The following is a 132,787-nucleotide window of genomic DNA, read 5'->3' as shown; positions in this document are numbered from 1 at the left end:
GTATAATTTCATCACATTCCCAGTGGGTCAGAAGTTTACGTACACTCAATTAGTATTTGGTAGCATTGCCTTTAAATTGTTTAACTTGGGTCAAACGTTTTGGGTAGCCTTCCACAAGCTTCACAAATAAGTTGGGTGAATTTTGGCCCATTCCTCCTGACAGAGCTGGTGTAACTGAGTAAGGTTTGTAGGCCTCCTTGGTCGCACACACTTTTTCAGTTCTGCCCACAAATGTTCTATGGGATTGAGGTCAGGGCTTTGTGATGGCCGTTCCAATACGTTGACTTTGTTGTCCTTAAGCCCATCTACAACATTTCTCCAAAAAGTATGATCTTTGTCCCCATGTGCAGTTGCAAACCGTAGTCTTGCTTTTTTATGGCGGTTTTGGAGCAGTCAGTGGCTTCTTCCTTGCTGAGTGGCCTTTCAGGTTAAATTTATATTGGACTCATTTACTGTGGATAGAGATACTTTTGTACCTGTTTCCTCCAGCATCTTCACAAGGACCTTTGCTGATGTTCTGGGGTTGATTCACTTTTTTGCACCAAAGTACGTTCATCTCTAAGAGACAGAACGCGTCTCCTTCCTGAGCGGTATGAGGCTGCTGGTCCCAGGTTACATACTTGCGTACTATTGTTTGTACAGATGAACGTGGTACCTTCAGGCATTTGGAAATTGCTCCCAGATGAACCAGACTTGGAGGGCTACAATTATTTTCTGAGGTCTTGGCTTTTGATTTTCCCATGATGTTAAGCAAAGAAGCACTGAGTTTTAAGGTAGGCCTTGAAAATAAAAGCTGAAATAAATCATTCTCTCTACTATTATTCTGACATTCCACATTCTTAAAATAAATTGGTGATCCTAATTGACCTAAGACAGGGACTATTTACTCGGATTAAATGTCAGTAATTGTGAAAAACTGAGTTTAAATGTATTTGGCTAAGGTGTATGTAAACTTCCAACCTGAACTGTATATATATGTACACTCCGGACATTGCTCATCCTAATATTTATATAATTCTTATTTCCATTCTTTTACTTTTAGATTTGTATGTATTGTTGTGAATTGTTAGATATTACTTCACTGTTGGAGCTACGAACATAAGCATTTTGCTACACCTGCAATTACATCTGGTGAAGATGTGTATGTGACCAATAACATTTTATTTGATGTTGTGCTGCATGAGGCAACAATRATGACTGGTTTTCTAATCGAGGTCCCTACCTTTTTTTTATAAAGGTATCTGTGACCAACAAATGCATTTCTGTSTTCCCRGTCATGTGAAATCCATAGATTAGGACCTAATTAATTTATTGCAATTGACAGATKTTCTTATGTGAACTGTAACTCAGTAAAATCTTTGAAATTGTTACATGTTGCGTTTATATTTTTGTGCACTATAGTATAGTGACTGTCTCATCAATCTCCACCTTTGGCGGGTAGTCTAAAATACAATGTACTTTGGGGCCATCTAGTGGTCAATATGAAAAAGGAATTTCCACAATGGGCTGACTGAAATGTTCATGAAACTGTTATAATTATGGATCAGAGTGTCAGAACAGATGGTATGCTGTTTAAATGGAGTATACATTTATGTTTATGACTGACTGTTTATGGATTGCAGTTAGCAGCCAAAGGACTGTAAAGCTGAATTATACTGTACATTATACTGGCATGTAGCCTAGCGTGTTTATCTGAGGATTCAGCCAAGGTCAGTTTTGAAGGTGGAATTAATTGAAGTGCAACATATCTTTCCATTGAGTTTTGACACACGCACACACACACACACACACACACACACACACACACCCACACACACCCACACACACACAAACACACACACACACACACACACACACACACACAAGCAAACAAACCTGTGCTCTGACGTGTGAGTAACTTGTGGAACAATGTTACTGTATCTGGCTTGTCTCCAGTTTTCTACTAGGGTAAAGAGCAGGGCCCTGTGGACCACTGCTATTCAGTTGACAGAAAATCCAAGGCAGGCTCAGTGACAACCTTCCGCCTCCCCACTACCCTACAGGACAAGGACCAGGCAGACACAACCCATTCCTCTCTGCACTACCTCCGCCCCAGTGTACCCTCTATGTTCTGTCCTAAGACCATAAGCAGGAACAGGGACAGCCCTTGCCTTCCCCTTCTACCCGTGCCCCAGAGGAAACTCTCTATCCAGTCTACAGAAGACCATAGGCAGGCAGAAAGAGCCTGTTCCCCTCCCTACTAACACCAATGGACAGAACCTTCCTCTCCACCCCAAAGGACAGAATACCATAGGCAGACAGACTCAGGCCTCTACTCTCCCTACTACCCCAGATGACAGAAGACCATAAGCAGGCCAGGCAGACTCAGCCCTCTCCCCTCTCAACTCACCCCATGGACAGAGAACCATAGGGCAAACACACTATACACTGCGCTTTCCCCAACGAACACAGACCTCTCTCCTCCCTATTACTACCCCATAGGACCATGAGCAGACTGATATAGCCCTCTTCCCTCCCTACTACCCCAGAGGACCATAGCAGCATAAGACATCCCTGAGGCCTGTTCCCCCTCCCTCCCCTCTCAGAAAGACAGGGTGATGAGTGACGGGTCCTCCTCCAGACAGCATGTCTGGACCCACACTCCCTCAGCCATGTCACAGTTCTTAGGGGCCCGGTCCGCCATAAACACAGTTTCCCACACAAACACAGAGCCCAGTGACCATTTTACTGCTCTTAAACAGTTTTTGTAGTTTTGGCCCCCCCTTTTAAAGAGACCAAGAGTTGACAAATGCATAAAGCATAGTGGGTTTTTAGGAACTAGGCCAACGTTTGTCTATGAGTATATGAACGTGACTGTATTGTTATAGCCAAGTGATATATGTTCAGTGAAAGACCCTAGTAAATTAAAGTAGAGTGGCCAATGTGAAGTTACCTTTGTTGGTGTTTGGTTGAGGGTGTGGTTTCACTGTGCCTCCAACAGGTGGCAGTCATGTGCCAGGCAGTGTAACTATAGAGGCCCTCAGTGGCGAAATTAAAAAGGTTATAGTTTTTATTTTTCTCTGATTAACTTTCAATCAAAACTAGAACTAGGTTTTAACATTTAACATGTGGAATTAGCAATACAGATTATCCTATCCCTGACGAATCAATCTATTTACATGATGTCAACTGTTTTTGGATACATCCAAAATCCAGTAATCTAACTCTTTGAGCGATTAGTGTTTTCTCACTTGCAAATTTCTCTGTAGTCTCTGCGCCTTCCTTCCACCACATACCTTCCCRTGGTTTTTTGATGAATCGTACCCAAGTTATATGTTTGTTGCTGTATAGCTTCAAACCCCATGTTAACCAGTAACATTGAGGTACATGTTTCTGTTCATCGTCATTAGGGTACTTTCTGTGTGGAGGTAAAATATCTCAAACAACTATCTGTTGGGTTGACTGATATTAATTCTTCCCTTGTGTCTGGCTCCCCGCCTGTTGGACTATATTTCACAGCTTCGATAAATCAATATATCAGAGCCTTGTCCTTGTCTCGGAATGTTGCATTTTTATCYCAGCTCTATTCCCAGCACAACAATCCATTGCACTCCAATCCCGGCCTTCCTACGGTTTCCCTGACATTACCAGAAAGACCATGGAGAGGAGAGAGCACATGGCATAAGGATGATTTATAGGAATTCAACTTTTACGGTTTCTTATTCTGTAGGTGGACCCGGTTGAGGAATAGGGGTTGAAACCGAAGTCCTGTAAAACACAATTGGAATCAACAGGTCATTGTGAGATTGGAGACAGTTGAGTTCTCTCCACTGACATTATTGACTGAAGAAACTGTGACGTTTTTTGTGGYTTCTGCTTTAATCTGGATTAATCGTCAAATGTGGCTATTTATTCAGCTGATTCAACAACATTGGTTTAACACTATCTATCCAGCATCCTTTTGCTGGGATCACTGCTGATTTTCAATAAGATACCGCAAGACATCATATAAAGACTTAAGAATGCAGAGTTAATTCTAGCAAACAATCCTCTATCAAGAATTGTACAACAGGTGGGTCTAATCCTGAAWGCTGATTGGTTAAAAACRCATTCCAGCCAGTGTCTAATTCGACAAGTTGCCACTGGCTAAAACTATGACGTTAAAATGCCTATTTACTCTGTTCCATCTGACTGCGCAATCCATTGTCTCATCAGCCCAGCCGAGCAATTTATAAACTTGATCTCCAGAACAAAAAGCATCTAGACATGATCTCACATTTATTTTAAACTAACATTTAGTTTTCAACAGCAGAGATTTGCAACATTGTTTCAATATTCAAATTCATTCTCCTGCTGTCCCATAGTAAAGAACGTGTCGGGAGTCGGGACGAGACAGAAGGGCAGGCAGCATTTTTCAGCCAGTAGAAATCATGAATCAACTGGCATMATTTTTATGGATATAAACTCAGCAAAAAAAGACACATCCTCTCAMTGTCAGCTGCATTTATTTTCAGCAAACTTAACATGTGTAAATATTTGTATGAATATAACAAGATTCATCAACTGAGACATAAACTAAACAAGTTCCACAGACATGTGACTAACAGAAATGGAATAATGTGTCTCTGAACAAAGGGGGGGGTCAAAATCAAAAGTAACAGTCAGTATCTGGTGTGGCCACCAGCTGCATTAAGTATTGCAGYGCATCTCCTCCTCATGGACTGCCCCAGCTTTGCCAGTTCTTGCTGTGAGATGTTACCCCACTCTTCCACCAAGACACCTGCGAGTTCCCATTTCTGGGGGGAATGGCCCTAGCCCTCAACCTCCGATCCAACAGGTCCCAGACGTGCTCRATAGGATTGAGATCCGGGCTCTTCGCTGGTCATGGCAGAACACTGACATTCCTGTCTTGCAGGAAATCACGCACAGAACGAACAGTATGGCTGGTAGCATTGTCATGCTGGAGGGTCATGTCAGGATGAGCCTGCAGGAAGGGTACCACATGAGGGAGGAGGATGTCTTCCCTGTAACGCACAGCATTGCTGTGACACACCGCCCCAGACCATGACGTACCCTCCTCCTCCAAATCAATCCTGCTCCAGAGTACAGGCCTCGTTATAACGCTCATTCCTTAGACGATAAATGCGAATCCGACTATCACCCCTGGTGAGACAAAACTGCGACTTGTCATTGAAGAGCACTTTTTGTCAGTCCTGTCTGGTCCAGCAACGATGGGTTTGTGCCTTTAAGCGATGTTGTTGCCGGTGATGTCTGGTGAGGACCTGCCTTACAACAGGCCTACAAGCCCTCAGTCCAGCCACTCTCAGCCTATTGCGGACAATCTGAGCACTGATGGAGGGATTGTGCGTTCCTGGTGTAACTCGGGCAGTTGTTGTTGTCATCCTGTACCTGTCCCGCAGGTGTGATGTTTGGATGTATGGACCCTGTGCAGATGTTGTTAATCGTGGTCTGCCACTGCGAGGATGATCAGCTGTCCGTCCAGTCTCCCTGTAGCGCTGTCTTAAGCGTCTGACAGTACAGACATTGCAATTTATTGCCCCGGCCACATCTGCAGTCCTCTTGCCTCCTTGCTGCATGCCTAAGGCACGTTCACGCAGATGAGCAGGATCCCTGGGCATCTTTCTTTTGGTATTTTTCACAGTCAGTAGAAAGGCCTCTTTAGTGTCCTAAGTTTTCATTACTGTGACCTTAATTGCCTACCGTCTGTAAGCTGTTAGTGTCTTAAAAACCGTTCCACAGGTGCATGTTCATTAATTGTTTATGGTTCATTGATCAAGCATGGGAAACAGTGTTTAAACCCTTTACAATGCAGATCTGTGAAGTTATTTGGATTTTTACAAATGATCTTTGAAAGACAGGGTCCTGAGTTTATAAAAAAATAAATGTTGAAAAATAAATCTTTCCAGCTTCAGTTTGAAGTGATTGTGTAGCTGTGTTGTTGGCTAGCTCCTCTGAACAACAGTGTCCTGACGAGTGAGCACATTTTCTACGCCAGGCGAAATCGCACCTCATTAGCTTATTGTTATGGTTGTATCCAAATAAATGTCACTAGAAAACAGCTTAAACAAATGCAAATACAGCTACTTAGCTGTTTTTCTGGCGGCATTTTTTGACCTGACTGTAAGTTAGCCGTAGTTGGCTAGCTAGCAAGCAAGGGATAAGAACGTTGCCAGCCAGTATGGCAATGGAACATTTAGAACGAACGACTGGGTCGCGTTCATAGATACAGAACAAAAAGACTGAACGTCTATAGCAACCCTAGATTYGTGTCAGGACTATATCTTGTGGAAGGATGAAATTGTTTGAATAAATTACTACAAATTTGTTTTTTAATGAAAATATATCAATCATTATTTGAATATGTTGGTAACCCGTTGTATAAAGGTGATAATGCCCTCGAAGCCGGTGTTTGGCTTCTCGGGCATTATCACTTAATTATAACACAGATGACAAGACAAATTATTAGTCCTCACCTCATGAGAGTTCCGTCATCTTCTTGCTGATTTTTGACCATTGCTCTCTGCTAGCTTTGATCAACTTCACCAGCACCTCAGTGCACATAACACACAGCCTTGATTGATAACCCCCTATCCCCGCCCCATAGGGGCAGCAGCTATCAGCCCTCTTTAAGACCAATCTACCCCCTGGGATAGTGCACCATAGCTGGACTACACACGCTCCTTTGATCTGTCCCACAATGCACAGCGTATTTAACTTTAGATTAGATACCCACCATTTACATAATGGCGTCCTGAGCTATTCTGTTTGCAGACTTAGTGACTCAGACAAAACGGGACATTAGCGAGTAGTAATCATGTTAACGCTGCTATCTGAGACCCAGCCAGGGGAGTCCAGGTGCTCTTGGGGTTAAGTATCTCTCAAGTCGACCATGATTCAAACTTAAAGGATTGTCTGTGTGCTCTGTGGGCCACTATCAGACCCCCCCCCCCCTCGCCGACCTCTGACCCCCTTCCAGTCGCGTGCCTGTGCGCTGATGAATGAAGGGCCCTCAAAACGGCAGGTTTGAATTACCGGCCTGATGATGACTCCAGCAGTGTTGCGGTGCTTGTAACCATTTCTCAGTCCAGACACTGCAGCCGAGATAAAGAAAGTTCGTCTGGACCATTACATCAGGAGCTGAAATGGAACACACACACAGACACACACACAGACACAGACACCACCCCCTCCTGTCTAATCTGTAATCTCATGAGAAACCAGTGTTTAATCATAAACAGTCACAGTCAGTCCTCAGACGCGCCACATCAGGATTGGACCCAATTTGTACTGTTGAGGGACCGATGTCTCCAATTCCACAAGAAAGGTTTGCTGCAATCCGTTTCCTGCTGGTTATAAGATTGTTCTCTACGGGGTTAACATGAAGGTGCGAACAAATTGGGGCTACTAACCGTTGAGCGCATATAAATGCATTAAAGGGTTAAATGGTCTGTTGTRATTCCATTCAACTATGCATTGAGCTGGTGAATTATAAAAGGTTGATATGAGTACCGTATTATATTTTTCTCCTTTTAAACAGAGTAATGGATTTATCATTGTTGTGTGTATGAGAAATACACACTGTATCTCCTGACTTTTATTTGGGCTAGTGTGGTTAAGATGAACTGGGAGGCTGTTTAATAGCTGCTGGGTTGCCATCGGTGATGCCAGACATGCATATCATGATATTATAAGATGGCGCTATAGAGGATAGCTGCCATCTAGCTGCCTCTAGCTGCCATCTAGCTGCCTATCCTATAGAGGATAGCTGCCTCACCAATTCTGCTATTTTGTGTTTTTTTAAAGCACATTTTAAACACTTTTTTTGTACATCATATTTCCGCCATAATTTCCTATGACCAAAAACAGATTCTGGACATCAATCAAATTCAATCAAATGTATTTATAAACCCCTTTTTACATCGGCCGATGTCACAAAGTGCTCTACAGAAACTCAGCCTAAAACCCCAAACAGCAAGCAATGCAGGTGTAGAAGCACGGTGGCTAGGAAAAACTCCCTAGTTCGTCTGGACTAGGCAGGAGCCTAGGAAGAAACCTAGAGAGGAACCATAACAGTACATGGCCAAGATGTTCAAACATTTATATATGACCAGAAAGGGTCAAATAATAATAATAATCACAGTGGTTGTAGAAGGTGCAACAGGTCAGCACCTCAGGAGTAAATGTCAGTTGGCTTTCCATAGCCAATCATTCAGAGTTAGAGACAGCAGGTGCGGTAGAGAACGGTAGAGAACAGTGATCAGAACAGTGGTCAATAACCTCGATTATGGATGGAGACTTCTACTTCAACGAGTAGGCAGCTCTGGACGTACTGCTCATTCCGGACCAGGCCCTAATCCCCGGGACTCAAAAGAGAAAGAGACGGCGCAAGAGAGGAAAACGAGCGSGCTCCCTGACGAGACTACATYGGCGAGTAAATAAACCACCTCTACCCTCCGTTCTATTGGCGAATGTACAAKCACTAGAGAACAAACTGGACGAACTCTGTTCGAGACTCTCCTATCAACGGGACCTGAAGAACTGTAATGTCCTATGTTTCTCAGAGTCGTGGCTGAACAAGGACGTGGATAATATACATCCAGCTGGTTTTTCTATGTATCATCAAGACTGAACGGCAGCTTCGGGTAAGTTAGGGAGTGTGTGTCTCTTTGTAACAAACAGCTGTGTTGAGCTCAATGGTTAAGAAGTCTCGAGGTTTTGCTCGCTCTGAGGATAAATCATGAAACTGCAAAACATACTATTTACAAAAACCGATGCTGGCATTAAACTTCTGCAACTATAGGAGTGCGTTTCCGCGATTAGCATATTTGTGTCTCCAAATTAAACCTGCCTCGTGCTAAAATTCTTGATCGTACAACATGCATATATTTGTTATTATTGGATAGAAAACACCTTCTAGTTTCTATAGAAGTTGGAATTTGTCTCTGAGTGGTACCAGAACAATTTCTACAGCACTTTTCATGACAGGGTTCAGATTTCAGAAATTTTTACCTCTATGCTGGGGTCTGTTTATAAGGGCCACAGGAATGCTATGAAGAAACCGACACTCCTACGTCTTCCTCTGGGTGTCTGTACGTCATCCACGTTTCAATGAAGTCGATGGGGACTGTTCACAGCCATTATAAATGACAAAAATGTACAGAGACCTTCGCTTCTCAACGTGCGCCTCAAGCGTGAAAGGCCATCGGACCGCCTCGTTCCAAATCGCTTTTCTAACCCAGCCAATATTTCTCCCGATCAGTTTTTCAGTCTTATTAGTTGTTAAAATTCCATAATGAGTTAATTTGACCGTTTTTATATCAAATTTATATCCTTTAGTGCGATTTTGAGAATTCTTTGTTGTGCTCTAAAGTGGACACGTTTTAGGAGTCGGTCGTGGTGGTGGACATTCGAAGAGAGCAGAGGACATCTATCCCAAAAGACGTTATAAACAAGAAAAGATACTGCCCAAAGATCTGAATGAAGAACAGCTCAAAGTAAGCAATATCGTAATACTATAAACCCGTGTTTCTGTCGAAATATTTTAAACGCCATATTTCGCCATTTGTTTGGTATACTTCACTTGGCCAACCCTGTATGAAAAGTAAGATAATTTTAAAAAATGTAACACCGCGGTTGCATTAAAACTAATTGTCTGTCGATTGCTTCAACCCTGTATTTTTTATCAAGTATATATTAGCTTCAATAAACTTAGATCACTCTGATAATGACGTCAACAGATTGAGGCTCATTTCCTAGTATTTATGTCGTAATCCACGTTTTGTATGGCTAAATATGACCTTTTCGAACAAACTTATATGTATATTTAAAAATGATGTGACAGGAGTGTCATCGAAGAATTCTGCAGAAGCTTAGTGAAAAACTAAATACTATTTTGCGGTATTTAGCTTTAGCGCTCGTTGGCTGGAATCCATGCTCTGGTACGTTGTCATGTGTATTCCTACACTTATCGATTTATTGTGTTTCGCTGAAAAAACGCTTAGAAAATCATAAATATGCGTCTGAAATCACCAAGACTGGGATCTTTCCATTGCTATGCCTTGTCTATTTTTATTGAAATGTTTTATGATGAGATAAATGGGTCATACACGTTGCTCTATCTAAGTAATTCTAGTCGATTTGTGATGGTGGGTGCAATTGTAAACTGTGATTTCTACCTGAAATATGCACTTTTTTTCACAAAAACTATCCTATACCATGAATATGTTATCAGACTGTCATCTGAAGAGTTTTTCTTGGTTAGTGGATATCAATATCTTAGTTGAGCCGAATTGGTGATAGCACCTGAAGGAGTAAGAAACTGATGGAGTTAGAATAGTGGTGTATTTTGCTAACGTGTTTAGCTAATAGATTTACATATTTTGTCTTCCCTGTAAAACATTTTAAAAATCTGAAATGGTGGCTTTATTCACAAGATCTGTATTCGTTCATCTGGTGTCTTGGACTTGTGATTTAATGATATTTAGATGCTACTATCTACTTCTGAAGCTATGCTAGCTATGCTAATCAGTGTGTGGGGGGTGGGGGGTGCTCCCGGATCCGGGATTGATACTCGTGAAAGGTTAAGACTGCACTCAATGAGCTGTATAGGGCCATAAGCAAAGAAGAAAATGCACATCAGTCTGTCCTCATTTTTACCAGTATACCAGCGGCGCTCCTAGTGGACAGTGATTTTAATGCAGGGAAACTGAAACCTATCTGACCTCATTTCTACCAGCATGGCCCCTGTGCAACTAGAGCCGAAAAATCTCTAGATCACCTTTTCTCCACAAACAGAAAGACAAAGCTCTCCCTCGCCCTCCATTTGGAAAATCTGATAACTCTATCCTACTGAGTCCTGCTTATACTTATAGCAAAAACTCAAACAGAAAGTACCAAAGACACACTCAATACGGTAGTGGTCCAATGAAGCTAAGGTGAGATGCTAAGCTACAGGATAAGATGCTAAGCTACAGGACTGTTTCGCTAGCACAGACTTGAAAATGTTCCGGGATTCATCTGATAACATTGAGGAGTTTACCACATCACCAGCTGTGAGCTGCCTGGTGACGCGAGCCTACCAGACTAGCTAAATGCCTTCTATGTTCTCTTCGAGGCAAGCAACAACAAACCATGCAGGAGAACACCAGCTGTTCCGGACAACTGTAAGACCTTTAAACAGTTTAACATTCATAAGGCCGCAGGGCCAGATGGATTACCAGGACATGTACTCAGAACATGTGGTGATCAGGAGGGAAATGGCAGTGTGGTGCAATAGAGATTGCATCATCTGTGGATCTGTTGGGGTGGTATGCAAATTGGAGTGGGTCTAGGGTTTCTGGGATAATGGTGTTGCTATGAGCCATGACCAGCCTTTCAAAGCACTTCATGGCTACAGATGTGAGTGCTACGGGTCGGTAGTCATTTAGGCATGTTACCTTGCTGTTCTTGGGCACAGGGACTATGGTGGTCTGCTTGAAACATGTTGATATTACAGATTCATTTAGGGAGAGGTTGAAAATGTCAGTGAAGACACCTGCTAGTTGGTCAGCCGCATGCTCGGAGTACACATCCTGGTAATCCGTTTGGCCCTGCTGCCTGTTTAAAGGCCCTGCGACCTGTTTAAAGATCACACAGTCATCCGGAATAGCTGATCCATTATCAGTCGTTTATTATCTATCCTGTTGCCTAGTCACTTCATTCCTACCTATATGTACATATCTATCTCAATTACCTCATACACCTGCACATCGACTCGTTACTTACCCCGTGTATATAGCCAAATTATTGTGTATTTATTCTTTGTGTTATAACTTTTCTATAATTKTTCTATTTTTCTCTTTGCATTTTTGGGAATGGCTCGTAAGTAAACATTTCACTCTTAGTCTACACTAATGTTTACGAAGCATGTGACAAATGAGCATGAAGCCCAGAGATTCAATGTCCGGCCTATTCCACTTCCTCTCTGCGTCAGCTGGCCATGAGGATGAGTCATTAGAACACACACTCATGCACATGGACACACATTTTTATGTCCATACATTGCTCCATATATTTATATATTCTTAATTCCATTCCTTTACTTAGATTTGTGTGTATTGTGTGTATTGTTGTGAAATAGATAGATATTACCTGTTAGATACTACTGCACTGTTGGAGCTAGAAACACAAGCATTTCGCTACACCCGCAATAACATCTTCTAAACACGTGTATGGGACCAATAACTTTTGATTTTATTTGACATGTACAGTACAAGTCAGAAGTTTGGACACACCTACTCGTTCAAGGGTTTTTCTTTATTTTTTACTATTTTCTACATTGTAGAATGATAGTGAAGACATCAAAACTATGAAATAACACATATGGAATCATGTAGTAACCAAAAAAGTGTTACGCAAATATATTTTAGATTTTAGATTCTTCAAAGTAGCCACCCTTTACCTTGATTCCAACATCTAGTGGAAAGCCTTCTCAGAAGAGTGGAGGCTGTTATAGCAGCAACGGKGGGACTAGTTCTATTTTAATGGCCATGATTTTGGAATGAGATGTTCGACAAGTATATGTCTACATACTTTTGGCCATATAGTGTATGTGGKTTTTTTTTGGTAATGGAATTTCAAGGCACAAGGCAATATTTCTTTAACTTACAGAAGGCAGAAACATTTTTCCAAAACTTARTAAGAGTTGATATTAGAAACTATATATTAGTGTTGATATTAGTTAGTAGGGGTCTTTACTTCAACRTTATTGGGTTTTGATGCATTTTTAATACCTTTCAAGACTTTTTCTGGTAGATGTTTTCAAAGACTGTAACGGTTGTTCTCCTCCTCGTCTGAGGAGGAGCAAGGATCGGACCAATATGCAGCGTATTGTGAAGACATAATGATTTATTAAATTAAGACGAACACGAAGAACACTGACAAACTATACAAAACAACAAACGACGTAGACCGACCTGAACATGAGAACTTACAGAACACGAAGAACGCACGAACAGGAACAGACTAGACAAACGAAACAGTCCCGTGTGGTACATACACTGACACGGAAGACAATCACCCACAAACAAACGGTGTGAACAGCCTACCTTAATATGGTTCTCAATCAGAGGAAACGTCAAACACCTGYCCCTGATTGAGAACCATATAAGGCTAATTAACAATGAACCTAAACAAGAAACAAATAACATAGACTGYCCACCCAGCTCACGTCCTGACCAACTAAACAAAGCTACACAAAGGAAAATAAGGTCAGGAACGTSACAAAGACCCCTTTTCCAGCTGCTTGACCAGAAATCAAAGTCTTTGCTTATTCTCAATTTGTTTGGATGGAAAGTTGTTGGAAAATGTATATATGCCTTAATTTCAACAAAATATGTAGACTTAGCTTTCATTTGACACCCAATTTGACATGCTCCTACTGTATGAACTTCACATGTTGGTGCTTATGGGTCCTTTTACATGGAAACTACCTGAAATTAAAATAGCTAACCGCAAAATATGATTATTCAAAGTCCTCAGCCTTAAATCTGAATCTTCCGACGTAGATTGTAGAACTGCCCTCAAACCTAGTTTATTGTCAAGCTTGAGTATCAAGCTCTCTAACAACTCAAATATGATCATCCCACTTGTTGTTCTACAAATGAAATCCACAGCAATCATCCATTTTCGGGGATACACCTAACGTCACAACACAGAGAAATTGAATCAAGGAGGTGAATTTTTTTTTTTTATAAATCACTCTTCACACATAGAGAGGAATGTATTCTGGGTGTATGTTGTCAGAGCAGACACCAGAGAGGCATTCCTTCACATAGGTTTTAACGACAAACCAAACAGAGAGTCTTCTACAGTCAACCATCCTTTATCAGGCGCTCTCCGCGACATTCTTTACATGTGTTGCCGCATAAAGTGAACCCTACAGGTTTCAAGTGGTTGCCGAGCCCCTGCAAGATGACCCGGTGAACCCCTCTATCTGCCTGCACATTCCTTTCAATTGGCTGACTGGGAGCTAGGTCCTTATGGCCATAAAGGGCTGGTGTGGCTGRTATAGGTCTCCCTTAACTAGCATGCCCTAGTGAAAGGCTTAATCAGAGAGGATGGTGATAACGGCAGCTACGAGGCGATGGGAGAATGGGAGAAAGTCATGAAGCTGTACAGCTGAGCTAGTGGTGTTACTTTATGGATAAAGTGCTACTGATGGCTGTGTGTACATTCACACAAACAAACCTGCTTAGTTATATACACAAATACTAACTTGTACACATAAACACACATACAGCCAGTACATATTTCTGCCCTCAAGGCACAGCTGTCCTCAGAGCATCTGCATATTGTACATAAAGTCCACTGGGTGCATCCACTTGCACATGCTTTTACACAAAACGACTGAAATTAGCTACTCTGCACACATACCAAACACAGGAATACATTACCAAGGARAAAATGGAACCTAATTTCTCCGAATAATTATGTCTGGATCTGAGCTCAAAGGGGGACCATCCATAACCCAATGATTGTGTTTGGTAATACGTTCCAAGGCTCTTTCAATAGTGCTTGTGTGCTCACTGTTGAGAGGACCAAATGTGAGTACAGGGGTGAAAATGGATGAGATTGTTTCTGCCTCAGTTCAACTGCCAACGCTGAGAGAATGGTTACTGAAGTGWATTCCTCGCTGAAAGCTGATTTCAGAGTGTAAATGAAGACAATGATTGATTAGGCTTCATCCAGGCATGTTCGTTCACTCGCCGTAGACATGGGATCTCGAAGGCTGTTTATAAATCACTTAAAGGCAAAGGAAACCTTTAGTTTCCTCACCAAATTATCATCCATTTCCAAGTCTAACCAAAACACTGTGGTGTCATTTGGACCTCTTTTCAGCACTGGCAGGCTGACCTATTTTTCTGAAAGATGTCCAAACTACCAAACATCCATAAAACATACCCCCCTTAAAATCACACATGTTCACAAATCACCTTTTGTTGGAAGGGGGGGGTGCACAAGTCTGGAACCCATTTCTGCCAGTTTTCAGATAACAACATGAGTAGCACTTCGGTGACACTCCACAGATCACAGGTTAGCGGTGCGCACACAATGACTCCATTCATTAACTGGGCCTGAAATATCATTTCACAGCAGATGCCATCTTTCTACCCGCACGCTAGACATTGAGGAGAGACACGGCAATAATACGCTTGAAACACTTTTGGCAGCTTTCATCCATAAATGGCTCAGGTATGTGTGTTTAAGAGGGGACAAAAAAATACAATACTGAAATGAAGCAGCAGTTGGTCTGAACTACGATATTGAGGTCACACATATTAAGTCGCTCGAGGGACCTTGTGTCGGGTTCTCAGACCAATCGGGTTCTTCATACCTGATTACAGTATATACAAACACACTCCATCCTGGCAATGCTACGGCAAACCCATCGCAATTAGAAAGAAAACCTCTCGTAGAATTCCTTTTCATCGATCACGCCTAGTCAATAGCGCGAATGGCTAGTTTTCAGGACTTCTCATGTTAGAGACGTCAAAAAGACAGTTGTGTGCAGAGTGACGCCAACCCAAACACGCCATTACCCAGGTGGACCCATGGCACAGTCCGATGGCCTCGGCTCGGAGCGTATCCAACGAATCGACTATAATATACTGCAGCTGCGAAAGCGGTTGCATAATTACAGATAAATGAAGACATCAAATATCCTGGATTTCAACAATGATACCCGAGGAAGAAGTCTGTTATCATAAAGTCCCAGATTAATTGGTATAAATTGGTCATTGACTTTGTGGAGGACGCCCGTCTTACTCAGTACAGTTACTCAGTACATTATCGGCTGTGAGTTCTGCAATAACCAATGAGCGAGGTGAACAATCCCATGGGTGTCATCCATATAAGGCATTAAAGCCAGACTCTATCGATATTTGAGAATCATTTTGCATGTGAGTCGGGGTTACATCGGATGGGCCTTCCATCCGGTTGTTCCAACTTCCACCCTGTTTGGAAATGGTTCCACGTGCCGGTCTACTGCTATATGCAGCTGTCAAGGGGTTAAAAATAGAGGGTGTAAGAGAAAGGGCCGGTGCCAAAATGAAAAAGGACCTAGCCCCAGGACTCATGCAACACCTATACAGCAGATGTGCCACACTCACAATTAATCGAGCGGTTCGTCCACAAAGGAATTCACGTTTGAGATGCAAGGCGGTGTGTCTAATCACACCAGACCTCTGTGACACCAGGGGACTTTTCAACAGTATGGGTGAACCATCTCTGGTCTGTCCCTTCTTCATTCGATTTCTCTTATCCAACACACACACACTCGCACACAAACATCTAAACACACACTCTCACACACGTGCCACGTGCACGAAGGCACACACACACACATGCTCACACACACTTAGCCTATCTATAGTGAGGCATGTACACAGGCGCACACGCACACACAATCTAGTGGCTGCTGAACGAGCTATCGTTGAGCTTACACAGAACAGTACATTGCACTGCAGATACTGTACTTTGACATAAAAGATTTCTCTATAAACCTCACTTTGTGATAAAGCTGGATGATACTGTAGCATAGCCACTGAAGTGGTATATACTTACTACACCAAAGATCGCCTGGATCACAGTTCAGTGTTTCCAGGCAGAAGTTGGATTTCATTGGGGTGTTTATCTAGTTGTCGATGGTGACAGGAAATCTGTGGTGATATCACAAGAGGGTGTTAGCCACAATGCTAATGCAGTCTTAGAAAGCCTTCCATGTGATCCTCTGGCAAAAACGTTGCCATCAACACCTCAACACAGATACAGTATGATCGGTACCTATAATAATACATCAATTATTACAGTATTTCAAAATGTAATTTAGGGTATATTAAATGTACAGGTAAGTGCCAAAATAAAGGAAACACCAACATAAAGTGTCTTAATAGGGCGTTGGGCCACCACGAGCCGCCAGAACAGCTTCAATGTGCCATGGCATAGATTCTACAAGTGTCTGGAACTCTAATGGAGGGATGAGACACCATTCTTCCATGAGAAATTGCATAATTTGGTGTTTGTTGATGGGGGTGGAAAATGCTGTCTCAGGTGCCGCTGCAGAATCTCCCATAAGTTTTTAATTTGGTTCAAATCATGTGACTGACACACACACACACACCATTTAAACCCCCTATACCCCATTGACACCCCTCTTTCAAAGACGTTGAGATCTTCATCTAGCCATGGTAGCAAAAATGATTGGCAACTGAACATTTTATACTTAACTCTGAGCATAGGATGTTTGAATGCATAATTAAACCAGGAACCACACCTGTGTGGAAGCACCTGCTTTCAATAAATAGTGTTTCCTTTATTTTGGCAGTTACCTGTATGTCAACATAAATCGGTAAAGTCTTCAGCGTCATCAATTCCTCTATTTAAAGGGTGAGTAGAGAGAGTTTGTGAAGTGGCATGCAGCTCGGGCTACAGTTCACATCCTCACGTCTTTGAGTCACCAACTGCCATCCTCCAGCCCCGTTGTCGATTAGGAGAAAGAGCAGAGTGGCCGACAACAGAAATAAGGCTTATTAAGGCTCATTTGGCCCCTCCTCAACATGTACACACACATATACACGCACAAACACGGTGCACACACACACCCACACACCCAAGCTCTTCTACTGAGAATAAACTCCTATGAGCTTAGTCTCTATGTTTCCTTAATCTGCTGGCGTTTACAGAAACAAACACACTACCGGTTTGTAGGAAAATCCTGTTTGCATTCTCTCAACCAGACACAAAACAGACATACTCTGCCAATGTAACAAACTCCTGAGTAGCGATGCTGTTCGTTTGTTAGCGACGGGGGGGTTGACGTCAGAAGAAAAGGACCCGCAGTACCCACAACCGTTTATAGTAGAGAAATTACCCATACATTGGCAAGAAAAAGTATGTGAACCCCTTGGAATTACCTGGATTTCTGCATAAATTGGTCATCAAATTTGATCTGATCTTCATCTAAGTCCCAACAATAGACAAACATAGTGTGCTTAAATTAATAACACAAAAATGATCGTATTTTTCTGGTCTATATTGAATACATAATTTAAACATTCACATTGTAGGTTGGAAAAAGTATGTGAACCCCTAGGCTAATGACTTCTCCAAAAGCACATTGGAGTCAGGAGTCAGCAAACCTGGAGTCCAATCAATGAGACGAGATTGAAGATGTTGGTTAGAGCTGCCCTGCCCTATAAAAAACACTCACAAAATTTGAGATTGTTATTCACAAGAAGCATTGCCTGATGTGAACCATACCTCAAGCGAAAGAGATGTCAGAAGACCCAAGATTAAGAATTGTTGACTTGCATAAAGCTGGAAAGGGTTACAAAAGTATCTCTAAAAGCCTTGAAGTTCATCAGTCCACGGTAAGAAAAATTGTCTATAAATGGAGAAAGTTCAGCACTGTTGCTACTCTCCCTAGGAGTGGACGTCCTGCAAAGATAACTGCAAGAGCACAGCGCAGAATGCTGAATGAGGTTAAGAAGAATCCTAGAGTGTCAGCTAAAGACTTAAAGAAATCTCTGGAACATGCTAACATCTCTGTTGACGAGTCTACAATACGTAGAACACTAAACAAGAATGGTGTTCATGGGAGGACACCACGGAAGAAGTCACTGCTCGCCAAAAAAAACATTGCTGCACGTTGGAAGTTCACCAAAGAGCACCTGGATGTTCCACAGAGATACTGGCAAAATATTCAGTGGACAGATGAAACTATATTTTAGTTGTTTGGAAGGAAGGAACACATGACACTATGTGTGGAGAAAAAAGGCACAGCACACCAACATCAAAACCTCATCCCCACTGTAAAGTATCATGGTTTGGGGCTGCTTTGCTGCCTCGGGGACTGGACAGCTTGCTATTATCGACGGAAAAAATGAATTCCCAAGTTTATCAAGACATTTTGCAGGAGAATGTAAGGCTATCTGTCCACCAATTGAAGCTCAACAGAAGTTGGGTGATGCAACAGGACAACGACCCAAAACACAGAAGTAAATCAACAACAGAATGGCTTCAACAGAAGAAAATACGCCTTCTGGAGTGGCCCAGTCAGAGTCCTGACCTCAACCCGATTGAGATGCTGTGGCATGACCTCGAGAGAGCCGTTCACACCAGACATCCCAAGAATATTGATGAACTGAAACAGTTTTGTAAAGAGGAATGGTCCAAAATTCCTCCTGACTGTTATTGCTGCCGAAGGAGGGTCAACCAGTTATTAAATCCAAGGGTTCACATACTTTTTCACAGTGTTTTCAATAAAGACATGAAAACGTATAATTGTTTGTGTGTTATTAGTTTAAGCAGACTTTGTTTGTCTATTGTTGTGACCTCGATGAAGATTAGATCACATTTTAAATCCAGGTATTTATATACTTTTTCTTGCCACTGTATACAGGATTATTTTAGTAAATTGAACTTAATGAAATCAAAATGATGCATGGAATAATATTTTTTTCATATAATACATCTTTTTTAATTTTTTTATTCTGATCACTGCTGTCCTTTTGTTTCTCTTCCTACTTCTTGGAGAACCACCTCGTGAACACACTTCCTTTCTTTCCCTTGCTTTCCATCTCAACACTGGACAGCATGATGGAGACCTCGGGGGCAGAGTTACTGTCTTTACTGGTCTTCTTCTCTTTCTCCTGCACTGTATCACCACTGCCCACCTCTCCCCTCAGCCTCTTTTCCTCCATCTCTCCATTCCCCCTATTCTCCTCTCTCACTCTTTCCTCCATCTTCCCCCTCTCCATCCCTCTCCCTCTCCTCTGGCATGCTATTTCTTCATCCTCACTCCATTCCTGCCCTCCAGGTGAAAATAGGTCATGTCTGTCTCACTTGTGTCCAGGTTCATATCTCTTCTCACTTCTGCCCTCACTCGAATCCCCCTCACTGTCTCCTTCCTCATCTCCTCCCTCTCTTTCCGTTCTCTCTCTCCATCGCCTTATCGAGGTTCTCCAGTTTTTTCCTCCTTTCTTCCTCAATGGATTTCTCTCCATCCTCCAAACACTTCCTGTGTGTGTCCAGCTATTTCACGAGTTCTGCCACCTCCCTCTTTTATGCTTCGAATTTTCCTTCTTTCTTGCTCACTTTGCTTTCTCTCTCCTCCATCCCTGTCTGAATTCCTGCAGACTCCTTTCTCAACCCCTCTCTCATCTGTCGCTTCCACACCTCCTCCTCTCACATTCGCTCCGCTGCAGACAGCCACATCTTCTCCTTGTCTTTCGTCTCATCTGTCCGTCCTCCCTGATCAGACCTACTCCTTCTCTTCTCCCGCTGTGTCCAATCCAGTTGGAAATCTTTGATTTTGATCTCAATCTCTTTTCTGTTTAACCAGTTCCTCTCCTCCATCTGAAATGTCCTCGTCCTTTCATCGGCCTACAGTGCATCCTCCACTCCTCCATCTTATCCAAATCCCACATCTCCACTCTTGGCTACAAGATCGAGAGAGATCCTTTACCATAATAAATTATTATTATTACAGGATTAAATTATACATTATTACAGGATTAGAGACCTATAATTATTTGGTACTGTAATTGAGTAATTACAGTACCAAATACTTATAGGTCTCTAATCCTCTAATAATTGCCACTATACTTACTGTCAGTCACTCTTCTCTCCTTTGATGTGTTTGCATCTGGGGAATCAGCCAAGTGTGGCAAGGAAAGGCATTCTAACTGTGAACTACTGTATATTGAATGGATTTGAATCCCAATCATAGAATTAGAATTCAGAATGAATTAGATGTAGCAATCTATTTGTATTATTATAGAAATAGAGTCCCTCCATTGCTCAGCCTGACCTACTCTTGGCGTACCTGTGGTTATATTTCACACTTGATTAAATTAGCACACACACACACCTGGCCCGGCTGTTCCCTTTCTCTCTCACACCCGCACAGCTGGTAATCTTGTTGTCAGGGTTATTATTAGGGCTGTGGCCCTTGGCTAGCCTTTTATATATTGGTGCTGCTTTCGTCAGCCCCATCCTCCTTTTTACTCTTTATCTGTTTGCCCTTAACCTTTTCTCCCATGGGTCCGTTGGCCAATTTTACACTACTGGAGTATAAATAAAGTGAATTAACGCTTTCATCTCAGGTCTCATAGTGCCACGATTAGCACACTGGTGCCCTAGATCTATAACTGCTCTTTTACAGATCTATTAGATGTACCTTAGATCTATTAGATGCGCCTGTAGTCGATTGCCGCACCAATGTAGTAAAAATAAAAGTTTTAAATCCCCATCAAAATCCGTCAATTTATGCTAGAGATATCTGTTTTTCCACTGCATCTGCTGGTGTTGCGCTGCAGTGAAAGCTGGCAGAGCTTGAGCGGTATTTGTCAGACCATGAGACATCCCGGAAATCAGTAATCTTACGAAAACGTCTGTAGCGTCCGAATGGTTTGACCGACTATTATGGCCCCTTTATGGAAAGGGGAGACAAGTGTCACGGGACTCATCTGCAGGTAACCTGCGCTGGTCTAAAAAAGTATTAAGGTAGTTGTTGTTAAATATCTGTAAAAATATCTGTAAAAATATATATAAACAGTATATATTTCCTGAGCTTTCTTATATCTCCTAGATATAGGACAAACACTTCAAAACCTTATTTCTTATTATATATTATGTATTTTTTGCCATTAACGAATGTGTTATTCAATATGTTTCTTGGGCTATAGTAGTAAAGGTCAAATTTTATATTTGATCAAATAATTGTCGTTAATATTTTGATACCTAAAGGAGTCCTACAACTCTAAATCAAATAACCAAGTGGTCCGTAATATGACCATCTTAAAACAATTCCATAAGTCAACCTTGAACCCACCGCCCCCGGCATAAACTTTTAAAAATGTACCTGAAAGGTTTATTTTAGCTCTTTAGATATTCATGTTTGAGTGCAGACATCAATGACTCAACATTGTTCTTCTGCATGTGGCAATCACTAGTTATGTGTGGCATGAAGAGTTATTCTCTATGAAGTCTCTAAGGAAATGCCAGTGAGCACAGCATGGAAGACGTGATATCACATCCATAAGGTTAAACTGGGATAATGGTTGGACCTGATGCTCAAACATAACCAACTGTCAGAAATCCAAATAACCACCGGAGAGAGTTTTAAATACTGTACACCTTCAATGAACGCTGAAAAATAACATGCAGATATGATTTAAAACAGTTTTGCACAATTCTTAGCTTTTCACCTCATTCTGTCAACAGTATGCTTAACCTTCCACTTGTATTCTTAAGTAATTTGTACAGATAGATGTTCAACTTGCACAATACTAACCAAGCATGCCAATTTCCCACTAATGAATGTGGATTCATAATGCAAGACCTGGAATCTGAGATGAGGAAGGCTTTCCTTTTTGTTTGCCACATATTTGAATTTTGCCGCTTTCCAATCCCTTATCATGACCATGTTCTCAATACAAAGGTCAAAGGTCGTTTTGGTGATCAGCCAACAAAGTAGAATCCAATGTATGTGTCCGAGCCGGTTCCCACCTGACCAACTGAGCTAATTGATCAGTTCAGTGATTGCCTAAATTCAACACACCTGGTATTCCAGGTCGGTTCAATCAAAAACATTAAGTGCCTGCGGTACTCCATGACCAGTGTTGCCTACCCCTGGCGTAGAGATTAAGTCGGCCATTAAGACCCTTTTAGACACCGCTGACAGTTTGTTCTGACCTGGATTTATAGCTATTTAGTGTTGTAATCCCCTCAAGAGTACTTTATTACTGTAATCAAAAACATATCGCTTTGGCGGGAAGGACGGGGGTAAAAGGACGACAAATTTATCATCTCCTGTGATGTCCCCTACGATGCATTGCCAAGGAGAGGGTCAGCTTACTCTCTGAGTCTGTTGATCCACCTGCCCGTCTCGCCCGCCTGCTGAGCGCAGTACATGTCCTACGGAGACCTCTATGGAGCCTCTCTGTCACACCCCCAGGTGTGGCTCTGTGCCTTCACCCATCATCCTCTTCTTCAGTACTAACGGGGGAAGGTGCATCACCCGACAAAAGTGGCAGTGATAGACGAACCCGGACCCTGGTCCAGAGGAGCTCATCGCTCCAGGCTATTCTCCTTGTGTTGAGAGCTTTCTTGGCAACGGGCGCACAGCATATGAAGGTGCTTAGCACGAGACCTCTCCCACTCTCCCTCACAGTGGCAGGGCAGGAAGAAAAAGTGAGCTAGCATGTTAAGAGCAGCAGGAGTTGGATGTAATGCTGAAAGGTTGGCGAGTGTCCAACAGAATATGACATGCTCAATGTGGTGTGCTGTGATAGACAAGCAATAGATGATATACAAGTTTTCATTTTGCGCACATCCGCTGTTCATTATCAGTTTGGAGGGTCCGGATGCATACATATTCAATTTGGGCAATAATATCTCTGGCACAAAATAGTATCTCTGGAACCCATTGCATCATTAGAAAGAAGTATGATAAGTGTCGCGTTGTGTGGTTGGAGAAATAATTATTTTTAAGTAAGATATGGACCTTGATCAGTAAATCACACATTTCCTCAAATATCATCGTTTCGGCAGCTTGTGATGGGTTCACAAAATAGTCTTGGTTCATATAGTTGGTAACTATGTGTGCAAGTATGTTATTTTAACAGACAAGACCAACAAACTTGGCACCGAGTGAGCTTCGACATTATCTTCAATCTTCTCAATACTGTCCCCTTGCTGCACGAACCATGGACATTCAGTAGCATTTTCTACATTCCAGGAGAAGTAGAATGTAAATTCCACATCAAAGACAACTTTGTGGTTTTAAACCCAACTCAAGCTTGGAAGTGATACACAGACAAACTCAGTAGTGACGACCTTTCAACCCTTTGATGATCATTGTATATTGGGAGACATTACCTGTGGCCCGACAGGCTATAACTCAGTTTCAGCACAACAACTTCTCTTACTATTTCAAAACAAACAAGGAGAGCCTCCCGAGTGGTGCAGCGGTCTAAGGCACTGCATTACAGTGCTAGGGTTGTTCGATCCCGGGCTGTATCACAACCAGCCGTGATCGGAAATCCCATAGAGTGGAGCACAATTGGCCCAGCGTCGTCCGGGTTAGGGGATGGTTTGGCCAGGGGGGATTTATTTCTAGCGACTCCTTGTGGCGGACTGGACGCCTGCAGGCTGACCTTGGTCGTCAGTTGAACGGTGTTTCCTATGACACATTGGTGGGACGGGTGGGTGTTAAGAAGCATGGTTTTGGTGGGTCATGTTTCGGTGGATGTATGACTCGACCTGAGCCCGTTGGGGAGTTGCAGAAATGAGACAAGATCGAAATTGGGGAGAAAAAGAGGGTAAAAAAAAGTTTTGAGATTACCTCTTGTTGCAGTTAACGTATCAACTGTTCCTTTTTTTCATAACGTTGACATCCTTAGTACTCCATTTCAGCATCCACCTGATCTAACTATCTCTGACATGCCTCAATCCTCTTCCCCAAAGCATGATCCCAGTCTGTTGTTAGTGAAAACAAAATGGCTGCCATGTTCCATTATGGTGAGTCATATTCCATGACAACAATGTCTTCAAGAAAAAGTTGTTTCAGTTCACCATTTATATTTCCTTTAAGGGCACCACAACACCACCTTTACACATAGGAGAAGACCGTTTCCTACATGGAGACATGTGTTTGTAATGGTAACAGACACAGCCAAATTCTGTTTTTGGCCGACTTCATGAAATCCTCTATTAGTTTTTATTTATCATAATACTGCTAATGCTATATTTTTCTGCCTTCCCACAACCTGAGGTTTGGCATGCCAAAGCCTTCAGCAGAAAAAAAAGACAAAACATTGTCCACAAAACCACACTCAGTCTCTGGCTGCATTTCTAATACAGTATTTTCCTCTCAATCATCTTATTTCCCTCTGAAACCCGATTTACATCAAGTTTTCTGGCTTCTAACCATATCCTTGAAAAGGAAGTCCAACAAAGTCAAGAGGAAGTATACGGTGAATGGAAAGGATCTGTTTGGAAATGTTTTAATAACTTATTGGAAATGTTTTAATACTTATTAATACAACTCACCTGCATTTGCTTCTACTGCATCATCAATATTCACAAATCCACACAACCATATGTTGCCTACTGCTATATTACTTCAACTAAAAAGGATCTTGAAATTGACTTCACATGGGAATAGAATGGGAGTTGTAACGTGTCATCGAATATATTATTAACGGATAGCTGTCTTCCTTTTCAACAAAGTAGAGATAAGATCATTATAACAGACTTATTACAATAACCCAGGGTGATTACTCCTAAAGAACATATTAGAGTTGGAATCCACATTTCAACCTTTTGTCAGCTATTTTCCTTGCTAACTACACATGGGCTTCACTCAGTACAGAGCGCCGGGTAGCTGTCACTGAGACACGGTTGAACGAGCAGAGAATGTGCGCTAGCCGTGCCCGCTGTCTGCCCATCTGTGAAAACGGGGAAACGACACTGCATAACCAGTCCCCAGTTCTGTAAACTGTTAGAAAATTAGGATCAACAAACAGAACCACCACAGTCGGCAAGCTGGCCAAACCCTGGGTCAGAAAGGTCGCACACCATGTGCTGGTGCTTTCGCTCCCCTTCATGGAAATGAGTTCTCATTTATTTGTACGAGCTAATAGTGACTTCAGTGCGTGACAAGTACATAGACATACACTCAAAGGACTGCTGAGGGCCTTTCTCGCCTATCCTGAGGCACAGAGAGAGAGGGAGCTCCATTGATTGTGTTTATTGTTGGCCTCCTGAGCCATACAACAAAGTGACGTGATGTAAACCGTTGGAGCACTTCTGGTTATATTTGATGTGACAGTCTCACGGTAAACATATACATAGCGTGACCAAGCTTATTCTTTTCCTTCACCTTCCACCCTAATGACTTGACATGAAATTGATTAGGGCAAATTAGCAGCCATGTAAACAGAAATTACATAGATTAAAGGCAACCATAAACTGACTTTGATGGTGAAATTGGTGTATAAATCTTTAGTCGGTGTGTGAAGAATCTAACCCCCGCAAATTTGCCTTTTTCCATTTACTACAGTTACTTCACATCGTAAAGGAACGTGTGGAGGAGTATAGCGAGGTCTGGTTTGTACCACTGTGAGTGTTCCTGAAAGGTGATGGCTGTTACTTATCCCTACAAATCACACAGAGAATAACTTGCTGTTGGCTGAAGACACGTCAAGCTGACTGTTTTATTATTTGCCTTTTCAATATGCAGCTAATGGCCCTACTTCTGCGAGGTGTTTAAGGTCCTCTTTAAACTCTGTCACTCACATCCCTTACCTCACTGTGTTGCAGATCAGTGATGCAAGTGCCGCCAACCATGACGCAATGAGCCTTTACAGACCCTTTCCATAGTCAGGGGAATAAGAGAAAGCAGCTCTGACTTCCCTATGTGGAAATACTGTACTTATGGTGCACCTGGGCTCAATGTCCGCCATCTTGTTCTCATTATTTTAGTTTGGTTCCATAAACGCCTCCCATAATCAAAAAGTCTTGTCAACCTGCTGCTGTCGTCGGTGTGTTACAGTATTCATGTGTATCGCTTTGACATTACACACCACACACACACAATCTTAAAAGCAGCCTAAACGTATCCTCGCAACAGGAGACAAAAATAATTACTTTGGCTTCTTGTCAAAGAGCTTTACGAGTACACGTAGGGATGTGGTCATCCTGTATCTAGGCCTTTTTTCACGGAGGTCTTATCATAAGAATAAGCTTATGCCGTAGTTCTCCTAAATGCATTTGAAAACCTTACAGTTTGGCATAGTCCCAAGCGTGGCAGAGTTTCTCATCAATGTTGTACTATCAGAGCTTCAATGGGTGGTCACCACTTCACATGCGTACAAGAAGATAATTCGGTGCAAGAGAGCTTCATTTGGATTTTGCTGTATGCAACTTATCTGAGCAATTTAATATTCCTGTCTCGGGTTGCTTTTAGACGCTTTGTGTGTTTTTCTAAGAAGTAAATGTCCTTTTTTGAGGCAGATCAGCTTTTGCCCGTACATATCCAGTTCAAGTGTGCTTCGAGCAGCTTGAGGGTCAGAGCGAGGGTTGTATCCACTGTTATACTGCAGCTTCAGATTTCAGAACAATCTTTCTGCAGTTCCTCTTCGATATGGCTGTGTTCTAGGTTCAGTACAAAACCTGTGGCCCTCAAGACATTGTAGTTCGGAGCTATCACTTACCTACTCAACATGGTCAAAAGGTTAGGCATAGAAATACATTGGCTGTACCTGAGCTTTCCAAACATCTATCCAAGGGCCCAACACAGAGAGAGACAAATAAATTGCTTATTTGGCAAAAACACGAGAGCTAAAATGATTTCCTTTCGCGAAACATAGGCAGGTCTGTTACAGAAAGGGTCATCGATCTGGTGAAGGGAGAGAGAAAACACAGGCAAAACAATTGAATCACTCCGAGTTACTGCAAGAATGCACACTAGCATTGAAGAGATGTGGAGGAGATGTCAAAACAGAGTGAGGGAGTGTCAATGATAGTTCACATTGACCGGTTCATGTTTGTCGGGTTACACTTGGACATTGATTCAATGTTACATCGACCACAAACACAGCCAATGCAGATCAAAACTCTACACCCGTAAATAAAACCATTGTAATTCACTACCTGTAAGTGGTAAACTCAGCCAGGTCCTTAATGAACCTGGGATGATAACAGTAGTTATTACACAAAAACAAACACACACACACACACACACACATACACACACACACACACACACCCACACACACACACACAGGTGTAGGTTGAGTGTCCTGACATCCCAGTGTGACACTAATCATTGCCTGCTACAGGCACCAAGAAAGGCATGTCATTGAAACTATCTGACGTGTCAACCTTTTAGTGCCTACTCCACCTGTCCCCCTGTACATGGCTATCTAACTGGGTATTATTTTTATACCGGTAGCTATCTCTACTATCACACAGGAATTCACAGGTCTGGTGACAGTGAATGGCTAAGGTCAGGCCAGGGAGAACAGGAGAGTGCAGGGCCATAACATCTGCGTTTGCTTCTATGGCTTTACATCTAGATACGGGAAGAGAAACACCAACATAGACTATTGTTGTGATTACATCTTGGTCGTTACATGTACATGTTATGATATAATGTCTTGCACATGTTCTCAACTCATCCATTTTTCATGAAAACGTATGAATAAGTCATTTGCGCATCTCATAACCAAAAGTATAGTAATAGAGCCAGGGGCTTCTTTATTGTGGCGGTGTGAGTGTGAGCGGATGTGAGCACAGGCCCAATATGTTTCCTCCCTTTAGTAAGGCCAATTTTAAATCGCTATTGTGTAAGTTATGGCAACTACTTTTGATAGTATAACAATGGGTTCTACCTTAAAATATGTGCAGTGGCTGGAAAAGTACCCAATTGTCATACTTGAGTAAAAGTATAGATACCTTAATAGAAAGTAACTCAAGTAAAAGAAAAAGTCACCCAGTAAAATACTACTTGAGTAAAAGTCTAAAAGTATTTGGTTCTAAATATACTTAAGTATCAAAAGTAAAAGTATGAATCAATTCAAATTTTAAAATTTATGGATAGCCAGGGGCACGCTCCAACACTAAGACATAAGTGAATCCGCTAGATCAGAGGCAGAAGAGATTACCATGTGTTGTCTTGATAAGTGCGTGAATTGGACCATTTTGTCCTGCTAAGTATTCAAAATGTAACAAGTACTTTTGTGTGTCAGGTAAAACGTATGGAGTAAAAAGTAGATTATTTTCTTTCGGAATGTAGTGAAGTAAAAGTTGTCAAAAATATAAATAGTAAAGTAGAATACAGATACCCCAAAAACTACTTAATAAGTAAAAATAATTAAAAATACTTCTTAAGTACTTTACACCACTGAATAAGTGTTCCTAATACATATGTATTAATTTGCATGGTAATTACAGAGGCAGGTACAATGTAATTAGAGCCTATTTTCTCTTTTTACCTGATACCTGCATTATCTCTTTCAATCATGGTGTAACGGGCTTCCTCCTCCTCTTCATACGAAGAGGAGGAGTAGTGATTCGACCAAACTGCAGCGGGTTGTGAATACATAATGATTTAATAAACAAAACTGAAGAACACGACGAACACTTGAATAATTACAAAACAAATAAACGAATGTAGACAGACCTGGACMCGAACTTACATACAACGTGAAGAACGCATGAACCAGGAAACAGACTACATAAAACGAACGAACAAACAAAACCCGGAACAGTCCCGTGTGGCGTAACATACAGACACTGAGACAGGAGACAATCACCCACAAACAAACAGTGAGAACAACCTACCTTAATATGACTCTCAATCAGAGGAAACGTCAAACACCTGCCTCTAATTGAGAGCCATACCAGGCAACCCAAAACCAACATAGAAACAGAAAACATAGACTGCCCACCCAAAACTCACGCCCTGACCATCAAACACATACAAAACAACAGAAAACAGGTCAGGAACGTGACAGAACCCCCCCCTCAAGGTGCGAACTCCGGGCGCCACCCCTAAAACATCAAGGGGAGGGTATGTGGGCATCTGTCCGCGGTGGCGGCTGCCGGCGGTGGACGAGGACACACATCCACCATTGTTTTGTCCCCCTCTTAGCGTCCTTTGAGTGGCGACCCTCGCCCCCGACCATGGTCCAGGAACCTTCACTAAGGCCCCTCCTACATAGAGGAGACAGCTCAGGACAGAGAGGTAGCTCAGGACAGAGAGGTAGCTCCGGACAGAGAGGTAGCTCCGGACAGAGAGGTAGCTCCGGACAGAGGGTAGCTTAGGACAGAGGACAACTCTGTATCAATGGCAGCTCCGGACTGGGTGGCAGCTCCGGGACTGGGTGGCAGCTCCGGACTGGGTGGCAGCTCCGGACTGGGTGGCAGCTCCGGACTGTGGCAGCATCCCGGACTGAGTGGCAGCTATGACTGAGTGGCAGCTCTATGAGTGGCAGCTCATGACTGTAGGGCAGCTCATGACTGGGGCAGCTCATGACTGTAGGGCAGCTCATGACTGTAGGGCAGCTCATGACTGTAGGGCAGCTCATGACTGGCTGGTGGCTCTGCAGCTCCTGACTGCTGGCGGCTCTGGCAGCTCCTGACTGGCTGGCGGCTCTGGCAGCTCCTGACTGGCTGGCGGCTCTGGCAGCCTCCTGACTGGCTGGCGGCTCTGGCAGCTCCTGACTGACGGACGGCTCTAGCGGCTCCTGACTGACGGACGGCTCTAATTGCTCGGACAGACGGAATGCTCAGAAGGCGCTGGGCAGACGGATGGCTCAGAAGGCGCTGGGCAGACGGATGGCTCAGGAAGGCGCTGGCAGACGGATGGCTCAGACGGCGCTGGCAGACGGTGCCAGACGGCGCTGGGCAGACGATGGCTCAGACGGCGCTGGGCAGACAGATGGCTCAGACGGCGCTGGGCAGACAGATGGCTCAGACGCGGCTGGGCAGACAGATGGCTCAGACGGCGCTGGGCAGACAGATGGCTCAGACGGCGCTGGGCAGACAGATGGCTCAGACGGCGCTGGGCAGACAGATGGCTCAGACGGCGCTGGGCCAGACAGATGGCTCAGACGGAGCTGGGCAGACAGATGGCTCAGACGGAGCTGGGCAGATAGATGGCTCAGACGGAGCTGGCAGACACACCGTGCAGAAGGCGTTGGGGCAGACAGGCAGTGCAGAAGGCGTTGGGCAGACAGGCAGTGCAGAAGGCGTTGGGCAGACGGCCGACTCTGCCTGCTGAGGCGCACAGTAGGCCTGGTGCGTGGTGCCGGAACTGGAGGTACCGGGATGACGGCACGCACTTCAAGGCTAGTGCGGGGAGCAGGGACAGGGCACACTGACCTCTCGAAGCGCACTATAGGCCTGGTGCGTGGTACCGGAACTGGAGGTACCGGGCTGAGGGCACGCACCTCAGGGCGAGTGCGGGGAGAAGAACAGTGCGTACAGGGCTCTGGAGACACACAGGTGGCTTAGTGCGTGGTGCCGGAACTGGAGGCACTGGGCTGGAGACACGCACCATAGGGAGAGTGCGTGAAGGAGGAACAGGGCTCTGGAAACGCACCGGATGCCTGGTGCTGGTGTAGGCACTGGTGGTACTGGGCTGGGGCGGGGAGGTAGCCGCCGAAATACCGGACCGTGTAGGCGTACTGGCTCCCTTGAGCACTGAACCTGCCCAACCTTACCTGGTTGTATGCTCCCCGTTGCCTGACCAGTGCGGGGCGGTGGAATAACCCGCACCGGGCTATGTAGGCGAACCGGGGACACCATGCGTAAGGCTGGTGCCATGTAAGCCGGCCCAAGGAGACGTACTGGTGGCCAGATATGTAGAGCCGGCTTCATGGCACTTGGCTCAATGCTCAATCTAGCCCTACCAGTGCGGGAGGGTGGAATAACCCATACCGGGCTATGCACACGTACAGGAGACACCGTGCGCTCTACTGCGTAACACGGTGTCTGCCCGTACTCCCGCTCTCCACGGTTAGCCTGGGAAGTGGGCGCAGGTCTCCTACCTGCCCTAGACCCACTACCTCTTAGCCCCCCCAAGAAATTTTTGGGTTGTACTTGCGGGCTTTTCGGGCTTCCGTGCTAGACGCGTCCCCTCGTAACGCCGGTTCCTCTCTCCGGTTTCCTCCGCTCTCCGAGCTGCCTCCAGCTGTTCCCATGGGCGGCGATTCACCTCAACTTTAGCCCATGGTCCTTTTCCTTCCATGATTTCCTCCCAAGACCATAAATCCTGCTTCGTCGCTGTCCGTTAACCCGCTGCTTGATCTGGGTTTGGTGGGTGATTCTGTAACGGGCTTCCTCCTCCTCTTCATACGAAGAGGAGGAGTAGTGATTCGACCAAAACTGCAGCAGGTTGTGAATACATAATGATTAATAAACAAAACTGAAGAACACGACGAACACTTGAATAATTACAAAACAAATAAACGAATGTAGACAGACCTGGACCCGAACTTACATACAACGTGAAGAACGCATGAACCAGGAAACAGACTACATAAAACGAACAAACAAAACCCGGAAACAGTCCCGTGTGGCGTAACATACAGACACTGACACAGGAGACAATCACCCACAAACAAACAGTGAGAACAACCTACCCATTTAATATGACTCTCAATCAGAGGAAACGTCAAACACCTGCCTCTAATTGAGAGCCATACCAGGMAACCCAAAACCAACATAGAAACAGAAAACATAGACTGCCCACCCAAAACTCACGCCCTGACCATCAAACACATACAAAACAACAGAAAACAGGTCAGGAACGTGACACATGGCTAAGGGGAAGGTTCCCGTCTTTCCATGGATAAACCAACTAGGCTAGTCATTTGACAATTTTATTCATATTTATGGATGGAATACAAGTTTGTTACTAAGGCACATGAAAGTTCACATGTTCCAGAAGGCATTTCTGCCACAAAACGCATTTTGATAAAAAAATGTACGTTCAAATGGCCCTCCTGTGAAGTGGTAGCGTGCGACATACGCATCCTGAAACAAGTCACATATGTGACTTTATTTCCCTCTAATTTCCAACAAAAACATTAAACGACTACATTTCCCTCAAAACCCTCAACAATGTATCCATTCTACAGTGAGCCATTCTAATGCTGGTGGGGTGTCTCAATACTACTGAGGCCTTGTACAGTCCAGTAAGCCAACTGTAAATGGATACAGGATTCACAAATGTTTCATCATCCCACTGTTTGTGTCTGAAAACATGAAAGACAGGCTGGCTTGGTTGCCATACAGTGCATTCAGAAAGTATTCAGACACCTTGACTTTTTTCACATTTTGTTACGTTACAGCCTTATTCTAAAATGGATTCCACTGTGTTTTGTCAGAGCAAAAACCAAGCCATGAGGTCGAAGGATTTGTCTGTAGAGCTCCAAGACAGGATTGTGTCGAAGCACAGATCTGGGGAAGGGTACCAAAACATTTCTGCAGCATTTAAGGTCCCCAAGAACACAATGGCCTCCATCATTCTTAAATGGAAGAAGTTTGGAACCACCAAGACTCTTCCTAGAGCTGGCTGCCCGGCCAAACTGAGGAATCGGGGGAGAAGGGCCTTGGTCAGGGAGGGGACTAAGAACCGGAAACCTGGCACCAAACCTACGGTGAAGCATAGCGGCAGGGACTAGGAGACTAGTCAGGATCGAGGGAAAGATGAACGCCGCAAACTACAGAGAGATCCAGAGTGCTCAGGACCTCAGACTGGGGCAAAGGTTCACCTTCCAACAAGACAACGACCCTAAGCACACAGCCAAGACAACGCAGGAGTGGCTTCAGGACAAGTCTCTGAATGTCCTTGAGCGGCCCAGCCAAAGCCCGGACTTGAACCAGATAAAACGTCTCTGGAGAGACCTGAAAATAGCTGTGCAACGACGCTCCCCATCCAACCTGGAGAGGATCTGCAGGGAAGAGTGGGAGAAACTCCTCAAATACAGTTGTGCCAAGCTTGTAAAGTCATAGCCAAGAAGACTCAAGGCTGTAATCGCTGCCAAAGGTGCTTCAAGAAATTACTGTGTAAAGGGTCTGAATAATTATGTAAATGTGATATTTCTGTTGTTTATATGTAATTAATTAGCAAAATAATCTAAAAAAGGTTTTTGCTTTGTCATTATGGGGTATTGTGTGTAGATTGATAAGTAAAAAAACAATATAATACGTTTTAGAATAAGGCTGTAACGTAACAAAATGTGGAAAAAGTCAAGGGGTCTGAATACTTTCCGAATGTACTGTACATGTGCGATTGCCATTTTTTCCAGAGAACAAATGTGTACATTTTCAGAACATAAAACATGACATAAAACAGCAGTTTGTGGTCAGCAATTTTTTTAGATGTATTAAAAGTCCCTCCACAGGTGTTTGTTTTTTAAATGGCCTATCATAATGGATTTCTAGTTCATTAGTGAAAAGGGTTAGTGTAAAATTGTCCAAATGGCCCTTTTCTCTTTTATTTTTTTATTTAATTTTTTTACATGTGATTCAATACATGAGACACAGATGTGAATTTCTGCATAAATTGGTCATAACATTCACAACAAGTCACAACAATAGACAAACACAGTCTGCTTAAAGAAATAGCACACAAATGTTTTTATTGTTCTTGTCTATATTGAATACATCATTAAAACATTCACAGTAGGTAGGTTGGGAAAAGTACGTGAACCCCTAGGCTAATGACTTCTCCAAAAGCACATTGGAGTCAGGAGTCAGCTAACCTGGAGTCCAATCAATGAGACGAGATTGGAGATGTTGGTTAGAGCTGCCCTGCCCTATAAAAAACACTCACAAAATTTGAGATTGCTATTCACAAGAAGCATTGCCTGATGTGAACCATGCCTCGAACAAAAGAGATCGCAGAAGACCTAAGATTAAGAATTGTTGACTTGCATAAAGCTGGAAAGGGTTACAAAAGTATCACTAAAAGCCTTGATGTCCATCAGTCCACGATAAGACAAATTGTCTATAAATGGAGAAAGTTCAGCACTGTTGCTACTCTCCCTAGGAGTGGCCATCCTGCAAAGATGACTGCAAGAGCACAACACAGAATGCTCAATGAGGTTAAGAAGAATCCTATAGTGTCAGCTAAAGACTTAAAAATATCTCTGGAACATGCCAACATCTCTGTTGATGTGTCTGCGATATGTAAAACACTAAACAAGAATGGTGTTCATTGGAGGATACCACGGAAGAAAACACTGCTATCCAAATAAAAACATTGCTGCACGTCGGAAATTCACCAAAGAGCACCTGGATGTTCCACAGCGCTACTGGCAAAATATTCTGTGGACAGATTATACTAAAGTTGAGTTATTTGGAAGGAACACACAACACTTTGTGTGGAGAAAAAAAGGCACAGCACACCAACATCAAAACCTCATCCCAACTGTAAAGTATGGTGAAGGGGGCATCATATCATGGTTTGGAGCTGCTTTGCTGCCTCGGGGACTGGACAGCTTGCTATCATCTACGGAAAAATGAATTTCCAAGTTTATCAAGACATTTTGCAGGAGAATGTTAGGCTATCTGTCCACCAATTGAAGCTCAACAGAAGTTGGGTGATGCAACAGGACAACGACCCAAAATACAGAAGTAAATCAACAACAGAATGGCTTCAACAGAAAGAAATACGCTTTCTGGAGTGGCCCAGTCAGAGTCCTGACCTCAACCCGATTGAGATGCTGTGGCATGACCTCAAGAGAGCCGTTCACACCAGACATCCCAAGAATATTGATGAACTGAAACAGAAAACATTTAGTTGAGGGTATTGCTGCCAAAGGAGGGTCAACCAGTTATTAAATCCAAGGGTTGACATACTTTTTCCACCCTGCACTGTGAATGTTTACACGGTGTGTTCAACAAAGACATGAAAACGTATAGTTGTTTGTGTGTTATTAGATTAAGTAAATTATGTTTGTCTATTGTTGGGACTTAGATGAAGATCAGATTAAATTTTATGACAAATTTATGCAGAAATGCAGGTAATTCCAAAAGGTTCACATACTTTTTCTAGCCACTGTATGTTTTCATAAATGAGGGGCTTTGTCAATGAATGATGTTTTAGGAAGCCTTAACTCGCGGCTTTTCAAATAAACGTTTATTGATGAACAACATAACCCCAGAAGATGGATAGGATGGATATCATAGCCCTTTAGAAACATTTAATCACATGAGAAGAACAAGGCTGGAACATCTTGCATATTAACTTTAGAACTTTTGGCCTTTGCTACAAGAAGGACATTATCTAAGTAGCAGATATGTTTTCATCAGATCCAAACAGATCTACAGCAACATAACCTGTATAGTTGTTACATCAACCACAGTAAGTAAGATGCGTCTGTTGTACACGAGTCCTCATATTGTACGTTTCCCGACAAGCTAATGACATTGTGAACATTTTTGGACTCCCATTCCCTCCATTAAAGGATTACCATGGTGACAGAATAAAGGGAAAAAAACATGCTCTGTCTGGTGTTGGCTGCATCATACCTCATGATATCTGCAAACAGCCCCTAATAGGTGATGGCTGGAGCAGACCGAGAAACAGACAGGCTCTTATCAGGCCTTATCAGATTTTCTACCGCCATCATTCATCTGTTGGAAGCCAGAGAAGGGGAGTGTACTGTAAGTAAACCTGAGATTTACCCATCCCTATTCCTATTCGTCTCAGGGGGTTGACAGACCACCGTGTATCATCCTGCTTCTCTGAGTGTGTTACGAAAACACAGGCATGCTCTGCCAAGAAAACCGAGGCTTGGGAGAACTGGAAGAGGATGAACACGCACATGAACTCTATCTGTGGCTAATTGTGTGTGACTTCCATGTTTCAGCACCACTTCAGTGCTTTTATATCCCGGTAAGTGAACCTGATAGGGAACTACATTTGAGTCAGGAACGGTTGGATACTGATTGAATAGACGAAAGGCAAAGTGCTATAAGGTGGACACATTTATTGCTCTCGCGTCGGTGATCTCATCCACCCTCACACACACTCTTTGACTCGATACGTGTTGTTGTTGTTCCATAGGTAGTGTGAGTCCAGGAAATAACCATGTGACGATGTCATGCTCTTTTCCCATGTTAGAACGACCAGTCCCATTACCGCAGAAGAAAATACAACATGACAAATGGCAGCATGGTGGCTACATTCAAAATTAAGAGTGCAAACACAGCTTGCCAATGGGGAAATTAGGAGAGTGAGTAGAACGAGACCTTGGCTTGTTACGTCCGTCTGATGAACACGTTGGCCAATGCATCAGAGGCTGACAATGACAAAAAGCTTCCCGACAGTGACTTTTGGGCACACACATCATGACTTGTGTCAAACAGTGGTCCAAGAAGCCAAATAAATAAGTTAGGGCTAATTACGGCTGCATTGCTATCTATTCCCCATAGTGGATCAGGTCGCAAGGTTGATAATGTTGTGGAAGGCTGACAAACACTAGGGACAAAGAGTAGTAGGCTATATAGACAATCACACAGAATAATCTCGGTGTATTGATGAAGTGGATGAGGTATTTATTCAGAGAAAATCATTGATGTTGAACGGGCCCTGAATGAAATATTAAAATGAAGGGGCTACAATTAAGATTTCTTTGTTGAATATTTTTTTTTTAATTAACAGGTAGAGGAAGTCTGATATCAACAGGTATCAGCTTTCAGCAGGTGCCAGTTGCACTTCGTGCATGCAGTCCATTGCTATAATCTTGGAGATGTCTTACCCAAAATGTCACTTAAATGTGACATTAACTCAATGCAGAGGTATGAGGTGGGGTCCTCTTGAAGCAGACCTAGACCTAATCTTTAGAGATCGTCTTTATGGCCGGTGTACGAGGTAGGTCGGCATTGGTTTAGGCCCTGCCCACTGGGCACAGACGTCAGTCCAACGTCTAGTTTTGGTTTACATTTGGTTGAGCTGTCAGTTAACATGAATTCAACACAAAATCCCCCCCCCCAAAATCCCCCTGTCAAAAAAGTTGGGTGAAAAAAAGACGACATTCCCTTAAGTTGATGACTTTTTGCAAATCCAACCACTTTTCCACGTTGATTCAACGTCATCGCATAACATTTTGTTGTTAAAATGACGTGGAAACAACGTTGATTCAACCAGTTTTTGCCCAGTGGGTGGAGCTGGAAGTAAAATCTAGGGGGACATTAGTTGCCTTGTTGAATGGAGAATGGAGGAGTATGATCTTCTGTAAACACTTCTGAAGGGTCCCTCTACCCTTTGCCGAGAGAACAGCATTGCAGCACCGTCCGCTTGTTTAAATACAAGCCAGATCAAGCAGATTACAGAAGCTAACGGGCCTATGGGGGATCTAAAACAAGTTTGCTCTGGAAACCCAATCACCCTGGAAATGCAGTGATTGTCCACACTTCAGTGAACCACCTGGAACCTTCTCCGGCCAGGCTAACCTGCAGACGAACATTGTTTAGTGTGGACTCTGATTCTCAAGTTATGGAGGAAAGAGTAGCTGTATGACATGGCAGATATCTCGAAGTAGCGCCAAATTCCGCTTGCCTCGTAACAAGCAGCGCAGATCATATTCTTTGTTTACGCGTTTGTTTGCGCATGGGGTCAGTCAACCTGTTGATTGCAAATGAAAAGCCAGGCTCGTGATACATAATGTAAACTGCTATGTGACAATGCTGATCAAACTGATTTGTAAAGAGTCCTATGAATGCTGCAGGAGTCTAAGTGTTCAGAGATAGGCTTTAGTGCGCTACAGTATGTACCTGCTTTGTATTGTGAGGCTACAGAGCACATGTTTGTGTTATGTGTACAGGTGCTGTAACAAGGCATTTGCAGAATTATAGCCGAATTGACATGTTAGCATTAGCATGCAATATTCTGTAGACTTTTGTAACTTCTTAGTCCTGAAGATGAATGACTACTTGAACTTTCAGTTTGCTTTAGCTACAATGCTAAACTGGTGAGTTGTAGGGGAAAGTACTCATGAGGTCTAAACCACAAAAGCTTTTAGAGGCCGCACAATTATACACAGTACCAGTCAAAAGTTTGGACACACCTACTCATTCCATGTTTTTTCTTTATTTTTACTATGTTCTACATTTTAGAATAATAGTGAAGACATCATAACCATTAAATAACACATATGGAATCATGGAGTAACCAAAAAAAGGATGTATTTTATATTTCAGATTCCTCAAAGTAGCCACCATTTGCCTTGATGACAGCTTTTTACACTCTTGGCATTCTCTAAACCAGCTTCATGAGGTAGTCACCTGGAATGCATTTCAATTAACAGGTGTGCCTTGTTAAAAGTTCATTTCTAATCAAAATCAAATCAAACTTTATTTGTCACATGCGCCAAATACAACAGGTGTAGGTAGCGCTTACCGTGAAATCCTTACTTAAAAGCCCTTAACCAACAACGCAGTTCAAGAAAGAGTTAAGAAAATATTTACAAAAAATGTGTTAAAGCCAATCAGTTATGTTGTGACAAGGTAGGGGTGTTATACAGAAGATAGCCCTGTTTGGTAAAAGACCAAATCCATATTATGGCAAGAACAGAACAAATAAGCAAAGAGAAACGACATGAAGGTCAGTCAATTCAAGTTTCTTCAAGTGCAGTCGCAAAAACAATCAAGCGCTATGATGAAATTGGCTTTCATGAGGACCGCCACAGGAAAGGAAGACCCAGAGTTACCTCTGCTGCAGAGGGTAAGTTCATTGGAGTTAACTATAGCCCAAATTAATGCTTCACAGAGCTCAAGTAACAGACACATCTCAACATCAACTGTTCAGAGTGAATCAGGCCTTCATGGTAAAATTGCTGCAAAGAAACCACTACTAAAGGACATCAATAAGAAGAAGAGACTTGCTTGGGCCAAGAAACATGAGTAATGGACATTAGACCGGTGGAAATCTGTCCTTTGAGTCCAAATTTGAGATTTTTGGTTCCAACTGCTGTGTCTATGGGAGATGCAGAGTAGGTGAACGGATGTGTAGTTCCCACCGTGAAGCATTGAGGAGAAGGTGTGATGGTGCTTTGCTGGTGACACTGTCAGTGATTTATATAGAATTCAAGGCACACTTAACCAGCATGGCTACCACAGCATTCTGCAGCGATACGCCATCCCATCTGGTTTGCACTTAGTGGGACTAACATTTTTTTTTCAACAGGACAATGACCCAACATACCTCCAGGCTGTGTAAGGGCTATTTGACCAAGGAGAGTGATGGAGTGCTGCATCACATGACCTGGCCTCCACAATCGCCAAAACTCAACCCAATTGAGATGGTTTGGGATGAGTTGGACCACAGAGTGAAGGAAAAGCAGCCAACAACCGCTCAGCATATGTGGGAATTCCTTCAAGACTGTTGGAAACACATTCCAGGTGAAGCTGGTTGAGAGAATGCTAAGCGTGTGCAAAGCTGTCATCAAGGCAAAGGGTGGCTTCTTTGAAGAATCTAAAATATATTTGGATTTGTTTAACACTTTTTTGATTACTACATGATTCCATATGTGTAATTTCATGGTTTTGATGTCATTACTATTATTCTACAATGTAGAAAATAGTAAAAATAAACAAAAACCCTTGAATGTGTAGGTGTGTCTAAACTTTTGACTGGTACTGTATGTGTCAAACACATTTGTCATTTTTTGCTGTCTGATCACTCTCTTGCTCTTTGATTTTGTCAGTTTCCTGGTTTATGAATGTTTTGTTTTCTATTTTGAAACGCTACCATGGCGCTAAGCCGCAGCTAATGGAGCTATGGGTGGGTTTCCCCGTTGACTGTTATTCTCTCATACCTTACATTCCTCATGTGACACTGCCACATCTGGGCACCACCAATGACAACGAGAGGAACTAAGGTCTCAATCAAGAATTACAATAAAAGAGCGCTTCGTGAAAATTGACAGGCAGTGACTTTTTACCTTTCCGTAAACTTGACCTGAACTTTGCCATCCGAGGAGGATAGGGGAGATCCGGCTGCTTTGACAGGGGACAGAGCCCAGTGCCGGTGTTGAGTTCGGGCTCAAGAGTCGAGAGGATAACTAGGAATGGCAGCACGTTCGAGTTAATGGCTTGGGGGAGTCACTCGTCGGGTCGTCTCACCCTGATGACATCATCCCTCCAGGCAAGTGCCACGTTGGGCTGTTTAAAGAATCAATCAAGTCATTAGTCCAAGGTGCTATGAGGCAGACTAAACATGTCTGTCTGTCTGTCTGTTTGTCACTCTCATCCGGGGACATGTTATCCATGGTGCAGGCCCAACCTGTGACAAGATGGCCGCTTTGTCTCTCGGCAGTTCTTTTCTTTCTCGTGTGTTGAGTAAACGACTTCTATCCTTAAGTCGTTTATATGCATTCCCTTGCAAGTAAATCCATGAGAGATTGAGTCGCTTCATTTGTTGCCTCGAGGATTTTGCGCTTACATTGTGAGCTCATTGTACTGTAGGCCTTGTTGAAGTACCCTTCTGGATTTAGTTGTAGTTGAACAGCTCTCCTCTCTCAGCATACCACCCTGCATACCACTGCTTGCTTGCCTCTAAAGCTAAGTAGGGTTGGTCCCTGGATGGGAGACCAGACGCTGCTGGAAGTGGCGTTGGAGGTCCTATAGGGGTCACTCTTCCCTCTGGTCTTAAGATTGAATCCCAATGCCCCAGGGCAGTGAAGAGGAAATTGCCCTGCGCAGGGTGCCATCTTTAAGATGGGATGTTAAATGGGTTTCCTGACTCTCTGTCATTAAAAATCGCATGGCACTTATCGCAAGAGTATAGGGGTATTAACCCCATTGTCCTGGCTAAATTCTCAACCTGTACCTATTTCCGTCATGGACACCTAAATATTATTATTATTGTTATTATATACTCAAACACATAGCGACTCACATTCACGCCAAGACAAACACACACACACACATCTTCATTCCCTAATTCTCACCTCACAACCGTCAAGTGTGAAAAGGGAAGTCTGCACGCTGAGTCCTGTTAACACAGCCAGCCATTGTGTGTATGCTTTACGGCCTCCTGAGACCACGGAGGGACTCGACTGTGGGTGTTTCAGTAGGAGAATATGTAGAGCTCACAGGTCTGCCCTGGACTCACAACTCCAAACAGGAGAATAATACACTGTTATGGCCCGCATTAGCACTTGCAATGAATGGTATGGTCGCTGGCGCAGGTTCAGCGTTGCCATGACAAACCTGAGGATTAGGGGCTAAAGCCTCTTCTCCTCATAGTGTCAGCACCACAGTGGAACTCTGACTGGATTGCACAACTATGTAATTAATTCAAATATGCCTCGTTAAAGGAGCAGGTAAGTACGAAGGGTCTTAAGCTATTGAAGTGGGTACGAATTAGTTGCTAAAGTCTCTATTGGGAGATAACCCTGAGTTAAGTTCAACTCACTCTGTGCATTTTGTAACAGTTTTCTTTCTTCCATAATGTGAAATGAAAACAATGTGCTATTCGTGTAGGAGGCAAATGTGAAGACAATGTAATACTTTATTGACAATTTAAACTTTTTTTATGACATTTTTATATTTTTAAATCTTAATATTTATAAACAATTCAGTAGTCTCGGTTTGAATTGTGTTGCATTTACAGTTGAAGTCGGAAGTTTACATACACCTTAGCCAAATACATTTAATGTCAGGTTTTGGCCAGGACTGTTCTGTTTTTTTGTCACTAGATGTCCCCATTGCACCTTTTTCTGTCAGGACCCGGTGCGAGAAACAGTCACTAAATCGGCAGAACCCAGAAGATGAGGCAGACACAGCAGTACTAGAGATGGTGGTTTAATAAAAAAAAGATATCTTCCAAAAATACAAAGAAAATCCACAAAGTGGTAAAAACAGCAAGGGAAAAACAAACCTCAAAAGACTAATCCAAAATACAAAAGAACAAAACCAGAGAACCTCTGGAAAATCCAACAAGAGAAAAATATATGTTCACAACAAGGCTTGGGCTGGGGCTGGGTGCTAACATACAAACACTGAGCAAGGAACTGAGGAACACACAGGGATTAAATACTAACAAGGGAACGACATACAGGTGCAAACAATAATTAGAGCAAGTGAAAAACAAAAGGTACAAAAAAGGTGCAATGGGGACATCTAGTGACAAAAAACCAGAACAGTCCTGGCCAAAACCTGACATTTAAACTCAGTTTTTCACAAATCCTCACATTTAATCCAAGTAAAAATCCCCTGTTTTAGGTCAGTTAGGATCACCACTTAATTTTACGAATGTGAAATGTCAGAATAATAGAGAGAATGATTTATTTCAGCTTTGATTTCTTTCATCACAATCCCAGTGGGTCAGAAGTTAACATACACTCAATTAGTATTTGGTAGCATTGCCTTTAAATTGTTTAACTTGGGTTAAACGTTTCGGGTAGCCTTCCACAAGCTTCCCACAACAAGTTGGGTGAATTTTGGCCCCCCGTTCCTCCTGACAGTGCTGGTGTAATTGAGTCAGGTTTGTAGGCCTCCTTGGTCGCACACGCTTTTTCAGTTCTGCCCACACATTTTCTATAGGATTGAGGTCAGGGCTTTGTGATGGCCACTCCAATACGTTGACTTTGTTGTCCGTAAGCCATTTTGCCACAACTTTGTATGTATGCTTGGGTCATTGTCCATTTAGAAGACCTATTTGCGACCAAGCTTTAACTTCCTGACTGATGTCTTGAGATGTCGCTTCAATATATCCACATAATTTTTGATCCTCATGATGCCATATATTTTGTGCAGTGCACCAGTCCCTCCTGCAGCAAAGCACCCCCACAACATGATGCTGCCACCCCTGTGCTTCACGGTTGGGATGGTGTTCTTCGGCTTGCAAGCCTCCCCCTTTTTCCTCCAAACATAACGATGGTCATTATGGCCAAACAGTTCTATTTTTGTTTCATCAGACCAGAGGACATTTCTCCAAAAAGTACAATCTTTGTTCCCACATGCAGTTGCAAACCGTAGCCTGGCTTTTTAATGGCAGTTTTGGAGCAGTGGCTTCTTCCTTGCTGAGCGGCCTTTCAGGTTATGTCGATATAGGACTCGTTTTACTGTGGATATAGATACTTTTGTACCTGTTTCCTCCAGCATCTTCACAAGGTCCTTTTCTGTTTCTGGGATTGATTTGCACTTTTTGCACCAAAGTACGTTCATCTCAAGTAGACAGAACGCGTCTCCTGAGCGGTATGATGGCTGTGTGGTCCCATGGTGTTTATACTTGGGTACTATTGTTTGTACAGATGAACGTGGTACCTTCAGGCGTTTGGAAATTGCTCCCAAGGATGAACGAGACTTGTGGAGGTCTCCAATTTTCTTTCTGAGGTCTTGGCTGATTTCTTTTGATTTTCCCATGATGTCAAGCAAAGAGGCACTGAGTTTGTAGGTAGGCCTTGAAATACATCCACAGGTACACCTCCAATTGACTCAAATGATGTCAATTAGCTTATCAGAAGCTTCTAAAGCCATGACATCTTTTTCTGGAATTTTCCAGGCTGTTTAAAGGCACAGCCAACTTAGTGTATGTAAACTTCTGACCCACTGGAATTGTGATACACTGAATTATAAGTGAAATAATCTGTCTGTAAACAATTTTTGGAAAAATTACTTGTGTCATGCACAAAGTAGATGTCCTAAACGACTTGCCAAAACTATAGTTTGTTAACAAGAAATGTGTGGAGTGGTTGAGAAACTAGTTTTAATGACTCCAACCTAAGTGTATGTAAACTTCCGACTTCAACTGTATATTTGTCTTGTATGTGTACACATACATTGACAAAATCAACTTACAACCAAATAAATGTTGCTCATTTCTTTTTCAAAAGCACAACATGAGCCAGAGACTGATTAGGAACAGCTGTGTTCGGCCTTGAAAAACTGATGCAATCCTTTCTGTGCTTCATTGCCGTAAGTTAGCCATTTTGTCAAAGAAAGTGTTATGGGCGAAAGACCAACTTGGGACCTCAACAGTTTAAAAAAATGACGGTAGTAGCTTTGAAACCACGTTTGTTTTCTCAATAATGTTTAATGTTTACATTCCTATGAGAATTAAGATCTGAGATTACACAACTCAATTAAGATGAGGTAAATACGAACAGCTTGTGTGTTATGGAAAGGCAGACTATGCCAATACAAGCTGGAATAAAAGGAAGTTGTTTCTGATATGACCGTTTCTACATCGTAATTTTATAGAGTACACATGTATTGGCACGTAGGCCAATGACTGCATGGCCGCGCACGACTCCAACACCATTATTAAAGTTGCTACACAGGATTTATTTATATTTTTGCGCATCGTAATTTCAGAAAATGTCTATAATATATCTGCTGTAATAGTGGAATGATATTGTTTCACAGTATTACAGTATTGCTACTTATTCACCCACTGATTTCTCCTGCCTGAGTGGTATCTGTTGTCAAAATGTGGCTGTGTTATCTAGTGGAAATTGCTGTGTAATTTCCTGGTTGCAAAAATTCGACGCGGTTTGCTCAATTTCAGTTTATGTGAGAAAAGAAGCATTGAATATTGTAGAGAATCATTGTACCATCTAAATCGTTGTAAATATATTTTCAATAACAAAACGTTTTCTTTTTACAGCTGTTTGAAGCTGCTGGACCAAAACCATTGTCTTAAGGTGGTGGACCAAAACAAAGTCAGAACAGCTTTCCCATTTTGACAACAGCTGACTATCCGGTGGGAGAAACCATTAGGCGAATATCACACCCAATCCCAACACTGGTGGGTAAGTAATACTATGAAACATTATCATTCCACTATTAGCGGGAGATATATTATGTACATTTTCTGACAATGCAAAATGTCCCAAAAATTCTACGTGTAGCACCTTCAAGTTTGCTGATGACACGACGGTGGTTGGCCAGATCACCAACGACGATGAGACAGCCTATAGGGAAGAGGTCAGTGACCTGGCAGTGTGGCCCCAGGTCAACAACCTCTTCCTCAATGTCAGCAAGACAAAAGGAGCTGATCGTGGACTACAGGATACGGAGGGCTGAGCACGCCCCCATCCACATTGACAGGGCTGTAGTGGAGAGGGTTGAGATCTTCAAGATCCTCGGTGTCCACATCACTAAGGAATTATCATGGTCCCCACACACCATCACAGTGTCACGGCCGTCAAATGAAGTAGACCAAAGTGCAGCGTGGTGAGCGAACATATTCCTCTTATTTAGGATGACCCCGACAAAAACAATAAACAATACAAAACGACCGTGAAGCTTAAGGCTATAGTGCCACAAACAAAGACAACTTCCCACACTGAAAGGATGGTAAAGGGATACCTAAGTATGGTTCCCAATCAGAGACAACGATAGACAGCTGTCCCTGATTGAGAACCATACCCGGCCAAAACATAGTAATACAAAATCATAGAAAACAAAAACATAGAATGCCCACCCCAAATCACACCCTGACTAAACCAAATAGAGACATAAAAAGGCTCTCTAAGGTCAGGGCGTGACAGTACCCCCCCAAAGGTGCGGACTCCGGCCGCAAAACCTGAACCTATAGGGGAAGGTCTGGGTGGGCATCTATCCGTGGTGGCGGCTCAGGTGTGCTCCACCACTGGCTCACCCCTCTTTGTTGGCACCTCTGGTGCGGGGACCCTCGTCGCCGACCCCGGACTGGGGACACTCGTTACGGGCCCCGGACTGGGGACTCTCGCTGCGGGCCCCGAACTGAGCACTCTCGTTGCGGGCCCCGGACTGGGCACCCTCGTTGCGGGCCCCGGACTGAGCACCCTCGTTGCGGGCCCCGGACTGGGCACCCTCATTGCGGGCCCCGGACTGGGCACCCTCGTTGCGGGCCCCGGACTGGGGACCGTCCCCGGAGGCTCCGGACAGGAGACCGTCCCCGGAGGCTCCGGACTGGAGAACGTCGCTGGAGGCTCCGGACTGGGGACCCTCGTTGCAGGCCCCGGACTGGGGACCGTCGCTGGAGGCTCCGGACTGGAGACCGTCGCTGGAGGCTCCGGACTGGAGAACGTCGCTGGAGGCTCCGGACTGGAGACTGTCGCTGGAGGCTCCGGACTGGGGACCGTCGCTGGAGGCTCCGGACTGGGGACCGTCGCTGGAGGCTCCGGACTGGAGGCCGTCGTGGGAGTTTTCGTGCCATGACTCCTCACTGGAGGCTTCGTGCCACTGATCATCACTGGAGTCTTCTTGCCATGGATCATCACTGGAGGTTCGTGCCATGGATCATCACTGGAGGCTTCTTGCCATGGATCATCACTGGAGGCTTCTTGCCATGGATCATCACTGGAGGCTTCGTGCCATGGATCATCACTGGAGGCTTCGTGCCATGGATCATCACTGGAGGCTTCGTGCCATGGATCATCACTGGAGGCTTCTTGCCATGGATCATCACTGGAGGTTCATGCCATGGATCATCACTGGAGGCTTCGTTCCATGTATCATCACTGGAGGCTTCTTGCCATGGATCATCACTGGAGGCTTTTTACCATGGATCATCACTGGAGGTTTCTTACCATGGATCATCACTGGAGGCTTCGTGCCATGGATCATCACTGGAGGCTTCGTGCCATGGATCATCATGGAGGCTTCTTTCCATGGATCATCACTGGAGTGGAGAGACACACAGGAGCCTGGCTCTGGGAGCAGGCACAGGAATCACCAGGCTGGGGAGACATACAGGAGGCTTAGTTCTGGGCGCAGGCACAGGACTCACCAGGCTGGAGAGACATACAGGAGGCTTTGTTCTTGGCAGAGGCACCGGATACACTGGGCCGTGGAGGCGCACTGGAGGACTCGAGCTTAGAGCCTGCACAACCCGTCCTGGCTGGGTGGTTATCTTCGCCCTGCAAATGCGGGGCGCTGGCACAGGACGCACTGGGCTGTGCAGACGTACCGGAGACACAGTGCGCAGAGCCGGCGCAGGATATCCTGGGCCGAAGAGATGCACTGGAGACCAGGCGCGCTGAGCCGGCACCATCCTTCCTGGCTGGATGCTCACCCTAGCCCGGCAGATGCGCCGGGCTGTGAACGCGCACTGGAGACACTGTGCGCCTCCACCGCATAACACGGTGCCTGACCAGTACGACGCTCGCCACGGTAAGCACGGGGAGTTGGCTCAGGTCTATAACCCGACTCTGCCAATCTCCCCGTGTGCCCCCCCCAAAAAAAATTATTGGGGCTGCCTCTCGGGCTTCCTTGCTAGCCGTGTTCCCTCGTAACGATGCCGTTCCGCCTTTGCTGCCTCCAGCTCCTCCTTGGGACGGCGATATTCCCCAGCCTGCCTCCAGGGTCCTTTACCGTCCAGGATTTCCTCCCAAGTCCATGAGTCCCCCTTACCACGCTGCTTGGTCCTTTTGGGGTGGGAAGTTCTGTCACGGCCGTCAAAGGAAGTAGACCAAAGCGCAGCGTGGTGAGCGTACATATTCCTCTTATTTAGGATGACGCCGACAAAAACAATAAACAATACAAAACGACCGTGAAGCTTAAGGCTATAGTGCCACAAACAAAGACAACTTCCTACACTGAAAGGAGGGAAAAGGGCTACCTAAGTATGGTTCCCAATCAGAGACAACGATAGACAGCTGTCCCTGATTGAGAACCATACCCGGCCAAAACATAGAAATACAAAATCATAGAAAACAGAAACATAGAATGCCCACCCCAAATCACACCCTGACCAAACCAAATAGAGACATAAAAAGGCTCTCTATGGTCAGGGCGTGACACATAGTCGTGAAGAGGGCACGACAATGCCTCTTCCTCCTCAGAAGGCTGAAAAGATTCAGCATGGGCCCTCAGATCCTCAAAAAGTTATACAGCTGCAACATTGAGAGCATCTTAGCTGGCTACATCACTGCTTGGTATGGCAATTGCATTGCATCTGACCCCAAGGCGCTACAGAGGGTATTGCTTACGGCCCAGTACATCACTGGGGCCGAGCTCCCTGCCATGCAGGACCTATATGACAGGCGGTGTCAGAGGAAGGCCCTAAAAATTGTCACCCAAGTCATAGACTGTTCTCTCTGCTACCGCATAGCGAGTGGTACACATCCACGAAGTCTGTATCCAACAGGACCTTGGACAGTTTCTACTCCCAAGCCACAAGACTGCTAAATAGTTAGTTAAATAGTTATCCAAGTAGCTACCCGGACTATCTGCATTGACCCTTTTTGCACTGTCTTTTGAGTCATCACGTACGCTGCTGCTACTGTTTATGATCTATCCTGTTGCCTAGTCACTTTATCCCTACCTATTGTATATGTACATATCTACCTCAATCACCTCGTACCCCTGCACATTGACTCGGTGCTGGTACCCTGTGTATATAGCCAAGTTATCGTTACTCATTGTGTATTTATAACTCATGTTATTATTTTTCCTTTCTGCATTGTTGGGAAGGGCCATAAGTAAGCATTTCGCTGTTAGTCTACACCTGTTGTTTATGAACTGTGACAAGTAAGCATTTCACTGTTAGTCTACACCTGTTGTTTATTAAATGTGACAAATACATTTGATTTGAGAGTGAAAATTGTGAAAATTCCTACATTTTGTAACTTTTGAGATATATCGTTTCTCCTTTTCAGTTTATTGAGAAGTCATTGAAAATAGATGCCCTTTTTTCAATAATTGAATTGGAATTTCAGTTTACTTCCTGAATTGACTTCCTTCCATTCGAATTGAGCCCAACCCTGGGCTGTGGACTGTTTGATAGTATATCTTATTTGACAGCATGGCATTTAACCTAATGTTTATGGCAGTGCTAGTAGTTTTGATTTAATCGACTCAAGGACTCTCGGGTTCATTTGGACTTCGTAACAGGCACCCGCGTTTTAGGACACCAGCGAAGTACATCAACTGTACCCAGTTTTCCCAGAAATGTTTGCACATGCTTTGTGTCTTGGGTAGCCAGGGTTTGTTATCTTGGGTCTCCTCCATGCATTAACTCACACACCCCTCCTTCTCCCACACTGTGAGCCCAACATCAGGTTGTATCCGCTATCACAGAATACACACACTTTATCACACACACATCAGGGTGGTTTGGACCACAGTGAAGTGATGAGGGCCTGGTCATCTCTATCTGTTGATAGCCTTCCCTGAATCATAGGGATGTCAGGACACTGGTCCATAATAGGGACTTGACCTTTGACCCTGGGCCTTTCACCACACTATTCCCTCGGCTTCCCTCGCTGGCTGCCGATGAAGACATTCCTCTGTCTACTCTTGGATTTCGTTTTTGTTTTCCTTAAAACACGGAGAGATCTCCTGGATTGGTATTTTGACAGCTTTCGCAGAGTTTCGCACCATGTTGTGGCTATTTTTGGTGAGAGGAGAAGAATTACATTAGATACGATATATCACTTCACTCAATATGAATATAAGTATGTAAACATTGAATTCTCTTACCACCTAAATGGGTTAAAACTCGGTTTACTTAAAACCACGGAAATACAACACAGCATTGTGAACCCCTGTGTTATATCGTTGAGTGTTATATAGTTGAGTGGTGGACAGTGAGAATCCTGTGGCATCTGCTGTGTACTGTAGTGCAGGGGAGACGGGAACAGACTGAGTGTGTACAGGGGCAGGGCTACCACACAAGCCTCAGGTCAGAGAGCGTGTAAACCAAGCCTCGCAGTCTGAGCACATCCTCTGTGCTTGGGGTCCCTCTCTGCCTTACACACACACGCACGAACTCACGCACGCACGCACGCACGCACGCACGCACGCACGCACGCACGCACGCACGCACGCACGCACGCACACACACACACACACACACACACACACACACACACACACACACAAGAGAGAGAGAGACACACATTCCTCTGCAGTCTCTGTGAGGGGCAGGCTCAGAGTGTGCTGGAAGCCTGGGGCTGTTCTTTAGTGAGCCTCGCTCCAGTCGTTTAGTCACACAGGGAAACCAGAGCAGAGACGGAGGAGGAAGAGCAGAGCAGTCACACAAGAGGAGGTCTGACGACACTATCCGTATGCACTGACCCTTGTATTTAACACATGTAGACATACATGCACACGCGCATGCTACATTGATACAGTGTAAACAAGGACCATCTATATAAACACACAAGGTGTCACGGTGCAACACGTGTATGCGGCGAGCCCTGGACGACTGGACTCCTGGCTGACTTCTGACCGGACACGTAGCGCTCCAGCAGCCCATTACACGAGCGTGTGTGTAAGTGTGTGTGAGCACACCGGAGATGCCCTCCAGACCTTCTCACAGTAGGAGGTCCAGCACGGGGATGGATGACACATGTTCGACATCGACTGGGATCCTTACAGCATTCTGATCCACTAAAGGAAATACTGGCCCAAGACTGACCGCTAAACAGAAGAAAAGTCATCCAGAAGCCAACGATAAAAGGACTTTACTTTTCAACCTTTCCCCCAGGCTGGAATGATGTTGTGGAACCAGTTTGCCTACCACTTGCTTTCGTTGGCAGCCCTACTGGTGGCAGTGGGCTGCAGCGGGGGGGAGCATAGAAAAGGGACAGATGGCAGTGCCAGCAGCGCAGGACAGGGTAGCACAGGTGGCAGCACGAGTAGCAGCAGTAGTAGTAGTAGTAGTGAAAGTAGTAGCAGCAGTAATCGGAGGTACCACAGAGTCCAGCATGGACAGTGCACCTACACCTTTATCCTACCTGAGGGTGACGGCAGCGGAGGGAATTCGTGCCGACAAGGGAAAGCCGCGACGCAGTTTAACAGCGCCAATGCGCTGCAGAGAGACGCTCCACCACTGGAAGAGGACTTCGCTTCCCAGAAGATCCAACACCTGGAGCACGTCATGGAGAACTACACTCAGTGGCTGCAGAAGGTAAGGGAGAAGTGGTCACACTGTCATAAGCAATGCAATGCGGTGACTGGAGGCATAGTTGGAAGCTTGTGCAGGTGTTCATGTTTACTTTCCGAGTATGCATTGAAGCGGTCTGTGTTTATGCAAGGGCCGCAAGGGCGAGTGTCTGGCTCTGATGGGTTTTTTTTTGTGACCCCTTTAAATGTATGTGTGTTTGAGAATGATGTTCTCTGGCTTTCAATTGGAGTCTCCTTGTGGTTGTCTTAATGAAAGTTCTTACAGTATTGTCAGGGATACATCTGTGCGCTCCGTGGCTGGAGCTGGGTTCGACGACTCTGGTATTCGTGGTTTAAGATCTTGGCGAGGATCTAGACTTGATGAATGATTATTATGACAAGTGTAAAACTGTGAACAAATCTCACGAGGAATCAAGTTAAAAGCCTTTGTACGCCTGTCCCATAGCGACAAAATAACCGACGTCCATAAACAATTTACATCCACAAAGCTGTTTCGTTACGTAACTGTATATATTAACCATTGATCTATTTGTGCAAGATCAGTATTTGGTGCTTCTCCGAAAAAACTCTGTGCTCCCTGAGCAAATTCCACAGATGTCAAGTTTCGTTCCGCGCTGCATCCGTCACAATGCGTGGTCGTAGTATGTCAGTCCTCCAGAGTTCTCCAGTGTGCTGTCTCTTTAATGACAGGAAGCCTACGAGGACCACTGCTAGAGTGCGACGGAAGAATGCTCCCTCTATGTACTGCTACCCAGGACTTACCGTTAGTCCACACTCTAGCTTTAGAATATAAAGAAAGCAAGTTAATGGAATCGTCAGATATTTTCTAAGCAAAGGATTTACTAACGTGAAAGACATTAAAAAATATATATTAAAAGTGAAAACGTACTGATTATTGGGAATAGACTAGTTAAAGGTAATACATCTTCAATTTTCTGTTCTGTAATCTTTTGCCTTGCAAAATGTTGTATACATCTTTATTTCAAAGCTCTGTATATTTTCATGGGTAACCTTCAAATTGGATTTTCAACAGGCAAGGGCAGATCAAGTTTTAATACTTAATGTGACTTTACAATTGGGTAAGGTACAGTATTGCGGGGAACAGAAAGAATGATTTTGCAATGCAGTGCTCATTGAATTCAACTGGGAATGCAATCAACCAACAAATATACTTGTCGATAGGCTTGCCAAGAATTGTAGGCAAGGGAACTAAGCGAATGCACTCTCTGTCAGGGGTTTAAGAGACAGATGCCTGTGGTGCATACGACTCCGCCACATCCTTTTCCTCCAACTTGTAAAGCCAGTCAGGTGTTTAGGACGAGGAATATGGTTTCGCTGTGACGTTAATGAATTGTGAAGTCATCACTGATACCACTTGGCAACAGAAAAGATAAACTATCTCTCTGAAATTAATACACGAGTCAAATAAACAAACTCTACATTCGGGAAAAGCAGCCCTGCAGTACTTTTCACAATAATGTGACTTTACGAGGAGATTAGGAGGGCCAATCTATGATGAATTGCTTAAACACACAATCGTTTATTTTTGTCTGTAAAATGTTGGCACAAAGTGAACAACTAATTGCACGTAGTGCACAATAGATTTGATAGTTTTCTCTGGAATTGTGGGATTCATTTAACTGAACATCATCAATACCCGTTAGCATGCTGTGCTCTCTGCTCACTAGTAATTGTAGCACCATCTTTAAAGCTATTGGGGCTTTAAAGTTTCTCAACGGTATTACTGCTTTTCATCTACCTCCGAAATGTATTCTTTCCACTCCTCTGGTTGTGAGAAATGGTCGTTCTTTATAAATGACCCAACATTTCATTCCAATGAACTGTTGATTGAGTTCGTAGTTAGGAAAGTAGTAGAGATGTGATTCCTTCTTACTGTATGCTGTATCTCACACTAGTAAAGCACACACATAGAGGTGTGTACATATCAATTCCCAAATAAATGGTTGGCTTTTGCTCAGAAACTCCACACGTCACTATGCATCACTCGGTTTATCTCGTATCTGGGAAGAGGAATTTCAGTGGTAAAAACGGCTCTAAAACTTGAGATAAGCTGTGGGCTGTAAATGGTTGTGGGAATAATGACCTCTATAAATTAAGAAAAACTATTGGCATGCAAAAGATTGTTCAGTGGAGAAAAACGACATCACATAATGAGGACCATGACTATACATTGTAAAAAAATATATATATTACGTTGATTCAATGTACAATTGTAACGCAAGCAGTTGCAATAGGATTGAGAGTTTGCTCAACAAAGTAACATTGACGTTAATTCAATGTACACATTATAAGTCAACCAGCTGCTTTAGGATTGTGAGTTTGCTCAATATTTGGGCACATTTGGCCTTATAGCTGAACCAACTTTGAGCAGAGTTTGAGTACATAGCTCAAATTCTTGTCCTTTTGAAGTCCAATCAACTCGCGGAATAAGGCTGATTAAGCAAGTTTTTTTTTTACAGTGTAGGACTACTGTACGGTCACCCTGAGTAAAAAGGAGTCAGATGAAATCACATGGACATTGAATCCTACTGGTTATATCTTTGTTCAGTAGACTTCAGTAGACAACAGTCCGTGATGGTACTATATAAACAGCACAGCAGCAATTGTAGACTGAATTCTAGACTTAATGAGACCGCTGGAATAACTTTTCCTCAAACGTAAAAATGGTAGTGTGCGAAAGCATCTGCCATCACCACTAATACCATCGTGTTTCTTCCCCGACACATTTGCGTTCTCTGCAGACCTCTGACATTTACTCATCTTAAGCGAGAAAGACAAGTGGGAAAAAACAAAGGGGGGAAAATCCTGCATCCAGCATGTCTTCAATATTCTGAAAGAACAATATGCAATAATCTTGTCAACAGTAAAGTTGATTGATAATAGAAGTTACAGTAACCGGTCGACACCAACATAATAAGAATTAGAGGGGACGTTTTAAGAGGCGGCACACAGTGATAATTCAGCCCAATTATGGAGGTGCGGGAACATCAGGATGCTGTTAACATTTTTCATCCGACAGAAGATTAAGAGTCCCAGCCAGTCTATCTATCTTAATCACGTAAGCCTTGACTGCTTGTCAAGAGGAGAGTTGTCCCTAATGCTACTCCAGCCACCCCTGGTGAAAGAATCCACAAAGGATACCACACACTCCTCAATCCATGGGCGCTTAACTGTTGGGGGGTATATGCAGCAAGCAGCTGTTCGGGAATTATTAGGCCGTCCCAATCATTCCCCTCCGTGGACGTCTGGTCGGCCCGGGGAAGAGCAGGCACTGATAGCATTCCTGCGCAGTCAAAGGTGGCTTCTGTTTGTCCAAGGATTACTTCCCCAGCAGGCCTGTAAAGAAGGGGGAATTGGACCAGATTGCCTGTGATCTTTGGGTATTTGTTGCTGGAAAGTAGCCATTTAATGCATCCCCGCTCCACTCCATCACTGCCTGGTTTGTGAAAGTGTGCACGGTCAGTTGTAGAAGAGAGATCATCGAGTTTCGCCTTTTGAGAAAAAAATAACATGAAATCAAAGTGAAAATAACTTAGGGCGAGATGTTTCGTATCGCTCACCTGATCACTTCCAGACGCGGTCACGTTTGAATGATATAAATCGGCTACAGGAGAGATACACTCAAGATCCTCTTTCCACTTCCTCAATATTTCAAGGACAACTCAAGTCATTGAAACTTGGACCAAGGTCCATTTCAAGGAGCCCCCCCCAAAAAAATCCTGCTCCTCGGGAGTGAAAGTGATAGATCTTCACACCTTCACTTTAGTGCAGAGCGTAGAAAGGGTTTCAAACCAATGTTTCTTCAGAGGGAGGCATTGCCAGAATAAGCTGTTGAAGTTAAAAGAGGAGAGACAATATCAGTGTTCACAGTGCTATCCCTGTGAAATTCCCATTGCTCTGTCTTTAAACTGAACATGGTTAGTGTGACCAGGATGCACAACATGGGTAGTTCCTAGTTTCCCTTCACCTCTTGGGGTTAATACAGCCAAAGGGTGAATATTTCTTAATGCCATCAGAAGGCCACACCGCCTGCCTAAAGAGCCAAGGAAAGACTAAGCTATTTTAGGGGTGACTTCCTCTGTATCAAAGCTTCTTTTTGCAAATAATGCGGGCCAAAACTAACATATCGGACGATGCAGCGAGCTAGTGGACGCACAACAGACTGAGAAGCGCTTCCTTCCTGTCCCTTGCGGAACTTGCAAGACCACGAAAATAGCAGAAGGGGCTGTTGTACTCTGCTACTGCTTCCATAAATGTATCTTTGCCTCACTTGCACTAGCAGAGAAGGTGAAAAGAGAACAGAGCTTCTTTACAGCATGTCAAGGGGATATATAAGGAAGTCCATTACGCCAATGTCACAGTATTCCCACATGGATGTGAACGTTAAGGCCGACATGGTTATTGTTCTTTTCAGGAAATGGGCATTTAGTATGTTTGTCACGATCAATATGGCAGCTCACTTAGTTTCAAACTCTTTTTCCAGAAATCGTATTTCATTGTGGTCATTAGCTTCGAACCTGTTAGAACTTTTGATATTGGGCAGAAAAGTATTTTTAACTCTACGCCATGGTTAGGCAACCAAAATGAATCGGGGAGTTAATGAATGCCCACGGTCTTGAGAGTCTCTCCAGTGTCTCTTGAGTCTCTTGAGTCTCAGTGTCTCTTCCATCATTCATTTCAATGAATTACCCTCCAGTGGGCACTTTGCACAGGATTTATCGAGCTTTAATTGCAATACTATTTTTGTATTTGCTTAGGAGTGCCAGTCATTTGTCATACACCGCTCAAAGACATTTTACTTACTGCCCTGCACTCACCAGCATATGTGTGAAATCAATTGAGAACGTCCTGTATTATGTTTGGGTTTCCTTGTGCCCCGAGTATATTAATTTCTTCAATGGAACACATTTTTCTTCCTGGGATTACCACAGGTATTATACATAAGAGTGAGTGTGCTGCAGCATGTCACTCAGGTGATATAGATAGCTTTACCATAGGCCTATACTGTACGTCAGGGGAACTGATATTTGGATACTTCCGTTGACATTTGACCTTGTTTTGAATAATGGCTAAGTATGGTGTGCCTGTATAAGGAATTAACATACCTTGGGTGGCAGGTAGCCTTGCGGTTATGAGCGTAGGGCCAGTAATTGAAAGGCCGCTGGTTCAAATCCCTGAGCCGACTAGGTCAAACATTTGCCGATGTGCCCGTGAGCAAGGCAATTAGCCATCATTGCTCCTGTAAGTCCCTCTCGATAAGAGTGTCTGCTAAAGTCTCAGTCGCTACGCTCGTCTTTAGAAGTTATAGCTCGCAAGCATTGCCAAACGTACAGCATACAGTGCGAAGCCTGTATGGGTGAGTGATTCTGACCCAAATATAAGATAGTAGCCATTGTGGAATATTATACAACACTATAAAAATGAATTGTTCAGTCAGTGGTCCAGGAAATGCTGCTATCTCAGTGTACTACAACATATCGTTGAAATCCAGCTGTGGCTAGAAAGAACCCAGTGGTGTATCACTGCTTTCTATTATTTATATAAGACATAGACTATAACTCATGTCATAATTTCTCTGGCTTGTTAAGTTTCTGTCATATTTCTCTGAACTGTCCATCGGGGAGCCCGTTCGGGTTCATTTCAGCCCTGTAAAATTCCACGAGGCCCTACAAGACTCTGCCTTTATATAAATGTGTACCTTCAAATTTAACAGCTGTGTTTACTTCCAGGGACAGCGATCACAGGAAAGATATGTAGGCCTATGCTTTCTATTTCTGTTTACTGGCATGCGGCGGGAATAGAAGGAACGTACAGTAACGTTATGCCGTTATTTCTTCCTAACTTTTTTCGGGTCCAGCCAATCTTCCAGCTCACTGCAGCATTTATCCTCTACAAATTCCATTGGAATCCTGTTCCATCTGACAATTATTCATCTGAGAGATAAGACTGACCTGCGTGGAGTTCGGGGAAATTCCCGAAGCATCCCAAAACACTGCCATTGAGCCCTACTCCCCTTAGAGGTTGTGTCCTACAGATGTTGCATTGTGAGTGGTTGCTTTTGTCTGTCAGCACTGGGGCCACTTGCCAAAGTTCCTAAGGACACCATTTCACCTCATTTGAGAGTTCAGCTTCTTCAACTTTTCCATGATTACAAATCAAAACATCACAACTGGTGATGAAAAAAAGCAATGGAATAGTTTCTGTCAGAGCGAGAGGCTTTGAATAAACAAACAGAAAAGCAGATAAATAACAAGTAATGAAAGCATCCGCCGTGTGGGGAAACAAATGAAGAGAAGCAAGTGAAGGTGGGGAGAGAGGGAAAGAGTGTGGGGAAACAAATGAAGAGAAGCAATTGAAGGTGGGGAGAGAGGAAAAGAGTGTGGGGAAACAAATGAAGAGAAGCAAGTGAAGGTGGGGAAAGAGGGCAAGAGTGTGGGGAAACAAATGAGAGAAGCAAGTGAAGGTGGGGAGAGAGGGAAAGAGTGTGGGGAAACAATGAAGAGAAGCAGTTGAAGGGGGGAAGAGAGGGAAAGGTGTGGGGGAAACAAATGAAGAGAAGCAAGTGAAGGTGGGGAAAGAGGGAAAGAGTGTGGGGAGAACAAATGAAGAGAAGCAAGTGAAGGTGGGGAGAGAGGGAAAGAGTGTGGGAAACAAATGAAGAGAAGCAAGTGAAGGTGGGGAGAGAGGGAAAGAGTGTGGGAAACAAATGAAAGAAAGCAAGTGAAGGTGGGGAGAGAGGGAAAGAGTGTGGGAAACAAATGAAGAGAAGCAAGTGAAGGTGGGGAGAGAGGGAAAGAGTGTGGGGAACAAATGAAGAGAAGCAAGTGAAGGTGGGGAGAGAGGAAAGAGTGTGGGGAAACAAATGAGAGAAGCAAGTGAAGGTGGGGAGAGAGGGAAAGAGTGTGGGGGAAACAAATGAAGAGAAGCAAGTGAAGGTGGGGAGAGAGGGAAAGAGTGTGGGGAGACAATTGAAGAGAAGCAAGTGAGGTGGGAGAGAGGGAAAGAGTGTGGGGGAAACAAATGAAGAGAAGCAAGTGAAGGTGGGAGAGAGGGAAAGAGTGTGGGGAAAACAAATGAAGAGAAGCAAGTAAGGTGGGAGAGAGAGGGAAAGAGTGTGGGGAAACAAATGAAGAGAAGCAAGTGAAGGTGGGAGAGAGGGAAAGAGTGTGGGGGAAACAAATGAAGAGAAGCAAGTGAAGGTGGGGAGAGAGGGAAAGAGTGTGGGGAAACAAATGAAGAGAAGCAAGTGAAGGTGGGAGAGAGGGAAAGAGTGTGGGGGAAACAAATGAAGAGAAGCAAGTGAAGGTGGGGAGAGAGGGAAAGAGTGTGGGGAACAAATGAAGAGAAGCAAGTGAAGGTGGGGAAGAGGGGAAGAGTGTGGGGAACAAATGAAGAGAAGCAAGTGAAGGTGGGGAGAGAGGGAAAGAGTGTGGGGAAACAAATGAAGAGAAGCAAGTGAAGGTGGGAGAGAGGGAAAGAGTGTGGGGGAAACAAATGAAGAGAAGCAAGTGAAGGTGGGGAGAGAGGGAAAGAGTGTGGGGAAACAAATGAAGAGAAGCAAGTGAAGGTGGGGAGAGAGGGAAAGAGTGTGGGGAAACAAATGAAGAGAAGCAAGTGAAGGTGGGAAAGAGGGAAAGAGTGTGGGGAAACAAATGAAGAGAAGCAAGTGAAGGTGGGGAGAGAGGGAAAGAGTGTGGGGAAACAAATGAAGAGAAGCAAGTGAAGGTGGGGAGAGAGGGAAAGAGTGTGGGGAAACAAATGAAGAGAAGCAAGTGAAGGTGGGGAGAGAGGAAAGAGTGTGGGGAACCAAATGAAGAGAAGCAATTGAAGGTGGGGAGAGAGAAAAAGAGTGTGGGAAACAAATGAAGAGAAGCAAGTGAAGGTGGGGAGAGGGAAAGAGTGTGGGAAACAAATGAAGAGAAGCAAGTGAAGGGTGGGGAGAAGAGGGAAAGAGTGTGGGGAAACAAATGAAGAGAAGCAAGTGAGGTGGGGAGAGAGGGAAAGAGTGTGTGGGGAGAAACAAATGAAGAGAAGCAAGTGAAGGTGGGGAAGAGGGGAAAGAGTGTGGGAGACAAATGAAGAAGAAGCAAGTGAAGGTGGGGAGAGAGGGAAAGAGTGTGGGGAAACAAATGAAGAGAAGCAAGTGAAGGTGGGGAGAGAGGGAAAGAGTGTGGGAAAACAAATGAAGAGGCAAGTGAAGGTGGGGAGAGAGGGAAAGAGTGTGGGGAAACAATGAAGAGAAGCAGTGAAGGTGGGGAGAGAGGGAAAGAGTGTGGGACACAATGAAGAGAAGCAAGTGAAGGTGGGGAGAAGGGAAAGAGTGTGGGGAACAAATGAAGAGAAGCAAGTGAAGGTGGGGAGGAGGGAAAGAGTGTGGGGGAAACAAATGAAGAGAAGCAAGTGAAGGTGGGGAGAGAGGGAAAGAGTGTGGGAGACAAATGAAGAGAAGCAAGTGAAGGTGGGAGAGAGGGAAGAGTGTGGGGAACAAATGAAGAGAAGCAAGTGAAGGTGGGGAGAGGGAAAGAGTGTGGGGAAACAAATGAAGAGAGCAAGTGAAGGTGGGGAGAGAGGGAAAGAGTGTGGGGAAACAAATGAAGGAAGCAAGTGAAGGTGGGGAGAGAGGGAAAGAGTGTGGGGAAACAAATGAAGAGAAGCAAGTGAAGGTGGGGAGAGAGGAAAGAGTGTGGGGAAACAAATGAAGAGAAGCAGTGAAGGTGGGGAGAGAGGGAAAGAGTGTGGGGAAAAAATGAAGAGAAGCAAGTGAAGGTGGGGAAGAGGGAAAGAGTGTGGGAAACAAATGAAGAGAAGCAAGTGAAGGTGGGGAGAGAGGGGAAGAGTGTGGGAAACAAATGAAGAGAAGCAAGTGAAGGTGGGGAGAGAGGGAAAGAGTGTGGGGAAACAAATGAAGAGAAGCAGTGAAGGTGGGGAGAGAGGAAAGAGTGTGGGGGAAACAAATGAAGAGAAGCAAGTGAAGGTGGGGAGAGAGGGAAAGAGTGTGGGGAAACAAATGAAGAGAAAGCAATTGAAGGTGGGGAGGAAGGGAAAAGAGTGTGGGGAAACAAATGAAGAGAAGCAAGTGAAGGTGGGGAAAGAGGAAAGAGTGTGGGGAAAACAAATGAAGAGAAACAGTGAAGGTGGGGAGAGAGGGAAAGAGTGTGGGGAAACAAATGAAGAGAAGCAAGTGAAGGTGGGGAGAGAGGAAAGAGTGTGGGGGAAACAAATGAAGAGAAGCAAGTGAAGGTGGGGAGAGAGGGAAGAGTGTGGGGAAACAAATGAAGAGAAGCAAGTGAAGGTGGGGAGAGAGGGAAAGAGTGTGGGAAACAAATGAAAGAAGCAAGTAAGGTGGGGAGAGAGGGAAGAGTGTGGGGAACAAATGAAGAGAAGCAAGTGAAGGTGGGAGAGAGGGAAAGAGTGTGGGAAAACAAATGAAGAGAAGCAAGTGAAGGTGGGGAGAGAGGGAAAGAGTGTGGGGAAACAAATGAAAGAGAAGCAAGTGAAGGTGGGGAGAGAGGGAAAGAGTGGGGAAAACAAATGAAGAGAAGCAAGTGAAGGTGGGGAGAGAGGGAAAGGTGTGGGGGAAACAAATGAAGAGAAGCAAGTGAAGGTGGGGAGAGAGGGAAAGAGTGTGGGGAACAAATGAAGAGAAGCAAGTGAAGGTGGGGAGAAGGGGAAGAGTGTGGGAAACAAATGAAGAGAAGCAAGTGAAGGTGGGGAGAGAGGGAAAGAGTGGTGGGAAAACAAATGAAGAGAAGCAAGTGAAGGTGGGGAGAGAGGGAAAGAGTGTGGGGAAACAATGAAGAGAAGCAAGTGAAGGTGGGGAGAGAGGAAAGAGTGGGGAAACAAATGAAGAGAAGCAAGTGAAGGTGGGGAGAGAGGGAAAGAGTGTGGGGAAACAAATGAAGAGAAGCAAGTGAAGGTGGGGAGAGAGGGAAAGAGTGTGGGGAACAAATGAAGAGAAGCAAGTGAAGGTGGGGAGAGAGGAAAGAGTGTGGGGAAACAAATGAAAGAAGCAAGTGAAGGTGGGGAGGAGGGAAAGAGTGTGGGAAAACAAATGAAGAGAAGCAAGTGAAGGTGGGGAGAGAGGGAAGAGTGTGGGGAAACAAATGAAGAGAAGCAAGTGAAGGTGGGGAGAGAGGGAAAGAGTGTGGGGAAACAAATGAAGAGAAGCAAGTGAAGGTGGGGAGAGAGGGAAAGAGTGGGGAACAAATGAAGAGAAGCAAGTGAAGGTGGGGAGAGAGGAAGAGTGGGGGGAAACAAATGAAGAGAAGCAAGTGAAGGTGGGGAGAGAGGGAAAGAGTGTGGGGAGACAAATGAAGAGAAGCAAGTGAAGGTGGGGAGAGAGGGAAGAGTGTGGGGGAAACAAATGAAGAGAAGCAAGTGAAGGTGGGAGAGAGGGAAAGAGTGTGGGGAAACAAATGAAGAGAAGCAAGTGAAGGTGGGGAGAGAGGGAAAGAGTGTGGGGAACAAATGAAGAGAAGCAAGTGAAGGTGGGAGAGAGGAAAGAGTGTGGGGGAAACAAATGAAGAGAAGCAAGTGAAGGTGGGGAGAGAGGGAAAAGAGTGTGGGGAAACAAATGAAGAAAGCAAGTGAAGTGGGGAGGAGGGAAAAGAGGTGGGGAGACAAATGAAGAGAAGCAAGTGAAGGTGGGGAGAGAGGGAAAGGTGTGGGGGAAACAAATGAAAGAGAAGCAAGTGAAGGTGGGAGAGAGGGAAAGAGTGTGGGGAAACAAATTAAGAGAAGCCAAGTGAAAGGTGGGGAGAGAGGGAAAGAGTGTGGAAACAAATGAAGAGAAGCAAGTGAAGGGGGAGAGAGGGAAAGAGTGTGGGGGACACCAATGAAGAGAAGCAAGTGAAGGTGGGGAGAGAGGGAAAGAGTGTGGGGGAAACAAATGAAGAGAAGCAAGTGAAGGTGGGGAGAGAGGGAAAGAGTGTGGGAGATATTGGGTAACAAATAAGCAGTTTCACTCCCTCACAGCCGGAGTTGGATCAGTAGATGAAGAATAGATGAGTTTTCCTTCTCTTACTCTGTTCTTGTTGTGATCTGGGCCAATCGCACATCAGGATTCAATGTCACACTTTGCAATAACCTCAGTCATTTCTTTGTTCTGCCTTTGGTGTTGGTAAGGCTTAGGGGAAAGTTGCTCGATGAATAATTCTTTGTAGTCCATATCTCATGATATATTAACATACGGTCTGGAACTGCACAACACGGTCAGCCACTCACATCTCCTTCCAGTGCGGTGGGTGGATTTGTCTTGTGTGTGGGACGTGTTTGGGTCCCGGGTTAACGGTTTAGAGCTGTGATCGGCGTGGCACCTCATCCACACCCCTCACACACACACACACAGACACAACATAGGAACAGCTCTGGAGAATGTCTTAACCCTGTCCAGCACTGTGTTTGCCTTGTCTGGGACTCAAGCCAGGTTTCTCACATTCCACACAATACCAGGGCTGTGGCTGGCAGATCCAACTGGAGATGACTGGTGAGATGTCGATAGTGTGCTTGCCCCTCCCCCCCGTTCCCCCTTTTCTTCCCTGTCACATCATTTTCGAACTCTGCTTAAAATAGGAGTCAAAGGTCAATCCACCTTTACACCCTGACCTTTTAGAGAATAACTGTACTAAATGTAGTCTCAATTACCCTTATGATAGAGCCCTAGCAAGCTTTGTTGGGTCAGGATAAAACTGACCTCTTGTACTATGATACTGTAAGTGTTTCTAGTAAATTGCAGGGATAAAGAGATCGTTTCAACAAAAGGTGTAACTGTTGTCGAGGGTAGAAATTCAGTCACTACCAGACTGATGCAGACCACGACCAGAGAATCACCCAACAAGACAGCCCCAGAACACATGCCTGTAGCTGGAAAACGAATGGAGCTTGACGCCTGTTTACTCATAAATGGGTGCAGATGTTTGTTTGAGTGGACTTTGCTGCCAGTGGGAGCTGCAGGCTGGGTTTGCGTGGGTTAATCCTCAGCAGGTCTGGAGTGGTTGTGTTTGGATGGACTGGAGGAGCAGGGGCTGAGATTCAGTCTGACTAATGGTGGTCCATAGATGGTCAGGTGGGATCTGCCTCTGTCGGCCCCCAGAACTCATTCATTGAGCTTGAAACATTATGCATTAAGTTCTCAAACTTCTTCATGTATAGTATTGTATGTCATAGTGTCAATCTGCATACTAATATAGCGTTTTCTTTGACTTTACTTGACCTTATTTTTATTACCTTATTCATGACATTTCAATAATGCTTTATTGTAGGTGACTACTGGTAGTCACATTTTTCCAATGTAAGAGGAATCATTGCAAAAATTGGGCTCTCAAATATTACATAATGATTTTGGAGTATTGTATTCTATAGCATACTATAATATGGTAACCTTAGTCTAGCGGAAAGGATCCCTAAGCATCCCTTATACTTCAGCTCAGCTGGGGGATGATGGTCCTAGAGTACTTGTCTTTGGGGTGCGCTGGTTTCGATCATTTGCTTGTCACTGTGTGTATACACACTTCTTTTGCACTTCAGTCTGAGAAAGCAAAAATAAACAGAGGTCCAGCCAGATGAAAGCCTAGGGATAAGGCTACATTGTGCTGCGTATGCTCTGGTCCTCTGCTGCTCCGCTCGGGGCCCTCTGAGGAGTCAGAGCTGTAAGTGACTGGAGAGGACCACGCTGGGTTATGATGATGTTACAGGGTTCAAACCGAGCTCTACTGTTCAGGTCTGGTCTGGTCTGCCTGGGGATATTCCATATGATATGACTATGAGCTTCCACAGCTCCAAGGGTTGGGTTTTGCTTGAAAGCAACTGCTTTCTCTCCATGTTGACATGTGGATTGCAGATTAGAAGAAAAAAAACGTATTATTATTATTTATAATTATTATTTTACACAACATGATCTCTGGGTTGTTGGTTAGGATTTGAAACTAGCTATACAATTGCAGGAACAATGGCATATCTTATGATTTGTGACATTTTGGATTGTGTAAATACTGAACATTATAGACATTTCAACCTATGAAAAGAGACACACTGCCTCAGTGGCCATTAGCATCCATTTTCCCTTCGTTACACTGGTATGACCTGAGGTCAGACCAAAGCAGTTCCATCTGGTGAGGGCTACTGTACCTCTTCCTGCTGCTTTGTTTTCATTACACTGTTGTTCAGTAGGCACCGCAACCGAGGGAAAAAGGCCTGTTTCCAGTGACCCCTCCCCCGCGCGCACGCGCAGCGCCCCTCCACCCCATACTGCCCCGGGGCACGATGACGACCGCTGTCAGCACAGACGCATGACATCAAAGCCCCCTGTCCAGAGTCCAGACCCACACAGCTGCAGATGATACATGGTCCAGTCTAGCTGTGAGATGGGGATGAGGAGGCAAAGAAGGAGTGTCTCATCATTTAGACCTGATGTAACAGTGTGGCTGGTTGTGTGATGTATCCATAGCAAAGGAGGGAAGGGGGGCCCCGGTTTTGACTTGGGAGTTTATATAGGAGGTTTTTCTGTTTGCGAGGGTAACCCTGGATGACTTGAGAGTCTCGAAATTATCGCCTCTTCACTTAGCGGGATGCTAGGGGGAAAGATAGACATGGACATGAAGCTGAATGTAACAAAACCTGGCATTAAATGGCAGTTACATTTGAATAGAAGAGGCATCAGCTCTGATAGATGTTTAGCTGACACTGGCAGGGAGGGAACATCGTGGTTATTATCATGTGATGAGAAAGGTCTACCATATTCACAAACTTTGAGATTGCACACATACCAACTTTATTATGGCTTCCTGGAGGCAAACTAATTCCATCTATGTCTGAAATGTGCTGGCAGAGATAAAGATACCCCAAATGTTTGGATCTAATCACCCACGTCCCGTGGGTTGATATTCCTGTGTGTTCTACGGCAGATTGAAACGGCAGTGCCGGAGGGTTCACTCAGCCATAATCGGCCGCGTTCCTACTTGGATGAAGCCCAGTGGAAACGTTCCCATGTTTGAGAGAATGACAAGCTCAATTCCTCGGAAAACTAGAGAACTAGGGGTCCAGTACCAGGGCAGTTGAATTTGTTGAATTTGTTTCGTTGTTTGGTTTTGTTTCTCCGTTCCCATGTCTTGGATGAATGCATATGTTTCCTCTCCCATACGTCCAGATACACATCATTAATTGGGGTCATTTGAGGGCCTGCTTTGACATAAGAGAGCTCCTTGAAACTCAAGGATCTGTGAAAATAGACATCCACACACAATCAAGGATGCAAAATATTTATTTTCTCTCTTGATGAATTCACAGGAATGATGCTCAGTGACCTGAGCTCAACAGAAGGAAGGAAAACAGTAATATATGGTTATTACTATAATAGCCTATCATTCAATGATATTATGAGTTATTAATAGAATACTACTGTTCTTTATCTAGTTTTTCGGACCGGGTGAAAATACAAATGTATTACTATACATGGGGCAAGTATAGAAAACTCGTAGTAAAGTAGTAGTAAAGGATTTTGGAGATTCATCAGTGTGTTGCTACTGGAATATGGTCATATAAGATAGCCAAATAATCCTTGTCTAGACCAACTCTAAAAAATCATTTGCAGAATCTTGATTGTAATAACAAGCAAGCCTTCCACATCACAGCACCCGAATCTGAAAGAGAAATGTAAACATTTCTGTTGGACGAGATCCCTGCGGCCGTTCAGAGAGGAGAGCTGAAATTCAAAGCAAACACTTTCTCCGTCCCTCTTGTCACATTTCGAGTAAGTTCATGTTTATAAGACAGGATATCAAAAATTAATTGCTTCTTGGTTATGTTAACTTATTTTGGGCTTTCTTGTGAAATTGGCTCCGATCTTAAACGTTTTACCCGTCTGTACATTTTTAGTAGCGCGTTACCTTGGTTGCCGAGGATGTGTTTGGTTTAATACGTGATACCAACTGTTGAAGCCCTTGAACTGATGTGTGAGGTCTCTCTGACATGGGTTAATAATACCTGTCTAGTAGATGGATAGGCAAAGTATTCGAACCAGATAAATGATTCCAATCACAGAAGAATTAATGCATCTGATGGATGAAGTAAGATTACATTTCCCATAAAGAACAGAAAACTGTTGGCAGTTATGTTCAGATTTAGTTTTACTTTTCTCAGGCTTTTTTTTCTCCATTTATTAAACGTTTGACCTTTGTCTTTACAAACTTTTGAATGTTTAATCTGTTTCAAGTTATGCAAAATGTTCCTCTCCAAGTGAATGACCTATATTTTGCATTACTAAAACATACAAATATATTTTGTGCGACTCAAACATAAATACATACCTTTGACTTAATACTTTACATGTCCCACCAAGGAATATGCTAATTGTATCAAGTCTGGATTCAATTCTTCAGTCCAAAGATAAATAAAGTGTTGTATAATTGATATTTTGATCAAACGTGCTCTCTATACTTTTCTCATGATCGTTTTGTGTACATAATTGTACTAATGGATTTTATGTAGGATATCTCCAGGTATTGAAACATGCACTGGCTGCTCTGTGCTTGCCCTTCACAGAAATGCACTGTAGTTTAAACACAATGATTCAGGTATGAGCTGTTACACAACAGTAATACATGCCAACCTACACGCTCACTTCGTTACACCCCAGTAGGCCACCTTGTCATCCACAGGTCCAAGCTCCAGAGCTTCAGTGACAGGCCCTTCTCCAGGGTTTCTTCTAGGCTCTGGAACTCCCTCCAGCAATCCATGACTCTGAGTCCATCACCATATTTCTGCCCCTCCTAAAACCCCACCTTTACGACATGGCCTACCCTTAACCCCCCCCCCCCCCTCCTGGTAAATGGGGAAGAGATTTATTGTCTTAAATCAAATTGATAAAATTCTGAATTTTCCACATTAGTTCCTGAAAATGCCATTTGTTTTTGATCATTTCAAATATTTACCGCTTTCCTTACAAGGCTTCAGTGATGAGTCAAAGCACTGGACTTCTATTCCAGCTGACCAGGGGCCTATTGATCGATTCCCATTCTGTCACGTTAAGACAGAGGACGTGAGAGAAAGAAAGAGAGAGCGCGAGAGCGAGAGAGAGAGAGAGAGAGAAAGAGAGAGCGAGAGAGAGAGAAGTAGCGTCACTATTTGGTAAATGCCTGGTAGCTAGCTGTGAGGGTAAAGGATGTAGAGGAAGTTGGAGTTCAGTCTGAGTCACTCTCCTAATTCGTATCGTCTCATTTTGAATGGAAATAATCCTGTTAGATAAGTCAATTAAATTGGAAAATCTGCATTTGCCCAAAAGCATAAAAATAGGAGCCAATTGGAATTTGGAAGTCCTTATTTTCCTTACTGCACAATACTCTAAATCAGATAGATTTTAGGGAGTTTTGGAAACAAAAGAAAACGCCTTTAGTGTTCACCAGTGGGCACACTTCTCACTTTTGTCAATTTGTTGAGCCTAGGAGCTTTTGATGGACAGAAAGTGTTGTATTGGCTCTACTTGACAAATGATTTTTGGCTCTGGTTGTATATACAATGATTTGGGTTGGAGATGGTTGGTTTGCTTTCAGGCTGTGTACACAAGACTAACTATGTCCTTGGAAAAGGATAACGAAATCAACACAACAGCATCCCGACAGAAAGGGAGAGAAACAGAGAGGACAGCTTTGGGTCCTGGCAGTGGACTGGTTGGATAGAGTGCGACTCCCATTGGACTCTGGTCAAAAGTAGTGCACTACAGTATATAGGGAAGAGGGTGCCATTTCGTTTCGGTACATGGCAGTCACACTCTGTCCATGAATGAGTTAAGCCCTGGAATCAGCACCCAGAGACAGAGAGAGAGAGACAGAGACAGAGACAGAGAGAGAGAGACAGAGACAGAGACAGAGACAGAGACAGAGACAGAGAGAGAGAGGAGAGAAGAGAGAGAGAGAGAGAGAAGAGAGAGAGAGAGAGAGAGAGAGAGAGAGAGAGAGAGAGAGAGAGAGAGAGAGAGAGAGATATGCCTGGTATCTAGCTGTGAGGTAAAGGTTGTAGAAGTTAACTTTGATTTCAGTCTGAGTTGCTCTCCTAATCCGTATCCTCTCAGTGTCTCACTCACTGTCTCAAAGTGACTTATCTACAAACAACCCACTACATTTTGGCTGAAGCTGGGGCAATGAGACAGAGTTATATTCCATATGTATGCTGTCTGTAAAGAATGATATGCAAGCTCAATTTAAGCAACTCATAAAAGTCCTGGGCATTGAGTGAATTATAACCACAGGTTTCAGAGAGCGTATTAAATCCCCCCTTCACTGTCCTTTGGCGATAAGAAGGCGTTAGCACATTTGCTGGCATCAGTCTCAAGGTGCCCTGTGCTGTAGAGTGAGGTGCTAATCGACAGTAATAGCTCCTTTACCGTATCCACTTGAGGCTTCTCAGATGGTTGGGGCCCGTCAGTGGGAAATGTATCCCAGACACCCACAGAGCCAGAGATAAGCTAGGCTACAACAGAGCACATACGGTCTGTTATTATTATTATTTGACCATGCTGGTCATTTATGAACATTTGAACATCTTGGCCATGTTCTGTGATAATCTCCACCCGGCACAGCCAGAAGAGAACTGGCCACCCCTCATAGCCTGGTTCCTCTCTAGGTTTCTTCCTAGGTTTTGGCCTTTCTAGGGAGTTTTTCCTAGCCACCGTGCTTCTACACCTGCATTGCTTGCTGTTTTGGGGTTTTAGGCTGGGTTTCTGTACAACACTTTGAGATGTCAGCTGATGTAAGAAGAGCTATATAAATACATTTGATTTGATTTGATTATAAACTGGGTGGTTCGAGCCCTGAATGCTGATTGGCTGACAGCCGTTGTGTAACAGACCGTATACCACGGGCATGACAAAACATTTGTTTTTACTGCTCTAATTACGTTGGTAACCAGTTTATAGTCGCAATAAGGCACCTCAGGGGTTTGTGGTAAGGGCTGTATCCAAGCACTCCGTGTTGTGTCATGCAAAGAACAGCACCCTTAGCCGTGGTTTATTGGTCTTATACCACAACCCTCGAACCTTATTGCTTAAATATACCACGGCTGTCAGCCAATCAGCATTCAGGGCTCGAGCCACCCAGTTTATAAAGGGAAATAATGCACACTCTAGAATGCCCTTCAAGCCAATCAGAAAGGAGTATTCAACAATGCCATGGTATAAGTAAGCAACAAGCAATGCGTAAATCAATCACACAACCTTTACCACCTTTCTACTCATGGCTCTGATAATGATCCACAGTCCAGGTAAGAGGTTAAACCTGACACCACAGTTATGGCTAACCTTGACGGATTTGGAGTGACCCTCAGCCGATGGGCTGCGTGTGGAGTTTAACCAAGTCCTCCAGCTGCTGCTAAGCCAAGCTGAACTGGTCCCAAACATGGTTCCTCTGACTCAGATAATAGCCAAGATTCCTCTCTAACAAACGTGAATTTCAATAAAAAAATCAGAGTGATTCATTGGCCTACAGCTATTTGTATTTGTCTGCTGTATTTAGATGGAACATATATTTTTAAAAAAAATTGTAGTTTCCATTCAAATTACATTGCATTGCTTCAAATTGAATTTGAGTGCATTTTTTTGGATGACTTGTGTTTTTTGTCTGGTCAGATGTCATGAAAATCAGACTTTGGCATTTAACCAATCCTCATGAGAGTGGAGCGCACCAGCACTGCATGCATATCATGCACTTTTATGTATTTCATCATCGCTTTCCCAATTCCCGACAAGGGTCTGCCTCTCTACTCACTTTCTACCACTGAAGGACACTATTTACTTTCTCCTGCTTTCTAATCCTCTGCTGTTCACTCTCTGGAAAAGCACAGCCAAATAACTTAATTAACACCCACATTGGGCTACTTTGCTTCTTCCCATGTGGTATTTTTACATGATGGGCCGTGTTTGTGTAATCTTGTTTCTCCTTGGTACTTTCCATTTATGACCCTCGCCAGATTGAGTCCTGAGTCAGGCACATTCCCTGGGAGACTGGCCATATGTCGATGAGCGCTGAGCTTAAGTTTCTGGAGGGCCACCCGTGTCACTTCCACCGGGGTCTCTCAAGGTGACTTACGCAGGGTGCAAGCAAGGCATATCAGACATTTACACAGATTCGTTTTACCGGATTGGCAAACTGCTATAAAGAGTACAAGCTGCTCGTGAAGCATTGAAGAGTACTACAGTATATCACCATTAAAGGCACGGGTCTCCAAAGATAAATACTTGCCATCTAAGTCGTGCAATGAGCCTGAGGTTATCGATTCAGACTGTTTCAATACGTTATATTATCGGTGTTCCAAACCATGTAGGTTCCAGACTCTTCATGTTCTTTCCAAACTCCTGTACCCTAGTGTGACACTTAAATCAGTCTGTTGTACTTCACAGCCAAAGCAGCTCTATTGTATCTGAAAGTGGGCCTGAAACAATGCTACACTTAGCTTTTATATGAACGCCAAGACAGGGATATTGCACTGAAAGACTATTTCCACATGGCAGACATTTGCTGATGGCTGATGGGTAGAAAGATGTCACAGTTTTAGGATTGATCTGTCTCTGCTCTGTCTGTGTTATTGTACTGTATGTTCACGAAACGTTGAAATCCATCCTTTATATAGGCAAGCAATATGACAGTTGAGTATTTCCCTATTTATAAGTGCCAATCTTTTGAATATGTTATACACATTTAAAGTGATTTCACTCTCGCAGCTTCAGCCCTTTAGACCCCAAGATAATTCTAGAACGCTGCGGTAGATTACTGGGCATTTTCAGAATAAAGCAAATTTTCTCACACATTTCAAACAAACAGACATACAGTAGCTCAAAAACAAAGTACACATGACAATTACAAGTTAACTTAGTTTTAAAGAGCACAACCTCTTCTTTAATATGACACCACGTTCATGTCAATAGCAATAACACTCATTTTGTCTTCCATTGTGTAAAGACACTCACTATCAAAAAACCATTAACACTGAACACAACAACAAAAAGTATTTAAAATTGTAGTAAATTTCACTAAATTACTCACTTAAAATGTACCAAGTATAATATATAATACTTATAAATACAACCAGAGGACAATATTCAGAAAGTATTTCAAAACCCACACAAGTAGGCTAGTGGAATGACAACGTTTTTTACTTCTGCAACAATGTAAACATTCAAACAACTATTCAGAGACCATTTAAAAAATATATGTAACCTCTCTCAATAAGATTTAGTACAGACCAGGCCTGACACAAAATGCAGAAATAGTAGCCTGCTTTGACAACAATTCAGTGAATGCAGTATTAGATAGAGAAAGATCAAGAGAGACGCTACAAAACACAACAACTTGTAGGACAAATTCATATTTCACACTGTCACTTTAGTGTTTTGCATTTAGCCTACAACATGTCATGGAACTTCTGGAAGCACGGCCCCATCCTGCAAAAGGGCACAGAACACGTAGAGCACCCAAAGGAGGTTTCTACACATCTCCCACTCTTTGCCCTGCGTCCACTCCGGATGCACACCGCACACCCCCTCATGCGCCCTTCAAACGTCACCTGCTTTCAAATGAGTTACAACTCAGTCCACGCACCCTGGTGCCACAGTCTTGGCTCCCCTCTTCCTGCCACTGTAGCCATATCACAAAGTGACATTCCACTATTTTCTGCCTGTGCGTCCAACATTGTAATAGCTCCTCAGTTGGTCAACATGGTCAACCCCACCTATTTTCTTGTTGTAATCCATTACAAGCTCTGGAACAGATGTAAGTTCCTAGCACTTTTAAAAAAACAACTCCAAAACCCCTGCCACTTTCACTTTAGGCCCAGGCTGTGTGGTAATATGGTGAATGGTGGGACTTGGGACAGACACACTCCATTGAAGGCTTCCCTCTCGGATGTGCTCTCCCTCTTCTTCCTCCTCTCCCTCGGCTTTGTCCTCTCCCTCCTCTTTTTCCTCCTCCTCTCCCTCCCACTCCACTCGTTTCTCCCTCCTCTTCACCTATTCCTCTCTCCCCTCCTTCACTCTCCCTTCCTCTCTCCCTCCTCTTGCTCTCTCTCCCTCCACTCTTCTCTCACTGCCCTTCTTGCTACACATCTCTATCCCTCCTATCATCTCTAACTCCTATTCGTCCCTGCCTTTTGCTCCTGAGCCCTGACTCTCCACATCACTTCCCTCGCTTTCACTGACCTTGAGGAACAGAGGAACAGAGGAACAGAGGAACAGAGGGAGAGGGAAAGGAGCAACAAATAGGATACAATTGTGGTCAGGAACATAATCTCTCTCTCTCCCTCACACTGTCTCTCTCTTCCTCCCTCCCTCTCTTTCTTTTTCTCAACCATACACATACTCTCTTCCTAATAAGGGGTTTCCATAATAAATTGTCTGATGCAGTTACAAGCCTCCCATTCCACACACACACACACACACACACACACACACACACACACACACACTCCTCTCCTCCAATCAACTCTTGCTTTCTTGCATGACAGCTACACGAGTTCGCCAATGTTAGCTGATTAGTTACGAAGCTGGGACAGTTTCCAAATGAATTGCATTGGTAGAAACAGGATAGAACAAGCAACTTGTTAGCTGGCTATGTAAACAATTATAAACTGGGTGGTTCGAGCCCTGAATGCTGATCGGCTGACAGCCGTGATATATCAGACCGTATACGGGTATGACAAAACATGTATTTTTACTGCTCTAATTACGTTGGTAACCAGTTTATAATAGCAATAAGGCACCTCAGGGGTTTATGGCATATGGCCAATATACCATGACAAAGAGCTGTGTCCAGGCACTCCGCGATGCGTTGTGCCTAAGAACAGCCCTTAGCCGTCGTACATTGGCCATTTAACCCCCCCCCCCCCCCCCCCCCTCGTGCCTTATTGCTTAAACATCCAACTCATCATATGAGCTCCACTGCACAGGCATTTACTACCCTAACACGGCAGCTAAGCTGTCAAATAATAGGAAAACAAGGCAATGTATAGCCTATAAATATCTGCACCTAGGAAGCATGACAACCCATGTACTTGCTTACAACAGGTTGTTAGCAAGTACATCTTGCAATATTGACACAGATATTACTGTTAGAAAAACAAGGCCACTGGCGCCGCTATAGTAATTTAAAGAAAGGCCGTCGACGGCCGCTATGGTTTTCTCACTCTACTGACGCCGATTCAGCCAAATATACTTAAATATACGTATGTACTGTAGCTAAATACATATTTTCCATTTTGTCTATTTTGTATTGGGATTGGCTTTGCCAAGCGATTCATTCACTGTTTTGTTCCTCTGCAAACCATGTATTATTTACAACTGTGGGAATTCAAATATGTTAGTTTTGTGCACATTACAAACCGTAATTGAAGACACACATAATACTCTTTTAATACCTTACAGTCTTTAAAGTTGAAACTTCTACAGTTTTTTGCCCTTTACAAACATACTGTACCTGTATATGGCAGATTTGGGCTCTGATAAGAGCCTGCAGAGTAATACGCTATAAATGATGTCAGTGCTCAGGCTCTGAGCTTTACAGGGCTTTATGGTCTTTGACTGAAAGCCATTCTGAATTAGAGCACCGCATGAGACAAGAATTTGCCCCCATCCCTCCCTCTAATTGCACAACCTTTGCACGTGTTGTGTTGTCTCAGTGAGGGAAATGCTGTAAATGAAGAGAACTCGATGTGTTTTGAAAGATGAGACGTTGAGGATTAGAATAAATGCCACTTTGATRTCATACAATGAGTTCTTACATGAACTCATACATGAGTTGTATGATATGTAAATGTGAAGTCCAAATGTGCACTTCACATTTCCATATCATAAAAGTCATGTCATATACAGCGGCCATGTTTATGATCACTATGTTTGATGTACAGTTACAACACGACATTGGGTGGTTCTGAACAGAACGAGCCTATGTTTGTCTATTGTAAAAATGTGCCGCAGAACACTCACCTGGATGCACGCATGACTCCTTTCTATGCGTACCAAAAGGACGATGTGTTTCTCTGAATTGCCCTGTGAATGCCTAACACTGTAAGATGATATTGTATAACTTAGCTAGTCATTTTGGCAATAGAACAATCGCTCCATGACCCAGATTGCGATTTATAATAGGCCGTTTTTAGATTGCGTCAAAACAACAGTAGTTGTGTGATGGCGGGGATACGGGGTTGTGTTCTGAGAAAAAAAACTACTACAAGTGTGCTTGCTCTAGTTTCTCAACGGCACAGCTAGGAGAGCTATAAAAAAAAGGACCTTACAGTTGAAGATTCTTCTTTGAGTCATAAAAGCGCATTGAAATGACTTAGAAACTGTGCCCACTTTGGAGAGGTGTGTCATGTGGCCACTTGGAGACACCAGATGGTCCTTTCACGTGTCTCGTGTTGCACCTGCCTCACATGTTCCAGGGATATTCGCATCATGTTACTGACTGTATCCTGCGTGTTTTCAGGTTTCGTTATCGACAAACGCAGCAAAACGTACAGTAAATGTAAAATGAACATACAATCAACAGCGTAATGTTTGGATTCAGTCTTGTGCGAGGTGAACTGTTTCCACAATCTCCAAATGGTTCCCTTTCAATTGCTACCATGCGTGTACATATGCATTTCATATTTCTTCCTCGTGAAACATTGAAATGTATCCATAGATGTTCATTCCCACGTGTGTAAAGGGTTAGTGATGAAACTTATACGGCCTTCAAAGTTTAAACTATCACTCATGCACTAGCTATAATGGGCATGAAATCCAACATAAGGTCTGCGCATGAAAGTCTAGACTATCCCAGTGCCTGTGTTTTCTAGAACAGGACTAAGGACCTTTTAACGTGAGTCATTCAAGTCCCTGGAGGCCACACATCTACGGTTCCTTTAACCATGTCGTCATAGGGTATCATCGGACATCACGGCTAATGTGACAACAGAAACAACCTGTATTTTCCCAGGGATGGAAGAATGAAGTGAGAGACTTCGATGTCACAAATGCTTTCTTTAAGAGTCGCACGGCAACAACCATAAATCCTTCACACTCGAGTGAGTAGTGGAGTTCGGGCTGGTGACGTCTCCATGTGTGCTGTTCTGTTCGTTCAACGACGTGTATGTGTGTACCAGGAACAGTTGCTGAGTAAGGGCATCAGCGCATGCGACTCTGTAATGTTTTATATTAGATAGTGAGCTCAGAAAGGCCACTGTCAGATTGACCAAATCAAACAGGCCGTCGAGATCATTCATGAATGTTTTCAAAAGTGCAGATGGTGAAACGTGACAGGACGAACATCACCGCAGGTGCGTGAACTGACGTTGATTTAACCCCTGTCCCGGCCTTGTCACTCGTTCACTTTTGGGGGATGAAAGAGTGCTCTCAAGATAAGCACCAGTGAGTATCTGTCCATCTCTGTCTCTTCCCTCCCTAGCTAATTACCTACATCTGGATCCACCGATATTCTGAAGCTCATTCTTCCCTTGGCGGTTCCCCAAAGAAGAGGTTTTGTGCTAGAATAATGTGGTGGAAAGACAGAATCAACTCAGTTGATCTATGACATAGAGACACTGATAAGAAGGCCTTGGAAATGTCCACGTGAGGGAATGTTACAATGGTTACAGAATGTATGAGATTTGAATCTTGATCAACGTGGATGGTAGCCATTTGTCAGGGTTGTTCTTTCTTTCAGCTGTAAAGTGATCGAACGCCGTCTCTCAACTGTCACTGTTTTCCAAACGTATCTCTATTTTGTTGTGTCTGCGTGATTTGCAGCGTCTGTTTATCCTCTGCTACTTTCGTTTTTCAACATACCCCAGTTTTGTTGAGTCTGCATTATGGGCCATCTGTTTTAGTCTGTTTCATGCTCTGTGTCTCATCCATCCTCTCATAATCTATCTTCAGATTGAAAACGACATAAAGGAGAGCATGAAGACAGAGATGGCCCAGCTGCAACAGAGTGCCGTTCACAACCACACGGCCGCCATGTTGGAGATGGGCACCAACCTCTTGTCCCAGACGGCCGAGCAGACCCGCAAGCTAACGGATGTAGAGACGCAGGTACTATATCCCCCTAAACTCCTCGCACTCCTGCCGGGAACAATCTCACGCACCATAGACTCAGCTATTCCACATTAAACCACCCCAAATACCTACACTCTCTTTATGTGATGTTCATATCAGTGGAGGCTACTCAGAGGAGGAAGGGGAGGACCAACCTCCTCAGTGAATTTCACAAAAATAAAAATGGTAAAACATTTAAAAAGTTGTCAATTTTAGATAAAACTATACTAAATATAATCACGTCACCAAATAATTTATTAAAACACTATTTTGCAGTAGCCTCAACAGCCCTTTGTAGGGTAGCACCATGGTGTACTGTAGCCGGAGGACAGCTAGCTTCTGTCCTCCTCTGGGTACATTAACTTCCACCCAATCAAAGTTATCAAATAATAATTATAGTACTGAAAGCATAAGCTACAGCTAGCTAGCACTGCAGTGCATGAAATGTTCTGAGTAGTTGACTCAAAGAGAGAGAAAGATGTTAGTTGAACAGTTTTGAACAAATGTATTTCTTCCAAAATGAAGGAGGAGCAAGAGAGAAATACGACGTGGCTGTGTGTTTACGCGTGATCAGGGGTGTATGCATTCTGACGAGTCTGTTGAAACATAGAATAGAAACTCTTGTTTGTGTCAGTGTCTGTCACCTCAACTGTGTCTCTCAACCTGTGTCCGTTGTAGCAACCTCACGGTGGGTATGAGGAAAATGTGAGTATCATGTAGTAGCCTAAACCTGTCGCTGTTACATTGAACTGGGTGAATGGAATATGAATGACAGTCATCCGACATGCTGTAATAGAAATAAGGCCGTGCTCATGAACAGAAAAGTGTCCTCCCTCATCTTAAACCGGCACTGACCGCCACTGGTGCATATGCATGTTAAGGTTTCAACTTCCCTTGATACTTGTGGAGCTCTAGAAGGAAGGGGACAAAAGTGATACTTGTGGGTTCGATTTTTGTTGACGTGCCAAAAAATAAAGGTTTGCTAAGCAAAATCACAGAGTATTACCATGTCAGAACAACCTCTCTTCGTGCAAAACCTATACTTTATTACCTCTTCCTAAAGAGGAGCTGATGATTTACATCTCACCTACATTTTGTCCTGCTGGAACACCTCTATAAGGCGGGATACCGCTAACCTATTTCTGTCTTGGGACAGGTGCTGAACCAAACCTCCAGACTGGAGATTCAGCTGCTGGAGAACTCCCTGTCCACCAACAAGCTGGAGAAGCAGCTCATGGTGCAGACCAACGAGATCAGAAAGCTCCACGACAAGAACGGGTAAACTCACAGGCCCCGCTAACACAACGCGAAACTTCATTTAAAGACCTCATGCCTTTCATGACTCCAGACACAAACTCACGTATAGACAGATCAACTCAATGTGCAACGAGACACCCGATCCCGTGATTTATAACCGTATGAAGTTCATGAGGCCACATTTTCCTCGACGAGCTGGTCTTTGAAAGTTGCACTTTAATGATGTTGCAATCGAATGTAACTTTTGGATGGCTTTCCAGAGTCCAGTTTGTTGATTGGTCCGGTGGGACTGTCTCTCATCGTCCGCTTAAAAGCTCCCTCCCATCCCCAGTGCTTACTGTAAATACAGTAACACAGCTGTACTGAATTCTTCCATTCATATGTCTTCTGAACAAAATATATATATATATACTGATTCCTATAATTGAGAGCTGCGCTCAAGGTTTATAGACATGGGTTGCACGTGAGGTTGGTGGCACCTTAATTGGGGAGGATGGGCTCGTGGTAATGGCTGGTAATTGCCTCCGTTCCAGCCATTATTATGAGCCGTCCTCTAAGAGCAGCCTCCACAGAGGATTCCTTTACCGGGAGCAATTTCAAAAGATTGTGCAATTATGAAATCACCTCCCATTTAAACATTTTATTTGAATCATCAATTTAATGCAAGCGGAGTAGTTCTGAATTTGTTCATCAATACGACATCAGCCTGTATCCTCTTTCAGACTATATCATCCTTCAGACTATACAGTTCACAACATTAGGGTCGGGAGAAGGGGATATGCCGGAAGCGGATTTCGAATGATAATTCACTTGCTTGATCTATCAAAAGAAGGCATGTAGAAAATAACTGAGAAAGTGATGGAATTCGACTGTTTTTGACAATCACAAAGAAACACCAGTAATTATTTGGTACCTATTATGCAACTACCATACAACTATGTAAGCACCGAATCGCGAATAGAGGACTAATCCGAAAGTTGGTTATAGCTTTAGTTTACAGTCATCTATATACTAAAGCTACAGGTCTAACAAACCTTCTTATGTCGGGTCTTCCGCCTCCCAAGGTTCATGGAGCAGAAGATGCAGGAGATGGAGTCTCGTCACCGGGAGGAGCTGGGGACGCTGCGGGAGGAGAAGGGAAGCCTGCAGGCTCTGGTGGGGAAACAGAGCGGGGTGATCCGTGAGCTGGAGACCCAGCTGACCAGGGCCACGGGCAACAGCACCGCCATGCAGAGGCAGCAGCAGGAAATGATGGACACAGTGCATAACCTCATCAGCCTCTGCAACAAGGACGGAGGTATAGTAGCTAAGGGTCTCGCGTTGACAGACTTCACACTGTATTGTCCTTCAAGAAGATGCCTAGTTGAGAGCTGCACCCTGAAGAGAAAAGTCAAAACATGTGCATGTGTGTTATTACAGGTGCAAGATTTTTTTTTTGAAATGGATGTTATTTAAAAGAAGGTGCTTGGAAATTGTTTGGGCTCCCAAAGATGAGAGAGAAGAAGAGCTGCCATGATGCCAATACGATAAACATGGTTCCATACAGAGAGGCACAGTGATGCCCTTAGCCTCTGCTTGAGGGAGAAGCCAAAGTGGTCGTTCTTTTCCCAGAAGCACTCATCACTCTAGTTGCTCGGAGTGGCGCTCTCTTTACGGTAATGGCGTATCACGCTTCACCGTGACAGCCTAGGCTGTGGTTACCGCTTGAGTGAAATGCCAAACAGCCACCATTTTGAGTAATCCACTCTTTTTCTTCGTTCGTGTCTCCCCGTGGCGATAATAAGGGACCCGTCGGTCCACCTCTTGACCCTGACAGCAACATGAGCCTTATGTTAAGTCAATGCAGTGAACTCATTACACCACCTCCATCTCAACACAACAGCACAATCCCAAACCCACTTGATCAAAAGCTTCCCTTGAGATTTCAAGTAAATGTGTGTGCTGGGATTGGTGGAGTGTCTAGCGAGAAACCTTGCACTCTGTTCATGTTCCCTACTTCCCGCTGTGACGGCCCAAGACCCCACACTGCTTCCTGTGGCTGTTCACCCGTATAACAGGAAATGAGCAGGCATGAATAGATATCTAAGACATGGAGAGTGGATTTGTGCATGACATGATTATCACGTGCTACTTCATAGCTTTATTGTTCTATGCAAAAAGACTCCCTAGCGGCTTAATTTCATAGCTCTGACAGTAGGAACACTTTATGGCAGATGGTCCTTTGAGTGTCGTTAAAGCTGTCTACTGATTGGGTCATATTAACTAATCCCTGTGTATTAACTAATCCCTGTGCCGTGCCATATTGTGACCCAAATATGTTATTAGGGTTTCTTAAGTCGCTAAAGCTGTTCGCCAAATGAAAACCAAGTCATTAACTGACCTGGAAAGACGTCCACGTCTGCCATGTTCCATTAGTTGCCAGCAATCCATTTAGTAAACACCTCTGCAACCTTGTCACCTAGTCAGCCATGTTATCTCCCTGTCAGCTCGGGGTGTTTCTTTGGGTCACTGGGGCATCCAGCCTCCCAACTTGATTGGTGGCTCCTTTAACAAGAGGAGAGTGAAATTAAACAATGGACGCCCTGGCTCCGTGGTTGGTGCCATCCTCCTGCACGGTGGCAATGTGGGCTAGCCGGGCGCTGGGGTCACCTCTTCACCCCTGCCGAATAATTCAACCTCTAATGGCTCCTAGAGGAGGTTGCAACACTTCCCTTCCCCACGGTGTCTAAATCTAGATGTGATGACGCTCCGTTGCAGGGGAGGATTTTCGGGGGGAGGATTTGTTTGTTTACCAAACAGATTTGTGTTTTCGTTCAGGAAGGGTTAGCTTTTCGTGCCATTGGATGGCGTCTATTCGAGTTAGGCTCTGTTTTGAAAACTGACCCCTAGCATTTCCTTTAATGCTCAGATTCAAATCATCACTGACAGTTACTATGGGGAACATTTAAAAAAAAGGAGGTTTAAATGCTAAAATGCCCATAAACATTGTTACTGAAGTTTGTCCAGGAACATACTTCTCAATATTTAGGCTTATTTATACTGAACAATAATATAAATGCAACATGTAACAATTTCAAAGATATGACTGAATTTCAGTTCAGTCAATTGAAATAAATTGAAATAAAAGGCCATAGGCCCACCCACTTGGCAGCCAGGCCCACCCACTGGGGAGCCAGTCCCAGCCAATCAGAATGCGTTTTTCCCCACAATTTTTTTTTATTACAGACAGAAATACTCTTCAATACCTTTTCCACTGTACTATGCTCTGAACTCTAATCCAACCATCTCTGATGCAGCCAGATGCCACTGAGCTCACGTTTGGGTCGTCATTATTACCTAAATCTTTCGAGAGAGCATTGAGCCAAATACCGTTAGTAGTGGTAATTGACCTCAGTGTTGGAACGCTCTTCAAAATCTCTGGCCGCTAAATACGATTTTCTTTCACACTATTCTATCATCCCACCTAATGAATGCCATCAATCATTTTTACAGCCGGGAAAGCCATGTCTGGAGGGAATATGATCTTATTTTAATTATCCGCATTTAGCTCAGAGTCCTATGAAATGCTTCAAAATGGCATTTACAGTGTTGATTGTACATAGTGTACAGTAAATCATCAGATGTTTTCTATTAAGGCCTTTTGTGATTGAACTATGCTCATGTTTAAGCATACTCATTTGTCTTGAAGTGACACCTGACGCTGCAAAGATACTCTGGAGCAAGTAGAGAGAATATCCATGAGGTGTGTAATGGCACCATCTATCATGGACTTATTCCAGACTTCTATTGACCCTATTTTGGTTTGCTTGTCTTTCCCTCGGATATTTGTTTGTGGCTTTGAGTCAATTTTATTTGGTTTTTAGCATCCTTTCACATTTAATTGAGTCTGCTAGATCTGTCACAGTCCATTTTTGGTTCCTTTGTGTCCACGTGTGGCCATTTGACTCCATGAGGTGCCTTCTGGGTCCACAGTGAGATGTATAAAGGGACCTATTCAATCCCCAGGGGTCTTTGAGGGGCCTCTCGGGTCTGCTTGGGTCCATGTAGGTTCATGAGAGTCTTTTTAGATCTGCGTCACAGCCTCTCTGGGTCCATTTGGGATCATTTTGGCAAGGGTACTGATTTATGCAAACACCCAGCCCTGCTGTCCTTTTCACATGAACCCCCTGCTGAATACAAGTCCCCACTGAACCACAAAAAATGTGTCAGTAAATAAATATTGGGAAATACCTCATATTTTCAGAGCCAGGCTGCAAGCTCTTCAAGGGTGCCTCTCCTATAGCAGGGAGTCACCAGTCTCTGGTAGATTTTGACTGTGCCGTTTATTGTGAAATGTGTCCTCGCTGTGACAGACTGTGAGTCAGAAGGTTCCCCTTTGACACCGATCTCTCCCACCTCTAATGCGTCCTGCCATCTCCCCATATGAGGTAAATTGCGTCACGACAGAGCCGGCCTTTAGTTGTGTTAGACTCCGCAGAGCAAGGTCCTACTCTGTCAACCTGTCACGGTGGGATATTCTTGTCGCTGACACTCAATACTTCATCAAAATGGCCAAAATAATATGCCTAACCTACAGCCTGTGTCTCCACTGACTGTTCAGCTGAGGAAGGGGGATCAAAGTGGAGTCTAAGGATCACTGACACGTTTCGCTTTCCAGTGACATCCCCGTTGCGTAAACAATCCCAATAGTAAAAACAATGGTGTGAAAACTGAGATGCGCCCCCTCGTTTTGGAATTGGAATTTCCATCGATATAACAAGGACTTGGAGGGTAAATATAAACCACTTGTTATAACAGGAACTTGAAATGTATAGCTTGTAGTATTTTGTCCTAGGCCCCTTGCTTGGTTTCAAAAATATTGCCGCCATAATTATATACAGATGGAAATAGACACAGCTGCCTCTTTGAACAGGCCTGTCAAAATCGGATGCCCTCTCTCTGGGCGGGAGATCATCCACTTGACAAACTGCTTTTGTCTTGCTAATAAGCCATCCAGTCACCTTCTGATTTTATCATGAGCTATATGGATATCCACACAGAGGCCGTGTAGTTCGGCTTCTGTGTCACTTTACTTACATATTCATTTTCTGGAATGTAAAGATGGTAATCATGATAAATGGACACTGCCGGTTTCGATATTACAAAAACCCCACTGCTTGATGGCTCATATGTGACATGAAACTAAAGGTCGTTAATTATTTATTTAAATAGCGGGATCAAAAATGACATACTTGTATATACACTGAACGAAAAATATAAATGCAACATGTAGAGTGCTGTGCCATGTTTCATGAGCTGAAGTAAAAGACATCTGTCGTATTTTGTCGTGTGACAAAACGGCACATTTTAGAGAGGCCTTTTATTGTCCCCAGCACAAGGTGCACCTGTGTAATGATCGTGCTGTTTAATCTGCTTCTTGATATGACACACCTGTCAGGTGGATGGATTATCTTGGTAAAGGAGAAATGCTCACTAACAGGGATGTACTGTAAATGCAGCCGACTTGACACAACGATAGGAAGCATTGGAGACAGAATGGGCCAGCCTCCCTGTGGAACGGTTTCGACATCTTGTAAACTCAACATTAGAAAGGTGTTCCTAATGTTTGGAATACTCAGTGTATTTTGGTAATGGATAGATAACAGTGACCAAGTGCTGAACACAGTGCTTTTAATAACCTCATTGACACCTGTCAGTCAAATATATAATTTGAAAATAATGACATATGGAAGTTGCTTGTTGATACTTGTTGATAGATTGTTTGACAGTCTGAAGGTAATTTAACTGTGGCAGTTTAACATTCAAACACCACCTCTGAGCAACTGTTTTTTTTTAGCTTAGAAGTACTATTTTCTGAAGTCTTTCCAGTGCCAGCCTGAATTTCCACAGCCTAAAGTTGTGATACCAAATATGTATCTCATGTTTCCTCAGTAGTCCCAAACAGCACGAAGCGGGTGGACGAAGAGAAGAAGTTTCGGGACTGTGCCGATCTGTACCAGGCTGGTTTCTACAAGAATGGGGTCTACACCATACATATTAATGCCCAGGAGACCAAAAAGGTAGGCAGCCAGTCAGAACTTCATATAGAGACTGCCATGTGAAAATATCTACCATTTCATCCCTTTAGGCAGCTCTTTGATGGGTGTTTAATGGAGTTTAGCGTGTTTTTGTTACTAGAGTGAGCTTCAACTCTGTCCAAGAAAGCCAAAGACATTGACCCACTTGAGAGCAGCAAGTGAAGTGGGGCTATGATAGTTATTGGCTGCTTCAGTGCTTCAGGAATAATCGAAGGCTCAAAATAAACACTTGGCAGCCTGATGAGTGCCAGGGTTTACAAGAGGGTGGCGGGGGAGGGGGTGAAACAGGTGTTCACCACCTACACAGGGTGCTGCCAGGCCTCAAACGGATGGCAGGGAGGTACGGGGGGGGGGGTTGGCGGAGGAGTGAGCGATGAGGGGGAGAGAAAGGAGAAAGGAGAAAGCCTCGTGTCTGGTTTCGGAGAATAATTCTGTCAGGGGGTATACCTACTTAATTATACCCAGACTGGGCACTGTGTGTTCAGCTGGGGTCTTGTCCGAGGTGATAGACCTCCTCCAGACCTTCTCCACTACTCAAACAAATAGCACCACAGCAGATAGATACCCCTGTTATCAGCTTACACAGCGGCCAAGGGTTAAGGGTCATGTTCCATCCAGGTGTCCACTGGTATGTGTCCTGCTCCACTGGCCCCGTCCACTTGTATCTGCACCAGGCCTGCGATTGGGGTCACCTCCTGGGAGTTGTTGGAGGATCAGGACACATTGATTACATTTGAGGAGGACTCACAATACTTCGCCCTGGTGATACGTGAGAAGGACTGTGTCCTGGAACCGGTGATTCATAGAAAGGAATCACTAGTTAGGCCAGCTGTATTTTAGAATGATGGTTCACAACAGCAAATTTAACCAATCATGTCTATATTTGTGCTCTAAATTGTAAGATAAGGACATGTAGATTGTGTTTGTAGGCGGCCTGAGAACTTAATGACCATCTGTGAATGTGTGTTTACAGGTACATTGTAACATGGAGACCGCTGGCGGCGGATGGACGATCATCCAGAGCAGAGAGGATGGCAGCGTGGACTTCCAGAAAACGTGGAAGGAGTACAAGACGGTAAGACGAGAAGAATAACAAACAGCCCAACTCTATAGCACCACGCGCACAAGATAAAGCCATGCATGAATGAGGAGTCTGTTTCCAACATACATCCTCTGTCACAGTAAATCATAACAAATGGGTGTACTCTCGCCTCTCTCTCTCTTTGATTTAACATGTTGAAAAAGAGCGAGGCAGGATTCCCTTGTATTCTCAAGAGTGGCCAGGCCCATGTGGAACACTCCTACAAAATGTGTCCTACCCGGCATCACAAGCCGTATCCCTGGTACATCTGTACACAGGGAGGGATTCCTCAGCCCTAAGATTAGAGACTCCAGCTTGGGTGTCGGAGGCTGGCACGAAATCCAACCCAACCCTGGGCCGTGACACACTGTTGTTCTTCATTTCAAACAGGACAGCAGCAGTCCGAAAACGATACATTTGTTTAGTCTTACGTCACAGTGCAAGGTGTTGTGATCATCGTCGTCCGTTCGATACGGGAATAGATATCGACTGGTGTACTAAGAGGCTAAGCTCTGTTTTGCTTTTAGGAGCGATGAGCTACCCCCATTGCCATTCCAATTAGCTGTAGCGTATACTCACATAACGTAGGTATCACAGCAGCTGGAGACCAGATTAAATGTGGAGGGTGTTTTAATTACCAATCTGAGCACATGGTAGTAGATGATCTGCAGAGGGTAAATATAGATTTGACAAGGGTGAAAAGGGTTGGGCTCATTTGTAGGGTAAAGAGGTACGGACAGAAAGTCCAGCTGGTGAGGGAGCCATGGCACCCCTAGCCAAGCACGGAGAGCGTGGAATACAAGTGGCAATGGAATCATCACAGACCCTAGCACCGCCACCCGAATACTGGCACACCATCGGTGTGGTCCTTTGCCTCCCTCAGAGACCCTTCCTTGAAGAGCCTGAAAGTGATTGATATTGTTTTATTGTGTGATTCAACTCACTGCTGTTGGTCTCTGTGGGCTTTTGCACGTAAATTCCAAACACTTGAAGGATTCATAAATCTTTTGGGCGAACTTCATTGGGCTATTCCTATTTTGTGGGAGGATGGAGAGCACTCTGGCAGTGACCCCTACTATTAGTCGTCAAGTATGTGATCTTATGACCGTAATGTTTATAATTACATTAGCAGTACTAGATAGAGTATATGTAGCAGGATAAGAAATGGTGCATGCGTTCTTTAACCGGTATGAGACGCAATTTGACAATTTGCAATACCTTATTAAGTAAGTATTTGTCTAAGTTAGTATTTGTCAGAATGTATGGCAAGCTTTATGAAAGAGCACTTTCTATCAATCTTTATCGTTTTAAGAAAATGTGTACTTCTCTACCCAACAATACTTCAAACCTCCTCTCTGAAATTCCTGGTAGATGCATTCAGCCAAGTTTGCATGTAAATGAACACTCTGATGTGGAACAATAAGGGGGAACCACTACTGTTTGAGTCCAACCATCCCAACCACAAGCCAGGTTTCACAAGGGGAGGCCTTGGACAGCGCTAAAAGGCAGATCAATCGGAAGTCAGATTGAGTTAGGGACGTGGCCCAGCCACTTTCTCCTTCCACCCACACAGCAGGACATGTCTCAGGCTGGAGGAATGCCCCATGTTTACTTTCCCTCCTTCCATTCTCCTAATCATCACAGGCTCTCGGCACATCTCCCCCTTCAACCCACCCCCAACCCTTCCGCAAATCATTAATGGAACAGTCCAGAGCTCCAGACCAGTCTCTTTGAGCCATCATGTCATCCTAGTTTCTAATTCTCCCCATTGCAAGTGTGTTACTACTGCTGCTGTCAAAAGCACTTTATCCACAATGGGAGTCATTGTGATCATATCTAAACGGTGTAATTGTTAAGAAGGCATATGTGGCGTTGTGTGCATCTGTTGTCATTCTTATGGACTGTGTAATAAAGAGGGTTTATTACGCGTTTGGTTTGGGTGGGGAGAGGAAGGGTGGAAAAGGTGCTTTGTGTGCCTTTTTCAGCTGGTCCCAATTTACGCTCTCATAAACAGGGAGGGTTATTCATGTGCGGTTTCATGCTTTGTGTTGCATTTGTTTAGGCGTCAATCCTGAAGCAGTCCTTGATGATGACATCACAAAAATGTTAGAAAAAAATGCCATGGTGGAGAGATTGCATCTTTTCCAGGAAGACCTTGGAAGGGATCGGGAATGACTTCTATCCTGTATCCCGGAATTTACAGTAAGATTCCCTATGGGCCTTAGTGATGACTCTGGCCTCCTCTTGCTCTTCTTCTTCTGTCGCAGGGCTTTGGGACGGTTTCTGCAGAGCACTGGCTGGGGAATGAGTTTGTATACCTGCTGACCAGCCAGAGGCAGTATGCCCTCCGTGTGGAGCTCACCGACTGGGATGGACACCAGGCCTTCTCCCTGTACGACCGTTTTCACATCGATAGTGAGAAACGCAACTACAGGTACTATTAAAGAGCTGTATCTGTGTATCTTGATAAGCCTTGAATTCATGTTGCCACTACTGCCTGATATCTAAAATGGAGACATTGCTGACATTATCCAGTCCAAATTCCTTCTCATTTAATGGTATCATGTCATAACAGATATTTACGTACAGTAAAGTGTTCCCGCAACTGATACTTGGTCCTTGAATAAGGGGTTAAACTTTTTGCTTCTTCAAGAGCGCTAAATATGCTTCAAACTGTGGCAGACGCTTGGATTCGTTAGATTTGGAAAACTACTGGAACATTCCAGAAAGTTCCCGAGCAATCAAAGGTCTCTGAGAGGAGATGGTCTGACAATTCCAATTGAGGTGATTCGTCAGATTTGTAGCCCCTTCTGATAAGAAGCTACTTCAGTTTCTAAATGTCATTTTTTCAACTTCAGATTGATTTCTGTTTGTTTTCCGAAGGCGTTACAGCCATTTATGCTGCCGGGAAGGGTGTTTCGCAGCGTTCAGATTTTTGGACAAAATGGTGTGGTCGGGTTGAGAGTGAGGCGATTGTCATATCTAATTTGTGGAAACGCCTTGGATTATGTGACGACAGGATTTACTTTAAGAAGTCTGCCTCTTAAAGTGTTAGGTGCACACTCTCTGTGGGCTACATAAATTGATTTTACGGTACCGCTATAGGGAGAGGTCAACCGATTTCTTTTGTTATGCGCTGAGACTAAATTCGGGTTTATATGTCCCATTGTGAAGATTGGATAACTCCATCCCTTTTTTACCTCTCAGAGTTTAATACTGACCGCACAGGCACTGACTTCCTTCTCCCTATATCAGTATTTGACAAGGAAAGATTTGTTTAAGTGCAGAGAAGGACCACGTAGGATACGTTTCAAGGGGGGATAATGCAGGTATGTTTATCGACAGTGTATGTAAGAGGACACTTGAACAGGGATAGTGATTTATTTGCACTCATAGTATTCTCCCTCCCTCTCTCTCTTTCACTGTTTCTCTCTCTTCCTCTCTCTCTCTCTCTCTCTCTCCCTCACGCACACATACTGTAACCTCTTGCTATTTCGATGGGTGAAACAGTGGTTGTTTATTTCTTCAGGGCAGGAAGAGGCGTCTTTGGGCCTACAGTGGGCTTTAGTTAAGGGAAGAAGCCTCGTCGGCGCTCGGACTGCTAGATTTCTGAGTGGAGAAATCTAATCGGCCTGCTGTTCACTATACATATATTTGTTCTCTCAAATAGTTGTGTGATTGCTTCTCAAGAACATTGGCCAAAACCAACCAGGCCACAAACAAAGCTGCTATCTATGTTTCTGTTCTCCTCTGCTCTGGCACCTCCACTTCAGAATCCCAAACAATCTGCGACATGTTCTTCAATTTGTATTTGTTGTACTGAGAAGCAACAGATTGTAGCAAAAGATAGCATGACATTTTGGTTGGTTTTGGATTATTTTGGGCATCGGGGGTTGGGGCTTTACTGGAATGGTACAATCTCCACTGACGCAGACAGACGCGTTTGTTAAGACACGTAAACGAAAGTAGCGCGGTCATGGCACACACACACACACACACACACACACACACACACACACACACACACACACACACACACACACACACACACACACACACACACACACACACACACACACACACACACACACACACACACACACAAACACGCGCACAAACACGCGCACACGCACCCATTGGATACCGCAGATGTTACATTTAAAGCTGTAGTCCACCGATGCACAAGTGTGCCCATTTATCATAAACAATGTCGAGCTTTGCTAGGTAATGTTTGCTTTACTGCCAGCTCCTTGGTTGCATCTAAATATAAAGCCAGACGGAAATGACTTGGTTTGAGAGAAGTGCAATTATTGCCCAGAGAAATATAGGATTCTAATCCTTGATCTAAATCATATACAGCAAGGACTAATTGTCACATTTATTACTGTCCCCCCTATTTTAATGATTTCCAAAGCACAGAGGCTGAGTAATACTCACCAACACTATTTTATTTAGTATCCAGACAGCATAATAAATACAATATAATAAAGCTATTAAATCAATCCTTCGCAATGTAGATCTTGGTTATTCAAAACATATTTGTGAGTGAGTAGTTGGAGAAGAAGGGAAATTGGCCTGGTTCTCTTCTCATGGTGTGACTAATGACGCGTTCAAGTGCTAGTCAGAACTAGGAAACTCTGACATTTCCGACCTGCAAACTGGTTGTAGTTATACACGTGCGGCTTTCAACGAATCAGCAAGTCAGAAATTCAGAGTTTCCTAGTTCCGACTAGCATCTGAATGCGGCAATAGTCATTTCCAGATGACACAGTATTATGGGATTGACGCAGAAGTCTCGGAGAGTCTGTGCTACTCTTCCCTTTTCTTTTGTGTTGAAGCCGTGCTTAAGAGTGTTTGTACTGGCAATCGCCTGCATCCATATAAACATGAAACAGCATCTTAGTATCAATTTTACAGCAAGGGAATACAGTGTTTGTGAAAATATTTTCACTTGTTCTGTCTTTTAAATATGAGTCAGTGTGTGCAGCTAACTTTCTTGTTCCCTAATGCATTTCTCCCCCGTATTTTCCCATTATGTAATGTCTTATTTTACCCCAAAAAGGACAATGCCTACCATGCCCATATTACAATATATTTTAAACTGGCGTCAACAATGCTGCTTAACTTATACTTTACAAATACCGTTGACATTGCTGAAAGAGTATTTACGGGCTGACCTTGTAACTCATAACTACACAGCTCCCACTGAACCATGCCTGAACAAGCTTGTAAAATTCGTTTTTTGGGGGGGGTTTTCGCTCCATTGTGAATCACGTTTACGTAATTGCTATAACCTACGTCTCTCTGTAAACAATACAAAGGAACAGTCTATAAAATGGACTGAAATTGTTAGCTTGGTGAAATAGTGGGTTGCAACTGAAATAGTAGGCTGTACAGTAATTTAGTCATGACCTGCAAATGGCATTGCAATGATCTCCGTCAACACGTTCGATTGATAACACTCATTTATCAACGCTTACAGTACGGGCCTCAGAATGAGGTCTTAGGTGTCTTATTAGAGGAAGATGGAGGGAGGAAAGAGCAGGAAAGGAAATACAGACTGATAGAAAGAGCAAAAGAGGGAGAGTGATCAGAAAGATGGGAATAAATACATTCTTACTACAAAGGGGCAGGGAGGGGAATGGAACAACCATTCACACTGCCAATCTGTGGACAGATGTTATTCATAATAGATTTGTGTCTAATCTTATTTAATAAGATCATTTTGAAGGCTCGAAGAGGGCGAGTGTGCGAGTGTGCGTGTGTGCGTGTGTGCGTGTGTGTGTGTGTGGTGTGTGTGTGTGTGTGTGTGTGTGTGTGTGTGTGTGTGTGTGGTGTGTGTGTGTGTGGGGGGGCCTGGGTGGTCGGGGAGAGTGTTTGCGGGGGACGGCCAGGCATGAGATAGTGCCAGATACATGTTATTTCTCAGGGGTCAGAGCCATCAGTCAGGGGTCAGAGTTGATTACATGACACAGACTACAGAAGGGCTTTGACCAATGGCTTACATCCTTTTCAACATGGATCTGAGTGGTGGCCCTGTACCACAGTGGTCCAGGGGGAACATTTGACATGTTAACAATGCATATTGAAGTATTGAATTATGCAACTGCTTAGTCTACTTGTTAATCCTTTATAAGCTATTTAGAGTTTCCTTAACTTTCAAATGCCCATAGGTGTACTAACTACAGTATAAATTACGATTATTTATTTTACTACATTATGAATAGAATCTTTGCAAGGATTCAAATTTCATGTTCGTTTCTGCTTGCATGCACCATGCTGTATTTGGATCAGTAAATGTGTGTCTGAGTATATTTCATTGCAGTTGTGCTTTAACGTTACATGTGAGGATTTAAGTATTGAATAAAACCATAATCTCCAGAACATTTTGAAATAGAACTATGTTAAAAAGCAGTGTGGGAGTTACTGAACATATGCACGGACACAAGTGAGGTTTACAGCTCAACGCTCTCCTTCTCCGCATGTATGCCGAAATCCTCTCCGTTGGAGAAAGGCCCTATTATGTTTACTCTTCAACTGACTGTTAAATCGTTATTAAATATCCTTCCTCTTCAACCAGCCAAGTTTCCTAAATCCTGGGATTTCTCCATATGGTAATGGGAAGATCCCTGGTGGAATCAGACAGTACCCTCAGATGTATTTGACGTGGGGATTTGGAGGAGGACTTGGCAAAGGAGGGATTCTCTAGCTCGGCTGTGACCCCTCTGTCCTAGCCTCACACTGAGATGGGATCCCTGATACTCCTAACTCCTGAAGCTCAGTTTACTCATCCAACACTCATCCGCACTGCATTCTGACTGAGGGGAGGCAGGCAGAAAACTGTCTGTCTGTAAATCAAATGCTAAGATAGCTGTGTTCAGCGTTATGTTGTGAATCTAAAATCTAAAGATGATTTAGGTGAGAGGCGGTAGTATTATTCTGATATTTTATTAACCTTTTGTTGGGTTGCGGTTTAAGGTTTTAGTTTAGAGAAATTAACAGAGATGCATACAGTATGATCCACCTCAGCGATGATAATCATTGACAACTTGTAAAGTAAAAAATGGTGTGTGTGTGTCCATATGTTCATCTGTCTCCATGATGACACCCAGCGGCAGGCGAGCGAATGGGCTACAGCCAGACACCTCTGGGTAGGACATGGTGCATTGGGCATGGTGATTAACCTCTGCTATGAGCCAATCAGGCTGCAGTTCAGCAGGCTAATGACTGCCAGGTGTGCGACAGCATGCGCTGCCTGGACCTCAGCAGGTTTGGTCGTCTCCAAACTCCTTCTCAGACTGGGATAAGAGGAATGAAGCCAGCATTCACTTCCAGAACTGTGTCAGTCAAGAGATGAAAGAAGTCCATTTGAAAGACTGCCACGATTATTTCTATGTCACACACATACAAAATAAACATTTGCACAGGCAGACATACTGTATATAACAAAAGTACACCTGTAGGTTACAGGTTACGATGTGCTTAAAACATCTCTGGGGGAATCCGTTCAGAATGTCAGTACATACAATAAAGTAAAACGGGGCCTTTTGAAATGGGACATGGCGGGCAGATAATAGGCGGGCTGTGGAAGTGTCAGTGGGGGCCTTTCCACCGTGTGTTTAGCCACAGTCTGATACATCTCACTGGTGCGGAGGAGAAAGACATATTTATGATGTTCTTTATTTTGCAGTGTTTAGGGATGAATGCCACCTTCACTGAGAACCCCTGATGTATGGACCCCTATGGCACACATGACTTATAGTACGTTGGGGAGTGGAGGTCTCTGTTAACTTTAACTGTCGCTGGCTGAGCCTGGGTGGTTTGATACAGCCTTAGAGATACAGGAACGCAATGACTACTGGCTTCATTGCAGGCAGAAGGCTGAATTCAATCCAAAACTGCACTGCAAAATAAACAACAATGTTCTTATGTTGCGTACATGCAGGTTTTAGGTAGGCCTAACGCAAGTGGTTGAAACAAAAGAGAAGTGGGATTGATCGCAACAATTCTATCTTGATGCATCATGATGTAATTCAGCCAAGAATGAGCAAACTCTACATACTTTGTATGACCAATATAGCCTCACAGCCGAGCCGTAAAGTGTTATTGACAGTGGAGGCTCCTCAGAGGAGGAAGGGGAGGACCATCCTACTCAATGAATTTGATTTTATATTACAATATAAATTTATATTTTTTTATATTTATATAAAACTATAGTAAATATATTCATGTCACCATATAGCTGATTAAAACACACTGTTTTGCAATGAAGGTCTACATGTCCATCCTCCTCCGGGTACATTGACTTAACTACAAAAGGCGCATGGTTCTCACCCCCTTCCATAGACATACACTGTAATTATTACGACTTCCGGAGGACGTCGTCCAACCTATCAGAGCTTTTGCAGGATGAATTGACATCTTGTCCACCCAATCAAAGGATCAGAGAATTAATCTAGTACTGAAAGCACAAGCTACAGATAGCTAGCACTGAAGTGCATAAAATGTGGTGAGTAGTTGACTCAAAGAGAGAGAAAGATGTTAGTTGAACAGTTTTGATCAAATTAATATATTCAAAAATGTAGGAGAAGTAGTAGAAAGAAAGAGAAAGAGCAAGCTAAATAAAATTTAAAATTAAATCACTTTTACTTTTATTTACTTAGCTAGCTAATGCAGCTAGCTAATGTAGCTTACTCAAACACCCAGCTCAAACAGAGGCTATCCAACACGGGAACTCTTCCAAGTCAAGGTAAGCTTTTGGTTTTATTAATTTATTGCCACCGGGGCCTGCCGGGTAGTACACTGTACTACGTGATTGTAGCGGGTTTACTAATGCATAACTTCTAATAGCTATGTTGACTATGACGTTAGTCAGTGGCGACCCGTCATGCAGGGCAAAAGGCTCATATTTTGAGCCAAACATTTTTAGGGGCTTGCCTGTTTTGCATGTTATTTTGGCATTAATACGTGTCACATATCAGTTTTCAAACAATGTAAAAAAAAAAAAAAAAAGATATATCATTGAGTTAATAAAGCCGCATACAAACATGGTCTCTTATTTGTTTCGTTGAGTAAGGCAGCTCCAAAATGCAGGTGTTTCAGCCTAGCTCAGTGCTTTCTGTGGTGGTGGGGCAAGCCAGAGGAAAATACAGAGTGTTGCGCCGTGACTGGCTCAGTGTTCTGTCACTCATGGGGACGCTACGTCACCGCCAAGTCTAAGGGTAGTGTAACGCTCGTCTTTCTCCTCATCTGAAGAGGAGCATGGATCGGACCAATATGCAGCGTAGTTTATAGACATAATCACGTTTATTTAAACGAAGACGAAAAACACTTGAACAAACTACAAAATAACAAACGACGTGAACAGACCTGAACTTGAGAACAAAACGCACGAACAGGACGGAACACACGAACGAACGAAACGAAACAGTCCCGTGTGGTACAAACACTGACACAGGAACAATCACCCACAAACAAACAGTGAGAACAGCCTACCTTAATATGGTTCTCAATCAGAGGAAACCTAAAACACCTGCCCCTGATTGAGAACCATATCAGGCTAATTAACAATGAACCCAACATAGAAACACATAACATAGAATGCCCACCCCAACTCACGCCCTGACCATACTAAACAAAGACAAAATAAAGGAAATAAGGTCAGGAACGTGACAGGTAGAGCTAGAAAATTCTAGCCCCTTGGGTGCTGCCATAGAGTTACATTAGAAGTGCCCGTCCAAGAAGGCTCAATGTCATTGGCCACAGATAAAATGACGTCAAATCACGTTATATGTACAGTAGCTTTGATTGGACTGATTGTACTCATGTCAACATCATACTTTCAAAATCTTAACTAACAGTCATCATCGTGAGATTTAATGGTTAAAGACCTGGAGAATAAACCCTCCTCCTCACAGCTGCTAATGTCCCTTAATGTTGATGATGTGGTTGTTACTGACAAGAAACACATGGCTGAGCTCTTTAATCACCACTTCATTAAGTCAGGATTCCTACTTGACTCAGCCATGCCTCCTTGCCCGTCTAACATTTCCTCATCTCCCACCCCTTCTAATGCGACTATCCCCGATGCCTCTCCCTCTTTTTCCCCTGCCCCGCTGCAAAGTTTCTCCCTGCAGGCAGTCACTGAGTCCGAGGTGCTAAAAGAGCTCCTTAAACTTGACCCCAAAAAACCATCTCGGTCAGATGGTTTAGACCCTTTCTTCATTAAGGTTGCTGCCCCTATAATCGCCAAGCCTATATCCAACCTTTTTAACCTGTCTCTCCTTTATGGGGAGGTTCCCATTGCTTGGAAAGTAGCCACGGTTCATCCCTTATTTATAGGAGGAGATCGAGCTGATCCTAACTGTTATAGGCCTATTTCTATTTTGCCCTGTTTATCAAAAGTGTTGGAAAAACTTGTCAATAATCAACTGACTGGCTTTCTTGATGTCTATAGTATTCTCTCGGGTATGCAATCTGGTTTCCGCTCAGGTTATGGATGTCACTGCAACCTTAAAGGTCCACAATATGTCACCATTGCCCTTGATTCTAAGCAATATTGTGGTGCTATTTTTATTGACTTGGTCAAAGCTTTTGATACGGTAGACCATTCTTTCTTGTGGGCCGGCTAAGGAGTATTGGTGTCTCTAAGGGGTCTTTGGGCTGGTTTGCTAACTACCTCTCTCAAAGAGTGCAGTGCATAATGTCAGAAAACCTGCTGTCTCCGCCACTGCCTGTCACCAAGGGAGTACTCCAAGGCTCGATCCTAGGCCCCACGCTCCTTTCAATTTACATCAATAACATAGCTCAGGCAGTAGGAAGCTCTCTTATCCATTTATATGCAGTTGATACAGTCTTATACTCAGCTGGTCCCTCCCCGGATTTTGTGTTAAATGCTCTACAACAAAGCGTTCTTAGTGTCCAACAAGCTTTCTCTACCCTTAACCTTGTTCTGAACACCTCCAAAACAAAGGTCATGTGGTTTGGTAAGAAGAATGCCCCTCTCCCCACAGGTGTCATTACTACCTCATCTGAGGGTTTAGCCTTAGGTAGGCCTCATACAAGTATTGGAGTATGGCTAGACGGTGCATCGTTCTTCTCTCACGACATATATACTGCAGGCTAAAGTTAATCTAGGACTTGGTTTCTTCTATCGATATCGCTCTCTTTTACCCCAGCTGCCAAACTAAGCTGATTTCTAGGATGACCATCCTACGCCTGCTAGATTAGGGTCGCTCCTTTTTCTTCATTCGCTGCAGCTAGCGATTGGAATGAGCTGCACACAAACACTCAAACTGGACAGTTTTATCTTCAATCTCTTCATTCAAGACTCAATCATGGACACTCTTGCTGACAGTTGTGGTGCTTTGTGTGATGTATTGTTGTCTCTACCTACTTGCACTTGCGCTGTTGTCTGTGCCAATATGTTTTTATATGTTTTATGCTACTACATGTTGTGTTGCTACATGAGGTTTTAAGTGCCTTGCAAAGGTATTCATCCCCTTCGCATTTTTCCTTTTTTGTTGCATTACAACCTGTAATTTAAAATACACAAATAGTCCAAATGGTGAAGTGAATTAAAAAATAATTTAACGGAGAGTGGTGCGGCATATGTATTACCCCCTTTGCTATGAAGCCCCTAAATAAGATCTGGTGTCAACCAATTACCTTCAGAATCAATAATTAGTTAAATAAAGTCCACCTCTGTGCATCTAAAGTGTCACATGATTTCAGTATGTATTACTTGTTCTGAAGGCCCCAAGGTCTGCAACACATTATGCAAGGGCACACCAAGCAAGTGCACATGAAGACAAGGAGTCTCCAAACAGGTCAGGACAAGTTGTGAGAAGTACAGATCAGGTTGGGTTATAAAAAATATCAGAAAATTTGAACATCCACAGAGCACATTAATCCATTATTAAAAAATTGAAAGAATGATGGCACCACAACAACCTGCAAGAGGGGCACCCCAAACACCTGACCGCCAGGCAGGAGGGCATTAATCAGTGAGGCAACAAAGAGGCCAAAGATACCCTGAAGGAGCTGCAAAGCTCCACACGCGGAGTTGGAATATCTGTCATAGGACATTTAAGCCGTACATCCCAGAGCTGGGCTTTACGGAAGAGTGGCCAGAAAAAAAGCCATTGCTTAAAGAGAACATAAGCAAACACGTTTGGTGTTTGCCAAAGACATGTGGGAGACTCCCAAACATATGGAAGAAGGTACTCTGGTCAGACGAGACAAAATTTTGCTTTTGGCCTCAAGGCCAACACCTCTCATCACCCAGTGAAGCATGGTGGTGGCAACATCATGCTGTGGGATGTTTGTCATCGGCAGGGACACTGGTCAGAATGAATAAATGATGGATGGCGCTAAATACAGGGAATCCTTGAGGGAAACCTGTTTCAGTCTTCTGAGATTTGAGACTGGGACGGAGGTTCACCTTCCAGCAGGACAATGACCCTAAGCATACTGCTAAAGCAACAGTTGAGTGGTTTAAGGGGAAACATTTAAATGTCTTGGAATGGCCTAGTCAACGCCCAGACCTCAATCCAATCCTCTTTTCCAAGTTTAAAATGATATACATTCAACATTGGCCATGCTGTCAATGAATCATGATTTGTGCCATGCTCAAAACAACTGTTAACTCAGAATTGCGAAAACTTGACTTCAGTGAGTTCAAGACAACTGGGAAGTCGGGAATAAACAAGCTCCGACTGGGAAAACACGTTTTGAAAGGTCATCCAACTCGGAGTTGTAAATCCGGCCTCTTTCTAGAGCTATGACCTGAAGATCAATGACGTCATCATGATCTTGATTTCAAAAATCATGATTTTTCCGAGTTCCCAGTTGTTTTGAAAGCACCATAAATCCAGAGAATGCCAGACTTTGATGACAAAATGTGCCCATGAAGAACCGCCGTGCCACCTTCCTGTTCAAGTGAACACAGCACAACAAGGTGAGTCCAAAAATGTACTGTATGCTGCTGCATAAATGATGTAATATGCCAGGGAGATACGAATACTGTAGCTAAGAAAGTAATACTAAGTGTGTGTTGCGTAATAAGCCCATGTGCCTCACCCTAATAGTTTGGTCTATTTTCCCCTCTTAATTTTGCCTACTGTTCCCAGTCCACTTACAGTTTCAATTGTTCTGCCTGCGGCTATGTTCACTGGACGTGCTACCTTGTACCGTACCTGCTGTTTTCGACTCTCTCCACCCTACCCCACCCCACACACACATCTGCTGTCTCGACCTCTGAATGCTTGGCTATGTAAAACCAACTGACATTTACTCCTGAGGTACTGACCTGTTGCACCCTCTACAACCACTGTGACCTTTATTTGACCCTGCTGATCCTCTATGAACGTTTGAACATCTTGAGGAACAATCTGACCTTAATGGCCATGTACCCATATAATCTCCTCCTGGCACAGCCAGAAGAGGACTGCCCACTCATCAGAGCCTGGTTCCTCTCTAGGTTTCTTCCTAGGTTCCTTTCTTTCTACGGAGTTTTCATAGCCTCTGTGCTTCTACATGTGCATTGTTTGCTGTTTGTTTTTTTTGGGCTGGGTTTCTGAATAAGCACTTTGTGACATCGGCTGATGTAAAAAGAGCTTTATAAATACATTTGATTGATTCATATAAATATGGCCATGCGCCAAAAAAAAGAAGACAGTCTTCCCTAATCTTAAACAGCACCGACCGCCACTGTGTCTCTCAACATGGTGTTGCAAGTTTGCAAACTTTGCGGTAATGATAGGGATGCCCTCATGCATTCCCTCATGCATATTGGAGTGGCCTGTTAAAGACTGCAGTGGACTAGTCGATGCATACCGTGTAGTTTAGCACAATAGAATCCTCTATTTGAAATTAGATGTAATTGAATTAGTTTGCCAAGGATATATTTTGGGAAAGCTTGATAATTGTTCAAGTTTCAAATGATCATGTATTATTATAAAACAATGATCCTCAACTGATCCCAATTTTGGTAATTTCTCACTTGTACTCTGCAATACTCCAGAGTCCTTTCCGTATTGCGATTGAAATCAAATCTGCAACAAAGCGGTAATAATGATGTGTAGTATTAATACTATTAGCATTTGTATAAATGTTTTATATATCCAACATCCAGCAAAGAAATAACACCAACAAACCAGCATCCCCTTTGGATATTAGCATCCCCTTTGGATATTAGCATCCCCTTTGGATATTAGCAGAATGACATGGCAGGACACCAACACTTCTTCCTTCAGGCTGTCATTGAGAAAGCTCAAAACAATCCCCCACAATCCAACATTGTGCTTATTAATGAGCCTTGGCCAATCTAATTTGCTCGAGTTATTCCAACAAGAGCCAATCAGATCGGCACAGTTGGCCTTCAAAGTCTGTAAGGGCCCGCATCGGTTGCGCAGATGTTTGACCCCGGAGATGAAATACAGCCCGTTACATGACACGCTAAACGTTTCTGCCGAGAAACAGAGACAGCAGAACAACTGTACTCACGCAGGAAAACCCGTATTTTCCTCTTGAAGACTGCTGCCTCGGATCACCCTACTTATCAGTTAAGCACATAATGGACTTGACATGACAGGATGCAGATGTCAATTGAGGTGGATTATCTGGTAAATTGTCTGGGAAATACACAACACACCCAGTAAATACAGACAAAAAGTATTTTAAGGTTCGGACGAGTGTCATGCGGAGAATCCCTCTTTATGACATGTCTTGGCGATGTTTCTGTGTGCGGTCGAAAGGCTGTGTAAATGTCTTCTAAATACACAGCTTGTGTCTGTTCTTTATCAGAGCAGTAGCAGGCTACATCCTGGATTGTGTGGGTCAGGAACAGAAGTTAAACTGCCAGGAACTCAAGCTGTGTTTTGTGATATGAGAGGTATAATAGAGTATCTGCAAGAACTTCTGTAGTCTTAAAGGGTCAGAGTCGTTCTTCAGCATGTGTCACAGATGAAGACTCACTACACCCACCCTTCCACTACCCACACACCCACCCACACACACACACACACACACACACACACACACACAGCTGTGTTTTCGTGAAATTTCAGGACTTTTTGTAGTGTAATTTTTTTTTTTATCATATTTTCCCTAACCCCAAAAACCGTAAACCTAACCCTAAACCTTAACCCCAAAACCCTAACCCTTAAGCTTAAAATACATTTGAACAAATTCAGTACCTGAAAAAAAACTTTTAAAAAAAGTTATCGCTTTCCATCACTTTTCAGGACATTAAGGTGAAATGTTATGATATTGGGGTCCAGATAATGTAGGAAAACAAGTGCACACACACACACCCACACACACACACACAACTCCCTACACTATTTCATCACCCCACTACCATGTCTAATTTCAGCATGTTCATCCAACCCACCTTTGATTCAGATAAAACCACTGATTAGAGCTATGACTCTCCACTACATAATACAGTATTGGATTAGTGGCTTAGTTGAATTCCCAACAGTGATATAGTCACTTCTTTCCTCTTCCGCTCCGTACAAATCATCCATTTACACAGCTGTCTAAATACAGGAGTCATGTTCATGTTAAAAGACTTGCTCCAAGAATACACACCACTGACCAGTGTCTCCACTTCGTGAATCTAACCTGAAACCACACAGCTACAAGCAGATGTGTCAGTCAATTACAGTTTGAGTGTCACGTCCTGACCATAGAGAGCATTTCTTTTCTGTGGTAGAGTAGGTCAGGGCGTGACTAGGGGTTGTTCTAGTTTATATTTTCTATGTGGGGTTCTAGGTTTATTTTCTATGTTGGGGTTTTGGTATGATTCCCAATTAGAGGCAGCTGGCTATCGTTGTCTCTAATTGGGGATCATACTTAAGTAGCATTTTTTCCACCTGTGGGTTATGGGATATTGTTTATGTTTAGTTGCCTGTTAGCACTGCATTGTCGTCACGGTTCGTTTATTCTTTTGGTTTTTCTAAGTTTCACTTTCTCTAATAAAATATGTGGAACTCGACGTGTATATATATCAAATATATTTTGATTTGTTTAACACTTTTTTGGTTACTACATGATTCCATATGTGTTATTTCATAGTTTTGATGTCTTCACTATACTTCTACAATGTAGAAAATAGTACAAATAAAGAAAAAACATTAAATGAGTAGGTGTGTCCAAACTTCTGACTGGTACTTTATATAGATATATATTTTTAAAAGCCTTTCCAACCTTTCTCATAGGAGAAAACAAAACTTGACGAAGACTTGTTACCCGCCTACTCTCTCTTGATTGACGGCAATGGGTCTCAGGAAATGATTTTGCTTAACAGAACATGTGTCAGAGCACAGAGCAGACATATTGGCATGGTCCTCTGACAGAGTTCCTTGGCTCTGAGAGTCCATCTTTGGTGAGAAAAAACTCTTAGGCATGTGATAATGTGGGTTAGAGAAAGGCAGGCCACAGAATGAGCTCCTAATGATGCAGGTCACAGCAGGAAAGAGAGGCTTGACACTACAGCATTTCTGCTCTCTTACCAAGAGTGATTTCACAATTCACAATGACACACCCTCGAGTGTGTTTAGGCACACCTACTCCTTTTTTAAAACTATTTTCTACATTGTAGAATAATAGTGAAGACATCAAAACTATGAAATAACACATACGGAATCATGTAGTAACCAAAAAAAGTGTTAAACAAATCAAAATATATTTTATATTTGAGATTCTTCAAAGTAGCCACCCTTTGACTCTCTCAGACCCTATTCAATTCCCAGTTGGGGAGAATTGTTAGGGGTTGAGTGGTGAGAAAGATAGTGGTGATTGGATCTGAGAAAGGTAGTCATGGAGTGGGTGGATCGATGAGGAAGACACCAAGGTGTATGGTTTGGAGTCATTGACTCTTTTTGATCATGGAATAAATATTCAACCCGCTTCCAACATTAGTTGACGCCAAGCATGCTAATGACATCATTGCACAAATCTGAACTTTGAGATGTAAGATTACGCTTGCCAAATCACCTCGTCAATAGACAATGCCTTGTGGCCTTGCAATGCCAGTCACTCAACCTAAAAATAGAACTCCACAAAACACACTATTCTAGCGACACGGCACGAGAAAACAACATTACGTTACCCCTCCACCCAACCAACCTTCCAGAGACATCCATCTCAACCCACCCCAGCCACGGTGCCCCTAGACAGGGGTTCCATGATACTGGTCCACCCTGCCCTTCCTGTATGTGTCCGCTGGTTCACTATGTCTTTCACCAGTACAGCTGGGGCCTTGGTTGATTTACAGGTACCACATGTGTAGGTTAGACTGAGCAGCCCTGCAGGCAGCAGGCCTGCAATACTGTAACATACAACGTCTTTGGGTTAATATGCTTTCTCTCCACCAAAAGGCCTGCCATAGTAAGCGCAGCAGGCCTCTGATAATTCTGACAGAGAAGAATGTATCACACCGTACTGTATGATCACAGGAGGGAAGACAGTGGGCATAGTGCATTGCATACACACAAGGAGGGACACTGTATCTGAGACATGCAGCACAGGACTAGGACCAGTGGGAGGGGAGTTATGTAGCCTACATGATGGTGCGTCATTGGGCTGTACCTGGGTCAGCCCTTAATGACCTGGTTGTTGGTCTCTCTGCTCCTGTTATACTGTACATAGCTGCTCTGAGGCTTGCAGGTGCTTCCCAGACAACTTTGTCTACAATTATCTCTCTTTATTTCATTCATGTTGACCCAGAACAGATTTACACAGGCAATCACTGCTGAAAGTGTAACTTTCTCGGGAGGTCTCTTCCAGTGTGTTATGTCTTCTTCTCTCCCTCTAATCTCCCTCTTCTATTTTGTCCCCTTTTTCTTGTCATCCTCTACCTCCTCCTCTCAGACTGTTCCTGAAGAGTCACAGTGGGACAGCGGGCAGGCAGAGCAGTCTGGTGATCCACGGGGCAGACTTCAGCACCAAAGACATGGACAACGACAACTGCATCTGCAAGTGTGCCCTCATGCTCACAGGGGGTAAGTACCAGGGTGTCCCCATAGTGCACCACACTGCATTGTTGAAAATATTGTTTACCAAGCTACCAATGACTTCACAATGGAAGAAGTTAAGCAAAAGTAAAGCTACCCTTAAAGTTACATTGAAAAAGTAACTACAAAATACTTAGTGATAAATTATCATATCTAAATTTGAATGTCAGACTACATATTGCAAGACCATATCACTCTGGGGTCAAATGTTAACAGAATGTGTAATTTAGCCTATTAAACACAAAAACTATGTTTGAAGTGAGGATTAGGCAGGTCTGATGCTGAAAAAACAAAAACATTCTTGCCTACTTTACCCATATTTAATTGTATTTTTGGCAAAATAATAAGTGTGTATAGTTCCAGTAGTTAGCTACACTGCTACATGGCAAAAAAAGCGTAATTAACTACTGAAAACACTATCAAGATGTGAATTGAGTTCAACTACCACCAAGCTACTACATGTAGTTAAATGTAGTTAAATTACTAGTTGAACTATACTGAACAAAGATATAAACGCAACATGCAACAATTTTAAATATTTTACTGAAATAGAATTCATATAAGTCAATTTAAATTAATTAATTAGGCCCTAATCTATGTATTTCACATGACAGGGCAGGGGCCCATCTACTTGGGAGCCAGGCCCACCCACTGGGGAGCCAGGCCCAGCCAATCAGAATTAGTTTTTCTCCACAAAAGGGCTTTAATACAGACAGAAATGCTCCTCAGTTTCATCAGCTGTACGGGTGGCTGGTCTCAGTTAATCCCACAGGTGAAGAAGCCAGATGTGGTGGTCTGGGCTGGCGTGGTTACACATGGTCTGCGGTTGTGAGGCCAGTTGGATGTACTGCCAAATTCTTTTAAACGATGTTGGAGGCAGCTTATGGTAGAGAAATTAACACTCTATTCTCTGGTAACAGCTCTGGTGGACATTCCTGCAGTCAGCATGCCAATTGCACACTCCCTCAAAACTTGAGACATCTGTGGCATTGTGTCGTGTGACAAAACTGTACATTTTAAAGTGGCCTTTTATTGTCTCCAGCACAAGGTGCACCTGCGTAATGATCATGCTGTTTAATCAACTTCTTGATATGCCACACCTGTCAGGTGTTTGGATTATCTTGGCAAAGGAGAATTGCTCACTAAAAAGGGAAGTAAACAAATTTGTGCACAACACTTGAGAGAAACAAGCTCTAGGATCTTTTATTTCAGCTCATGAAACATGGGACACTTTACATGTTGTGTTTGTATTATTGTTCAGTATACATAAAGTTCACTACTCCCCAACACTGCCACACTGTGACATGGTACAAAGAGAACCCAATAATGTACTATTTAGTGATGTGGTAGGGGAGACCCAATAATGCACCACACTGAGAGATGGCACAAGAAGAGTCCCCACAAACCACTACATCATGGCAGAAAGGAAGATTTATCTTTGTAATGCATCCTGGTCAATTGTTGTAGAGAACTTGGTTCCACTACAAGACTAGCCTGACTCCTCCTAGCTCAAACCCTGAGACTGGGTTGTGTCATTTTAACACGGACCTGTGCATGTGGCACTGTACCACAGTACAGCGTAATGAGGCGTGTGCGGAGCTTACTGCATCTCCTAACTTCTGCACTCCCACTACAACACATTTGGGGTTTCAGATTAGCACCATAAATGTCCACGGGCCGGGTACCAAGTGTCAGGGAGATTCAACATGACTCTAATTCTCTGGCTGTGTAAGTGGAGCAAGGTGACCCTACTCACTGTATGACAGTTCCCCAGTGGAGGACTGGGCTTGTAAACCGTTTATGGTCGGTGGCAAGAGAAGACAATATCGGGGATCGGGGAATTCTGTCCAACCCGATCTAAGGACTGCGTATTTCCCCTAATTCAACAAGCCAGTCTCACAATCCAGCAGTGTGTTTAGCAGAGCACTGACATAGATTGTTTTTACCATATTCACTGTAATAACATGTATATATTATCAGTGAAGTAGAAACAGCAAGAAAAACATTAGTAACCAAAGAGGAGAAAAACAAACAGTGCCTTCAGAAAGTATTCACACCCCCTGACTTTTTCCGCATTTTGTTGTTTTAAATTCATTTAAATGGATTACTTTTGGATTAAATTGAAATTGTGTGCCACTGATATATACACAATACCCCTTATGTCAAAATGGAATTATTTGCGAATTCATAAAAAAAATCTGAGCTGAAATGTCTTGAGTCAATAACTATTCAACCCTTTTGTCAGGAGTAAAAATGTGCTTAACATGTCACATAATAAGTGGCATGGACTAACTCTGTGTGCAATAATGGTGTTAAACGTGGTTTCTAAATGACTACCCCATCTCTGTACCCAACACACAATTATCTCTAAGGTCCCTCAGTCGAGCAGTGAATTTCAAGCACAGATTAAACCACAGACCAGGGAAGTTTTCCAATGGGTCACAAAGGGCACCTATAATATATATGTATATATATATATATATATATTATTTTTTATAAAGACATTAAATACATTAAATATCCCTTTGAGCATGGGGCACTTATTAATTACACTTTTTACATGTTGTATCAATACACTAAGTCACTACTATGATACAGGCACCCTGCCTAACTCGGTTGCCGGAGAATAAGGGAAGTGTCACTCCTGCTCTCCCTCTCTGGCGCTCGAGGGCGCCAGGCTGCCCAGCACTACGCTCTCCTGCCACCATCATTATGCACACCTGTTTCCCTCGTCACGTGCATCAGCGATTCATTGGACTCACCTGGAGTCAATCACCTGAGTTATTACCTCCCCTATATCTGTATGTTCCCCAGCTCTGTTCCCCGCTTCTGCATTAATTGTCGTATGTCGTGGTGTTACCCAGTTCTGATGCTGTTCCTGTCCTATGTCTGTGCAAAATTAAATCTCACTCTCCATACTTGCTTCTCATCTCCAGCGTTGGTTCTGACAGGAACCACTCAGGGATTTTACCATGAGGCCAATGGTGATTTTAAAACAGTAACAGAGTGTAATGGCTGTGATAGGAGATAACTGAGAATGGATCAACAACATTGTAGCCTTGTGGTTAGAGGGCGACAGGTAGCCTAGTGGTTAAAGCTTTGGGCCAGTAACCGAAAGGTTTATTAGATCGAATCCCTGAGCTGACAATGTAAAAACCTTTAATATTTTTTGAAGAACAATGGGCAAATACTGTACAATCCAGGTGTGCAAAGCTCTTGCAGACTTTCCCAGAAATATTCACATTATATGCAGGGAATTTAAGTCTTCTGAATGCCAATCCCAACAGAGCTTATTTGAGCCCATGCACATCTACTCTTTCTCGAAATACCATTGAGAGTTAACAGGTCCTTAAAACTAACCTCTCAAAGCAATTCATGATGACAGAAGTGAGTGCTACGGGGCGATAGTCATTTAGTTCAGTTACCTTTCCGTTCTTGGGTACAGGAACAATGGTGGACATCTTGAAGCAAGTGGGGACAGCCGACTGGGATAGGGAGAGATTGAATATGTTTGTAAACACTCCAGCCAGCTGGTCTGCGCGTGCTCTGAGGCCGTCTGGGCCGGCAGCCTTGCGAGGGTTAACATGCTTAAATACCTTTGCAATTATGTCTAAACAACTGCTCCATTGCTGCTGTTGGAGTTCACTGTGGCATTCTGTCAAGGTTCAACATTGCAGAACCAGAATAGAGAAACTCAAAGTTTACAGTCTAGGACCTTCTGGTGTAAAGTTTCTGCTTTCTTTTAGCTTTAAGCAACGGCGTTTCATACATACTAATGTCTGTCTTTGGTTGTTTTAAACTTTTTGTCATAGGGGCTTATAAAATGATCTAATTCTCTCCATCTGTTCTTTGCTCTGCCCAGGTTGGTGGTTCGATGCCTGCGGCCCGTCCAACCTCAACGGAATGTACTTCACCAAAGGGCAACACGTCGGGAAGCTAAATGGCATCAAGTGGCACTACTTTAAGGGTCCCAGCTACTCGCTACGAGCAACAACCATGATGATTCGTCCGCTGGACTTCTCATAGACATCGAGTGCGTCCAGAATGGCACCCTATTCCCTATATTGTGCAATACGTTTAAATTAGTGCACTATATAGGGAATAGGATGGCATTTCAGATGCAACGTTAGAGTTTCTCCCCACACTCTCTGTAAGGCCAATGGGACAACTATATTAGGAGGAATGCTTCCTGCTTTACCCTGTTACTATCGTCTCACCATAACAACTTTGGAGTTTGTCCGGAGGGGAACTCTACACCACCTGGCTGTTGCTTGGTAACGTTACTCCAGGAGTCAGCCTGGAAGTGTGGTTGGAGAGAAGAGGGCTTGTGGATTGAGAGAGGATCTCGTCTTATCATAGAGCTAAACTGTGAGTGATGAACTCCTTGCGAAGTTGGAGGACAAACTGCTTCGCTCTTTTTTTATATTTGACGCATGAACTCAAGTAGAGTTCAGCTCTCACCCCAGGCCTGTGGACTCTCACCCCAGGCCTGTGGACTCTCACCCCAGGCCTGTGGACTATTGGGGTAGACTTCTCTCCTTTTTGGGAACTGACTGCAACATTGCAGCTTTGTCTGTATATGTAGACTATATGAGAGACTACGCAACTACCCATAGACTACATGACAGACTGCATAGACGCCTTCAGACTACACGACTCCCTATGCGCATCTGGAATGTTCTCACAACCAAATGGGAGATATAGGCATTTTTATAGAGGTGTTGCACCAAGACATTGGGACATTGAACAATGTTTTGTATTTCATGCTTTTTTATTCCTATATAGCCTAATACATTTGCAATGACATTATGTTTTTTTTTACATAAGTCACTCTGGATCGTTTCTGGAGAGGAAAAGTCACAAGGTCACAAGGTCACCGTCAGTATAAAATGTTGGTCTTATATGTACTGCGGACTCCAAAGTCAGTTCTGAGAACCAGCCTGGCTCAGTCAATGGTTTTGCTGCCACTTATATAGTTGTTGTCCTGCCAGAGTGCGCTGATTATTTTCAAAGTTCAAAATGCCACGTTATTATTGGATTTGGCAACTGACAGAGATTTATCTGCATTTGGTATTGGCTGACAAACAATGGCTGCCAAGGCAAAAAATGTGGTGATCTTCTTTCCTCATTTAAATATGAAAAATAATATACTGTAATGAATACAGATGCATATATATATATATATATATATATATATATATATATATATATATATATATATATATATATATATATATATATATATATAATATTAAAGCATTGCCATACCGTAACTAGTAAAACTGTGTATAAGAAGGACAACATTATGTGTTACACCAAACCAATTGAAGGTAGTGCACATTATGCACTATTTATCTCTAGATGTTGTATGAATATGGTAAGTTTTGCTGTCATCTACCCCCCTAAAGCGTAAAGAAATTGATGGTGTTATTATACATTTTCTGAGCGTTTTGGAACACTTTGAACATCAGATTGTAATTTTTCATTTGAAAACACTGTACAGTATATAGTATTTGGGTACAGCAAAGTGTAGATGATTTGACCCATTCAGACCACATAAATAAAATAATAATACCTAGCCATTGTGTACGCTTGGATCATAGCTTCATAAATGTTCCTTTCAAATGGTACTCCTCAGTTTGCTTTGCTTTCGCGAATCGTTTTTTAAAAAAGGGGAAGAGGTTATGTTATGAATAATCACCTTTTTATGACCGGAGGTGGCTACAGGGCCTTGACAGAAATGTGGTCTGTCCATATTTTGAAACTCTAACCACTGACCAAAAGATAAGTCCCATTTCATTGGAAACACCCCACAACGTCCTTCGAATGTGTCTTTGCTTAGACATACAACCGCACTGAACCCCAGATCCAGACAGGTTTTTTTCTCTCATCATTGCAGCTTAGAAACGGTTGTTTTAATAACGTTTGGCTGAGGCATAAAATGGAGGATTCCTTTAAGTGTACTGTGTGTACTTGTATTGCATTACTACCAGCATGAAACAACAAGAAAGAATGCACGGTTTAATATGCAATGTTACTAAAAGGTGGGCTACATGTTGAGGAAAGACACATGGAACTTGTAAAACTATGAAATGACATGTTTATTAACATACTAAAATTGTATAATTTAAGTGTATATGTAAAATAACTTTCCTGAGGAAAGCCACTCCATTTTGTTTTTAGTCCTCCAGAACCACAGTGGTGTTTTGAAGTTGAGCATAAACCATAGAAGTAATAATAATAAGAGTTGAGAAACGTGCCTTAAATGACTCTGCTTTTACCTCATTAAACTGTAGATTTGATATTTTAATTCAACTACATTTTTTTTGTAACAAGTGGTCGAAATGTCAAGTTGTTAAACTAAATAAAAAGCATGTGATGCACTAATGTTTTCAATCTGGGTATACATTGGCCGTTTTTTTTATGTACGATGTGCTGATTTCGAAACAGACCGCTTTTGGGGTCACATTACAATGTATTCATTCACAAGTCTCTCTCACCACAACATCCTTTGACACATATACACTCAGGTCCCAATGGTTGAATAAACGTTGTTTCAACATCATTTGTCAGCGTATTGTGACATGGAATTTTATCTCAACATACCTCTTTATTTAGGTCGATAGCATTAATGTTGAAACAATGACATTGATTCAAATATACCATTTTATAATCAACATTGAGAACATGGTCAAATAAAATATGTCTAATTAAACATGAAATTCAACACAATTTAAACCACCTAATATATTGAATATAGCATAAAAAAATATTGATGTTTTTTACGTGGAATTTTCGACACAAATTCAATGTATACATAGTTCTTATGATTATGTGGAAATTAGATTGATGTAACAACCTGTTAGTCAAATTAAGTCAATGTATTTAAATTGAAGTTTTGCCCTAATTTCAATGTTCAATGAAAACAGTACTGGTTGACAACTTTTTTCTTTTTTAAATCCAATGTATTTTCCACGTTAATTCCACGTCACAATACACTGACAAATTACTTTGAAACAACGTTGATTCAACCAGTGTGTGCCCAGCGGGGTCCTACATTTCTACCAAACAGAGGCAATTCGCCACTCTCTCTTATAACAATACCTTGTCTTTCACACCAAGTCAAATAGAGGAATGGCACACGAGTGAGTCCTCCTATTAGGCAAATGGTGCTGAGATTATGAGGACCCATGTGCGTAAGGCAGCTGCCTTTGTCTCCACCTCGACTCGGCCCCTTAATACACTGCTGCTCTCTGCCATGACAGATTGCAGAGGTGTCAAATGATGCTGCCGACACCGTTGGTGTCTCTTCATAGTTGACATTTCTGGGGCCTAATCAGAGGTTGAACAAATTACGTCTGCCTGCAAACAGCTGCTTATCCCTTAGCTCCTGGGCTGACCTGACACCCTTACTGGAATGTCCTCCATACAGGGGCTAGGTTGGGGGGGGGGGGGGGTGAGGAAGGGTCCAGACACACAATGAACAGGAGCAATGAGGTCGGCTCCCCCCACTATAGAAGTGCAGGATACAGGATGGACGATGAAGGATGGGGAATCATTCCACTGTGCAGGAGGCATGGATGTTTTCTTCAAAAAGAGGATTTTGATGTCTTCAGAAGTAGACAGAAGTAGAAAGAAGTCCAACTAGGGGCTCACATATTCAGGATGTTAGGTGAAGTGTAGTCTGACCCTAGACCCCCCTCTTAACGCTCCCCGCCTCCTGCCTCCACAGCCTGTTAGCTGTGCTGAAGACGGATCATTTCCTGTTTTCTAAGGGCGGGCGAGGGAGTTGGGCGCCGATGGGGAGGTTGCTGTGCCTGGGCTGCAGACAGTACTGGGCCCAGACCAGATCAGATAAGAGGAAAGACAGTACCTGCAGTGTGAACACAGAGAGGCATCTCAACCCCCTGAGATCACCTACTCACATGAAGAATATGAAAAATAAAGGGAAAACGGAAATTGAGACATCTGTATGAAAACCAGGGGTGAAAGTAAGGCGGTCTGGTACGGCGTCCAGACAAAATAAATAGCGTGGGTATGAGCCTATCACAATAATTAAAACAAAATGTCAAGAAAACTGTAGGCTATTTCCGCATGTCAGACGAATGAAAAATTTGCAAATGGACTTGAAAACGGATTGTATAGCCTACGCTCAACAATGTGATGTGGATAGATGAGAACACTGACATTTTGCCAAGGCAGAGATGAGTGGCCGACACCGAGACACGCGTGGACAGCAGGGGACGTATAAATTCTGGCCTAATGACTATCGCCAAATGTCATTACCCTTTTTGTGTAAAAAATGTCTCTTTCCATTCACCACTGTTTGGAGGCTGGAAATAATTTGCGAGTGGATGAATGTGTGTGGGTAGCCTAGAGAAGGAGCCCTTTGAAGTGATTGTTCTGACAATCAGATAAAAACATCATGACTGTTTGTGTTTATGCCACAAAAAGATAATACATTTTAAAAGTTAAATGACAAATCTTTAGGAGAACCGACAGAGATCCTATTGAATTAATAGGGGTTCTATATGGAATTCTATGATTAGGCCCATAAAAAATACAGGAGGTCCAATACCGGGAAGAAATTAAATCTACTGATGAAAACAAAATGTGTCTGTTGGCCCCCTCATTAACTTTTTAGAAGTCAAAACTCCTGCTAACTTCCGACTTAGATTTCAAACATTATTAGAATGCATATGTCATTGAAGGACAAAAACTGAAAAGTTATGATGTTCAGAATACTAAGAACCACTGGTATTAAAACTCAGAATTGAAAAAATGTTCATTTATTTTTTGATAGCTACAGAAGTTTAGAGGACTTTGCTGTCATAAGTGACAAAACAAATGGAGCCGCTTGCTGTTACATGCTTACGAATAGCCTATATGATGTGTTCGCCAGTTTCTTTATACGGTTTTACCTGGAGAAAAACCCTTTTTGGTTCAAGGTAAAAACCCTTTTTGGTTTCAGGTACTTTAAGGGTTCCAAATAGGGTATAGCCAGTTGGATACAACAGTTGAGTGCCTTCATGTTTGAAGGGTGTGAATTAAAAATGATGTATTTACTTTCTTGGGGGAAATCTATACTGAACAAAAATATAAACGCAACACTTAACAATTTCAAAAATGTTGGTGAGTTACAGTTCATATAAGGAAATCAGTCAATTGAAATAAATGTATTAGGTCCTAATCTATGGATTTCACATGACTTGGCCGGGGCTCAGTCATGGGCAGGCCTTGAAGGGCATAGGTCCACCTGCTGGGGAGCCAGGCTCAGCCAATCAGAGTGAGCTTTTCCCCACAAAAGGGGGGGAAGAAAACAGATGTGGAGGTCCTGGGCTGGCATGGTTGTGTGGCCGGTTGGATGTACTGCCAAAAAAATTAAATGGCGTTGGAGGTGGCTTTTGGTAGAGAAATGAACATTGACTTCTGAAAGCCATCAAATCTTGAGACATCTGTGGCATTGTGTTGTGTGACAAAACTGCACATTTCAGAGAGGCCTTTTATTGTCCCCAGTACAAGGTGCACCTGTGTAATGAAACGTCTATCAGGTAGATGTATAATCTTGACACATAAAATGCTCACTAACAGGGATGTAAACAAATCTGTGCACCAGATTTGAGAGAAATAAGCCTTTTGTGCATATGGAACATTTCTGCAATCTTTTATTTCAGCTCATGAAACATGGGACCAACGTTTTACATGTTACGTTTCTATTTTTGTTCAGTGTAATTTAGCTTTAAACAATGGAACGGGGGCTCTCGTCTATCCATGCTCACGCGCAGAGGCAGTTGCATCACTGCAGTGTTATCTGATTTACCGAAGGAGGCTAATTTAGTCACATCAATAGATTAAATTTACTTAACCAATGGCAGCTGTTTACCACAGAGGGAAATAGCCATCTGTCAAATATTAGTCCACCTTATTTGTAGACAATGAAAAGCAGCTTGTTCAGCGCTGTGTGCGTCCAACGTCGGTCCAGAAATTCAGATTCAATAACAACTACTGCATAACAACGTCTCGGGTCCTCCCCCTGGGGTCCTTAAACAAGGGGAATTTTTAACAAATAGCATTACTAGATTTGTTTGAGATTGTGGCATCTGTCTGTAAGGCATTCCAATGCTTGGAGTCTGTGCAACAAGATGCGCGTGATGCTGCTCCTACACTCTTAACTCCTGAATGACTGACTTGATGTCTGTAGCTGCGCTGAGGTACAGTAACATATTGCAATACAAGACCCAACAGAGTCAATGAAGAAGCTTCTGATCGTCCTCTAGCACAGATACAGCGTAAGACGGTTGGATGCAAATTATACAGCTGATACGGTTTAACCGACTATCAAAACTTATTTAATCCTCTTGTTCCTATGTGGGACACAAGGCTTACACAAGAGAGCGCCACTGCTTCCGATCTTCAGTCTTTTTGAGGGCAGTTTTCCATGACAAGCCACAGTCCTTCATCTCCTTCTCCAAGGTTCTTCGACGGGACTATCAAAACAGATATCCCAGAATGAATCAGTTGCAGGTTTGACAAGGGTTAACCGAGCACTTGAAACAAAGTCTGCTCATAAAATTCATAACATGCAAGTCTACTGAAAACCGTTACATCAAGTATTGACATCAACACACACAAATTCCAAGTCATTCCCTTGTTCATTGCAGCAGACTCTGAAATCCAAAACCTTCTCAGTGGTCTCTGTAGAATTGTAAAGATTAGGTGTTAGGTCATGCATTTTTGGTTAATGGCTCTTAGAAAATGAAAGAATCATTGTTTTCCTCGAAATGTGCAAAGACATTTTTTTTTCTTTTCATTTTATCAGAGACACCAACCATATCAAGTTGATGTACTTCAGAGGTTTGTTACACTTGTGCTGGATCTGTACCATGTGTAAAATAAATATGCACCTCTCATGAAATAAACAATGTTCTTTAAAAAAATCCAAGATCCTATTGGGACACCAATGTCTGCCTGTAAACTGCTCTGAAAACATCAAACGGTCACCACCGATCCTCAATCTTACATTCTTGACTTTTGCTAATAAAGTGGTCGCTATTGGCACACCCTATTGGTTTTTAGAGTAATAGATATTCTTGTCTGGCTATGGGGAGAAAACCCACAAGAATGTTGTGCTAGAGCAACGTTGGGTTGCGTCGGCTTTGAGTAGAAACTCCTGTTTGGTTTAAGCAAAATAAATAGTAAAGGAACAAGAGTATAAACACGAGGTGAGGTTACGGAACCCCCTCTCCGTCTTGAAGAACTCAATAGGTGTTCATCATGACGGATGGTTTGTGGTAGTGGAAACGACAGTTGGTTTAGAATGGCGCTTGAGCGAGGTGAGGCAAGGCGGTGGCTGCTCTTTCCAATGTTAGAGAAGGCTAAATCAGACCCTGGGTAGCCCCTCTATAATGACCCCGAGTCATGTTTTAGGGCTCCGCTGTGACACATTGCTGGGTTTTATTTGGGAATGGCCTTTCTTTATTTGTTTAATTACATGATGACATTTCTACCTTTTTTCAACGTCCGCGACATTCTTTACATTGCAAAGCATAAATGAACTGGTTTGAAACCTGGTTTAAAAAAAACAAGACAAAGCAACACCTCACAACGCCTCTCCCCTATTTGACCTCGGTAGTTTGTGTGTGTCTGTATTGATATGTAGACTACGTGTGCCTTTAAAAAAAATGTGGGGTGTAGTTCTGTCCTTGAGCTGTTCTTGTCTATTAATGTTCTGTATTATGTCACGTTCCATGTTTTGTGTGGACGCCAGGAAGAGTAGCTGCTGCTTTTGCAACAGCTAATGGGGATCCTAATAAAATACCAAACACCAGACTGGTATGGGGGGGATGTTATGACTGTTTTTTGGGGTTTTCACTGAATGTGATGGATGAAACGGGAAACAATGAAAATGTCTGTGTTGCTAGGTGAAAACTTTCAAGTGACTCTGTACATTTCAAAATCAATTACACATCAATGTAGATATTAAACTATTGGGTTGTGTTTTGAATTATTTGGCTCTCTCCAACTCAATAAAAAATGATATATGTGCTGCACGTGTGGACATGAAGGATGAAAAGCATGCGGCTGATTATGAAATGCTCTGGACCTGACAGAGACCCTGGCGTGGCCGCAGATAACGAGGTGTGACGGTTGACAAAGAATCACATGCCCAGAGCAACACCTCTTTACAAGACCCCGTATTACAAAGGAGAAGCCCCTCATCCAAAGGCAACCTCATGCCCCAATTAAAAACGGATTAGGCTGTCGAGCACAGAACACTACCACGGGAACACACTCACAGAGGACAACCAACAAGACCCGGGACTGACGCACTAAAGGAGCGAGGCTGCCAAAGCCTTACAATCACATTCAAACCATTCCTTTCTCGCCTCTGGACAAACAAATGACTGAAACAGAGCCTTTTTCAGTTGAACATTACTTTCCAATGATATCTATCCTTAGAACTTGGGGGACGACAACTGCTTGATTGTAGCCGTAGTGATGAGAACCAGTACAGCAAGGCTTACTTACTTAATCCTCTTCGTACCTTGAGGCACATAAGGCTTAATAACGTAGCAGACAGGGGCCCAGGGCCCTTTATCAGGTGTCATACAGTACCCATACACCGGTGTCCTGTGTGAATTTAAGCTCTCTCTCTCTAACTAACTGATCAGCTATGAAAAGCCAACTGACATTTAGTCCTGAGTTGCTGACCTGTTGCACCCTCTACAACCACTGTGATTATTATTATCTGACCCTGCTGGTCATCTATGAACGTTTGAACTTCTTGGCCATGTACTGTACTCATAGCCTGGTTCCTCTCTAGGTTTCTTCCTAGGTTCCTGCCTTTCTAGGGAGTTTTTCCTAGCCACCGTGCTTCTACGTCTGCATTGCTTGCTGTTTGGGGTTTTAGGCTGGGTTTCTGTATAACACTTTGTGACATCGGCAGATGCAAAAAGGGCTTAATAAATACATTTTATTGATTGATTGATTGAAGTATTACATTGGAAAAGTTCAAGTTCACTTGAACAAATTGCTACCTAAGAAAAAATAATTCAGCATATAAATCAAACACAATGATTTCTGATTATATAGGCCATATTTTAATCAGTTATCTAGAGATTTGTAGTTTTCATAAAAGCACAAATTTTCTCATAGATTTTTTAAATGTTTATCTCAGATGTGACATTAGGATAGAACAAAAATAGCACAATTCACAATTCTCCCAGTAAATTACAGTCTACTGTGTACAGTAAAGAGGACAAAGACAATAGTCGCGTAGTAGGTGTAATTGAGTTGAGAAATTGAGAACGGCATCCCTGGTTTATTGTGAGTGTCACCAAAATGAAAGACACCATGTCCGAGACGGTATAGAAAGCTATAGAAAATGTTACGGTATAGAAAATTCCCCCATTATCTCTGCTCAGCCAGCGGCTCTGGCTGGTTGCTTTTGGCAGAGATGCAATGCTTTGCAAATGGTGGATTGCAAGTGCTCATGCTCGATTTATAATTGAGTTTTTAGAACGTGGAATAATATTAGTTTGAAAAGTATTTTCAAACTAGGTCAGAACCAATGCTGCTTGATCAAAACCAAGGCTTAAAGGGATAGTTCACCCAAATTACAAACTAACATATTGATGTTCTTACCCTGTAAGCAGTCTATGGAAAAGGGATGACAGCAATCCATGTTTTGTTTTTGTTTTCCCAGGCATTGTAGCATTTTTGGCACAAATCCCATTCAAGTCAGGGTGCCTATATTAGCATTTTACGCGTATCATGTCCAAATCATCTGTGACTTTGTTGAGCTACACAATCAATTTTAGATACTTTAGGACAGGGTTTCCCAAACTTGGGATCACGAAACCATGTGGGGTTGCCTGATTTGAAAATGGGGTCACGAGAGATTGGTTCGTAGATACAGGGTTCGGTCAGTAACATCCGGTAGCCACTAGTTTACAAACTGGTCGCTCTGGATGGAGTCTGTTCCATTATTATTTTACCACTTTACCACTGCGCCATTCGGGAGCCAGATTACTGAATGTGTTGTAGAGGTTGAGCGGCTACACTGTAAGTATATTGTATGTTTTAATATTCAATAAAAAAAATGTTTTATTATTAATAAATATCAAAAAGGGGGTTCTGTTTTCTTCATACAAATGTGGCTCTAACTTGTTTAAGCTACAAAATATCATGACCCCATCACTGAATGATAAGACTCTTATGAATACATACGTTTCCCTCAGCAATCCATGCTTCCCTGCTTTAGGATGATTTGGACATGAAAACCAAAGCATGGATTGCTTTTATACCTTGCCCATAAACTGCTTATGTAGCACATGGCGATGTGTGAAACTTTCTCTTGAGCCTGAAGTGTCCCTACTTGCACCGCTGAATACAGTAGCTACTTTTTCATGTGGTGCAACTGGTAAGGTGCTATGGAAGGGCGGTCACATGTGCTAGCAAAGAGGAGGTCCTGGGTTTGAGCCTTGGTATGAGCCGAAGCGGGACACGCTAAGCAATCCGCTTGACGTCCTTTACAGATGGTGCCAGTGACTCGGATGTGCAGTGGTGCTCAGATTATTGCTGTGGAGTAAGTTTTGGAGGTGAATGTAGCACACGGGGTTGTGTAAAACCCTTGTCCATGCCCCGGGCGCTGCTGGAGAGACACGGCACTCCGTCAAAGCAACCTAACATAAATCACGTAGCGGCTACATTTGAGGATATCTTAGGTTAACAGTACCTTCGGAAAGTATTCTTTACCCCTTAACTTAATTCGCATTTTGTTGTGTTACAGCCTGAATTCAAAATGGATAAAAAATTATTTTTTAAATTGCTCACCAATCTACACACAATACCCCATAATGACTAAATAAAATAAAAACATTGAAATGGAATTCAAGTCTGGGCTTTTGCTGGGCCACTCCAGAACTTTCACATTCTTGAAATGAAGCCATCCCAGCGTTGCTTCAGCTTTATGCCTGGGATCATTGTCCTGTTGGAACGTAAATCTTTGCCCCAGTCTAAGGTTGTTGGCACTTTGAATCAGGTTCTCATCAAGGATTTGCCTGTATTTGGTTCCATTCATTGTTCTCTCTATCCTTAACAGTCTCCCGGTCACGCTGAAAAGCATACCCATTGCGAGATGCTGCCACCACCACGTTTCACGGTAGAGATGGTGTTAAACGGGCGATGAGCTTTTCCTGGTTTTCTCCAGACGTAGTACTTTGCATTCAGGACACAATGTTCAGTTTTTGTCTCATCAGACAACAGAATCTTTTGCCTTATGATCTCAGAGTCTTTCCAGTGACTTTTTGCTAATTGCAGGCGTGCTTTCATCTGCCTTCTTTTCAGGAGTGGTTACTGTCTAGCCACTCTCCCATAAAGCCCAGATTGGTGAAGTGCTGTGGAGACTGTTCTCCCATCTCAGCCAAGGAACAATGATTTGGCATGGGTCCCCAGATCCTCAAAAAGTTCTACAGCTGCACCATCGAGAGCATCCTGACCAGTTGCATCACCGCCTGGTATGGCAACTGATTGGCATCTGACCATCTGACCGTAAGGCACTACAGAGAGTAGTGTGCATACTACAGAGTGCGTACGGCCCAGTAACTCACTGGGGCCAAGCTTCCTGCCATCCAGGACCGAAACTCAGCAAAAAAAGAAACGACCCTTTTTCAGGACCTTGTCTTTCAAAGATAATTCGTAAAAATCCAAATAACTTCACAGAACTTCATTGTAAAGGGTTTAAACACTGTTTCCCATGCTTGCTCAATGAACAATTAATGAACATGCACCTGTGGAACGGTTGTTAAGACACTAACAGCTTACAGACGGTAGGCAAATAAGCTCACAGTTATGAAAACTTAGGACACTAAAAAGGCCTTTCTACTGACTCTGAAAAACACCAACGTGCCTTAGGCATGCTGCAAGGAGGCATGAGGACTGCAGATGTGGCCAGGGCAATAAATTGCAATGTCCGTACTGTGAGATGCCTAAGACAGCGCTACAGGAAGACAGGACGGACAGCTGATCGTCCTCGCAGTGGCAGACCATGTGTAACAACACCTGCACAGGATCGGTACATCCAAACATCACACCTGCGGGACAGGTACAGGATGGCAACAACAACTGCCCGAGTTACACAAGGAACGCACAATCCCTCCATCAGTGCTCAGACTGTCCGCAATAGGCTGAGAGAGGCTGGACTGAGGGCTTGCAGTCCTGTTGTAAGGCAGGTCCACACCAGACATCACCGGCAACAATGTCGAGTATGGGCACAAACCCACCGTCGCTGGACCAGACAGGACTGGCAAAAAGTGCTCTTCAATGACGAGTTGCAGTTTTGCCTCACCAAGGGTGATGGTCGGATTCGCGTTTATTGTCGAAGGAATGAGCATTACACCGAGGCCTGTACTCTGGAGCGGGATCGATTTGGAGGTGGAGTGTCCGTCATGGCCTGGGGCGGTGTGTCACAGCATCATCGGACTGAGCTTCTTGTCTCAACGCTGTGCGTTACGGAGATGACATCCTCCTCCCTCAAGTGGTACCCTTCCTGCAGGCTCATCCTGACATGACCCTCCAGCATGACAATGCCACCAGCCATACTGCTCGTTCTGTGCATGATTTCCTACAAGACAGGAATGTCAGTGTTCTGCCATGGCCAGCAAAGAGCCCGGATCTCAATCCCATTGAGCATGTCTGGGACCTGTTGGATCGGACGGTGAGGGCTAGGGCCATCCCCCCCCCGAAATTGGAACTTGCAGGTGTCTTGGTGGAAGAGTGGGGTAACATCTCACAGCAAGAACTGGCAAATCTGGTGCAGTCCACGAGGAGGAGATGCACTGCGGTACTTAATGCAGCTGGTGGCCACACCAGATACTGACTGTTACTTTTGATTTTGACCCCCCCTTTGTTCAGGGACACATTATTCAATATCTGTTAGTCACATGTCTGTGAAACTTGTTCAGTTTAAGTCTCAGTTGTTGAATCTTGTTATGTTCATACAAATATTTACACAGTTTCTTCAAGTGCAGTCGCAAAAACCATCAAGCACTATGATGAAACTGGCTCTCATGAGGACCACCGCAGGAAAGGAAGACCCAGAGTTACCTCTGCTGCAGAGGATAAGCTCATTAGAGTTACCAGCCTCAGATTGCAGCGCAAATAAATGCTTCACAGAGTTCAAGTAACAGACACATCTCAACATCAACTGTTCAGAGGAGACTATGTGAATCAGGCCTTCATGGTCAAATTGCTGCAAAGAAACCACTACTAAAGGACACCAATAATAAGAAGAGACTTGCTTGGGCCAGGAAACACAAGCAATGGACATTGGACTGGTTTCAAATGTGTATTTTGGTCTGATGAGTGAAATCTGAGAATTTTGGTTCCAACCGCTGTGTCTTTGTGAGACGCCGAGAAGGGGAACGGATGATCTCTGCATGTGTGGTTGCCACCGTGAGCATGAAGGAGGAGGTGTGATGGTGTGGGAGTGCTTTGCTGGTGACACTGTCAGTGATTTATTTAGAATTCAAAGCACACTTAACCAGCATAGCTACCACAGCATTCTGCAGCTATATGCCATCCAATCTGGTTTGCGCTTAGTGGGACTATCATTTGTTTTTCAACAGCACAATGACCCAACACACCTCCAGGCTGTGTAAGGGCTATTTGACCAAGAAGAAGAGTGATGGAGTGCTGCATCAGATGATGATCTTTATAGTTTCTGTCATATCAAAGCCAGAGTTGCTGAAAAAGAACACTACTACTTTGACTGCCTGTCCGCCTCCTGCTATAGCCAACGTTAGCTGCATGTAACTCCCCACTTGAGTTTTGCATTGGAGGGGAAAAAACTATCTGCGTTTTAACCACACACAGGCCCTTTAAATGCGATTTGACCTCTCAGTTGTCATAATAACCATAAACCCTAGTGGTCAAACAGGGAAATGGTTCCAATCGTTTTTTCCACCATAAATTTTTCTAAACACTTAAAATAAGAGTTGTGTTTCGGGCTTACCCTGACTTGACGTTTTGATAACCATGTAAATCTCTCGGACATGGTGACTTTTATCAATATATTTGGCCTAATTTACTCTCAGATTTGAAAAATGCTAATTAGCACCAAAGTAGTTAGGGGATTCCTTTGGGATCTGCTAACCATTTCCCTGTGTGACCGCAAAATTTTATGGGTATTATGACTCATACTGTGGTACTCTATGATCATCCTATTGAAGCTACATCTTGGTTACAAGCCAGGTTCCCATCCAACCTTTATATGCGAGTAAAGTACATCGGATTAAAAATCTCATGACAGGCCTGAAGGAAACAGCAAATTTGTCTGTAAACTTTCCAAATGTCGACAAAAGAAAATGCGCTAGACAAGGTGGGGTCTTTTTGCGACGGTAAAATGTATTCTACAAGAAACACTTTAATGCGCAAATATTGATGTCATAACCATCATATCGAAGTAAACTGGAAGTCACCCCATATGTTGTATGGTTCTCCCACTAGACTCGGGAAAGCATTCAGGTTATTGGTCTACAGATGACATATTTTATGAACTTCACAGGATGGTGAAACTGCACAATGCTTGATGTTTCTTTCCAATACATTTCGCGGGTTTTATTCTGGTGACATGATGAACGATAATCTGACACTTTTGTCCATAATAATCTCATCATGTGTAGGCTATACACGCACTGTATCTGCGAGTTGTTGGTTAGAGCACGTTTCCATGCCAGAGTGGGCACATTCGCTATGTATGTAATTTTTTTGGTGACAAAACCATTAGTAGATTTGAAAATGCTGTGGAAACCCATTTCATATGTCATTTTTTTGGACGACCTGACCAAATTCACATAGAAAATCTATGAAGCGGTAGATCTGTTCTATGTGTGCCATTTCTATGCTTCACGTGCTTAAGCGTCATTTTTTGCTTCTTTTACTTTTGGTTTTGTACACCATATTCAAACAGCTGAAAATACAATATTTGTGGTTATGGAAAAGATATTTAGCAGCGGTTTAGATGGTACAATGACTTTCTTGCTTGCTTGTTTTGTCACATAAAATGACATTTTTGCAAACAGGAAATGATGTGCATCTTTAACTTGTATTTGTTATTCAATGTGAATTGAACTACAAAAGTATTTTTTTTATGTGCACTGTCATTACGCAGTGACTTTTATCTGCAACAATATGGAAACGATATGGAAAATGCGCATATATTGTTTTTATGCGGATTTTAGAATATGTAAATCTGTCATCCATTTGGTTGGAAATCTAGCTTTTTTCGACAAAACAAAATATGCTAGATAAGGTGGGATATTTATTTTGTCTGTAAAATTCATTGCGACAATTGCAATAGACATGCTTTTATGCGCAAATATTCATAGAAAAACCATCATGTCGCAGTAAACTTGGAGTCAGACAATAATTTTGTAGCCTAATACAACCAATACAACCACAACCACAATGAGTTAGGATGAACTTCATAACTTATTTCATAACTTATTGTGGTTATGTGCACAGTGATGGGCTTCATGCAAATTTCAAATAAATATTGAGGGTGGGCTATCATTTGAATGATGCTGGTGACATGTTGCTTGGCTACCCACATTTCTTGCGCCAGCCAAACGCTACGCCATGCCCATGGACCACGAATGTTCGTTTCTTCTCCGCAATGAGTCTAGATCTGAGTACCTCCCTAGCACAACGTTTCTAAACCTAGAGGCACCACATCGCGAGACTTCCGGGAACGCTTGCGAAACAGACCAAACAGATCAGGCCGAGGTTTAAGAAGTCAATGAGAGAAGTGAACAATTATTCCTTAGTTGTTCATTGTCTTGAAATCTAAAGGCATAACAACCTAACAAGAATTCGAGCCAATGTCTTAAGTAGTTGAGCATGTTGTTACTCCAACCTCGTGAAAGTGACAAACTGACACATTTTCATTTTTGTCAACATTTTTTTTATATCAAAAAGGAGTGCCATTGATTTGACAGCCTGCACAGGCCTAGTTCGGCGCGAGATGGCTGTTAGAACCGATGACGTGTTTCTATTTTCAACTTAACTTCCGTTTCTATTTTAAAGAACGGAAGTACGAACATCTTTATTTCTATGCCTGCTACGTTAGGTTATTAAAACAGGGAAAATATGCTTACTTTCTTTATGAAACAGCATTTTCCACTACAATGCTGAACGCTATACGCAGCATCTGGGATTAGCATTAGTCACTAGTGTGTGAGTAGTGCTGAGCGATTACAACTAATTGACCAACATTGGTTTCATTCTTTGAATTCTATTTAGTTCGTTTTTTTATCTGTGAGCTCAATGTGCAGTTTCTCTAGCGAGAAATCAGATCAAGCCCGAACTGTGCAATGTAGTAGGGACAGGCCAACAGGCCAATATTCTACATAGTTTCATGCAGAAAACATGGTAAATAACTACACTGACCATAATCCATTGCACACCTACTTGTCTAGTGTGGGGCAGACAGGGAGAGGGAGAGAAGAGAGCAGGGATAGAGAGCAGTTACTTCGCGAGGTATCGTTACCGAAAATACATGATCTAAGTGATTGACATTTGGTATTCAGCAGTCATAAAAGTATGTCTTATTTACTTTGAACACTACTCAAATTGTGATTTTGTCTGACAGCATAGGCAGCTGTCTAGATTAGACGATGACTTGGAATGAAATAATAAAGCCATCAAATAAAACAAATGTAATATACCTAGCAACTGAAATGTTTTATTAAAATAAAATAATGTGAATAAGGGATGGTTAATAAGTGATCAACAGTAATGGGCACTACCATCATGAGACCTCAAAAAGCACTAATCGCTCAGCACTATTAGCCACTGTAGCATTATGGTGAAAAATTGTGTTTCATAAAGAAAGTAAGCATATTTTCCCCATTTCTTTCCCACGTTCTCGAGAATGTTTTATGTATGAACCGTCCATGGAGGATACGTGTGTATAGTCTGCTGCATACATTCCCTTTGGATGGCAAGATTAAACGACTCAATATCACCATCTGCCAGGCCTTGGGTTACTTTGGGTGGTAGAATGTGCATATTTTTTCAATGCAGGATGGAAATCTGTTGCCAACTTTGTCGCTATATTTTGCGTTTTCAGACCCCTCCGACAAATGTTATTGGTAAAAGAGCTGCCTTTAGGGAGTTGAAATATTTTAGAAATTAAATAAAAATTAACATATCAGCCATGATCAAAATGACACTTTAGCACGTCTGTGTTTGCGCGCATCACCTGAATGTGTACAAGACAATGGGGCCATTGCTCAAGGAGAGAGAGACAGTCGGACATTGCTGCAGCAGGCAGCCCATAATATAAATCAAAACGTACAGTATTTGTCACATGCGCCCAATACAACTTGCTTACGAGCCCTTCCCAACAATGCAGAGTTTAAAAAATATAAATAAAATAGTAACACAAGGATTACAATAAAATACACAAGAATGGAGATCATTTGAGTGACCAAGATTTACGTTTACTATGTTACGTTTAGTCTATGAGACCAGGCTGGCTAAATGACTCAAATGTACAAATGTTATTTTAGCAGTCTTATGGTTTGGGGTAGAAGCTTTTTCTGAGCCTGTTGGTCTGAGAACCTATGCTTTGTACCGTTTGCCGGACGGTAGCAGAATATTCTCATGAAAATCTGAAAATCTGTCGGCAATTAGATGGAAACCTAGCTACTGAAATTCTTTGAAATTGCATTTTACCTCCATCCATTGTTTGGTTTAGGTGACTCGCTCCAAATCCACACAATGCTTATGTGTCCCATCCCTGGTTTTTGAAGTATCCTCAGATCAGCACCAACTGCACATCTTTAATCTAATTAGGCATCACAAAGATTAACTGGTTAGTCCTTATTTACCTTAGTCTGGGACACCCTAGTCTAGAACTAATTAATCTGAAATTAAGCAACGTCTCAGAAAGCTATTTTTTTAATCTGGATTAATTTAAGCAGAATTAGCCGAGTCCTGATTTAAATGAAACTCTGTCCTGGAAGCAGCCCCGTGGTGTGAAGAAAGATGATTACAACATGTTATCTTGTTTTTATAGCTACTCCTTACTGAGAAGGCCCTCCTAACATCATTTTGCCTCTTAAAAACACTGAAGTCTCATGTTTCTTTAAACTCTATGTCTTTCTTCTTCCCCCTTACTTTATTCACCCTCCCTGAAATAGGGAATCTATCACGGACATGTCCAATAAATTCAAATTAGGGAGCTTCAGCTCTGCTCCAGCCCCTTAATGCGATCTGGCTACACGAGCGCACTCATTCATCCTGTGAGTCTCCATGCAGGGGACGATGTGATATCCTCCTCTTCCTGGACGGCCCACGCTGACCCCAGGCCTGTACTACAGCTAATTTAACGTCCTGTCTGTTTATTTATGAGGGCCGTTCGAGACGGCCAAACACAATGAATAATGCACTTCGCCTCTGTCTTTGGGAAGTATTAGTGGATTACAGAGTGTTTTTTTTTTTCAAGCGACTTGCCGACAACGTTGACGTCCCTGGGCCAAGGCAGATTTGTGGAGCTGTCTGGCTCTGTCTTTGGGGTCACTGTTGAGATAGGAGAGGATGTTGTGTGGTTGTATCAACAAAAACACGAGGAGAAATGAATGCCAAGTTTACTTCTCAAGTTTACTTACAAAGACACTTTGTCAACAGAAAATGTTTGACTGTTGTTAGTGTTGCAGGCTGCATTGGAAATGACACCTCATTCATCAAATTCTGAGTAGAAAAAAAATGTACCATCCAAGAGAAGAAAGACTGATAATATCCTCTGATTCTGGTTTAGGCAGATCCTGTATGCTCGTCTCGTTATACTGTATTCCCCAAAACAGCCCACCTCACTTTGATCAAATCTTAAGGACAGCACACAAGATTCCAAGGCAATCAAGATAACATGGCTAAAAGCATCCATGTTTTATCAGTGCTCTGAGTTAACGGTCATGTTAATCAGAGGCAGATTAGAACAACAGAACATTGTATTATCCATACGCAGCCCACTAAAAGCACCCCAAAAAATCTGCATCACCCGCAGGGGTCACAGAGTGCCTGAGAGGTCGCTTCAGCACCAGCTTTGATCCTCATCCCGCACAATTAATCTCAATGGCCAACCAAAACAACCCCGCCGAATAGCTGCCGACGCTAAGGAATAAAAGGCAAATAAGACAGAGGACTAACAGCTTTAGTTTTGATACGCACCAGGAAATGCAGGTGCACTCATTCTGTTCTGCCCCTTTCCGCTTTCCTGGATGCGGTGTCTGGACCACCGGTCCAGGTGGCCTAAAATACCAGACAGGAATGGACTTTCAATAAGAAATGTATAGTATTTACACCTGGAACTCCAGTTTATGGAGTGAAGCCAGATTGAAAACCGTTTCATTTCCCTGGTCCACTCTGGTTATGAGCTACCACACTCTGATGGATGGGAAGCTGGGGCACTAGTGTTGAGATTATATTTATTAGTCTGTGATAATACAGCACAAGCAGCATGATGGGTTGCGTCCGGTCTGAGTACATACATGGTAACCACTAACCTGATCCACCTTTCTGAAACAATGTAAGCTTTCGAGATGAAGATGGTGGATCGGGCTAGGTAACTACAGCTCTAGTTCAGCATGCCTGTCTGTCTCTCTACCTCTTCATAAACCATAGACCTCATTTGTCCATCTCTGACTCACTCACCCGCTCAATCTCCTGTAGGCTATTTGACCACTAGAGACAGAACAAATGTTCTAGGATTTTTCTCTCGCGCTACAGAGCTGTATAGACTCAACACTGACCTTGTGGGGACCTCTGCTGGTGTTTTACTGAACTTACAGTACTTAACAACTGCTGCTTGGTGTGATGAATATATACTGAATAGCAACATAAACACAAATTGTAAAGTGTTGATCCCATGTTTCATGAGCTATAATGAAATGAAAGATCCCAGAAATGTTCTGTAAGCACAAGAAGCGTATTTCTCTAAAATGTTGGTACAAATTTGTTTACATCCCTGTTAGTGAGCATTTCCCCTTTGCCAAGACAATCCATCCACCTGACAGGTGTGGCATATCAAGAACCTGATTAAACAGCATGATCATTACACAGGTGCACCTTGTGATGGGGACAACATAATGCCACTCTAAAATGTGCAGTTTGTCACAGAACACAATGCCACAGAGCATGCAATTGGCAAGTTGACTGCAGGAATGTTGCCAGAGAATTTCTCTATCGTATGTCGCCTCCAACGTTGTTTTAGAGAATTTGGCACTACGTCCAACCGGCCTCACAACAGCAGACCACGTGCAACCACGCCAGCCTAGGACCTCAACATCTGGCTTCTTCACCGGCGGGATCGTCTGAGACCAACTCCCCGGAGAGCTGACAAAACTGTGGGTTTGCACAACTGAAGAATTTCTGCACAAACTGTCAGAAACTGTCTAACGGAAGCTCATCTGCGTGCTGGTCGTCCTCACCAGGGTCTTGCTCTGACTGCAATTGTGGGTCGTACCCGACTTCAGTGGGCAAATGCTCACATTTGATGACCACTGGCATGCTGGAGAAGTGTGCTCTTCACAGATAAATCCCGGTTTCAGCTGTACCAGACAGATGGCAGACAGTGTGTATGGCGTAATATGGGCGGGCGGATTGCTGATGTCACCGTTGTGAACAGAGCGGTGGGGTTATGGTATGGGCAGGCATACGGACAACAAATAAATCGCAAATAAATTCTAAACCAAAGCATGAATATGTTACCTACATTAATGTAGCCAGAGATTATAGGGTTCCCTTGAAAACACTCACCAACACTTTGGTTCCTCCTTCACAATAACTCCTCCCTGGCATTTTCATTCGTTGTCATGTCAAACAATACTGTAATCAAAGTGCCCACTATTATATTCTAAATACAGAATTATAATAATCATTCTATTTCCATGATTCCAACAGTTCACCCAAGTGTTTTGATATAAAACGCAAGTCAAATCGTAATTGCAACATTTGATTAAAAATAATTAGATAGATTTTTCGCAAATATCGTGCAGCTCTACGTGGCAGTGTGGAAATGATCTCAAATAAGTGCAAGAAATGCAGAAATGGATGAAAATGCAGTGAATTATTTTTGATTGAAGTTTAATTGAACAGAATAAACAATCTGAATGGAGAAAGACCCATTGAAATCACTTGGAATGTATGTGTTGCCAGCCTAGGGTCACGCACTACTCAAAGAAAATTTAGAATTTGTATTATTCAAAAATATAAAATATATTAAAATACTGTCATACTGTCAAAATTAGAAAAATATCTAATATATTTTATATGTTCGCCATATCGCCCAGCCCTAGTTCCAGCCAATATCTAGCAACTTCGCACAGCCATTGAAGAGGAGTGGAACAAGATTCCACAGTCAACAGCCTGATCAACTCTATGTGAAGGAGATGTGTCGAGCTACCAGAGGCAAGTGGTGGTCATACCACGCTTCGAGGGATATACAGTGTCGCCGACGCCACCTCCGCTCCCATGGACTGTGAGCTCTCGCTCTCCTTGGCCGGCGTGAGCAAGACATTTAAGCGTGTTAACCCTCGCAAGGCTGCCAGCACAGATGGCATCCACATGCGCAGACCAGCTGGCTGGAGTGTTTACAGACATATTCAATCTCTCTCTATCCTAGTCAGTTGTACCCACTTGCTTTAAGATGTTCACGATTGTTCCTGTACCCAAGAAAGCGAAATTAACTTAAATAAATGACTATCGACCCGTAGCACTCACTTCTGTCATCACGAAGTGCTTTGAGAGGCTAGTTAAGGATCATATCACCTCCAACGCCCCAATAGATCCACAGATGACGAAATCGCCGTCGCACTCCACACTGCCCTATCCCCTGGACAAGAGGAATACCTATGTATTAATTCTGTTCATTGACTACAGCTCAGCCTTCAACACCATAGTACCCTCCAAGCTCATCATTAAGCTTCGGGCCCTGGGTCTGAACTACGCCCCGTGCAACAAATATTCATCCATTATTCCCGTCCCAGGTTCTGAAGGTACTGTAGGCAACAACACCTCCACTACCCTTATCCTCAACACAGGGGCCCCACAAGGGTGCATGCTCAGCCCCCTCCTGTACTCCCTGTTCACCCATGACTGTGTGGACGACGAGACAGACTACAGGGAGGATATGAGGGCCCTGGTGGAGTGGCGACAGGAAAACAACATCTCTCTCAACGTCAACAAAATAATGGAGCATGCCCCCATCTTCAGGAGACAGCAGAGGGAGCATGCCCCCATCCACATCGACGGTCCGTATTGGAGAAGGTGAAAAGCTTCAAGTTCCTCAGCGTACACATCACTGACAATCTGAAATGGTCCAACCACAAAGACAGTGTGGTGAAAAGGGGGATAGTCAGTTGTACAACTGAATGCCTTCAACTGAAATGTGTCTTCCGCATTTAACCCAACCCCTCTGAGCCAGAGCGGTGCGGGGGGCTGCCATAATCGGCGCCCAAGGAACAGTGGGTATGCTGCCTTGCTCAGGGGCAGAACGACAGATTTTTACCTTGTCAGCTCGGGGATTCTCCAGCAACCTTTCGGTTACTGGCCCAACACTCTAACCACTCGGCTACTTGCAGAAGGCTCCACCCTCACAAACCTTTACAGATGCACCATTGACAGCATCCTGTCGGGCTGTCACCGCCTGGTATGGCAACAGTACCGTCTGCAACCGCAGGGCTCACCAGAGGGTGGTGTGGTCTGCTCATCGCATCACCGGGGGCACACTGCCTGCCCTCCAGGACATCTACAGCACCCAGTGTCACAGGAAGGCCAAGAAGATCATCAAGGACCTCAGCCACCCAAGCCGAGTGACTTGTTCACCCCACTACCATCTAGAAGGTGAGGTCAGTACAGGTGCATCAAAGCTGGGACTGAGATACTGAAAAACAGCTTTTATCTCAAGGTCATTGTACTGTTAAATACTCACCACTAGCCGGGCCCCGCCCAGTACCATGCCCTGAACTTTAGTCATTGTCACTAGCCGGCTACCGCCCGGTTACTCTACCGTGCACCTTAGAGGCTGCTGCCCTATGTACATAGTCATTGAACACTGGTTACTTTAATAATGGAACACTGGTCACTTTAATAATGTTTACATACTATTTTACACACTTCATATGTATTTACTGTATTCTAGTCAAAGCCTATCCTATTTAACTATTGCTGTACATATAATATTGTTCAGATATACTACATATTCTATCCATATAGTCTACACATCCCATCATATACATACATACATACATACATACATACATACATACATACATACATACATACATACATACATACATACATACATACATACATACATACATACATACATGCATACAGTACCAGTCAAAAGTTTAGACACACCTACACAATCAAGGGTTTTCCTTTATTTTTACTATTTTCTACATTGTATAATAATAGTGAAGACATCAAGACTATGAAATAACACATATGGAATCATGTAGTAACCAAAAAAGTGTTAAATAAAAACATTTTATATTTGAGATTCTTCAAAGTAGCCACCCTTAGCCTTGATGACATCTTTGCACACTCTTGGCATTCTCTCAACCAGCTTCATGATAGATAGATAGATAGATAGATAGATAGATAGATAGATAGATAGATAGATAGATAGATAGATAGATATATAATAGATAGATAGATAGATAGATAGATAGATAATAGATAGATAGATAGATAGATAGATAGATAGTAATAGATAGATAGATAGATATACACTACCTTTCAAAAGTTTGAGGTCACTTAGAAATGTCCTTGTTTTTGAAAGAAAATCACTTTTTGTCCATTAAAATAACATCAAATTGATCAGAAATACAGTGTAGACATTGTTAATATTGTAAATGACTATTGTAACTGAAAACGGCAGATTTTTTATGGAATATCTACATAGGCGTACGGAGGCCCATTATCAGCAACCATCGCTCCTGTGTTCCAATGCCATGTTGTGTTAGCTAATCCAAGTTTATAATTTTAAAAGGCTAATTGATCGTTAGAAACCCCTTTTGCAATTATGTTAGCACAGCTGAAAACTGTTAAAACTAGCCTTCAGTTTCTTGGCAATTTCTCGCATGGAATAGTCTTCATTTCTCAGATCAAGAATAGACTGATGAGTTTCAGAAGAAAGTGCTTTGTTTCTGGCCATTTTGAGCCTGTAGTCGAACGCACAAATGCTGATGCTCCAGATACTCAACTAGCCTAAAGAAGGCCAGTTTTATTGCTTCTTTAATCAGAACAACAGTTTTCAGCTGTGCTAACATAATTGCAAAAGGGGTTTCTAATGATCTGTTTTAAAATGATAAACTTGGATTAGCTAACATAACGTGCCATTGGAACTCAGGAGTGATGGCTGCTGATAATAGGCCTCCGTACGTCTATGTAGATATTCCAGCCGCTACAATAGTCATTTATAACATTAACAATGTCTACACTGATGAATTTGATGTTGTTTTTATAGACAAAAAATGTACTTTGCTTTCAAAAACAAGGACATTTCTAAGTGACCCCAAACTTTTGAACGGTAGTGTATATATTTATACTCCGACATTGCTCATACTAATATTTCGATATTTCTTCATATATTTCTTATATATTCTTTTGCGTTTTAGATTTTGTGTTTATTGTTAGATATTACTGCACTGTTTGAGCTAGGACAACAAGCATTTTGCTACATCCTCAATATATCTGCTAAATATGTGTATGCGACCAATAACATTTTATTTGATATTATTTGAGAAACTGACAGGTTTTCTGATTCTCACCCCTACCTTTTTTTTTAAAGATATCTATGACCGACAGATGCATATCTGTATTCCCATCATGTGAAATCCATAGAGTATGGCCTAAAACATTTATTTAAATTGACTGATTTCCTTATATGAACTGTAACTCAATAAAATCTTTGAAATTGTTGCATGTTGCGTTTTATATTTTTGTTCAATGTAGTTGGTGAATTTGTCAAGTATTTGCAAAAAAACGTTCCTACTTTTGTCACTAGATGTCAGTAGTAATACTGTTGGATGGTGTGTTCTCATTTATTGAAATTTATGTTTTTAGACAATCAATTTTCACAAAAATGTAATTTAGTTAAAAACTCTAAACTGTCTTGATAAGGCTTCTTGAAGGTGTCAACTTTACATAGACATTTGTTAGATATCTGTGGAAGTTCATCTACAACCTAATCTGACTACCAATATATATTTTCTATAGGAGTTATCCCTAAAACAAGTCCCAGCCCTAAAGTGCCAAAAACCTCCCCAAAAAAGTGTAAAACTTTCTATCCAATTTAGCAGAATATTTTTTTATTTAAAAATAAAATGATATGATAAGGACTATTTTCCCCCCCATGTTATTGAAATATGACACCTATTTAGATGTCCAGAATAATACAAAAATGACCTATGTCATTTATTTTAGGCCTGTCGTACCCATAAATCGATTATACTCCATAAATGTAATTCAGAGGTAATTAACATATTTGTCCATAAGGTAGAGCTCTAACCTGCCTATGAGGTTATCTGGTATCCGGAATGACCTGACAGTTATACAGGAGTCCTCTGTTCATGTTCACTGTCACACTTCCACACCGTGTGACTGACTGCCAACAGCTGTCTTTCACCAGTCTGCTGGCCTGTGTATGCTTGGGACAGATTCTATTAAAATATCCCTCTCCTCTAATTGAACCCATGCAAACAACAAGACTAACACACACACACATACACACACACACACACACACACCACACAACACAACACACACACACCACACACAACACACACACACACACACACACACACACAAC

The 132,787-nt window shown here is 43.2% G+C and overlaps 1 protein-coding gene across 2 annotated transcripts; it reads left to right on the top strand.

Annotated features, from left to right (window-relative positions):
- Nucleotides 1-50,410: 50,410 nt before the first annotated feature.
- On the top strand, nucleotides 50,411-109,305 carry angpt1 (angiopoietin 1). Of its 2 annotated transcripts, none has more exons than XM_023976465.2 (9): nucleotides 50,411-51,409; nucleotides 76,316-76,471; nucleotides 77,631-77,752; nucleotides 78,796-79,028; nucleotides 83,666-83,790; nucleotides 84,782-84,883; nucleotides 87,157-87,323; nucleotides 102,767-102,897; nucleotides 106,772-109,305. In XM_023976465.2, exons 1-9 carry the CDS (start codon nucleotides 50,993-50,995, stop codon nucleotides 106,933-106,935), a joined length of 1,617 nt encoding a protein of 538 aa, XP_023832233.1. In that variant the 5' UTR covers nucleotides 50,411-50,992; the 3' UTR covers nucleotides 106,936-109,305. The 2 variants fall into 2 exon arrangements, with proteins under 2 accessions (XP_023832233.1, XP_023832232.1); XM_023976464.2 differs by having other exon boundaries at nucleotides 50,412-51,409; nucleotides 83,663-83,790.
- The last annotated feature ends 23,482 nt before the right edge of the window (nucleotides 109,306-132,787 follow it).

The sequence above is a fragment of the Salvelinus sp. IW2-2015 genome, linkage group LG31 (assembly GCF_002910315.2).
Source record: "Salvelinus sp. IW2-2015 linkage group LG31, ASM291031v2, whole genome shotgun sequence".
NCBI lineage: Eukaryota > Metazoa > Chordata > Actinopteri > Salmoniformes > Salmonidae > Salvelinus > Salvelinus sp. IW2-2015.
The sequence above is the reverse complement of the archived record's forward strand: the minus strand, read 5'-3'. Positions and strand labels throughout refer to the sequence as shown.

What these genes read in the sequence shown, in the direction of transcription:
- angpt1 (XM_023976464.2), top strand. Translation starts at nt 50,993, where the DNA reads ATGATGTTGTGGAACCAGTTTGCCTACCACTTGCTTTCGTTGGCAGCC. An exon ending in ACACTCAGTGGCTGCAGAAG is followed by an intron (nt 51,410 to 76,315) that starts GTAAGGGAGAAG and finishes ATCTATCTTCAG; the next exon opens with ATTGAAAACGACATAAAGGA. An exon ending in AGTGAGAAACGCAACTACAG is followed by an intron (nt 87,324 to 102,766) that starts GTACTATTAAAG and finishes TCCTCCTCTCAG; the next exon opens with ACTGTTCCTGAAGAGTCACA.